Genomic DNA, 144,179 nt, shown 5'->3' on the forward strand with positions numbered 1-144,179 from the left:
CTACCTCTGTGTCTGTCCATCCACCAGATCCAGCTATCCGTCCACCCATCCACCCACGCATGTGTCCACCCAACGTCCATCTGTCCTTCCATCTGTCCATGAACTCTGCCATAAGTCAATCATCTATCCATCCATCCACCATTTCCCTATTTTATTTCTCTCCCGGATCCAACTATCCATCTGGCCATCATCTGTCCATCCCCCTGGGCTGCCCCTCCTAAGGTCCCACCACCTCCCAGTAGGGTCACCCCCGGACTGAGCCTTCAACACATGAGCTTTGTTTAGGGGATAGACACTCCAGATGTACATGGTGACCGAGGTCAAGGTCAGCTATCAGAGATCTTAGGCAGAGTGTCCTCCAGGGCAGGACGATGCTGTGGTGGCCCAGACCCCGGGCAGGGGGTTGAGCAGCTGGCATTATCTCTCTGGCTGCTCAAGCTGAAATGAGAAGCAAATTATCTCCAAGGATCAGGTAAAGGAGGAAATGTCACTGAGAGACAGCCATAAACAAATGCAGATGGAGGTCCCTTGAGAAACACTGGCGGCAGAGGAAGTCAACACATTACAACATGCATTGCAAGCCCCTAAGACGAGGGTGGACGTGGGCAGGCGCTGGGCCCACTCTGCAAGCGTCCGCCACCTCCGCGTCCCGCCCCCTGTTCTGGCCATAAGGGGGTAAATTTCCCAATTCCAGGAGTTTGTGGCAGAGAGGGCCAATAACCACAGCTCTCCCGGCGCCCTGATGCTCGCACCATGTAGAGACACATGCAGGTGAGACTCCAGCACATCAACTCCGAGGAGGACCAGGGCGAGAAGCCCCGGCAGCTGTGGACTCCAGAGTTCGAAGATGCGGCCCCAGCGGCGCTGGCAGCGGGGGAGCCGGGTGAGTGGGGCTGGAGCGCCCGCCGGGGCACTGGAGTTTCCCGGACCTTCTCGGGACCCTTGAAGGCGCGGGCTGCGTGCGGGGTGCTGCGGCTTCTAGTGTGGATTCTGGAACCGGGTTCTGGGGACTCCCTCTAAGGGAAGGGAGGCAGCCTCATTACCCCCACCTCCGTCTTTGCAGATTTTACACTTTTTTTCTCTTCTGTTGTATGTTTCACCCCCAGCTCTTTCCCCTCTTATTGTAAAATTGACCCCCACTCTCTGCTGTCTCCCTCACTCCTAAAAGGGTTTCCTCTCCTAGTCCTCAGCTTCTATCTTAATTGGTTCCACTTCTTTAACTAGTAACACACCCCCCCCCCCCACCGCGGTAACTTCGGTTCCCCCTCTCTCTTTGGCACAGGTTTTAAAAGAAAGAGACCTCAAGGCTCTTCTCCCTGTCCACCACCCCTTGGGGGATTTTATAGGAGGGTGGAGGAGGGGCGCACCCATGAAAGACCCCCTGGAGGAGGGCGATCTGTTGCACGCACCCCTCCCAGGCCAAGTGAGGGAGGGGGCGCGACCTCTGCCCACCCGCAGGGGTTGGTGTGCTGGCCACCTGCGCTGTGGAGGGGGCTGGAGCGCCCTGAGAGTTGGTGGAGAAGAAAACTCTATTTCTCCTTTCATTTTTTTTTTCTTTTTCTTCTGTTGGTTTTCCCCTTTTCCCTGAGGCTATGCTACCTACTGATCTTCGCCCTAACCTTTCTGGGTCTGACCTCCATCCATCTTTGATTTCCGACTTCCTCAAAATAACTGAGGTAACCAAAGGGGTGCTGGCCCCAGGGGTCCAGGGCAGCCAGCGCACAGCAACCCCGCTGGCTTTATTTTGCCATGCTCTTTGAGAATGCAGTTGGGGTGGGGAGGAAAATGAAATCAGGGTAATAATTAGCAGGTCAAAAAATCTGCAGGTGGTTGGGGAGGGAGCTTACACTACTTAGGGAAAATTAGCATTTTCTCAAAAGAGTTTCAAATGCCCTTTGTGCTAAACTGGATTACAACCATCTATGATTAAGATTCCCAAGTTTCAAGTAACTTCCTAAAATGACCTACACTGGCTTTAGTGAGGTTTCAGGCCAATTCATCTGAGTCCCTCCCCCCCCCCAAAAAAAAGAAGAGGGGACTGCAATTTGCCTACAATCCCTTTTTATTTATTAAAAATAAATTGCATTGTTAAATACGTTCCTCAACTGTAAGAACCAGACCCTACACTCTTGGATTCAAGTCAGTTACACTTGTGTGGCTCCTTCAGTTAGTGAGTTTCCTTGTAGGTAGGGGCTGGGAACCATTTTGGGAGGCTGGAGATGGTTAGCTTTTCCTCTTTTGAAATGTGAAGTGTTGGTGGGTGCTAGGGAACTCATTGGTGGTGTTTTTTTAAGGCATTAGAGCAGGGGATGTGTTCCTGTCTGGTTACATGAGCTTCAGTAGTGTGAACAGGAGGCTAAATTCATTTTTCCCCCTGAGTTTTTGGGCTCCTTATTACAACAGTGATAAGATGATAGTTAGATTATTTGCATTGTAGAAGTGTGTTAGGAATGTGAACAATAATTTTGTTAAAAAGAAAACGTTTTTAGGTTTACTATTGTGTCAGGATGGTGTTGTGCTGCTCACTGAAATAATTCTGCAGAGAAAATAGCCTGCTCTGTGGTCCACCCACTCTGGACCTCAAGTACATGATCTTTAGTTCTCACAACCAGTTGTGGCTTCAGGTTGGGATGACTTTGCCCCTGGTGCCTGGCCTGCTTGGTTTTTTTCAGCCTTGCCCTAAATCCAAGGGGTTGCGTTTGTGGTGGTCTTTGAGCAGTTGGTAGTGGGATGGGATTATCTTCCTTGTTTCCCAAATGAAAAAGACAAGTCTAGTGTTTGAAGCTGGTTGGGTTTGGTAATCACGCTTTCAATTTTTTGAATATGCCCTTCCAGGATTTAGATGAAGAGGTTCTAGGGAAGCAAGTTGAAAATGATGTTGGCACTTGGTTCCTTTGAGGCTTACTGCCCTGGACAAAGTGATAGGGGGAAGAATTCAAGAAATTCGATCCCTTTCTTAGCACTTTTAACCTATTATACTTTGGATTATTTAAAAATAAAAATTCTAGATATGTTTAAAGGCTTCTGAATCCAGATAAGAACTGCATCACTAGTCATGCCATTAAATTTTTTTTTTTTCACACTCTTGTCAGGCTTTGTTCAGGGAGGGATCCTCAGGAGGGAACAAAGCCCCTTGCCCTCTGGAGTTTTCAGATTTCAAAATGGGGCACATCTCTAACCCCATGGCCAGATTGATCACACATCTTTTTTGATCTTCTTACTCTTCCTTTTTCATAGAGCCTCCCTGGACATTGATCCAAGTCTCCTTGAAACATTTTAAAATTTTTAATTAAGTAGAAATTTAATGTGGGGTCTAATTTGCCATCTACACGTTTTAAAATTAAACTGGTTAACATGGCCCTTGCCATTGGCTCAACACTTGGGGATCTAATTTCCTTTTTTTTGGTAAACCCTTATCTGGGTGGTGGGGGTGGGTAGGAGATGTTGTGTGCCTTAGATAATCTGCGCATAGTCATTCTTCTAATATAGGAATGAGAAAGCAGATAAGCCCAAATCATAATGCTTCCCTAAAGATACACAGGTTTTAATTTTTAAGTGTTTTGGAGTCTCCAGAATTTGATTGGCCTCTAGCAGATTAACTTTCTCCCTGCACAATACCTGGAGTATTCTCTATCCATTTGACTGTGATTGAATCTAAGACCCCTGCTGGGTTTACTGCATTCTTCCAACTTACTGGATAACTAGATGCAGAGAGAAAACATTCTTACAATTGGGGTAGGGGTGGGGCAGAGGGATGGAAGAAGGAGTTGCTGTGTAATTCCTCTGAACTTTGCTTTTTTCTTTCCAGGTTAACTTAAGCATACCCAGCCATTGTTCCTAACAGAGTCCTCTTACTCCTTGGCATATACGCCTTCAAGATGTGCCAGTGGTGGTGGGGATGCACAAGTACTTTTTACTGCACAGGCAAACAGAGCTGCTGCTGTTTTAAGACTCAAGTGGGATGTTGCTGGTGTGGCTTCGAGGGTTATGTATACAGTGAAGGCAGCTGATTTTGGGGCTGTAAATCACTCTGGGAACCAGTAGATCCTTCCAGCAGAGGAGCTTAACCTTTTTTATGCTTTTTTATGTTGAAGATCCATGGGATGCCAAGAGAGCAGATGATAGGGAAGTGCTGTTCCTCAAAACTAGACCTTCATGATGTGTGCCTGGCCCTCCATGTCTGGGGCTCTGCATCTGCAGATTCAACCAAGCACATGTCAAAAATGTTTGGGGAAGGGCTGGGACTGTGGCTCAGCAGTAGTGCACTTGCCTTGCATGTGTGAGGCACTGGGTTCGATTCTCAGCACCACATATAAATAAACAAAATAAAGGTCTATCAACAACTAGGGGGGGAAATGTTTGGGGGAAACCTTGCATCTGTACCCACCATGCACAGGCTTTTGTCTCTTGTCCTGGCTCCCTAAGCCACACACTTTAGAACAATGATTTCCCCTACATTTACATTGTATTAGGGGTATTATGAGTCACCTGGGGAGGATTCAAAGTATACAGAGGGATGTCCACGTTATATGCAAATGCTGCACCATTTTGTATCAGTGACTTTAGCAGGCATGGATTTGGGTATCCTCCAGGTTTCTGGAACTGGGTCCTGGTCCTCCTGCTTGTACCCAGGGGCCTATATTATTTAATATAATACAATAAGTAACAAGATCAGCATCCTTTCAAGTAACCACCATATTGTCAAGTCATTGGACCAAATGTACGCCATGTGAAAATGTGTGTGTTTGTGACAGTGTCACAGGCTCTGCTGATACCACTATAACTTATTCCTCACATGCCAAATTAAAAGAAATGTCCATTTTCAGTTCTTACGAAAGTATTTTTTTTCCCTAATTTCATGAACCCCTGTTTAAGAATGTCTGCTTTAGAAGCTGGGGTTGTGGTTCAGTGGTAGAGAGCTCACCTGGCATGTGTGAGGCACTGGGTTCAGTTCTCAGCAGCAAGTAAAAATTAATAAATAAAATAAAGGTATGGTGTCCATATAAAACTAAAAAAAAAAAGACTGTTTTTAGAAGCTGGGGTTTGTGTAGTTAATTGATAGATCACATCTTTAGCATATACAGGGCTCTGGGTTCAATCCCCAACACTCTGCCCAACAACAAAAGTTCCTGCTTTAGAATGTACCTTCAGTGAGAGAATATTGCCCCTAAAATGTTTAAAATCTACCGGGGAGAGGGACAGAAACATTTATTGATATGCTACTGGTTTGTGATGCTCCAAAGAAACCACAGTATGATATAATTATGATACATTATAGCAGGACATGGTGGATCATCAATTTACAGAGACCTGTCTAAAAATAAGGGGCTGGGGATGTGGCTCTGTGGTGGAGCACCCTTGGGTTCAATCCCAGTACCATGCTGGGGTGGGGGGGGTGGACTAGGTCCCTTGTCTTATTGTCCTCCTTAACTAGTATCTAAGAACTCAGTACTTATTTATTTATTTATTTATTTTTAGTTTAGCTGTGTATCACCTTGAGCCACTTAATTATTTCTGAGCCTTGGTTTTCACATCTACAAAATGGCAGAAAGATGCTTATTTGGTTAAGTGGATTTGAAGATAAATGAGTTCAGGTGCAGGCCTTTGACGAGTATGGGTGGTCGGTAGAGGTTTGCCTGGGCCCTAAGGAGCAGCATGGAGAGCTTGACATTTTTGCAGGAACTTTGGGTCTTCAGAAGCACGAGAGAGACACAAGGGTGACGTGAGGAGTTAGCTTGACCCAGGAGTTTATTTTTTAATTTATTTTATTTTATTTTTTTAAGAGAGAGAGAGAATTTTTTAATATTTATTTTTTATATTTTGGCACACACAAAATCTTTGTATGTGGTGCTGAGGATCGAACCAGGGCCAAACTCATGCCAGGCAAGCACACTACCGCTTGAGCCACATCCCCAGCCTGACCCAGGAGTTTTAGATGTGTTTTAAATGTTTAATGTCAATCTAAAAGAAGCTGTAGGACAAAGGTGGGTACAGTTTATAGTTTTCTCTTCCAACTGAGTTCCCAGGTGCATTCTCCAGGAGGTGGATACCAGCAACTGTTTCTCTTGTATCATTTTTCGTTTCCATGTACACATTTATGTCTTTATCTGTGAGCCCAAATGGGAGCCCATTATATACACATCCTGTTCTCTTCCCCTTTTTCCCCTCTTATGAAATAACTCCTGCGTGGTTGTTCTGTGGAGGAGCACACTAACACAGTCTACTTGTCTTGGTAGGATACAATGTTCATCTTTTGTGCTCTCTAATTTATTTAACCAGAAACTTCCTGATGGACAGCGTGTGTCCATTGGTGTACTTGTTTGTTAATATGAGAAATGCTGCAAGAAATACCTTGCAATACAGGAAGTAAATTACTAACAAAGGAATTGCTGAGTCGAGGAGAATTAAACTAAAATTAAGATGTTGCCAGATGACTCCCTGAAGAAGTTATATCCATTTATGTTCCCTACCTATGGGTGTATTTCCTTCAGAGAAAGTTTTTGACACATAATTACAAAATTGCTTTTCCAGAAAGATTGTGCCAGTTAATACCACCCACATTACCTACCCATAAGCACTGCGTTTGAGCACATTAATTGCATATACAGATACCATTGATCTGGGAATTGATGATATTTTTTTCTTTCATCTTTGTTTTTTAACTTGAATCTTAACTTAGGACTGAGTCAGAGTGCTATGGAGGCCTTAGGTCTTTGTGCTCTGCCTCCCCTATGCAACTGTCTCTGGAAGTAGCCTTGTGGCATCATATCCGTTCTGGGGCTGAGGATATAACTTAGTGGTAGGGCACTTTCCTAGCATGCATGAGGCCTGCGTTTAATACCCAGGACTGAAAAAAAAAGGAAATGGAGGGAGGAATAGTGGTGGCACATGGCTAATCCCAGTGACTCAGGAGGCTGAGGCTGGAGGATTGCAAATTTGAGGTAAGCCTGGGAGAATTAGCAAGGCTCTATCTTCATATAAAAAATAAACATCCCTGGTTCATCCCAGTGCCATAAAGAAGGAATATGTGTGGTTTTTCTTGTGTGTGTTTTACATGTGTTTGTGTGTTAGAAGGAGGGACACTTTGGAATCTCAAAAATATCCCTGAGAAAAAATAGCTGCAATGTAAATACATGAAAGGAAACATACAAATGGTGGGTCCATCGTTGCCCCCACAGCCCTGCTTCCTCTGCACACAGTAGGTGGTGAGTGTGCTTGGTGAGGTAGGCACTGGGTGACTTTGGAAGTCTTTTTACTCAGTCTGAAATTGGTAAAAATGAAGTCAGCTTATTAAGGTTGTTCTTCAAGATCCATCCTTCCTCCAAACTATTGGAAGCTTTTCAGTCAAAACCCATGGTTTACTAACATAAAAAGCAATTGTTTATTTATTTGAAAGTGGTGTGCATCCTCGCCATCTACATGGAGAAGTCACACATAGGCTTCATTTTAAACAAAAGAAGTCCTGCTACTTCCTGCTTCTGGGGCTTACACCACCTGACTTGTGCAGCATGCAGAATTTATACTCTTTTTTTTGCACTGTGGGTGAACCAGGATTACCTTTGTCACCACTGTAAACAGTTTTGCCTTTAAAAACAAACAAACAATCGTGCACACTTGATAGCATATGGATCTTTGTGCTTGTGCAAATGTGTGCATGGCTCAGGTTCACAAGCCCAGAGGTGCTAGGTCTGAGACTCCAAGCTCCAGTGCCTTCTTAGGGAAGGACCTAGCCTACCTGATAGGGTGGCAGGGGGCTGGACAGAGACTGCCCACTAGGCTTTAGATTCCTAGGACCCAAGCCTCTAGGTACATCACAGTCCTCAAAAGGGAATCAGAATGTGTACGCTAATTTTAACCCTAATCTGGATAGGATCCACTTGCCAAAAAAATCCACGGTTCAGTCATTTTTAAGAAGATAAGACTCAAAATAGGACTTAGCTTTTGTACACAGATGTTCCTTGACTTAGAGTGGGATTACATCCCAATAAACCCAGAGTAAGTGGAAGTTATCGTGAGCAGAGAATGCAGTTAATATGCCTAACTGACTGAGCACCCCTGCCTAACCACGCTGTCGTGCTGAAGATCTCACTTGCTGCTGGTGATTCTGTGTATTTCCAGCATCACAAGAGAGAATTCCCAAGCAAAGGTCAAAATGTAGAATTCCAAGTACTAAGCCTGTGTTGCTGTCACACTGTCATAAGTTGAAAAAAAACATCTGAAGGATCCTGGATCAGGGATCGTGTATTTCATTTCAGAAAAATAGAATTATAGCAGAAGTTGTTAGTCTGTGTATGTGGTGGGGGGTCCACCATTCCTTTCCCCTACTTCCATACTTCTCACTTTCTATAATGGCTTCGTTTTCCTTTTAAAGTCCTAAATGTTAAGACACTGCAACGGGTTTGTCGTAATCTGAAAAAGTCAATGAAGTCTTTCTGTATTCGTGTCTTGCTTGGCCATTGCAGTGTTTTTCTGTGTGTTTCCCACATGTGAAGCTGTTCTGGGAACATTCTTCTTGTCCTTCCTATCTCAATTCACCCAAGTTGCTGTGCTTTGTATTTCAAATGAATTTAGTGTTACCATCTGAATTGTTGGCACCTTTAAGCTTTTGTTGCCCCTGGAAAGTGGGTGCTGGGTGCATTGGTTGAATGTGTCATTGACTGCCTTTCATTACTATGAGCTGAAGAAGGAGGTCAGCAGCCATGATCTGAGCAGGTTCAATGTCCTTCTCTTAGACAGCATAACCCATCTGTTTGCCTCTGCAAGCTGACTCTTGAGAGAGGTGCAGGGATTGGGATGTGGATTGTTTGGATAAGTTATATTCGCTTTCTAGGGTTGCCATTAACCAACTGTCTTGGACTGGATCACTTAAATGAACTAAAATATATTGTCTCACAGGTATGGAGGCCAGGAGGGTGCAAATGTAAGTGATAGCAGATTTGATTCCTTCTAGAGGATCTGAGGGAGACACATCTGGTACATCTCAAATCTCCCTTTCTTAAATAACAGTACCAACCTAGGATAAAGCCTAGGCCCAATCTAGTTACATTTGCAAAGACCTTATCTGATCAGGTCACATGCACAGGTTCTTGGGGGGGTGTGCCACATGGGGAAGTACGACCATCTTTTTTTTTTTTTTAATTTGTCCCCCCCCCCCCCCGGTGCTGAGTTTGGAACCCAAGGCCTCACATGGATGAGGAATACGCTCTACCACTGAGCTGGCGCTGGCCATGTCTTTTGGGGGAGCATAATTCAGCTCACAGCTTTGTTCATTCCCACCTTTTGGGTGCATCTGTTTCTGAGTCCGGCCTTCTCCTGTGGGAACACCTGAGGAGTGCCTGTCATTGAAGTCATGGTTCTTTCCGAGGTGTCACCATGTCCTTTCCTTGGGTTAAGTTCTTACCTTTTTCTCTTTTGTCACAGGTGCTTCAATGAACCACACAGGCAGTGGCGATGAAGCAGGTGGGGACAAAGCCACTGCGAAGCGGCTCCGCCAAGAGGACACTCATATCTGTGAGAAATGCTGTGCCACGTTCTTCAGCCTCTCAGAGTTCTTGGAACATAAGAAAGATTGCACTAAGATTTCACTTGTCCTCATCATGAATGACAGTGAGGGACCAGTGCCTTCAGAGGACTTCTCCAGAGTGATGCTGAACCACCCACCAGTCACCCCAAGCAGTAAGGATGGTCACCAGGGGAGCAGTGGCAGTGCCAAGGAGAAGCCGGGCATGGAGCTTGTCATGTACTTGAAGGCAGAGGCCGCCCTGCCGCCCTCACCCCAGGACAGAAGCTATTTACCCAAAGGCAAAGTGGCCAACACTAACGTGACTCTGCAGGCACTCCGGGGTTATGCCCAGCCCACCCCATTGCCCAGCGCCCATGGCATTCCGTGGGTCCTGGAGCAGATACTGTGCCTGCAGCAGCAGCAGCTCCAGCAGCTGCAACTCACTGAGCAGATCCGCGTGCAGGTGAACATGTGGGTGGCGCACACCCTGCACTCCAGTGGGACCGACGCCCTGAAGACCCTGGGCAGCCATGTGTCCTAGCAGGTGTCTGCCACTGTGGCTCTGCTCAGCCAGAAGGCCAGAAGCCAAGGCCTGTCTCTGGATGCCTTGAAACAAGCCAAGCTACCTCATGCCAACATCCCTTCCACGGCTGGCTCTCTGTCCCCAGGGCTGACCCCCTTTGCCCTGAAGCCAGACGGGTTGCAGGTGCTCCTGAATGTCGTGTCTCGGCTCCCAAGTGCTTTGCTACCTCAGTCCCCAGGTTCTGTGCTCTTCCAGAGCCCTTTCTCCGCCACGGTGCTAGACCCATCCAAGAAAGGGAAAGGGAAGCCACCGAACATCTCCACTGTGGATGTTAAACCCAAAGAGGAGGCCGCCCTCTTCAAGCACATGTGTAAGTACTGAAGCAAGGTTTTGGGGAATAATAGCTTCTTGCAGATCCACCTCCTCTCCCATACTGGAGAGAGACCCTTCATGTGCTCTGTCTGTGGTCACCGCTTCACCACCAAGGGCAACCTCAAAGTACACTTTAACCGACACTCCCAGGCGAACCCCCAGCTGTTTGCCGAGTTCCAGGACAAAATGGCAGCAGGCAATGGCATCCCCTATGCACTATCTGTCCCCATCCTTGTAGATAAATCGAGTCTCTCTTTAGACAGCAAACCTGTCCTTGTAACAGGGACCCCTTGTGTGGGGCTACCTCAAAATCTCTCTCCAGGGACTAACCCTAAGGACCTCCTGGGTGGCCCGGTGCCCAGCGATCTGCAGCCTGGGCCTTCTCCAGAAAGTGAGGGTGGACCCACACTATCTGGGGTGGGACCCAACCATAATTCCCTAAAGGTTGGTAGCTTTCAGGGGAGTGGGACCCTTGAGCCAGGGACAGAGACCCTGAAGTTACAGCAGCTAGTGGAAAACATGGACAAGGCCACCACCGACCCCAAAGAATGTCTCATTTGCCACCGAGTCTTAAGCTGCCAGAGCTCTCTCAGGATGCATTACCACACCCACACCTGGGAGAGGTCTTTCCAGTGCCAGGTCTGTGGTCGAGCTTTTTCTACCAAAGGCAACTTGAAGACACATCTTGGGGTTCACCGAGCCAACACATCTGTAAAGACCCAGCTTTCATACCCCATCTGCCAGAAGAAGTTTACCAACGTGGTCATGTTGCAGCAGCACATCGGATGCACATGGGTGGCCAGATTCCCAACATGCCTCTGCCAGACAGCCCCTGTGACTTTACGGGTTCTGAGCCCATGATGGTCCAGGAGAGTGGCAGCACAGTTGCCTCCTGCCCCGAGGAGGTCGGGAGCATTGATGTAGATGAAGTAACATCTCAGGATGCCCCCGCTGGCTCCTCAAAGTTCCCTGCACCTCTTCCCAGCACCCACGTGGCATCACCTACCCTGGGGTTTCCTGTGATGGCTTCCCTAGATGCCCCAGTGAAGGTGGGTCCTGCCTCTGGGGGCCTGCAGTGCCAAAGCAGCCGAGAAATGGCTCAGTGGAGAGCAACGGCCTGACCAATGACTCATCCTCGCTCATGGGTTACCAGGAGTATCAGACCCGAAGCCCAGATGCCATGGAAACCATGTCCTTCCAGGCCATGTCCCCTACCAATAGCCAAGCAGAAAGCATCAAGTCCATGTCTCCTGGTGCTGGGGCCAAAGCTGAGACCTCCGAGAACAGCTGCCACGAGATGGAAGGTAATAGAGCTTTGGATTTCACTTATGTCCCTTGTGGGCTCAAGGTCATCAAAAGGGAACCTGGGTTGAACTTTGCAAATGGAGTGTGATCTGAAGCAGCTCCTCTGTAGGGCAATTAGCTTTCCTGTACTTCTGGGTACAGGGACATAATAACCACCGCTATCCTAGCCGTGAACAGGTTTTTTACTTATAGTGGTTAATGCAAATTGGGTATGGACAAGCATCATTATTGTTGGTTTTTGTTTTTGTTTTTGACCCCATGGGGATCTAGGGGTAATCTTAACCAAATCCCAGTAGCAGTGGGCAAAACTGCTTTTTGGCCACTGAAATGAACTATAGTTCCTTGATTCTGAGGTCTTGCTCCCTAATGGAATGTTCACAAGTCATTTATGAAGGGGGGGGGTAGGTAATATCTTAAGTGTAAAAATCAATTTGGGGCACATATTTTGGAGCACATATTGATGTCATTAATGGTAAGATAGGGTAACAGGGGCATCATAGAATCAGACAGATACGTTCTGGGCAGGTTTTAAAGGTAACTCTTGATGCAGAAACTTGAACTTGAGTTACATGTATTCCCATGTTGCCTATTCTCTGATGCAAAACCGAAATGGTCCATTTTCCAGTCTCTATCTAGTTGTTTTCAAAACTGTCTTGTTTCTAAGGATGAGTGGGTGTTGAATGATAAAGATTTGGATTTTCTTCCCCTCACATACTAGGTCGTAGCAGTCTCGCATCAAAGTTTGTTCAAGCACAGCTCACCTATGTCAAAGTTGAAGTTCCAGGCACATTTGTAGGACCCTCCACCATGTCCCCAGGCATGTCCCCTTTGTTAGTGGCCCAGCCACAAGACAGGCCAAGCAACATGGCTGCACGCGGTGTGCGAAGAACTTCTCATCCTACAGTGCCCTTCAGATTCACGAATACATGCACACTGGCTTAGCATGTGTAAGGCCCTGGGTTCCATCTCCAGTACTGCAAAAAAAAAGGCAAGGGGATATATAATCATATCTCTTAAGTGATGGCTCTTGAAATATCTTTTTTTTTTTTGGTACCAGGGATTGAACTCAGGAGTACTTGACCCCTGCGCCAGCGCCACATCCCCATCCCTATTTTGTATTTTATTATTAGAGACAGGTCTCACTGAGTTGCTTAGCCCCTTACTTTTGCTAAGGCTGGCTTTGAACTCGTGATTCTCCTGTCTTAGTCTCCTGAGCCTCTGGGATTATAGGTATGCGCCACTGCACCTGGCTCTAATTTTCTTTTAATCATTAAGGGCTGGGCTGTAGCTCAATGGTACAGCACTTGATGGGGCATCGAGCATACATGAGGCTCTGGGTTTGATCCCCAGTACAGCCAAAGAAGAAAATGCTAAGTAGATCTATAGAATAAGTCTGGAAACAGAAAATCTTTGTTATTAGTAGTGAGCTAATATTGATCATTTATGCATTGGTATAACCTTCCAGGTTTGACAACAACTGAATTTCTGTTTCCTGGCCTGCTAAGTTGAGATAAATACCATGATTAAATATGAGTATTATATAGATGCATGTCCAGAAGCACTGGAGTTTAAAACAAACAGTAGCCTCCAGGTTAATAGCCATGCAGCTGGATCCTTCCAGAGAGTGGTCTGTGCTATTACTGCTGTTAGGAGGAGCTGCCCCTGTGAAGGGTGAAAGTGTCCTGCAGATGGAAGAGGGCTCTGGGGTTTTCCACCTGGCCCCACCTCTGGTTTTCTGTATAGCCCTGAGCAATGTGCATCCCTCTGGATCTTTCTTTCCCACCTCACAAGTAGATGGGTTCATTTCCTTATGGTTAAAATAAAGGTCAAAACTTCATCTTAAAGTTGACCTAAAACACATTCTCTATTTTAATTATGTAAATCCAGTTGGTAAAAGCTTTGTGGTAGGAATATGTAGTGGCAGCCTCTTGTGACACCTAGAACTATAAGGATTCATCAGTGCGTAAGCCCCTGGCTTGTTTGGGAGGTGGCTTGCTGTGACTTGGTCTCCCTAGCTGCCCTGGATGGTGGTAATGATGAACTCCAGGGTTGTCCTGGAGCAAGACCAAGTGCTCTTAAGTAGAGCCTTCCCAGTCACTGCTAGCAACAGCAGCGCTAGTGATTCACAAGCAGGCTCTTCTGTTCCAGCCCATGGGGTGGCCATTGGTCTCCAGGGTGTCAGTAAAGATGCATTGAGTGCCTGAGAAACCTGATACCTCATGCAAGGGTTTTTAAACTTTTAAAGAAGCTAAAAATTATTCAAAAACTTGAAGGGCAGGCAGGGGAAACAATTATGGAAAGCATCCATGTTGAAGAAAAGCCAGGGGACAGGTAGTAGGGTCTTTCCTTAGTAAGACCTACATTGAATAGCATCTCCTTCTCACCATGGCCTTCTGTAGCTTTCTCAACCAGATTTCTGTTTTGTTTTTTTCCCAGTGCTGGGGGATAGAACCCAAGGCCTTGGTTTTTGTTGTTGTCGTTTTCTAATGGTACCAGGAATTGAATCCAGGGCAACTTAACTGCTGAGCCACATCTTTAGCACTTTTTATTTATTATTTATTTTGAGACATGGTCTTGATATGTTGCTGAGGATCTTGCTAAATTGCTGAGGCTGGCCTTGAACTTGTAATCCGTTTGCCTCAGCCTCCCAATTCCCAAGCCACTGGGATTACAAGCTGAATAGGACAAATATTGACCTTGAAATTTGGAACAGTGCCTGGCATGTAGCAGGTGTTTGCATAAGTACACACACACACAGACAAGAGTCTAGGTACTGCCTTGGTCTCTCTAGGCAAGAGTGCTGGCCAGATACTGCCAGATCTTTGCTTCCCCTTTACCCAGTATTTGAATTTTTATTTATTTTTTTACATAATTGACTTCCTAAATAAAAAAAGCATATTGAGAGATACTCTTTGGGTAGAGCCAAAGCCACACTTGCTAGGGAGCAGTAGAATATTTGCTAAAAAAACTCTGTCCTGTCCGCAGGTCCACTATATGACACATAGGGCAAACAATAACTCAGCTTGCTGCAGGAGGAAGCTGGCCATGGAGAACACTACGGCCCCATTGGGTGTGGATGGAAACCCTGTTCCTGTCTGTGGAACCAGTACACCAGTGTGCTCAATGGTGGCCTGGCCGTGAAGAACAACGAGATCTCTATGATCCAGAGTGGTGGTATTCCCACCCTGCCCATTTCCCTGGGGGCCAACTCTGTGGCCAGCAGCGCCATGATCTCCAAGACGGACTCCCAGTCCCGGGCAGTGCCGAGGTGGAGAAGCCAGGTGTTGCCGACAGCGTTGCCAAACATCAGTTCCCTTACTTCCTGGAGGAAAACAAGATCGCAGTCAGCTAAGCCCAGGTGAACCTGCCTGCTATGAGAAATGCAGATCCTGTGGAATGGATGGGAGCTGGACTGGTTTTTTATTTTCTTCAAGAACCCATCTCCTCTTTTCTTTATTCTTACTGATATGCAAATGATGTTTATAGTTGTGACCTCAACCTTGGGCAGTCATACAATCATGATTGTTGCTATGCTGCTTTGCAAAAAAAGGAAAAATTGAAACAGAAAAATAGGCATACCAAAACAGACTGAAATCTTTTTATTTATTTTTTTCTTTTGGAAAGAAGTGGGTCATGCAAAATAGCTTTGTTACTTGTGACAAACTGTATGTATACATAGAAGCTTTGTACAACTTAGAGTGATTTTCTAAAGACTGTTGCCTCTTTCAGGGTGAAACAGTTGGAATTTACTGCACCTTGGTGGAAAAGACAACTACTTAGCCTAATTGGGTGGGTTGGGGGTACACTCTACCTCCAGGGCAACCAAATGTTCATAAGTAAGTGGATGGACACCTTCTGCTTAGGGGCCTGTTTTACCTGACCTTCAATCCTGTGTCCATCTTTTTTATTTTTAATTTTTGAATGTACTTTAAAAAACAACAAAAACAAAAAACAAAACAAAACAAAAAAAACCCCCCTAAGGTTGTAGAATAAACAAAATTCCTTCAACCTTAAAATCTTAAGTAGGATGCCCTTTCATGGACTTATTTTAGTCATTAGGGAGCCAATGTGTGTGTTGCCGCTTATTTAAAGACAGTTCAAAGAAGAAGTTCCTGGAAGGGTGTACTTCTATCACAGGTTCACATTTTCTTCTTCTTCTTCTTCTTTTTTTTTTCAATTATCCCAGTGCAACTTATGTCCAGTAATAATGAAGATTTTTACTTTTCCTTGAGTTGCATGAAGGCTACGAAGTTGAAACAGGCAAGTTCTGGGTGTGAAAGCTTTAATTTATCTACCTCATTTATTTTTTTATGTTAGTAGCCATAGTCTTTATTTTCCTATTTTATAACCGCTGAAGTATTCCCAGGCCCTGTCTTAACCTAAGAGTTGACTTATTGGTGCAGACATTCTGGATGTCTTTGTGATTCCTTTTTAAAATCTCCTTTTGTGCATGTGATAATGTAGAGCAGATGCCGAAACACTGCTCTAGTGGTTGAATGAGGAAGGAGAAAGAAGGACCCAACATTGGGGCCCAGGATTCTTTCCCTCTGTTTGGATGGCCCTTGTTGAAACGTGGATCAAGAATGTTACCCAAAGTTTTGTCTTAGTTATTGCACCTAGCTTTAGGATCCAAAAAAAAAAGAAAGAAAGAAAGAAAAGGAAAGATAATATATGTTTTTGCCAAGTTGTGCCTTTCCTTCTGGAATTGTAAGTGAACACAGTCATAGCGCCTGTTTACACTGTAAGATATTGTTACAGAAACCACCCCAGTGGTTCCCACTGCTGAGCTCACAGTGCCTAGTTAATGTGTGACCAATGGAGAAACCCCTGTAGGACCTGCTGATGTTGTTTGTCTGTTGCAAAATAAACTTTGAATGTTCTATTTTCCACTTACCAGGTGTGTATGTTTTCTGATAGTTTCAGTTCCAAACCTGAGAATTTGACCATCATTTTCAGTTGTCTTGTGACCTTCTGTTTCCTAAAGATACACATCTGGTTACATCCACACTGGACCTGCTTCCAGGGCATACATGAGACCTTTCTACCTGCGGTTTTTAACCTCACCGCCACTTCTTCTTCATCTTCTTCTTTTTCTTTTTTTTTTTTTTTTTGGTACTGGGGGTGTACTGTGCACTTAATTTAGGTCTTCCTTTAAGTGTTCTTGCCATAATTAAACTATATTAAAAGGGAATGGAACTGGGTGTGGTGGTGCACACCTATAATGCCAGCACTTCTGGAGGATGGCATGGGAGTTCAAGGCCAGCCTCAGCAAATTATTTATTTATTTTTTAGTTATAGTTGGACACAATACCTTTATTTTATTTATTTATTTTTATGTGGTGCTGAGGAATGAACCCAGGGCCTTTCACATGCTAGGCGAGTTCTCTACCACTGATCCACAACCCCAGTTCCAGCAGTTTAGCTCAGCAACTTAGTGAGACTCATATCTCAATAAATTAAAAGGGCAGGTGATGTGGCTCAGTGGTAAAGCACCCCTAGGTTCAATCCCAGTACAAAAAAAAAAGAGATTGTGCTGAGAGTCACACAGGAGGGAGTATTTGGTGCAAGGGAAGGTTCTCAGGGTGGGGGAGAACCTATTTTCCCAGTAAGGTTTTTAGATGTCTTCCCAAAATCTGACCCATTTCTGGCTAATTCTTTTAAAATATCTGAATTCCCTACGTGACTCCGTGGCTGGATTCTCTGGGCAGAATAGCTTGCTTCGTGGGATCTCAGGTTACCTTGCATGCAAAGCAGATCTAACACTGGGTGCATAGATGTAAGAGTAAGACTGTGTAAGAACTGTTTAGAATTTGCTCCAGCTCTGGATCAAATGGATATCTCTGGTACTGATGGGGGAGGTCACAGGTTAGACGGCTGCTTGCAATGGACACCACCTTTACCTTAAATGTGGTCCAAGGTTATGAACATCCATTTCCTGGCATATCTAATTGTCTCCTGATGGTTGGCTTTAAAAATACAAAATTGAATGGCCAAGCATGATGGTGCATGCTGTAATCCCAGTGGCATGGGAGGCTGCTACGGGAGGATCATGAGCCAGCTTCAGCAACAATAAGACACTAATCAACTCAGTGAGACCTTGTCTCTAAATAAAATGCAAAAATGGGGGCTGGTGATGTGGCTCAGTGGTTGAGTGTCCCAGAGTTCAATCCCCAGTACCAAAATAAATAAATAAATAAATAAATGTCTCAGGGGCCAGGCATGGTGAGAGGCTGAGGCAAGAGAATTGCAAGTATAGGGAGGTCCTAAGTCATTTAGCAAGACCTGCTAAAAAAAAATGGGACAGAGATGGAATGTGGTTGGGTGGTTAAACAACCCTGGGTTCAATCCCCAGTAACCACTACAGAAACAAAAGCAGTAGCATGGGGGTGGAGCTCAGTGGTAAAGCATTCAGGTTCAGGCAACTAGGAATATTGATTTGAATTTTAAAACAGGCAACACATGGACAGTAGCCACAGGGCAGATAATGAGCTATATTTGGGGGAAATTCCTTTGTTTTTCTATAAACAATTATTTGCATTACTATCAATTTTCTGCAACTTACATAGTTGCAAAATAGCTCAAAGTTGGTGAAGGGCACTGCTAACCATGAGGAGTCCTTGTCATCAGGTCCTTGTCACCTTTCAAGGTCATTTACAGCTCCTCTAAGAAGCAGGGTTTGTTTCTTCTTAACTGTCTCTTGCACCTGAAACATTCTAAGACCTGAGTGATGGCCTCTTCTGTTGGTTTTCTCCTGGTGCTGACTCAGCATGCAAAAGGCCCAGGATTCCATCCCCAGCACCCCCCACTCCCAACAAACACACACACAGTTTCCTAGCTCTATATGTTTGTTGCAGAAAGCTATTAACCTAAGGTGTCCTTAGTGAGGTGGTGGAACAGGATTACCAAGTGTTCAGAGACAAAGGTTTAAAAATTCTTTAACATCACCTATGGTTCTGTGATTCTCAAGCCAGGGACAATTTTGCCCCATCTGACATTTTACAATGTTTGAACACATTTGTGGTCATCACACTGGCACAGGGCTGCCACTCGCATCCAGTAACATCTTTCCATGCAGGATGGTTCTCTAACAGAGACACTCAGCTCGATGTCAATGCTGCCAAGGCAGAGAAGCCACTCTGGGGAATACCTAGAGTGTCCTTTCAGAGATAATTCATTCAGGCAGAAGATTCTAGGCTCCAAGAGAACTTCATGTCCTCTCTCCCCAGCCTTGACACCTTGCCAGCTTACCACCAAGCACCGCCTCCTTAAGGCAGATCCAAGCAGCCACTGGCCAGCATGGAGATCTCTGAACTGAGGCTTTATGAGGTCAGAACAGAGAGTCTCAGGGATATTCTGGCCCATACCTGACATCATGGAGTATGTTGTATGAAGTCTATGGACCAGTTTCTTTGGTTTCTGGAAAGCAAAATTCCCAGTCCTTTTCTTTCTTTCTTTTTTTTTTAAGTTTTGAAACAGTTTTAGCTGAATTGCCCAGTCTGGTCTCAAAACTTGCGAATGTCCTGCTTCAGTCTCCTGAGTCAACTGGGATTAGTGTGCACCACCTGCCTGCCTAGACTGGCTTATCTTTCAGAGACCTTTCCAGGAGTCTAGGAGTTAGACTTCTTGCACCCAGGGCCTGTTGGTTGGAGAGAGCTGTTATGCACCCCTCAAAGGGGAGCTGTCCCTAAGAAGACTGAACTATGAGGTAGTACCATGGGGCCAGGAAGAGACACTGTGTCCCTGGAGGCACAGCTCTGTATAACCTGCCTGTTCTGTCCCTGCACAGACCCTGCCCCTCTCCTAGGGTTGGAGGGATTCAGGACAAAAATGAGAACATCTAAGAAGCACTTAGTACAGGGCCTGCCACATGCTCAGTCCTTCCCCAAGGACTGCTCTTAAGCTCTTACTGTTATTACCATGAACCATATTAAACTGTGTCATTAGATCACATGATATACCACATTATATACCTCCAGGAACTGCCCTGGAGGAACTCCTGGCCTTTTTACTGCATCTGGATCTTTCCCATGATGAGATAAAATGAAATAAAAGCCTTTAAGAGTCTTACTTTTGCAGTGACATAAGTCTGTAATCCCAGCAGCTTTCGAAGCTGAGGCACGAGGATTTCGAGTTCAAAGACAGCTTCAGCAACATTGAGGCACTAAGCAATTCAGACCCCATCTCTAAATAAAATATAAAATAGGGCTGGGGATGTGGCTTAGTGCTTGAGTGCTCATGAATTCAATGCCCAATACCCCTCCCCCGCCCAAAAAAAGAGTCTTGCTTTCTGAGGCAGCCTTGCTGAAAGGCAGTTTTTTAAAAATGCCTCCTCTCCTATTAAAAAGAATATTTGGAGAAGCAAAAGCAATAAAAAGCCACCCATAATTCCCCCTATTTTTATATGCAGGTGTTACTACCTTTGGAGGGGCTTCATAGGGACTTTTTTTTGGTCTTTAAGATTTTCTGTTTAATGAAAAAAAGTAAAGAAAATTTCTATGTAGTAATTTTATTTCAGGCTGGGGTTGTGGCTCAATGGCACAGCGCTCGCCTGGCACATGAGAGGCCCTGGGTTCGATCCTCAGCACCACATAAAAATAAATAAATAAAACATAGGTTTTGTGTCCAACTACAAATAAAAAATAAACATTAAAAAAGAAAAAAATATTTCAAGAAAACATTATTGTGAAAGTAGTAATATATGTTGACTAGAGAAAAATTATATTGATAAAATGAAAAGAAAAAAAGTTTCATCTGGATGTGCATACATACTAATGCAAAATGTTAATGAGAGAAACTGTGAATCAAGCCTGGGGTTGATTTGGAACATGTGAAGGTCTCTTTACGGTCTGATCTAGTTTTCTCTAAACTGAAGACTACTATGACCAAAAAACAAAACAAAACAAAAGACTATTAATTATGTTTCAAAATCCATCTGTCCCATCCCAATGGCACATGCTGGTAATCCCAGTGACTATAAACTTTTTTTTTGGGGGGGTGGGATACTGGGGATTTAATGCCTGGATGCTTAACATGAGTTACATCTTCAGCCATTTTTTTTTTGTGTGTGTGTGTGTATGTGTGTTTGGTGCTGGGGATTGAACCCAGGGCCTTGTGCATGTGAGGCAAACACTCTACTAACTGAGCTATATCTTCCCCAGCCCTTTTATTTTTTATTTTATTTTATTTATTTTTTGTGGTGTTGGGGATTCAACCCAGGGCCTGTGCATGTGAGGCAAGCACTCTACTAACTGAAATATATCCCCAGCCCCTTCCCCAGCCCTTTTATATATTTTGTATTTTATTTTGAGACAGGTGCTCTATAAGTTGCGTAAGGCCTCACTAAGTTGCCCAGGCTGGCCTCAAACTTGTTCTCCTGCTTCAGTTGCTGAGTTGCTAGTATTACAGGCATGTGCCACCCTGTTCAGCTAATTTCAGAGATCGGGAGCCTTTGTCAGAGGGACCATAAGTTTGAGGTCCCCTAGGCAACTTAGTAAGGTCCAAACAAACAAACAAACAAATCCATTCCCATGCTCTCATAGCACTGAATCCTTTTGACACTCTGTTGTGAGGAGCCTCACAGAGGTTCCTTTGTGCCAGGCACCCTCTTAACATACATGGTCCACTCATGCGCTCCTTCTAAGGATCCTAGGAGGCTGTTACAATCACTATCCCCATTTTAAGATCAGGAAGCCGAGGTCCTGCGGATCTCCTAACTTGCCTCAAGCTCTGAAGCTGGGAGGAGGTGGAAGTGACATTAGGACCTTCGATGAGGGGGCCATGCCTGGTACCGAATATTTTAGAAAATAAGGCAGTTGGGAAAGTAGACATAGGTTCCTCCTTAAGGACCAGAGGGAGACTGAATGTATTTGGAATCAGGATTAGTTAGTGCCGGGAAGTGTCATGAAAAGTGTGGGTCCTGCTTTCTGCAGCATAAAGACCCGGCTTTTAGCCCAGCCTAGCTGCTGGCTAACCCCTGGCTTTGTGCAGCCGCTCTGAGCTTCTGTTTCCTCACTTGTGAAGTAGGTTTGATCATTCACACTTGGATTACAGTTGGGTGAACATGGAACTCTGTGCAGCTTTTAGGTGCTTGATAAAAATAATAGCTCATGTTTATTGAATATATCAACTGGTTGCAGCTGATCTGTGGATGGGGCTTGAAGGGGCTGGCCCAAGGAGGTTTAGCGGGTGGCTATTTGTCCTACATGTGGAGCATCCTTCTGGATGTAGGAGAGAGAGAACAGGAAGCAAAGGCCTATTAGCCAAAGGATGCTATTTCCTCCTCAAAGTTACATGCAGGAGCTTCTAACTACACAGTTTCTTTCCTTTCCTTTTTTTTTTTCTTTTTTTAATGGCAGCCTTGGAGGATCGATCCCAGGGTCATCCCCAGCCCTGAAATGCTTCCTTTCTTAAGCAACTTCTTTAGGACATAAGTCACACATCTTAGTTGGGATCCTTATACCTCCACATTTTTTTTTCACCCAGTGCCCCAGACAATGGGGTATTTGGTGGTTACACCCTATACGGAGGCAAACATACTAAAAGCTGTCCACATCCAACATGAAATATAATTACATGTAACTATTTGCTTTAAGCCAGGCTTGGTGGCATGTTCTGTAATCCCAGCGTCTGAGGAAGCTGAAGCAGGAAGATCCTAAGTTCAAACCCAGCCTCAGCAATGGGGAGGTGCTAAGCAACTCAGTGAGACCCTGTCTCTAAATAAAATACAAAATAGGGCTGGGGATGTGGCTCAGTGGTTAAATGCTAGAGATCAATCCCTGGTACTCAAAAATAAAAAAAAAAATAAATTAAAAAATAAAAGTTTGCTTTAGTTTTAGATTGATTTATTATTATTACATTTTGAGGCTTTTTACATATTGACTTTTAACCTCCTTCCTCTTTCCTAAATTTTTTTCTTGTGTTCACAAAAATTTATCAGCCCTTTGGAAATTTTGTGGGTGGTAGACATTGTGTGGGTGCAAATGTGGATGTGGAAGGGGTCGGGTGTGACTGTGAATCACAGGACACGTGGTAGAGCCTGACTCCATGTCTGAGTACTGAGTGTGGGGCACATGTGTAAATCCGAAGAGATGGTTGGTGGAGTGAATGTGGGAATAGAGTGTGCCAGGTAGTGTGAGGGTGTTCCGATGAATGAGGCAGTGTGTGCGGTTGTGAATTCCAGGAGTATAAGTGGAGAGTTAGGGTGTGGATTCAGACAGGGTGAATAAAGGGTGAGGGAGTCTGAAAAGCTGAGTGTGCCAAGGTGTATGTCCCCATGTGATTAAGATTCTTGGGGGCACATGTGTGTGAGATGTAAGGTGTACAGACTAGGGAGACCAAAAGGGGGTGAGATGTGGTTGGTTGTGCCTGCGTGTGCAGTGCGCGTAATTGAGGATATGGGGTGTTGCTGGGGGTTGAGTGTGGCAGGATGTGTGCATGTGTGAACATGACTGTGCCTGTGATGGGGTGAGTGTGGAAAGGTGCGCATATGACTGATCGCTGGAGATGGGTAGGCATTGAGCAGGGCTGGCCGGTGGGTGAGTGCTGGGGGTGCGGCGGCAAGGCGCCGCGCGTAGGGCCGGGCGTGGCCAGGATGCGTGTGGCCAAGTGGGCGCGCATGGGGGCAGCACTGCGCGGGCCGGGGGACACTGTGGCTTCTGCGGTGGCGCGGGCAGCAAGCGGGCACAGCTCGCAGCTCGGGCTCGTGATGCGCCGGTGTCCGTCAGTCGAGCTGCGCGGGTGGCTCCACGCGTGGCCTGGCGCTCGCGACCTAGCCCCTTCGCTGCAGGCCTGACCCGCCCGCTCCCGCCGCCTCCTCCCCCAGGGCGGCGCGGCGCTGGCGGGCGGCAGCATGGCGGTGAGATGGCCAAGGCAGGCGTCGCCACCAACATGAAGGACAACATCCCGCTGCTGCCAGTGAGCCAGAAGAAGCGGATGGACAGCAGGCCCCGCGCTGCGAGAGTGGGCCGGTGGGCTGCCCCTCCTTTTTCCGTGCGCGCCTGGGAGCCTGGGAGCCTGGGTGCAGGAGCTCTGGCCAGCTGGGCATGACAGATTGGCTGTGCGCCGCGTCAGGCGCCAAGAGCTGCTGCAGGGCCGGCCCAGGCGGTGGAAAGGGACTCTCTGAAGCCATCCCAGCCTGAGCCCGTCCCTTTGGGCCAGAGCGCCTGGCTGCCTCGTTCCCTCGCCCACCTTCCTCTGGAAACCCTGGGAAGCCCGCCCGCCCAAGGCTGTTTACCGGCGTGGGGAATTAGAATCCTCCTTGCCTTATCCTCATTTTATTGTTTTGAGATCACTCCTTGCAGTTGTAATCTCGACTTGGTCTGGAGGAAGGCTTGCTGTGCTGGCGGAACATTCCTCGAGAGCGCAGATGTGCTGCCTTATGGGGGGAGGGCGCGGCCTTCTCCCCGGGGTCCCCCATCAGCGCCTCCAGGTCTCAGTTAGTAGAGGCTGAGGGGAGACCACCTGCCTCCCGACCTTAGGTGGGCTGGAACTGGCAGCTGCAACACGGTGGGAGGGGCTCCTGTTGGTGGATTGACAACACTGTCCCCGCAACCCTCCCCAGTTTTGGGGAAAGAGTCCCCTGGTAGGGACAGGATTTGCCAATGCCGTGCCCTTCCCGCAGCGGCTGACTGCGAGGGCAGTTTAGGTGTGGAAGAGGCAGGCCGGGCTGTGGAAAGGGACTCTCTGAAGCCATCCCAGACTGATGGGTTTTCCCTTCCTTAGAGCAAGGGTTGCTACTTTGTGTCTTGCCGCTTTCCCATGCAGTGGATGCAGGTGACCTGTTGAGGTTTTGAGGGGCTGTGGCATCGCCTGGAATAGACGCACCTGGGAATGAGGACTGGGGGAGCTCATGAAAATACAGATTCCCTGGCTTCTCCCAGACGTGCCAATCAGAGTTCCTGGGGGGTGGGACCTGGAGACGGGCATTTTCACAGACCACGCAGGTGTGAGTGATGCCCATTGACGGGTGAGAACCCAGCGGGGCGGGGTCTGCGGCCTTAGGACCCGCCCTCTCTGGGACTTCTCTGTGGCAGCCGCTTCTTGCAGCGTCAGTAGCTTGGAACTGAGATGCAGAAGTGCGGTGGGACGGGTGACTTCCCTCGGTGTCAGTGGAATTTTTAAAAATGTAAAAATATATAATATACATATACACGAGTATGAGTTACATGTATGATCATATACACGTGTGTATGTTCTGTTACCCGTGGCCAGATGGGGACCCCTCGCCCCTGGCTTTCCTGAGTCTTGCGGTGAGAAAGCCTGGCTGAAGTTATACTGAAGAAACAAGCTTGAGGTTAAGGGCTGCACCCAGGGTGCAGGCGCGTGCCACCACAGTGGCTACTGTTCTGTGTTTTTCTCTCTTGGGTTTTTTGTGGTGCCGGGGATCAAACGGAAGACCTCCTGCCTGCTAGGCGAACTTTCTTCTGCTGAACTACATCCCTAGCCCCAGTCCTATATTTTAATTTCTACATTCACTTGCGCTCCAGGCCTGGAATTGCCACTTTTGGAATTGACTTTTTGTTTTTGTTTTGGAACTGATGTATTTTCTAAACAGTGATGTGGACTCAGATTCAAATCATGTATCTGGAGTGTTATGCATTGATCCTTTTTTTTTTTTTTTTTTTTTTGGTAGTGGTGGGGATTGAAGCCTGGGCCTAGATCATGCATAGCCCACCCGCAGTAAACCTTTCAATGAGTTAAAATGATAAACAGACTCTAAAGCTGTGTCATGAATAATTAAGAACTGCCTACCAAGTGCAGGATCTGTGCCAAGTGATTCCACCTGCCCAACAGGTGTGGGTGCTCTAACTGTGTAATTTCCTGGGAACTTAAGGTCCATCCCAGACCCCCTTCTAACAGCTGGCCCTCTGTGGTTATGGATTCAATAAACTGGTTGAAAAGATTTGGATGGAAAAAACTGCCTGTGTACCAAGGTGGACACAACATCTTTATTTTTATATGGTAGCTGAGGATCGAACCCAATGCCCCACGCATATTAGGTGAGCACTCTAACTCTGAGCCACAACCTCAGCCCCACAAGGAATTATTCTTAATTGATAATAGAAATATGCACTGCTCATGTGGAGGTCTGGAGGTTGTGCTGTATGTAATTTTGTATTTTAAAAAGTAAGATTTCTGGTTGGGATTGGAATGGAGGGTAATATTCATTTTAGAGTTTGCCAGTTTGGGAACCGATTTTTTTTTTTTTTTTGGAATTGATTTCTTTTCTTTTTTTTTTCTTTTTTTTAATTGTTGGTTGTTCAAAACATTGCATAGTTCTTGATATATCATATTTCACATTTTGATTCAAGCGGGTTATGAACTCCCATTTTACCCCGTATACAGCTTGCAGAATCACATCACTTACACTTCCATTGATTTATATATTGATATACTCATGTCTGTTGTATTCTGCTGACTTTTCTATCCTCTACTATCCCCCCTCCCCTCTCCTCCCCTCCCCTCTTCTCTCTCTACTCCCACTACTGTAATTCATTCCTCCTCCTTGTATTGTTTTTCCCTTTCCCCTCACTTCCTCTTGTATGTAATTTTGTATAACCCTGAGGGTCTCCTTCCATTTCCATGCAATTTCCCTTCTCTCTCCCTTTCCCTCCCACCTCTCATCCTTGTTTAATGTTGGTCTTCTTCTCGTGCTCTTCTTCCCTAGTCTGTTCTTAGTTACTCTCCTTATATCAAAGAAGACATTTGGCATTTGTTTTTTAGGGCTTGGCTAGCTTCGCTTAGCATAATCTACTCTAATGCCATCCATTTCGCACCAAATTCTATGATTTTGTCATTTTTTAATGCAGAGTAATACTCCATTGTGTATAAATGCCACATTTTTTTATCCATTCATCTATTGAAGGGCATCTAGGTTGGTTCCACAGTCTTGCTATTGTGAATTGTGCTGCTATGAACATCAATGTAGCAGTGTCCCTGTAGCATGCTCTTTTTAGGTCTTTAGGGAATAGACCAAGAAGGGGAATAGCTGGGTCAAATGGTGGTTCCATTCCCAGCTTTCCAAGAAATCTCCATACTGCTTTCCAAATTGGCTGCACCAATTTGCAGTCCCACCAACAATGTACAAGTGTACCCTTTTCCCCACATCCATGCCAGCACTTATTGTTGTTTGACTTCATAATGGCTGCCAATCTTACTGGAGTGAGATGGTATCTTAGGGTGGTTTTGATTTGCATTTCTCTGACTGCTAGAGATGGTGAGCATTTTTTCATGTACTTGTTGATTGATTGTATGTCCTCCTCTGAGAACTGTCTGTTCAAGTCCTTGGCCCATTTGTTGATTGGGTTATTTGTTATCTTATTGTCTAATTTTCTGAGTTCTTTATATACTCTGGATATTAGGGCTCTATCTGAAGTGTGAGGAGTAAAGATTTGTTCCCATGATATAGGCTCCCTATTTACCTCTCTTATTGTTTCTTTTGCTGAGAAAAAACTTTTTAGTTTGAGTAAGTCCCATTTGTTGATTCTAGATGTTAACTCTTGTGCTATGGGTGTCCTATTGAGGAATTTGGAGCCCGACCCCACAGCATGTAGGTCGTAGCCAACTTTCTCTTCTATCAGATGCCGTGTCTCTGATTTGATATTAAACTCCTTGATCCATTTGGAGTTAACTTTTGTGCATGGCGAGAGAAAGGGATTCAGTTTCATTTTGTTGCATATGGATTTCCAGTTTTCCCAGCACCATTTGTTGAAGATGCTATCCTTCCTCCATTGCATGCTTTTAGCCCCTTTATCAAATATAAGAAAGTTGTAGTTTTGTGGGTTGGTTTCTGTGTCCTCTATTCTGTACCATTGGTTCACCCACCTGTTTTGGTACCAGTACCATGCTGTTTTTGTTACTATTGCTCTGTAGTATAGTTTGAAATCTGGAATCGCTATACCACCTGATTCACACTTCCTGCTTAGTATTGTTTTTGCTATTCTGGGTCTTTTATTCTTCCATATGAATTTCATGATTGCTTTCTCTATTTCTACAAGAAATGCCGTTGGGATTTTGATTGGCATTGCATTAAACCTATAGAGAACTTTTGGTAATATTGCCATTTTGATGATGTTAGTTCTGCCTGTCCATGAACAGGGTATATTTTTCCATCTTCTAAGGTCTTCTTCTACTTCTCTCTTTAGGGTTCTGTAGTTTTCATTGTATAAGTCTTTCACCTCTTTTGTTAGGTTGATTCCCAAGTATTTTATTCTTTTTGAGGATATTGTGAACCGAGTGGTTGTCCTCGTTTCCATTTCAGAGGATTTGTCACTGATATATAGGAATGCCTTTGATTTATGCGTGTTGATTTTATAACCTGCCACTTTGCTGAATTCATTTATTAGCTCTAATAGTTTCTTTGTAGACCCTTTTGGGTCTGCTAGGTATAGAATCATGTCATCTGCAAATAGTGATAATTTAAGTTCTTCTTTTCCTATTTTTATGCCTTTAATTTCTTTCGTCTGTCTAATTGCTCTGGCCAGTGTTTCGAGAACTATGTTGAACAGAAGTGGTGAAAGACGGCATCCATGTCTTGTTCCAGATTTTAGAGGGAATGCCTTCAATTTTTCTCCATTCAGAATGATGCTAGCCTGAGGCTTAGCATAAATTGCTTTTACAATGTTGAGGTATGTTCCTGTTATCCCTAGTTTTTCGAGAGTTTTGAACATAAAGGGATGCTGTACTTTGTCGAATGCTTTTTCAGCATCTATCAATATTATCATATGGTTCTTATTTTTAAGTCTATTGATGAGGTGAATAACATTTATTGATTTCCGTATATTGAACCAGCCTTGCATACCAGGGATGAATCCTACTTGATCATGGTGCATAATTTTTTTGATATGTTTTTGTATCCGATTCTCCAGAATTTTATTGAGGATTTTTGCATCTAGGTTCATTAGAGATATTGGTCTGTAGTTTTCTTTCTTTGAAGTGTCTTTGTCTGGTTTCGGAATCAGGGTGATGTTAGCCTTGTAGAATGAATTTGGAAGTTCTCCCTCTTTTTCTATTTCCTGAAATAGCCGGAAAGTATTGGTATTAGTTCCTCTTTAAAGGTTTTGTAAAACTCTGCTGTATACACATCCGGTCCTGGGCTTTTCTTAGATGGTAATCTTTTGATGTTTTCTTCTATTTCCTCAATTGATATTGGTCTGCTTAGGTTGTCTATATCCTCCTGACTCAATCTGGGCAGATTATATGACTTAAGAAATTTATCGATGCCTTCACTATCTTCTATTTTATTGGAGTATAAGGATTCAAAATAATTTCAAATTATCTTCTGTATTTCTGAAGTGTCTGTTGTGATATTGCCTCTTTCATCCCGTATGCTAGTATTTGAGTTCTCTCTCTTCTTCTCGTCATTAGCATGGCTAAGGGTCTGCCAATTTTATTTATTTTTTCAAAGAACCAACTTTTAGTTTTGTCAATTTTTCTCAATTGTTTCTTTTGTTTCGATTTCATTAATTTCAGCTCTGATTTTAATTATTTCTTGCCTTCTACTTCTTTTGCTGTTGTTTTGCTCTTCTTTTTCTAGGATTTTGAGATCATTTATTTGTTGGTTTTTCCTTTTTTTAAGGAATGCACTCCAAGCAATGAATTTTCCTCTTAGAACTGCTTTCAATGTGTCCCATAGATTCCGATATGTTGTGTCTGTGTTTTCATTTAACTCTAAGAATTTTTTAATTTCCTCCTTGATGTCTTCTAAAACCCATTGATCATTCAGTAACCTATTGTTCATTCTCCAAGTGATGCATGATTTTTCCTTCCTTCTTTTATCGTTGATTTTCAGTTTCATTCCATTATGATCAGATAAGATGCATGGAATTATCTCTACTCCTTTATATTGTCTAAGAGTTGCCCTGTGACATAATATATGATCTATTTTTGAGAAGGATCCATGTGCTGCTGAGAAAAAAGTGTAGCTGCTTGATGTTGGGTGGTATATTCTATATATGTCAATTAAGTCTAGGTTGTTAATTGTATTATTGAGTTCTATAGTTTCCTTATTCAACTTTTGTTTGGAAGATCTGTCCAGTGGTGAGAGAGGTGTGTTGAAGTCTCCCATGATTATTGTATGGTGGTCTATTAGACTCTTGAACTCTAGAAGAGTTGGCTTGATGAACATAGCAGCCCCATTTTGGGGGGCATATATATTTATGATTGTTATGTCTTGTTGGTGTATGGTTCCCTTGAGCAGTATGTAGTGTCCCTCTTTATCCCTTTTGATTAACTTTGGCTTGAAATCTATTTTATTTGATATGAGTATGGACACTCCTGCTTGTTTCTGCAGTCCATATGAGTGATATGATTTTTCCCAACCTTTCACCTTCAGTCTATGTATATCTTTTCCTATCAAATGCGTCTCCGGTAAGCAGCATATTGTTGGGTCTTGTTTTGTGATCCATTCAACTAGCCTGTGTCTCTTAATTGGTGAGTTTAAGCCATTAACATTTAGGGTTATTATTGAGATATGGTTTGTTCTTCCAGCCATAATTTGTTTATTAATGCTATTAAACCTGATTTGTTTTCCTCTTTGATTATTTCCCCCCCTTTACTGTCCTACCTCCCACTGTTGGTTTTCATTGTTGTTTTCCATTTCCTCTTCCTGTAGTGTTTTGTCTAGGATTTTTTGAAGAGATGGTTATCTAGCTGCAAATTCTTTTAACTTTTGTTTGTCATGGAATGTTTTAATTTCATCTTCCATCCTGAAGCTTAATTTCACCGGATACACGATTCTTGGTTGGAACCCATTTTCTTTTAGCGTTTGAAATATATTATTCCAGGATCTTCTAGCTTTTAGAGTCTGTGTTGAGAGATCAGCTGTTATCCTGATTGGTTTACCCCTAAATGTAATCTGCTTCCTTTCTCTTGTAGCTTTTAAAATTCTCTCCTTATTCTGTATGTTGGACATCTTCATTATAATGTGTCTAGGTGTGGATCTCTTATGATTTTGCACATTCGGTGTCCTGTAGGCTTCTAGGATTTGGGATTCTGTCTCATTCTTCAAGTCTGGGAAGTTTTCTTGTATTATTTCACTGAATAGATTGTTTATTCCTTTGGTTTGGAGCTCTGTGCCTTCCTGTATCCCAATGACTCTTAAGTTTGGTCTTTTGATATTATCCCATAGTTCTTGGATGTTCTGCTCATGGTTTCTTAGCAGACTTGCTGAGCTGTCTATGTTCTTTTCAAGTTGAAATACTCTGTCTTCATTGTCTGATGTTCTATCTTCTAAGTGATCCACTCTGCTGGTAGTATTCTCAATTGAGTTTTTAGGTTGGTTTATTGTTTCCTGCATTTCTAGGATTTCTATTTGTTTGTTTTTTATTACCTCTATCTCCCTGTGAAATTGATCTTTTACTTCCTGGATTTGTTTATGTAGTTCCTTGTCAATGTGATCTTTCATTGTCTGATTTTGTTGTCTCATGTCTTCCTTGAGACTCCAGACCATCTGAAGCATGTATATCCTGACCTCTCTATCTGACATTCCATCTGTTGCAGCTATTACCTCTTCTAAAGTTGAGTTGACCTGCATTGCCTGTGGTCCTTTCTTTCCTTGTCTTTTCATATTGCTGGCGTTTCTTTCTGCTTGGTGAAACTGTTGTGTTTTTGAAATTTTCCCTCTATTTATTTATATTGCTCTTGTATAGTTGAAAAATCACCCTTGCAGGGCAGGTAGTGGCTGTGATCCTCCTCCAATTGGTGTGATCCGTCTACCACGCTGGCAGGCCCTAGGTCTGCTCTGCTGGTCGGTCAAAGGTCCGCCTACCCAGCAGGCATGAGGGGCACCTCTGTCATTCCGCAGGTTGCTGGGCCTAACCTCCCGATGGGTCACAGGTTTCCCTAGCTTGCTGGCACTGGGGGAGGGGCCGGCTCCTCCCCTCAGCAGGCCACTGGGCCTGATCTGCGGGTGGTCACAGTCCCGCCTACCTTGCAGACACTGGGAGAGGGTATGGGCCTGCCCCTCAGCAGGCCGCCGGACCTGTCCTACTGGTGGGTCCGGTCCGCGTTCCCTGCAGGTGCGTGTAGCTGCTCTGTCACTCGACAGGTTGCTGGGCCTGACCCGCCCGTGGGTTGCAGGTTCGCCTAACTTGCAGGCACTGGGGGAGGGGCCTGTTCCCTTATTTTCTTTTTTCTTAAAATATTTTTAGTAGTTATTGATGGATTTTATTGATCTATTTCTTTTATATTTGGTGCTGAGAATTGAACCCAGTGCCTCACACATACTAAGCAAGTGCTTTACCACTGATCTACAATCCTAGCCCAAGAACTGATTTATTTTCTAAACAGTGATCTAGATTCAGATTCAAGTCATGTATCTGGAGTGCTATGCATTTGCCTTTTTTTTTGTGTTGGGGGGGTAGATCTAGGGGATTAAAGCCAGGGCCTGGAGCATGCTAGGCCTGCACTCCACAGATATCTAACCCCAGTTCAGTTATAATCTGCATTTTTTGGAGAGTAGCAATGTCAATGTGGGAATTCTGTTGTTTGGAATACCTTGGGAACAAAGGCTTCCTGAATGTAACTGTGGGGATGGGAGGGTGTGCTAAAGGAAGGAGAGACTCCTGCCAGATAGTCAGCCTCTGCTGGGCACTTGAGATGAATGGCCTGTGTCCATCCCCACCAAAAAAACATGTTTTTGAGGTCAGTTTCTAGTTTCTTCATTTTGTAGACAAAGATGTAATGATATTAAATGTTCAAATGATCACAGAGATAATCAATGAAGGGGGCATAAATGTGGATCCAATCTACTCATTTTGCCTGATGTCCTTCATAATGAAGCTATGGGGAGGCTGGCAGCAGTGGCCCACGCCTGGGAGGCTGAGGCAAGAGCATCACAAGTCTAAGGCTTCACTAGCAATTAAGCAAGAGCCTGTCTCCAAAAAAAAGAAAAAAAAGAAAGGGCTGGGAATGTGGCTTAGTGGCAAGGCGCCCTGGGTTCAATCCTTAGTCCCCAAACCAAAAGATAGAAAATGCTGTAGGGTGGGATTTAGGTGAAAAGTCAGAAAAAATGTGCCATATGTCCCAGGGGACAGTGTTACTAACACTTCCCAAGATTTGCCTGTTTGCTGAGGCCTCTGGCCCCAAGTTTCTTTCCTCCCTTGAGAAAGGTTCCACATCTGGGGACCGAGGACTGTCAAAATGACTGAATTGGGAAACTAGGCGCTTGTGCCAGTCTGCTGGGAAGCATTTTTATGACACTGCGACCTTTGCTTCTGACGGTGTGGAGTCCCTCTGGATGGAACACCAGGGACTGGGTGTCAGGTGCCTGGACTCGGGATTCAAGGAGCTGGGTTCCAGTCCAGGCTCTGCTCCTTACTAGCAGGGTGATCTTGGGAAGCCTGCTTCATCTCTGTGGGTCTGGGTCTTTAATCTGTTCAGTGGGAGTAAATTGTACAATGACAGGGTCACTTTGACCCTTGGTGCATGTAGAGTTTGGAACAGTGATGTTTAATTTGCCTTAGGTATTTGCTGGGGCTGGTAGTAATAATTATATGTGTGTGTTTGTGTGTGTGTGTGTGTGTGTGTGTGTGTGTGTGGTTTGCCTTTGGGGATCTCCAGGATTCTTTGTTAAGAGGAGGGCCTGCCTTTGATGTGGTAGAAAATTTAGAAATGTCACAACTTTATTGTTCTTTTCTTACCAAATTCAGGAAAATAAATAACTATTTCAAGTATTTCCTCCAGGCATGTGGAAGCCCTGTGCTACCTGGGAGGTGCAGTGAGCTCTGGCCAACCCAACACTTCACCTGGCCATGATAATTCCAGGTTTTGTGGCCAGGTCGGGCAGGGATGCTTTGATGTTTGATGTACTTGCACTTGGGAGATGAGGAAGTCTGGTAGATGAAGTAGGTTGAGAAGGAAGAGCTGCTCATCTGGGTACATATTCTATCACTAGGATTTAAAAAAACAGCTTTATTGAGATGTACTCTAACATTACATAAAATATACCTGTTGTAAGGCTATGGTTCATTGATTTTCTTTTAAAAATAAATCTACAAAGTCATGCAATCTACTTTGTGAACATTTCCTTGACCCCTAAGTCCCCATTAATTCCTCTTGTAAGTTCCAGGCAACCGCTGACTGCTTTCTTTTCCACACGTTTGCCCTTTCTGGAAGTTGATATAAATGGAACCTTACTTCATCTGGCTTCTTTCACTTAGTAGAATGTTACTGAAGTCCCTTTTTACTGCTTACTAGAGTTCCATTGTGAGGATTTGCCACTTTGGTTTATCCACTGGCCTTGATGGACGTTGGGAAGGTCTTGAGCTCGGGGCTTTGTTAATAACACTGCAGAGAACATTCCAAGCCTTGTGGGCTGGTGGGCTTGTGCTTTCATTCCCCTGGTTTGCCCTGAGTCGTTGAGATCCTGTATCTGTTCTCTGTTTCTTCCCCACCAGCACTATGGGTGCTCCTGCCCCACCACCCTCGGTTGGTTCCTACATGAGGCAGTTGCCCATGGTTTGGTCCTGGACCTCCTCCCCTGCTGGCGAGGGCATCTGCACCCACGGCCTGAATGACCACCTAACTCAGGAGGCCCTTCTCTCCTCCCCTGACTGCTCTTTAGTGGCCAGAAATATGCTGGTTGGTGGAATCAAGTCTTCATCTCTCTCTTTTTAAATTTTTTATACTAGGGATTGAATTTAGGGGTGCATAACTACTGAGCCACATCCCCAGCCCTTTTTTATATTTTATTTAGAGGCAAGATCTCACTGAGTTGCTTACAGCCTGGCTAAGTTACTGAGGCTAGCCTCAACCTTGAGATACCCCTGCCTCAGCCTCCTGAGCTGCTGGGATTACAGATGTGCACCACCATGCCCAGCAGGCCTAAGTCTCCTAACACATGGATTTAAGAGTGTTAAGTGTTAGTGTTAACCTCCGGAGGTCACAGCTTGTGTGCAGTGAGGATTGGAGTCATTTCCTAGCTTTGGTTCACCTGATAAGGTATTAGAGTAGGGGCAGAGGGACCTTTCAGATGAGAGGAAGTTCATGACCTTGAGATGGAGAACCATCCTGGATTGTCCCTGTGGGCCCATTGCAATCTCAGGGCATCAGGAAGATGAGGTGGTACTGTGCTGCTTCCTGGAGAGGAAGGAGCAGCCAGGAGGCCTGGAGGCCAGGTCTCTGGGGAGGCCATGCCTGTGGGGAGGCCATGAAGCCAGTTCTCCCTGGAAGGAGCAGATCCTGTTGACACCTGGTGTTAGCCCAGTGAGACCCATTTTGGAGTATTACTCTCTGGAACTGTAATAGAAGCCACAATATATTTGCTTTGCTTTATTTATTTTTTTCCTTTAGTGGTGCTGGGGATGGAACCCAGGTCTTCAGGCATTCTGGGTGAGCCCTCTACCACTGAGCCGTGCCCAGCCCACATATGCATTATTTTTAGCCACTAAATTTGTGGTAGTTTGTTACAGCAACCAGAGGAAGCTGGGAGGGATGGAGAGATCTTGGGCACAGGCTCTCACCCTAGGCTTCCCATCCCCTGGGGTATCTGGGAGCCTGCCTGTATGGGTGCCTTCAAGGCATTTCCAGGTCATGCATACCTTGTACTTGAGAGCCCGGAACTTAAATCACCATGTTTGTGTGACTCACTACCTGTCCATGGAGGAAGAAACAAATGTGTATTTAGGACCTGCAGGTTCAGGCTCTGAGCCAACAGTTTATCATTTATAACACACTGGCCTTTGATATTGGCCTTTTTTTTAATCCTTGTTTTACTGATGAGGAAACTGTGGTTCCGAAAGGTTAGGCAGTTATTTAAAGCAGAAACGAATTAGAACCCAGATCAGTCTTGAAAACTGCTGCATAAAAAAAAGAAAAAGAAAAGAAAGATCAAAATGCTGTATGAAACAAAAGATTTAAAAATAGATTGATTTGTGTGTGTGCATGTGTTTGCGATAATAAGGATGGAACCAGAGGTGCTCTACCACTGAGCTGTACCCCCCTTTTTTCGTACTGGGGATTGAACCCAGGGGTGCATTATCACTGAGCCACATCCTCAGCCCTGTTTTGTATTTTATTTAGAGACAAGGTCTCACTGAGTTGGTTGGCACCTTTCTTGTGCTGAGGCTGGCTTTGATTCTCCTGCCTCAGTCTCCCAAGCCGCTGGGATTACAGGTGTGTGCCACTGTGCCTGGCCCCAGTCTTTTTTTATTTTTTATTTTGAGACAGGACCTTTCCAAGTTGCTGAGGCTGACCTTGAAATTGTGATCCTGTTATCTCAACCTCTGGAGTCCATGAGATTCAGGTGTGTAGTACTATGCCTGACTCATTGTATTTTTAGCTAAAAGCATAAGTTGGGCATATTAACAAGCTGTAATTCCCAGAACAGAATATGGCTTCATTGCCTGTGGTAAATAATTTGGCTCTAGGGTTGGAGTGACCTAGGTTAATGGGCCAGTTTTTCCCTTTTCCTGAGTGTGGAGAATCTGAAATGCTTGGAACTAGAAGTGTTTTAGAATTAGTATTTTTAAAATTTTGAATATCCTGGGGCTGAGACCCAAGTGTAAACACAAAATTCATTTGCATTTGATACATCCTTGTATGCATAACTCAAGGTTGTTTTGTATAGTAACTTATTTTGGTTTTGTTTGTTTGTTTGTTTGTTTGAGATGGGGCCTCTGTCTTGCCCAAGCTGGTTTTGAACTTGTGGGCTCAAGCAATACTCCTGCCCCTTCCTTCCACATAGTTGGAACTTCAGCTGTATGCCACCAGGCCTGGGTTTTTAGAATTTTATTCTGCAACTTTATTGTTATTATTATTGTACTGGGATTGAACTCAGGGCACTTCACCACTGAGCCACACCCAAGCCTGTTTATTTATTTATTTATTTATTTATTTTGAGACAGGGTCCTGCTGAATTGCTAGGCCCTTGATATGTTGCTGAGGCTCCCTTGAACTTGCAATCCTCCTAACTCAGCCTCCCAAGCCTCTGGGATTACAGGTGTGCACCACCCTGCCTGGCTGGGATTTTCCATTTGTTGCATGGAGTTAGAGACCTTCAGGGTTTGGAGTTTGGATGTTTAGAGTACAGGTGCTCAACCTGTTTTTGTCTTCCCCAGCCGCCACCACCCTCCACCCCCTCACCCTCCACCCCCCACTTGCAAATGAATTCTCTCTTTCCTGGGAATGCAATCCACTCTGTTGGCCTGTACTTTAGCAATATCCATGTGTCAAGAAAGATCTGAAAGTTACAGAGGATAGAGTGTCTTAAAAATAACTTGCTCTAAAATATGTTATTTTAAAATGGAAAACAAAATTTGGTCTAAATGTTACTCAAGAAAATAAAAAGTTGTGAAAGAAGTAATTCAGATGAGAACAAAATAAGTCAAAGTAAAAAACAAAATAGTTAATTTCTGAGTATTTTATTTTTATTGTCTTGAAGTTGAATTTGTACTAATTACTTTTTCCTTTGGCTTTTATACAAATAATATCTAGACATTTTTACAACACATAAATATGTTTAATTATTTTATTTTGAAATTAAGAGCTTTGCAAGCTTGCCACATGTCTTGCCTGAAAATTATTATAGGTTTATAAAAATTCACCAGTTAAAGATAAAACATATAGTCTGACCACCTGAAACATCATTTTTGAAATTCTATTTTTATCATTTTAATCTAATATTTTATAATCTAGCATAAAATATTTCTATAAAAATTCAGATTCTCATTGTCATCATTATTCCAATGGAAATGGAAGACTGTGTTAAAGGGTTTACTCTAGGGCTGGGGTTGTGGTACAGTGGTAGAGCGCTTGCCTAAGATGCATGAGGCATTGGGTTTTATCCCTAGCACAACATAAAAATACTGAACAAAACAAAATGCATAGTATAACCAAACATGTAAGTTTTATTATTTCAAGTAAAATGAAAGAGGATGAAGTTATATTACACAAATACACAATTAGTAAAAACAGTTCATCTTCAGCCATTGAATTAAAGTGAGTGTTTGAAAATACATAACAAACAACTGAATATATAATTTCATTTTTTTTCTTTTATATTAAATTTTATATAGCATTTTAAATGTCATATATGGTCTATGAATGAACTACCAAGTTGGGCTCATTGGGGAGACTACATGATTTATTATTTCTTACCAAAAATAAAAACATCCAGTTAACAAATTTTTTAAAAAAATCAGACAGTAAAATAATACAAAAATATAGAACTTTCACAGCCATTAGGGGAAGCCAAACTAAAAACAAAATTAGTTACCAACACACTCACTAGAAGTTCTAAAAAATGTCTGATAACATTGAATGCAAAAGAATCTCGAGCACTGTGGTGGTAGAAATGTCATATTAACATTCTGTTTCAGCAAACAAGTCATGAAAAAGTTCACCATCCATCTACCTAAATAATAGTAATTAAAAACAACAACAACAACTTTTGATCCCACAAATGAGCTTTAGTTTCCACAGATACAAACTGAACATAGTCCAGTCATCCTCCAAAACACATGGGGTAACACATTGTGTCATTTTAGACAATGGAAGACCTGTAGGAATTAAACAGGGTGAAGAACTGGTGAGAGCAGAGTTGCAGAGGAGTCTTTGAACTGAGAGAAAAAACACAGGATGTTGGACTATTCATCATGGGGTTCCAAGGACAAAAATAGAACAGGCCAAACTAAATGATCTGATAAACAGAAGATCCATGGTCATTCTTGAGGGTGCTTCACTGGTGGTGGAGGGACTTGGGCGGCTGGTGAATATAGCCTTTCTTGATAACAGTGTAGACTATTAGGCTTGTATTTATTGAAATTACTTGAAAGAAAAGGTTGGGTTGTGAGCACCATACTTCTTAAGAAGTATACCTCAGTTGAAATATAGATAATAATCCCAAAATTGCTGGAATAGTGAATTCACTTTTTGAGTAAAAGTTCATTAAAACATGCAGGTTTATTGATAAGTAAAATGTGGGGGGCAGATATACAGATCCAAGGGAATCCAGTAGTTCTCCCTTATCTCTGGTTTTGTGCACCAGAGACTCAGTTACCTGCAATCAACTACAAACTGAAAACCTAAAATTTAAAAATCCAGAAATGAATAATCCATAAATATAGAATCTGACACAGCAATGCTCCAGTCTGACCTGAAAAGATGAACCTCTCCACTTAATGAGAAAATAAAAGAATTATAGGCAGAGGTTGCAGAGATCTTTGCTAAGAGTAAATATACATGTGAAACTGCAAAGAAGGAAAAAGAAAAGTGTGCTACTTTTGCTCTTGAACCTCAAGTTTTAAAAGTTATGGCCACAGCACTCAGTGTTCAGCTAAGGTCAACAATGTTTTCAAAGAGAACATCAGTGGTTCCAGGTTTCTCCTGGGCAATGTGGATCCTCTCTCCCATTCATAAGTAGGGGTCCCTGTAATTACAACTCTAAAAATCCCACCAGTCACTCTGCCCAATCACAAAAAGCTGGGACAACTTAGTGTATTATTAATAAAATGTCAAGGGCACACACTGGCCACACACTTTTTCAGGACACCCTTGACCTCACTGTTCCTCAGGCTGTAGATGAGGGGTTTCAGCATAGGGGTGAGGATGCTATAGAAGGCTTACACCACCTTATCATGGTTAGCTGACCTGTAGGATTTGGGTCTCATGTTGATAAAAATGGCTGCTCCATAAAAGAGCCCCACCACAGCCACGTGTGAAGAGTAGGTGGCAAAGACCTTCTTGCGGGCTTCTGTGGAGCGCCTATGGAGGACAGCAGCCAGGATGAGACTGTAGGAGGTCAGGATGAGGCAGAAGGGCACCAGGAGCATCAACACACAGTAGAAGTACATGATATCCTCAAAGACAGACGTGTCAGCATAAGCCAAGCGCACAAGAGAAGGGGCCTCACAGAAGAAATGGTCTATCTCTTGCCTGCTGCAAAACGGGAAGCTCAGGGCAACAACTGCCTGCATCAGCCCCTCAGATGCTCCAAGGAACCAGGACCCCATGGTCATCCTCAGACACAGTGGCCAGCTCATGAGCATGGGATAGCGCAGTGGGTGGCATACGGCCACATAGTGGTCATAGGACATGGCTGCTAAGAGGAAGCACTCCCCACCACCCAGAGTGAGAAGGAAGAAGATCTGCAAGCCACAGCCAGCAGCGGAGATGGCCTTGATTCAAGTCAAGTAGTCAGCAGCCATTTTGGGCACAGTGGTGGAAACCAGTATGGCATTCATGAGGGAAAGTTGCCTCAGGAGGAAGTACATGGGTGTGTGGAGCCAGAGGTCCTGTTGAATCAGGAGAATCATGAGGGCATTGCCTACTAGAGCCATGAAAGCTATTGTCAGAACCATCCCAAAGAGAAACTGTTGGGCTCTGGAGTGACCCAAGAGACCTAGGAGAATGAAGTCAAAACCGGTGTTCCCATTTTCCATGATTTCAAACAACAGAAGAGACACTGTCAGTGGAAACATAGGAGAGAGATTAACTTTTTAAATGCCCCTTGTTATTTATATCCTTTTAAATAATCACATGTGTATTAATGAAACCTATTTCAAATATTTCATCTCTCATTTTTCTTCTTATTTTTATTTTTGGTGCTGGGGATTGAACTCAGGGGTGCTTGGCCACTGAGCCATATCCCCAGCCCTATTTTATATTTTATTTTGAAACAGGGTCTCAGTGAGTTCCTTAGTGCCTCACCATTGCTAAGGTTGGCTTCTAACCTGCAATTCTCAGTCTCCTGAGCTGCTGGGATTACCAGCATGTGCCACCGCGCCTGGCTTCATCTACTTTTTAAACATGTTTAAATCAAGATAAAATTAACTTAAAGGTTTTTTTTGTCATTTTGAACTTTCACATGATAAATGCCTCATATGTTGAGTGTTAATTGGCATACCAAATCCTAATTCCTGAGAAGTTGCAATTGACATGCAAGAGAGGCTTTTTAGTTACTTGGTGCCCAAATAAATAGGTGAGCAGGAAATGGTGTACATGTGTCATTCATATTGATGCTTTAGTGGTGTCCTGCATGATCAATACTCTTAGAGATTAATTGTCAATATCTTACTTTCGAAAAATTATGTACTTAATAATGAAGATTCCAAATCTAAAACACATGAAACTTGGTTAAACTACCCAAATCATGAGTTTTCCCTGACCCTGACTGAATCTGGAAAGCCCTTTCTAAAACTGGAGGGCTTACCTTCTCAGATCTAGAAGGCAGGAAAACAGTGTCTGCAGACAGAAGCATAATTTTATGTAAAGTTGGTAGTACCTTAGTCACTTCCACAGTTTCAAACTTAAGGTAACCAGTGTTATTTGAGTTTGTTAGTGGGGAGCTCTATTGCTCAATGCACTCTCTCATTCATCCTTCAACAGTGCTTTGTATTGATTTAAAGATGTACTATTTACTGGATAAGGAAAAATCTGGTTCTTTATTACAAAAGTGTGCAGAAACATTAATTTCTTCCTCATTCCCCATAGAATCAAAGTCTTTAAATCAATTTTTGTCTTTGATCTTCTCCTGCTAGAACTGGATGAAGAAGCCCAGAACTGGACAGATATGGCTACTAGTCTGTCCTCACGGATCTGCCTGCTTCATCATACTCACATGGCAGAAGGTGTGCAGCTCTTACAGAGTGCCAAGATCCACCCTAAGTCCAAATGCTAGTCGTGCCTGCAGAGCATCCTGCCTTGGATTGCTCCACCCTGTGGACTTTCTTCTTTGTCAAATATGTATTTACCTGCCAACATCTGTGCTCTTCACACCCCTGAATCTCTGAAGCATGATCTGTGTGCCTGGTGACCACATGAAAACCCTAGCATGGATCTCACTGGCTTCCCAAGCCTGGAGGAAACCCCAACCCATTCTTCCCTACTCCAAATTTTCAGTGTTAAAGATGGGCTAAGCTTTAGACCTGTTTAGAAATCATTATGTAATTCAGTAACTCTAGGATGTTGGGCAAGTTCCTTTAATTTTTTGCACTGTATTAAACATCTTTAAGTGAACAGTGACACAGTGACATTAAGTATAATCACATATCGATACAATTCTCACCAGTGTCTACCTTGAAAACTCTTTTCATCTCCCCAAAATGAAACCATGCACCATTAGAGAGAACTCCCCGTTCTTCTCCCAGGCCACTAGCAGCCTCCATTCTCTCTCCCTCCATAAATCAGTGACTCTAGGAAGTGCACCTGTAGGAAGTCACTCCTGTCCTTGTCTGTTTGCTCTACCTGCTGTCCATGACCTTGACTTGGGTGCATGGGTGCTGCTTGGTGTGTCAGAGTTCCCTCCTTCTCGAGGGTCACTAGTGCCCCACTGGCTGTGGGCAGCACACTTTGCTTATTCCTGTAGAGCTCCCCCGAGATGACCTGTTGCCCCTCATTCCAAAAACATGTTTTGCAACCCATGGCAGGCTAAATGATGAGGTCTCTGCTCTTCCCCAACTGAACTTACAACCAGGGGAGAGTCAGCCTGTATCCCTCTAGAGCTGCACTGCCCATAAAATTTTCTTTGATGGTGGAAATGTGTGCAGAATCCAGTACAGAACTCCCTGGGTACAGGTGGCCGCTGAGCACTTGAAGAGGACTAAGGAAAGACAGGAGGCCACAGTCCCGTGGGGGTGGAAACAGCATGCCTGGGACACAGTGTTCAGTCAGTGATGGTCACAGATTTTGGGACCCAGAGGGTGGCCCCAGAAGCTAACACTGGGAGAACATGGGGTTCTTGGAGACAGAGGCAGGAGAGCATCCAAGCAGAGGGGACAGTGAGGCAAAGGCCTCCACCTCATCATGACCAGGGCTGCCATTTTTCCTGGAGGATGGAAGCCTGGGGAGGCTAGGTTTGCACCTACAACCCCCAGTGTCACACACTTCACCTGAAGTCCCATCTTCCTTGCAAAACTGTCCCAATTTGGGAGGTAAATTTTCTGCTCGAACTCCCTCAGGGCCAACCAGCTGCCTAATAGGAATCCAGAGAGAGAGAGAGAGAGGAGACCCCACAAGAGCACCTCTGACCCCCAGTGGCAAAGCCCAACCTCGGACCCCAGCATGGGCTCCCGGCCCAGCTTACCCGCCCCTGTGGCTAGAGGAGCCGGTTCTGCAAGCCGACATCACATTCACCAGGCCTGTTTCTTCTTTCTCTTCTCCAAATCCCCCGTAGGATTGTGACCAGATCCACATTGATGACGTTTCATCAGATGACAATGGGCAAGATTTAAGGTGGGAATCTGGGGAGTCAGAAATGTCTATCATTTGATTCTCAGCAGGGGAGGGCTAGTCACGTGCACCAGAGGCACCCGTCACTAGCCAGATCTGGACCCCGAGCCCCTCTGAACTCAAAGCAAACCCCGCTCCCCTCTGCAGCCTCTTCTGTCACCTCTGACCTCAGGCTCTGCTGTGTCACTCACTCTCTGTCCCAGTTTACTGGAGTTGTGGGTGCATATCATAAAAACTCACCCCCCCAAAATCATTGACATCAAGAGTTTGATCCATGTCCCTTGGAGACTTCATGACATTCATTAGCTGGCATGTATTTTTAATACAAAAAAAAAATTGATTCAGTCAATACTCAAGAAACACTTCCTGAACAAATAAGTGGTGATTCTGGTTTTCAGGGGAAATCTCTCTTAAGATGGTTTCTGGAAATCAGGTAACTGGCTGCCTGATTAAAACAAGGCAGCTTTCAGAGGAGTGAGATAGAAATGTCCCAAGCCTGCCCCTGGGGAGACGTGACCAAAACAGAACCACAGCTCCTCGGTGCCTACCCCAAATCATCACAGCTCAGCACCTCCAATCCATCCTGGATACTGGTTACGGGTGTGGGTATTTCCCCACCCATGCCTGAACCAGAACAGATTCCCTGCCAGGCGATCTGCCAGTCTCTCCAAAGCCCAGCACAATCAGAAGTGATCTGATCAGCCATCCAGAACATCCGTCTGTCCCCAGGCTGGTGAGGAGCAATGCCATCCCGTGATTTGATTCCTGTTGTAAATAAGGCCAGATCAGAGTTAATGGGTCGTTTCCATGAAGTCATCTCTGGGAGCCAGGCTCCCTCTCAAGGCAGTGAGACACCAGGGTCCAGGGTTAGTGCTTCCCCTGCAGCTGCTGGGAGCCTGCCTCGGGCTGTGCTGTCTGGTATCTCATGCCAGGAATCCACAGTCCAAGGGTGTTTCCCCAAGTCAAATTCCCCATTTAGTCATTCAGGAAATATTCACTATATTGAGCCTACTATAGGCTCAGCACCAAGCATCAAATGTCTTTTTTTTTTTTTTTTGGTGGGTACAAGGGTTCGGTTGGCAGTGAGACTCAACTTCAGGTTCCTTGTTGAGTGCCTGCCCTGCTTTCAATGCTTCCTGTGGGTTAACCCCTGGCATCTTTGAGGCAGCCCTAAGAGTCTCTCCTGACAACCCCTGTCATAGTTGAGGAACTTGAGGCACAGAGAGATCAAGTCACCTGCCCAGGCTCACATAGCTGGTGAAAGGCAGGATCCAAACCCCAACAGCCCAGCTCCAGAGCCGCACTCTTACTGACCCCTCAGTTTCCCTGGGCATCCCACCCCACCCTCCTTAAGGGGCCTCTATCTCTGGGCATCTCCTCAGGGCATCCTCCAAATTGATAGTCAGTGTTAGTTCTTTCAGAATAAGTCCTGGCAGAATGGGAGCCTCACTGGACAAGGAGGGTAGCAGGGTGGTCAGGAGTTGGGGTCTGGACTCAGGGGGCTCTGATGGCTAGAAGTCCTGCCCCTTCCTCAGTGGATAGAGAATGAGGTGGAAAAGTGCCCGGCATGGTCCCAGAGGATGGGTTCCGCCCCCTTTTTTAGTAGGATGTGTTTCCTTGACCTTTGGAAATGCCATTTTTGTGTCACTTCTAAAGTTTCCTGGCCAGAGAATTCCTTAGCCTAACATGCTTCTCTGGGGGTCGAGGTTCATATCTGCAAAGCACCAACCTGGCAGTGGAGTGTGCCTCCTTTGACAAAAGACGGGATAATGTCTGTGGGAAGACATGGGAAGGAGGAGTGGTGGGGCCAGGCCTTCTCCGGGGGACTTGGGGATCCCCGTAGTGGGGATTAACTGGACCTTCCGTCAGGATGATCTGAACCCAGCCACTTATTGTGGAATTCCCTTGGAGCTTAGAATTCCAAAGGGAGAGGAAAGAGGCTTTCCTGGGGTGGCCACTGCCTGCAGGGGCAGCCATCTTGTCCCGAAGAAGCTAGAGGCTCTGTTGACACAGAAGAAAGGGGTGTGGGCTACTTAGAGAGGAACAGGAGACATGGCCTTCTTGGGGTGCCAGTGCTGCTCCTCCCAGGTGCGCACATGATACCCTGAGCTCATCCAGGGGCACAAAGGTACTCTAGAGCCACCCGTGGGTCCTCAGGCCCTGTGTCTCCCAGAGCAAGGACATTAATCCTGCTGTGCCCTCACCTGTCTCCCCAGCACCTACAACTTCTCCATCGATGGCTTCCACAGTGCAGCCCTGGGGGCTGGCCTGTGCCTGAGCAATGGGGTGCACGGCGGAGTGGACTGGATGAGGAAGCTGGCCTTCCACTACAAGCGGGTGAAGGAGATGTATAACACCTATCGGGACAACGTGGGCGGTGAGTGCGGGGACTTCCACAGGAGGGACTGGGCAGTGGGAGAGCAGCAACAGTCCCCAGGACCAGCCGGTAGCATTTGATTCCCTGACTTTGAGGGGGAGGAAGCCTGGGAGAGAGGTCACCTCTTGTCCCTGAGCACTGGGCCCCCAGAGCATAAGCTGGGCTTGGTTGAGTGCCCCTAGCTGGACCTGAGGCTCGCCAAAGTGCTCCCCATGACAGCGTCATGGAGCCTGGAGTCGGCTGGTTTTTTGTCTCATGAATTCAAAGAATGAGACTCATGGAGTCCGAGATGAAAGGCAGCTGTAGGGACTTACCAAGGCTAAGTGAAGTAAGCTCCGGGGGCGGAAGGGGACCCCAGAGGACTGGGCAGGCATTTTCCCTTCCTTGGAAAGGCTGCGGACTCCAGGTCACGTTTGTCCCGATTTTAAAATAAACTTTCCCCAAGTTTCTCAGCAAATCCCTGCTGCTCAGGAGACCTCCAGGAGCCCACTCCCCCACACGGCTGGTCTCCTCCTCCTGACCTCACTAGCAGCCTCCACCTGAGGACTCCTGACAAATGCAGGGTCTGTGCCTCCTCACACCTGCTGATCCAAAACTCAAGAGTTGGGCCAGGGTCTGTGCTCCAGCAGGCATCCAGGAAATGCTGGGGCCCTGCAGCCTGAGGGCCAGGGCTGGGTCCACAGCAGTGCAGAGCTGGACAGAGATGCACAACCCCAGGCTCTGTCCCAAGCCACTAACTCAGAATCTGTGTCTTTAATACAATTCCCTCAGTAACAATGGGGCACCAGGAACCACTGGTTCCCAAACAAGTTTCCCCGACTCCCCTCCCTCAAGAATGTCTGCAGCCAATTCTCTGGGTTGGCTGATTCTCTGGGTCTGGCTGCAGCTGCCTGAGGCTCAGGGTCCCCGGGTTGTCACATACAGCCTTTCCTCACTACCTCAAGGAGGCGTCTGAAGTGGGCTGGAGTTGGGTTGGTGGGCAATGGCCAGGTCCTGGATCAGTAATTCCAGGATTCTCCAGGCCAGTGGTTCTCAATGGGAGAACCTCAGGAGGCCTTGGGGTCTCCAGATGGCCTGGCACCTGGAGGAAAATGAGGGTCTAAGAAAGCAGGGGTGGGCCTTCCATTTCCTGGGCCCTCCATTCCCAGAACCAGGAAAGTCGGTTTTAATCCCAGACAGGACCTGTCTCTGCCCCATGCTGACACATCCTAGCTGCAGGGCCTTCGACAGGAGGGAGCCGTGTGCTTGGGTAGGGAGACAGTGGAGGCCCGCTGCTCCCCCACCACAGGAAATGCCCTGGGCTTTGTCAGTCTGCTCTGTTCTCCCCAAGCTGGGGCTAGGTACCCTGGTGTCAATAGGGCACCACCACTGACAGGAGCCAGCCCCACCCTGCCAGCTACTTCAGCACCAGAGAACGAGCCAGGTGCAGGACTGCAGCCTCTAGCCAGAGGCCAGCACAGACTTTCGGGTGCTGAGGGGGGAGGGTGCTCAGAGGGGGTGACTGCAGGACACAGGCTGGACAGGAGGCACGCGGGGAGTCGCGTCCCAGAGGCCAAGAGCAGACTTGGAGCCTGTGCCTGACATTGTCCTCTCTTTAAGGACAATTCCAAGAAGCCACACAGCACTTCCACTGCTCACCTACCAAAACTTCCATCACATGAGCACACATAGCTGAGCGGAAGCTGGCAATGGAGACGTTGAGCCCGGAGAGCACCAGCCCCTTAAAACCAAAGGTTTTATTACAAATGAAGATTTTTAAAATTTTTAATATTTACTAAAAAAAAGGATGGATGGTGGGAGGCCAATCATTGTGTTTCTTCCACAAACAGCAAATGAAAAATCCCTGCGAACAACTATTTTTCTGCTTTTCAGGAAGATAAAGAGGCAGGGGAAGCTGGAGGGGCTCGAGGTGGGGGAATGGGAGGAGAGTGTCTAGATCCTGCTGGGCCTTGTGGGGTGGTGGGTCACCCAGTGGAGAAGGTGATGGCAGACAGCACAGACTCAGGGCAGGATTGTGTCACAGCGAGGTCATCGTCCCTGCACACACAGCCCTGCCGTGTGTGGATGGATAAGTGGATGGATGGATGGGTAAGTGAATGGATGGATGATGGATGGATGGATGAATGATGGATAGTTGGATGAGTGGATGAGTGGATGGATGGATAGATGTATAGATGGATGTATGATGGACAGATGATGGATGGTGGATGGATGGATGAATGGATGATGGATGGATGAGTGGATGGATAAGTAGATGGATGGATGGATGGATGGATGGTGAATGGATGGCTGAGTAGATAAACTGGTGGATGGATGGCCTGATGAAGGGTGGCAGTATCAGTCAGTGGATGGGTTCATCAACCCATCAGGTGACCCCAGGAGAGGTTAGGAGGGGCTGCTGGGTTGAATTTGGTGCTAGGTGCCATCTGATTGAGTCCTCCGGGTACAGTAGCTCAATCCCCTTCCCCAACTCTGTCCCTCGACCATTTTTAATATAATCACAGCACCTCTATTTCCTTTCTCTGCAGGATTGATAGGAGCTCCCAAAAGAGAGACTTGGCTATAGCTCTGAGCGGAGCTGGAGGCGCTAACAGACCTCTGCCTCACGCACTCCCTGAAGGCGCTAAACCTCATCAACTCCAGGCAAGTAGGAGCCCCGTTTCACTCTGCACCACTGAGCTTTCCAGGAGACTGGTGGCTCCACCTCCCACACATAGGAAAGCTGGATGCCTCCAGTAGCCCTTCCTAAGGTTCCTGTGGGAGGCACAGTGGCTGCATAGCATACCCTAGCAACTAGTGGGAGAGACTTCTTGGGGTCCAGTAGACCTCAGGGTTCTGGATTCTCTCCAAAGATCAGAAGGGGCTGGGCACAGTGGTCTACACCTGCAGTCCCAGTGACTCAGGAGGCTGAGGCAGGAATAATGCAAGTTCAAGGCTGGCCTCAGCACCTAGAAAGGCTCTGTCTCAAAAAAATAAAATAAAAAGGGCTAGAATGGAGCTCAGAACTGGCACTTGGTCTCCAGTTTGCCCCTGCCCCCACCCTCCCTATTTTCCTACATTCAGTCCCTGTGACCAATTACGTCACCTAGACATTTGCAGCTAATTAAACAAACACATGGATCTTACAATAAACATTTGTGGCTCAGTGGTAGAGCACTCGCCTAGCATGTGTGAGGCCTTGGGTTCCATTTTCAGCACCACATAAAAGTAAATACATAAAGGTATTGTGTCCATCTGCAACTAAAAATATTTTTTAAAATAAGCAAAGTATTACACCCATGTTGCATGTTAACATCAATCAGCTAGAGGTCTGAAGACAGGAAGAGCTGGGGGATCCCTGGGCTCCACCCACACCTGACCATGGCTCCAGAGTCATCACTGACTCCAGACTCCTGCTGCAGGGTGGGGAGGCCTGGCCTGGGTACATTTGAGTTCTAATCCCCAGTTTCCTTCCTCAGGCCCAACTGTGTCATAGTGGTGGTCTCCACCACCCTACTGAACCCTGCCCTGGCCAAAGTCCTGCTGTACAGACTGGGCTCCATGTTTCCTATGTTCTCCATGTTCTACAGTACCACCAAGACAGGTAGGGTGCAGCCAGCCTTCGGGGAAGCAGGAGCAGGGGGCTGGGGGGGGCTGGCAGGGGTGGCAGGGGCTGGCTTCCTGTCCTGGGAACAGGGCAGCCAGGGAAAGTTCACCAGGGAGGTTTACTGACCTGCCCATGACCCTCACAGCCCTTTCACCAGGGTGGACAACTAGAATTGGATAACAGGAAATTAATAGCACTGAATGGAACTGAGGGCTCTCCTCCTGCATGACTAGAATGAGCACCCGATTTGCACCACTTATCTTCTTTTTATGACAGGGAATGTTGATTTTCTTTTTTGTGTGTGGGGAGCTGATTTTTTGGGGTTGGGGTAACCTGGAATTGAGCTCAGGAACACTCAACCACTGAGCCACATCCCCCAGTCCTATTTTGTATTTTATTTAGAGACAGGGTCTCACTGAGTTGCTTAGCTCATTACTTTTTGATGAACTGGCTTGGCCACTCCCGGATCCTCATGGAACCATGGTCTCTTCCCGAGGTCCAGGTGCACTTCCCCCCCCCCCCCCCCCCCCCGGCAGTGCCCCCTGCAGCACCCCCTGCAGCACCTGGATCCAGTGCCCAGATCCTCTTGCCTCAGCCTCCCAAGCCGTTGGGGTTACAGGTGTACCTGGCATTTTTTTCAATTTTCATATCACCTGGAAATGTATATGAATTCAAAATAAACCTAGTTAGTGGACGTGTTTTTGATCAGAAATTCTTACTTTTTTTTTCTGGAGAAGAAAAAAAAATCGATTTCTAGTTCTTCAGATGCAAAGTGTCTTAGAACAGCTCTTTGCTTTTTGCTTGTAGTGATTTTCTAAGTCTGACCATGACTTAGAAATGGAGCCTTTAGAGTTTAAAATAACTGCAATTCAGGCGATAAAGGTTATTAGACTAACATTTGCAAACGAAACCTTGGGGGCCTTCTCATTTTCTTCCCTGGCTCCTCTAGGCAGGTGTCCTTGGTACCTCTTATTTAATGATATTTTTAAAAATTTAATTGTGATAATTTAACAATATAAAATGTTTGTTTATCCGTGGGTTTGGGGATTTGGTTTTGCTTTGGTTTTTGGCACGGCTGGGGTCACCCAGGGCCTAGCTGGCTGGGCAGGTGCTCTGGGCACCGGATCCAGGTGGCCTCGGGCTGCCCGGCGAGACTTCTTCCTGATGTCTCCGGGCTTGGGCAAGTGCTAGACCTCCATGAGGCTGCATTGCCATCCGTTGGGTGGCGATGGTCCCAGCGCGAGTTGTCTGGGTGAAAGACGGCCTCAGGAGTGGGCTGCTGGCCACTCCCGGATCCTCACGGAACCCTCGGTCTCTTCCTCCCTCCCTCTACAGGGAAGGAGAGCTGCTTCTAGCGGATAATGCAGAGGTTCTGCAGGAAAGCCATCTACATCGTGATAGGAGACCGTGTGGAAGAGGAGCAAGGAGCCAAAAAGGTACCTGCCATCCTCCACGCCCTGCCCCACTCTCCTCCTCCTGCTCCAGGCGCTCTCCCTCTGCCTCCCGCGGGCAGCCGGCTCCTCCCGGCCACCGCTGGCCAGTCTATTCCCATTTGCAAATGGCAGAAGCATCCTGGGTAATTTCCTTCTGCAAATCCCCCTTGTGCCTCTGGCTGCGCCCCTGGTAGCCCTGGACTGTTTCTGCGCGCCGCGCGGGGATCCCAGAGGCACTCGGCGGGGGCTGGTCAGCAGGGTGCACGCACGTGTGTGCGTTTCATTGAATGCTCCCCAATCCGTGTTCCAGTTAATAAAGATAGCATTAAGCTAATGAAAAAGAAAATCCCGCATCTGTGATCTCGGGTGTGAGGAGAGGGCAGGGGGTTCTGTGGCCGCCACTCATAGAGGGTTAAGACCTGGTCCGGGAAAACCATGGACCTAGTGTGTGCACATGGGGATGGATCTAGTGATTCTTCAATCATCTAACAAACAACTTAGTCAACCTCTCTGAGCCTCAAATACACCCTCCAGATGAATTTATTTTAAAATAAATATGCCTTTAAAAAGAAGTATATAAGCCAGACATGGTGGGTGAACACCACACATGGTGCCTGTGGAAGGGGGGCCGTGCTGAGATGGGGCACCCAGGACTTTCCCTTCCTGGATCTGGGTAGGTCTGCTCCGTCTCCTTCTCCACTCCAGCCAGGAACCAGTCCATCCAGTAAAATCCTCTTTTCATCCCGGAAGAAGCCTGAGCTTGCAGCCCATAGGAGCCCGAGCCAGGTGCTCTAGGCAGCATTAAAGAGCCGTCACCTCCTGGGCCCTCCATTCACAGCCACCCACCCCGCCACCCTGCCACATGTCCACTCACTGACTTTGGTGGCCATCTGTCACTCCTTCCAGTCATGCCCTCATGCACCATGCAACTGTCTGATTGTCCCTGCAGATTATCCATCCCACAGTCCACCCAACTACCTGAACTACCTGCGAGACATTGTTATCCACCATCCTCTACCCGCCCAGATGTTCTGCCATTTCCTAGTTGGCCAGCTGTCCAGTCACCTCGCTCTTGTCACCCCCATGGCGAGGACCGGGAGTGCAGCTCGGTGTGGGCACCCCTGGGTTCATCCCCAATGGTGGCTCAGGGGCAGGAAGGAGGGAAGGAAGGAAGGAAGGAGGGAAGGAAGGAAGGAAGGAAGGAAGGAAGGAAGGAAGGAAGGAAGGAGGAGTTCAGAGCAGCTGTTCACAGAGCAGCTGTGCTCCTTCCAGTGGAGCCATCCCTGCCCCAGCAAGCCCAACTCCCTGGGGGAGCAGGACTGGGGACCCCCTATACCACAGCGGGTGAGTTCTGCAGTGTATGTCCATTGGCCGGTGGTCCTGGGGCTACAGGCCTGCATCTGGTGTCCTGTGTGTCTTGTAGAAGTCGGGACTCCAAGCAGCCTCTGCCACGACGCCACTGGCCCTCTGCTCTCAGGGTCCCCCTGGACGGCTTCTGCGATGGCCACTGGACAGTCCTAGGGGTGCAACGCTATGCCTAGGTTCTGGCGTCTGGGCCTTTGGGGCTCTTGGAGGGGAGGCGGGGCATCCAGGGGGCCCAGTGGGTGTGGCGGTGGCAGGTGTCCAGTGTTGCTATAGGTACTGGAGCTCCAGCACTTGCCTGAGCGCCTCCAGGTTGGCGTGGCAGGAAATCCGACAGAAGGTCATGTTGTGCTGCGGACAGAGTGCAGGTTTGCACGGCTGCCAGCTGGGCACCTACCGACTCTCCCGTCTACCTCTGGGGTGCAGGCCACAGGGCTACAGGGCCATGTCACACATTGAGGGAGCGGTTCCAGTCCAGACTCTGCTCTCACTATGTCGTGAGGCCCCTCCAGGCTCTCGCTGGTGTTTGATCCCCACCATGAGGGCTTGGGGGGTTGGAGACCTTGAGGTTGTGACAGCAGTGGCTTATCAGGCCTTATGCTGCCATCTTGTTTCCTGGGGAGAGGAGTACACTTGGGAGGGAGCGGTGCTTTGTGATGGATAAAAGGCATTAAATAAAACCATGTTTACATTTTGCAGTGGGGCAGTCAGGGCCTGTGCTGGCCTCCAGGGTCCCCAGGGTCCCCAGGGTCCCCGACGCCCTGGGCCGGGCCTTGCTGGTGCCTAGATCCAGGGCCGCACCCTCGAAAGCACAGCCCAGGGCTGCTCCCACTCAGCCTGTTCTGAGGGGTGCCTGTGCTGTCCACAGCCATCTTTAAAAACAAAGGTGAGCCACAGTCTTCCCAACAGCCTGATACCTCCCTCACAGATGCTAGAGGATGACTGTCCCCCCAGAGCATGACTTGAGCAGAGAGCTCTGAAAGCAGAGCTGCCCCTGGGCCCCCACCCCAGGTTCAGCCACTAGATCAACCACCAAGGAACCAGCAGGGTTCCAGAGCATGGCCAGAGTGCAGGCCAGGCCATAAATTAACAACGGGACAAAACAAAGCCACCTGCCCTCCCCCAACCGCCAGTTCGCCCTGCCTGGAGCACCTGGCTCGGGCTCCTATGGGCTGCAAGCTCAGGCTTCTTCTGGGATGAACAGACGATTTTACTGGATGGACTGGTTCCTGGCTCAAGTGGAGAAGGAGATGGAGCAGAGCTGCCCAGATCCAAGGAGGGAAAGTCCTGGGTGCCCCATCTCCGCACAGCCCCCCTTCAACAGGCACCATGTGTGGTGACAATCTTTCCACTCCCCCTTCTGCTAACACCAAAGTTCACTATCTGGGAAAATAAAATCAATTACTTATTTAAAAGACTTTTTCACTTAACAGGTGCGCATTAGAAACACTAATGGAATTTCAGTCGAGCACAAAGGAAAATTTTGGGCAAAACAGATGGACCTTCCCCTTAACATTGAAGTTAATGGGTGTGGACTGCTTTTCTGTTGTGATGACCAAGGGTTGAAGAGGTGGTAATCTAGTCTTGAGGTGTCTCAGCTGGGATTCTGGATGATCCAGAGCTGCTGGAAGAGGACGGCATCTTTCTCTTCTCTGTAGTCTCAGTCCCCACCATAAAGCAGAACTTTGTGCATGTTGGGTGGACAGGTGTGGGTGGAACATGGATGGACACATCCCTGGTGAAAGACCGATGGTTGGATGAATGGACCAACAGACAAATCACAGAGTCTATGGTCCCAACCTGCCTGTCTTTCCTGTGTCCCTTGAGGCTCTCCAGAACATTCTAGAAGTAGAGGAGGTCGACTCTTCTGGACTTGCCTCTCAGAGGTTCCGAATGTCTCCAGATCTTCCAGAGAAGCCCAGCAGGATGGAGACCCCTCAGATGTCCCCAGATTGGCCTCTGGAGAGGAAGCAGGGATTTGCCTGGCCAAGGGATTTAGAATTCAGAGAGCTGTCTTTGGGCTTTTTTTTCCCTCATTTCAAATGACAGAAACAAAGTGGCTTAAAACAAAACAGACTTCCTTGGCTCATTGGACTGAAAGTTTCAGGAATGGGTGACCTCAGATAACCCGCCCCATACAGAATTCAAGACATATCCCTCAACTGCACCGTCATGCCCTCCATCCTAAATTCTGTTCCTCTCCTTTGGTTTCCGTCTGTGGGCCACATGGACACAATTAGAGATGAAGCTGTGAGGCTGTTACCCAACCAAGATTTTCAGTGGTGAAGCACTGTCTGTCCTTGCTTGGGCTGGCCTTGAACTTGCAGTCCTCCAGCCTCAGCCTCCTGAATCACTGGGATCACAGGTGTGTGCCACTACACCAGGCCCTCTCACGCTATCTTCGAGGTGCATCCGTGTTGGTGTTGCTGGGGCCAAAGTTGGTTCTGGGTAAGGGTTTAAGGAACTGGACAGTGTTCCTGGTGCTTTGAGCCTAGGTTGAGGCAATGGTTGCTAAAGCTGTGCTTGCCAGTGACCAGCAGGAGGCAGTGCAAGCCCATAGCTGGCTGGCGCTGCCCTCAGATGCCCTGAGGTGGGACCAAGACACACACACACCCACCATGTGTGTGCACGTGTGCTGGGGGACTGCAGGTAACGCACCTCCATTTTGTGTGTGCATATGCTGGGGGACTTCAGGTCCTCTCTTGAACAGATTCCCAAAGCATCTCCTTCAGGCTGTGCTCGCTGCTGGGATCACTCTGATGAGATGGGAGCTTCACCTTTGGCCTGTTCAGGCCTAGGATTTCCCATGAGGTCCCTTCTGCACTGACTGGGCCTCAGCAGACACAATGTGAGGGGGCTGGTGGCTTCAAGCACTAACAGGCAGCCCGCAGGGATAGAGAAGGCAGGTCCTGCCCTCTGCCCAGCTCTGAACCTGGGCACCCCACGTGTGTGTGCTGTGCTGGGGACTGAGCCCAGGGTGCTCTAGCCCAGATCTGCGGCCCTGTCCTTTCATGTTTTTTTATCTTGAAACAAAGGCTCACTCGATGTCAACCCTCCCACCGGCCTCCAGGGTGTAGCAGTAGATCAAGTGACAAAATGTGGGGGCTTACTTTGACATGCAGAAATTTCTCAATGATGGCACTACTCTGATGCTGGACAGACACTGAGTATAAAAGTCATCCTGAACTATGTGGTGAGCTGTTAATGGGGAGGGCACCTCTTTGCCCTGCCTGCTCCCACCTGCTGGTATCTGGGCCCACAGAAGCCCAGGTCAGGGATCCTCCTGGCCACCTGTGTGGCCAATGAGGGCACAATCTCAAGCCCACTTCTAACTCTGCCACATACCAGGCCTTGGGAAAACCCCTTGCCCACCTTATCCCCAGCCTGGAGAGGAAGAGCTGAGATTTGGGGCCCAGGTGGAGCCCCAGCCTTCCCTTTCCAACCACAGGAGCTTCCCCTCTCCAAACCTGTTTTCTCAGCTGTGAAATGAGATAGCGGAATGGCCTTCCAGCATCACTGCCTGCCCTGAGTGCCCTCAGACACGGCACTTAGAACAGTGGCTTTCAAACCTTTAGGCTGCATATGACAGCCAGGCACAGTGGCCAACCTGCAGTGCCAGCTGCTCAGGAGGCTAAGGCAGAATGAGCACTTGAGCCCAGGGTTCAAGGCCACCTGGACAACATAATGAGACCCGAACTCTTTAAGGAAAAAAAAGAATATATTCTGAATATAGCAATAAACCAGAAGAAAAGATTAAATTAAGACCCAGTGTAACGTTTGTGTATAGATAAGAGCCAGTGTATACACATTTAAATATTTCACAAAGCCACACCCACTATACCACTATACACATCCTGCCGTTCCACCCTTGAGTTTTTAATAATGTAGGTCACAATCTTTTACATCAGTTTCACAGACCAGGATTTGAAAAACACCAGTTTCAAACAGGCGTTGCAAACGAGCTCATTCAAGGACTCATTGATCTTATAAGCCCTGTTTTACAGAGGGGGAAACTGAGGCTCAGAGGAGCTGGGGCATCGCAGCTGGAAGGGGACGGGCCGGTCTGGTCACAGCTTGCACCTAGTCACAGAAGGCATGGAGCCGAGACTCTTTCGGGATGTGGCTCTTGGCACTGGAGCCGGGGCCAAGCTCGGAGCAGGCTGACCCTCGCTTCTCTTTGCGGCCACCACAGCAACTGGGCTTGCTACTCCGGGAATGGTCTGCGGAGGGAAGGCACCGGTCAGCACCCCTGCCTGCTCCGCCCGCCACACGCTCTCCTAGCTGGGAAGCCATCTTCTCCTCCCCACCCCATATACCATGGACAGTCCAAATCCCGCCACATCCATCTCCCCAAATCTGTGGCTCTCTAGAATACAGAGGTGGAACTTAGGACCTCTAGCTTAGGATTTTTAGGACTTAACACAGCTGGCTGCAAAATCAGTAGGGTGTCAATTGACCAGGAAGGATTTCCTAAGCTAGACCTGTACCCTCACTATGTCCCGCACTCCTGCGTCCAGGCTCAGCCAGGGAGGCAGGTTTTGGAGACTGGTGGGCAGTGTGTTTCCACCCACTGCGGTCCTCAAACCAATCTAGAGGCAACTTGAAAAATAAAACCTAAGACCAAATCACAAGTGTCCACCCAAGGGGGAGGATCATAAAAAAAAGGACAACTGTGGACCAGAGGGCTAAGCCCACCTGGATGCACAGGCCAAGTGGCTCCCAGGAAGGACACAAGTAGGAGTCAAAAAAGGATGCAGAACCAGCGCAAGACCTAGGATGGCTTCAAGGACACATAGACACAGCACTAGGAGGAAGCTGAGTGACAAGTGAGGTGACAGAAGAGTGAGAGAGGAGCCAGTGACAGCCCTCCTCCAGCAGTCCAGCTCTGCAGGCTTCACGGCCAGCAGCCGGATCCCGCAGCCTTGGGTCACTTACCAAGTTACTACTTCAGACAATTTTTTTTAAGCATTCTTGAGGTGAGGGGAGGACACTGGGCTGGAAAGGGTCATGGATCAAACTTAGAGGCAGAATCAGGGTGGCTGAGGAAGGGACCCTACTATTACCGAACAGGGTTGCGATTCTTATTGCCTACCAAGAGGCACGTGATGTAAGTAGGGAGCTCTGTTTCTGGAAGACAAGGGGTAGGAGGGTCGGATGGCAGCCAGGTGTCACTAGGAGAGAACTTATTGGCAACTTGTGTGGCTGGCCAGAAGGGCGCAGTGTTATGGCGGGCAGAAACGGGGCTGGGGGTGGAGCCTTGATCTTCTGGCCCCTCCCCACTAGGCATCCCTGCACTTGGAGCTCTTCTGGAGAGTCCCTAGGGGGTGACTCTGCTGGTCATCACTACACATGAAAAAAATCCCACAAGGCAGTCACCCTTGCGGCTCTGGTGACAACTGGGATCACCTGGGGTCCTGGAAGACCTGGGGCAGCGGGCCTGGTGCAGCATGGCCACACAGCCTGGCGGAGGGGGCAGAGGGAGTTGGGGGGCCAGTGGATTTGTCCCACTGGCCGCGGAGAGCTGGTGTCTTGGGATCAGATGGAGGCTGACCCTCCAGAAGCCCAGCCCAGCTGGCTCTCACCCTGAAGCAGCGGGCAGTGGCCTCGAGAGGCACCACTAAGAAGAAACTTGTAGAGCAAGGGGAGCCCACTCCACAGGACAGGAGGACACGGCCACAGGAAAACATGGACACACACAGGACAAGGCTTGGAGAGCTGAGCTGGCCGCAGCCGGACAGGGTCATACTTACACTTCTGGGCAGGGTAGTTGGGGTATGGCTGGTAGTCTGTGGTGGTTGGGGTAGAGGCAGGCTGCTTGTCACACCTTTTGCTAATTGAAGAGATACCATGGCAGTTCAGAGCTGGTCACCAGCCAGTTCCACACAACCCCTAGGGAGCTGGCTCCGGAACCCACTGGCTCCTGTGCTGGCACCCTGAGCTCCCACCCTGGGCACCGCAGGCCACTGCGGCCTTCAAACACGTCATCAAACTCCAACAGGACCACTGCACACAGCACACACCACAGGCAGGGGACAAGGCGCTAGATAACGGGAAAGCCACTGGCACTTGATAAGCCCCAGGGAGTCAGGATTTTGAAAGCAGAATCCTCAAAACCACTTTATCTGCTAACAGCCTAATCCAAAAAGAAGACAGGCAGGTGCTGGACGCCATGGGAGGAAGGCAGCACCCTGATCAATGAAGACAGTGATGACCCGGCCAGGCACAGGGAGGGATGGAGGTCGCTGGAGAAGCTGGTAGGGGGGACATGGCTGCAGAGGGGTGAGGGCCACTCCTTGCCCGCAAATCAAACCTGCAGCTAAAAGAGGCTAAAAGTGGAAGAAAGGGGTCTCAAGGAAATAACTGGAGTGGTCAGGAGTTTGGTGTAAAAACTGAAAATAAGATTCAGGGGTCGGGGACTCCAGGGGCAAGGAAGCCTGAGGAGGAAATGGACCACAGCCAACCAGGGACTCCGGGATGACCCCACCACCCCAGTCCTGCAGGTGGCCACTGTCCCTTCACCTTTGCAGACTCCGATGGACAGAAAGAGACTTGACCATGCTTACAGAGCAGATGCTCCTATCCCCAAAAGGGTACAGGAAGGAGGGAGAAGGAGATGGCGGTCAAGTGGGGTCAGTGGATGGTGCCTCCAGCAGCAGAGCAAGGAGAGGGGGTGTTGAGGACTCGGCCTGCAAGGTAGCCCCCAAGTAGTAGCCTAAGTGACATTGAAGGAGGAAGTCACAAGAGGACCTCACACTTGCCTTTTGTCTAAAAATCAAATCAAGAAATGGAGTTACTGGAGAGGATGCTAATAAGAATCAGAACCAGCAAGAGACTGTTGGGGAGAGATCCCTGTTCTAGTTCCTATTCTCCTCTGTAGGCCTGAGCAGATGCTTTAGGCAAAAGCTTTTTTTTTTTTTTTTGGTGCTGGGGGATCCTAGGGACTGAACCAGGGTGCTTTACTACTGAGCTGCATCCTCAACCCTTTTTGTATTGAGAGACATGGTATCACTAAGTTGCTGAGGCTGTCCTTGAACTTGTGATCCTCCTGCCTCATCCTTCCAAGTCACTGGGATTACAAGCATATGCCACAGCACAGGCTCGGATAGTCTTAAAAGATGAACAGGAGAGGGGCTGGGTTTGTGGCTTAGTGGTAGAGCACTCGCCTAGCATGCGTGAGGCACTGGGTTCAATCCTCAGCACCACATGAGATAATATATATATATATATATACATATATATATATATAAAGATGAACAGGGGAGGCCTATGCCACCTACCAAGGGAACTTACGCCCCTATTTAAACCTCTCCTTCCACACAGACTCCTCATCTCCCCCTGGCACAGGTACTGGAAACAGCTCAGGTGCCCCCTGTACGGTCCACCTCCTGCACATCTCCCATGCACTGACCAGCTAGCCAGATGGGTAAGGGGACTGGAGATGAGAGTCATGCTGCTCTGATACAACCCCTCACATGGCTTTGGGAAGAAATGAGAGCACTCAGGTCTGCAATCCCATAGGTCCACAGCCCACGGCCCTGTCCACACAGCCTGCTGCTCAACACACAGATGTCACCAGTGCCCTGGTTCCAAGTTCTCCTGTCCTTCCATTTTGACAATGACCCTCTGGTTGGTACTCCTCCTGTGCCAAAATACTTTTTTTAAAAATTTAATTATTTGGGGGTGTGGGTGTTGGTGGGGCTGGGGATGGAACCCAGGACCTCTTGCATGTCGGGCAAGTGCTCCACAGTGGAGCCACACCCCAGCCCTGCTGCCCTTGCCCAGCCTCTTTCCAAGCCCTAAAACGGGGGACCACGTCTCCTTCAGCGTAGTCCCAATCTTCACAAAAAACACCTGGGGGAAGGCCCCTTTAGACATGGAAGTCCTGTGAGTCACACCACGCTCAAGTGTCTGAGCCACATCCCCAGCCCTTTTCTATTTTGGGACAGGGTTTCACTAAGTTGCTTAGGGCCTTGCTAAGTCTTAAGGCTGGCCTTGAATTTGTGACCCTCCTGCCTCAGCCTCCCGAGTTGCTGGAATTACAGGTATGGATCATTGCACCTGGCAGAGCTACTGTTAACTAAAATAAAATGTGAAACTCCACTCCTAGTCACAGCTTGAGGGTTCCACAGCCACAGGTGGTTAGTGGCCACCAGTGTGCACAGTGTAGATATGACACGGCCTTCAGGGTACAATATTACATTGGCAACGTGGGGGGTGGAGGAGGGAGCACGGAGAGAGAGAAGCATATTAAACACCTAGGGAAGGAGGCAGCTGAGCTGAGAATCTGGCTATGACAAAGGACAGGAAGCAAGAAGCGGCCAGATGCTGAACGTGGCCAGGAGGGAAAGGCAGAGCATGTCCCATGTCACAGGGAGGGCAGCGAGAAGGACAGGTGGATTCTGAGACGGAGCAGGGAATGACATCACCTCTGCAGGGCAGAATGGGGGCTGGTGAAAGGGGTTTGGAGGAAGGATGAGGCAGATGAGGAACTGTGCTTCTGATATCAGCTATCAAGATTAAACCAGCCATGGGACAGATCTGTGGTCCTGGGGAAATTCCTCCAGCTGTGCCGAGGCTCGGGTGCAAGTGAGGACTCACACTGCCGTGCTGAGAAATTAGGAAGCCTGGAGTGACCAGGGCCTGTGAGCCAGACTGCAGTCCAGGTCTGGGCTTGGACACCAGGCCACGTAGGCCACGCAGGCCACACAGGAGGAAGGAGCGGGGGAGTGGGTGGAGGTGTACCCTAATAACAGGGCCATGTCTGCGGCCCCTGTGACTGAGCCCCACATGCCACAACACAACCACTTCTGACTTCCAACAGCAGTGCTTTGGTTTGAGTCCCGTGGGTGAAGCTCGGGTCTGGGGTCACCTACGTCCTGGCTTGGCAAACACTCTCCAAGTGACTCAGGCCTCTGAGTCAGCTTCTCTGGGCCTTGCATGACATAGTGACTTCTCCCCCAGGCACTGGGCATTACCAGGAGTGCAAGTGCCTCTTGTCCTTCAGGAAGAACCAGTGAGCACTCCTCTGCCACCCTCCTCACACCAGAGAAGGTGCTTTACCTGCCTGGCTCAGGTCCCCTACCGGCAGCAGCCATAGGCTCCCAAGTGACCTTCCTTTCACTTCCCCAGATACCATGATGCTTCAGGCCCCACACATCCCAACACCTGTTTCTGTACTTCCAAACTCATTAGCACACACCCACCCATACAACCACACTCACACCCACACACACACTCCCACATTTGGTTCTGTGTCATCTTAGGCCTGCTTTCCTGCTTTCCTGCTACCATGGCTGAGCAAAGCAAATGGACAGAGACCAAGGAGCCTGCAATGCTTCATTTTCTCTCTGTCCACTTACAAAAAGGTCCTCCAGCCCTGATCACTCTCTCCTGGCCACCGTGCCACATGCAATCCTTATTCTCGCAGATCCCACACACACAGCGTCTTCCTGGGCCACCTCAGTCCAGCACCTCGCAGCTGCAGAACCTCTGAACGGCACCGGCTGTGGGCAGCAGCACTCTCCAGCCTGGCCCTCCTTATGTCGCCCCCTCACTCTGACACACCCACAGTCCCCTCACAGGCTGCTCAGTTCCTGTTTTAAGCTCATTTTTTTCAACTTCGATTCCAAAAGAAGCTTTTATCATTGCAACTCGTTCAAATTACCATCATGAAAGCCAAACTGCAGGGCGATATTCTGGGGATACCACACCACTAGACCTGAAGTCGCTTTGGCTCTGTTCTGAAATGAACTGAGATGCCGTGGCATCTTAGTGCCATGCTGTACCATGACTGGAGGTTCTATCTGGGGACTACAAGGGAAGCATGAATGGCAGTGCTTTTTAAAAAAATATTTTTTAGTTGTTGATGGGCCTTTATTTTATTTATATGCAGTGCTGAGACTCGAACCCAGAGCCTCACACATGCCAGGCAAGCACTCTTCCACTGAGCCATGATCCCAGCCCCAGGGTGGTGCTTTTTTGACAGGCAGTTCAATCAAATCCAAGGCCAAGTTCACATCCTCCAAATTGCTTAGGGCCTCGCTTTGTTTCTAAGGCTGGCCTTGAACTTGTGATCCACCTGTCTCAGCCTCCTGAGTCAATAGGATTACAAGCATGCACTACCATTCCCAGTTATATTTTCTTTTTTAAATTAAATACTACAGTGGAATCTGTAAAAGTGAGGATAAATAACTATAATTTTGGAAAGATTAAATTCTTCAAAATTGGAAATACTAAACTTATAGTGAATTTGATGTTTCATAGAGATACAGCACAGGTATGGTTAAATCCCATATTAATGCAATTTATTAATCTCAGTTTAATGTTCAACAAAATGGGGATAATATTATGTAATTTGAGTCATTGCTCCAAGAATTAAATAAAATGTTGTGTGAGAAGAGCCTTAGCATGAGATCAGCATGGCGTAAAAATTCAGTGCATATTAATTACTTTTGCTCTTTCTGTGTATAGATGGGCCTCATCTTACAAATTCTGAGAAAGAAACTTTAAGCATGCAGCTTAAAACCCTCAGAAACCTAGGGTGAAATTAAAATAAATTAAAAGCCATTGCAAAAACCATAAACATAAACTTACTAAGTTATCTATTAAAATATTTTGAATGTATGAACGGAAAAGAAGGAGGCAAGGAGCTCTCATAAGTCTGACACCAATTCTGTGGCTTTAGAGAATTATGCACACAATTGTACCTTGGTTTATCCATCTTCTTCACAGGAATACATGAGTGGAAACAAATATACTAAAAAGCTCAGAGCACTTCACCACAAAATTCATTCTGACACAAAAACATCCATATGTAAGGCAATGCTTGGAATTCCTGTTGCTAGTTAAATGAATAACATGCAGTTGTTCTCCTTTTATTGATAATCTAGAGGAATTTTGACTGGTAGCCATTTGGATAGAAGTGCTTGGTCACCATAAGACTTACAGTTTTTATATTCAGCTGGCAGCTGAATTCAATCTATATAAAAATGGAAAAGTATATATATGACATACATAATAATGAAATGAACTACACATCAAGAAAGGATTCTTATATTGATTTATTTCTTATAATTTTCTTTGGGTTTTGAATAGTTCTTCACTAACAGGAGCAGCAAAGTGTCCACATTTGAAACACAGCAAGGCAGAATACACCATGTAGATAGGTAGGGAAGAGCACTAAGTGAATGATAACAATTGCCTACATTAGCAGAATTAAAGTACTTTCATGTCCATTGTCTCACTTGATCCTCAGTAACTCTGTGGCATTGGAAAGGCAGGTGTTCCTTATTATCTCCATTTACCCATGAGTCAATACAACCCAGGCTCAGGAAGGTGATATAACAAGGAGCAGAGCTAGAGAATGGAGGTAAGATTGGAAAGAGAAAATGTCGACTTCCTTTCAAAGGCAGAGAGATGATGAGCAAGAATATTAGAATGACAATAGACTTCCATGGGAGATGAGGCAGTATATAATAAACAAAATTTTTTTATCAGAACAGGGATCAGATAATATATGGAAACATGACATCTTCCTTGGATTCTTGGGCCCAAGTCTGGAATGTTTTGCAGTTAGTTATAAGAATGCAAGCAATGTGATTCATTCTGGCACCATTTAAAGTTTAAGTTCATGTCAGATATAAGAACAAAGGAGAATATGCCACCAACTTGGCATCTTTTGGTGAATATAAAAGCAGATTACCCAAAGCGTAGAATAAGACAACTTAAATGGTCTGTCTCTCTTACCCCACCCTTAGGGAGTGTTGGCTAGAAGGACTTATGGATTGTGCTAGGAACATGAAAGGAGGGGAAAAACAGAGTAGGGCAACCCAAAGTCAAAATCAATAACCTTTATGAATCTGAGCCATGGACTCATTGCCTAGAGGGGTTGAGGGAAGAACCAGGTTTCCACCCTCCTATGTAGAAATGAGAGCAATTGTTGATAGAAAAAGGAAAGTCTTTTCCTCTTCTCCCCTCCCAGAAAAAAAGCACAATTAAAAAACTTAATAGATACCACTCCAAACCCCATATCCTAATTCAAAACCAAAATAGCATGCTCTTTTTAAAGAATACATATAATACAAATATAAAACGTCAAAACAGCAAAGTGTCGGGAACCTTGGGTTAATGTGATTACACACAGTAATTAATGACAAATTTGTAACCAGACCTGTCAGCTCTGTTTGGATGCCAAGTGTGACAGTCTAATGGATCATCAGTTACAGGTTTAGATCCCTAATATAAAGGTACTGAAACTGCGGGTGCTGAGTGATGGATTTCAAATGGCTGCAGAAACTTTAAGGAAAAGAAGAAGATTTTGGGGACTGAAAACCCACCAGACACCCGGGTTGTTTTCTTGGTGCCAAATGTCAACTCTCTAGTCCACAGACTTTTTTTGGACAGAATCAATCCCAAGTCCAATGTATGCCGAAAGCAGAGACAAAGCCCAGGACTTAATTTTCTGCCAGTCTGAGATAAAGCCTGAAGACATCTGTCCTAGCCAGAAGAGAAGGAGTGCCAGAAAGCTTGACTTCAATCTGCCATCCTGGGTGGGCTTGGACTTGCAGCATCAGTATCGCCAGAGAGAACTGTGATGCTGGATAGCAAATTCCTGAAGGCATGGCTTTGTACAAGGCTGAACAGAAATATCTCCTTAATGAAGCTTTGGATGATGGATTATGGTTCCTTGATGATCAAACCATTTCAGCTATTCCCACACATAGGTATCACATCACCATCAATAGAACCAGGCCAGCCTGAGGCCAAAATAAAAAGTAGGCCAAACCTGTCCTTGACTTGCTCAAAGCTGGTGTCTCTAACTGCCTCCCTTCTTTCAACATTCTCCACCTTCCCTGCCTTCTACTTGTTCCCCACCCCAGCAAGGCCCAAAATCCTCCTTTCTGCCTCTGGCTGCCTCTCAGTAAACCGGTTATTTGAAGCAGGGCCTTGCCCCACTTTGAGACTTAATTATGGGGCAGACAATATATTGTGTACAAGAAACACACACACACACACACACACACACACACACACACCTGAGCCTTGAAGAGAAGTGTCTTATAGTTCATTCAAAAACATGAACTGATTTTCCTACCATGAGAGGTAGAAAAATGCAAAGCATGATGGATGGAGGTACTGAGATTGGGAAGACACATTTTATACCTCCCAAAACACCTTGAAATCAAAAGACTTAGATCCAAGAGAGGGAGAGCTTCATAATGGAAAGAACTCTAGCATCTTTCCCAGTTACTATAAAAGATTCTAACCACCTTCCCTGCTTTGACTTTTATCCTCTGCTGTGATGACAAAAATAATAATGAGGGCTGGGGCTATAGCTCAGTGTTAGAGCACCCGCCTTGCACATGTGAGGCACTGGGTTTGATTCTAAGCACCACGTAAAAATAAATATATTGTGTCCATCTATAACATATATGTAATATACAACATATATATAATATATAACATATATATATAATATATAATATATATATAATATATAAAATATATATAATATATAACATATATAACATATATAGCATATATATTATATATATATATATTAAAACCATTTGCCATCCAGGAGCCAGAGTTTTATTTGGAAGATAAAAGTAAGATCATACTCCTTCTAGCTTGCTATCTGCCAAAGGCTCCCCTTTGTGCATAAGATAAAATCCAAATTTCTTCACCACAGCTGATGAGGCAATGTATGACTTGCTCTGCCTGCCTTCCCATCCTACCCCTTTTCTGTTCCTTGAACATACCTGCCTCAACTCAAGGCTTTTATCTTTCATGTACTCTCTATTTTTTTTCCAGATTTTTGCCTTGTTTCTTTATTCAGGACCCAGTTCTAATGCTCCTTTAGAGACATTTTCACTGACAAGCCTATCTAAAGTGCACCTCACCTGTTCCTCGAAAAACTAGTCATAGAACCACCATGAGACCTAGTTATAACACTCCTACATATTTATACTAAAGAATTAAAGTCATCATGCTACAGTGATACATGCATACCCATGTTGATAGTAGCACAATTCACAATTGCCAAAATATGGTACCTGTCTAGGTGTCTGTCAACAGAAGTATGAATAAAAATAATGTGATATTGTGCTATACACATCACATTACACACACACACACACACACACACACACACACACACACAATGGAGTTTTATTCATCCATAAAGAAAAATGAAATTATGTCATTTGCAGGAAAATGGATGGAAACAGAGACCCTTAGGTTAAGTGAAATAAGCCAAAGTCAAAGGTCAAAGATTGTGTTTTCTCTCATATGTGGAAGATAGGAAAAAGGAAATGAAAAGTAGGGGTAGATACCATGAAAATCAAAGGGAAATCATTAAAGGAAATGGACCAGGGGTTGTTCAGAGATGGGAAGGGGAGGGAAGTGCTGGGGAGTGATATTGGCCAAATTATTCTGTTATATTGCATGCACATATGAATATATAGCACAACTATAATGCAACAATAAAAAATTGAAAAAAATAGGGAGAAAAAATAGTACACCTTCACAGTGTATTACTATAGATATTTTTTAGACACATTTCACTGTATGAAATGAACTTCATTTGTTGTTAATGTTGTTTTGTTTGTTGCTTGCTTGCTTGTTTGTTTCATAGAAAATTCAAACTTAACATCCAAACTTGATCTGCCTTCTACCTTCTCCAAAGCTGCTCAATCTTCTGTCTTCCCTATCTGTCTTAAAGGCAACCCCATTCTTCCATGGCTCAGATTTAAAGAAAAGCAGTCATCTTGAACTCTTTTTTTTCTATACATTCATCTGGAAATTCTATTCATTCTACCTTCAAAATATAATCATTTTTCCCTGCCTTCCTCAGTACCTCCTTCATCTATTACCTGCATCAGCCTCCTAAATGAATCTTCCTTGCTCTCTTGTAGCCTATGTTTAACAACACATCCAAATTAACATTTTAAAAGTAAATTTATTCATGTCATTTCCTTCCTCAAAACTTACCATGGGCTTCCATGTCACTCAGAAAAAGCCAACGACCAAGTTACAGATCTGTGCTGTCCTATGCAGTAGCAGCATGCAGCTACCAAGCACTTAGTGTAGCTAGTTCTAATTGAGATATGCTCTATGTGTAAAACAATAGATATCAAAAACTTACTATGGAAAAATATCTTATTAATCATTTTATGATGATTACATGTTGAAATGTTAAAACTTTCATTGTATTGGGTTAAGTAAAATATATTATTAAAATTAGTTTAAACTGTTCCTTTTCACTTTTTAAATAAGGCTATTAGAACTCTCAAAATTATGTCTCTGGCTCACATTTGTCTTTCATTATATCTCTACTGGACAGCACTGATATAGACAGCTTGTAGTTATGAGACTGAAGGAGATCATTTAGTGAGTGTGTATAGACAGAACACAGAAGAGGTCTGATAGAATCCTGAGGTGTATGAAAAATTAAGAGTCCAGGGAGATAAAACAGAACCATTAGAAAAAATTGGATAAGTGTGCAGTGAGTTTAGAAAAGATTCAAGCAGATGATATCCCAGGAAGCCAAATGAAGAAAAGTTCCAAGGAAGAGTAATCAATTACTAAAGTGAGATGGGGACTGAGAACCAATAATAGCATTGATAGATGGAAGTCACTGGCTTTTTTGGTGGGAAGGTTTGGAAAGTTTTAATTAAAGTGATTCAAAAGAGAGCATTGGCAGCAGAAACAGATACTGAAGGTGAACAGCACTTTGAAGGGGTTTTGTTACAAGGGGGGTACAAAAATAGGAAGGTAGCTGGAGGAAAGCATGGGATCAGGGGAGAGCATTTTATCATGAGTAATATAGCTTATGTGGGCTGATGGAAATAAATTGATAAGGAAGAAGAAAATTTCTCTTCAAAATTGATAAAATTTCTGGTCTTTGAGTAGAGGTGAAGTTCAAAAGGAGTGTGCCTTAGAAAGAAACACAGACAATCCCTCACTAGAGAATAGAAGATGAAACACTGTCACAGGTACAAGCCTGGTGGTAGAAGCCATGGAAGCTGCCTTTGTGGAATGTCCCTTCTGATTGTTTTGACTTTCTCCATTAAAAAGGAATCAAGGCCGTCATTTAAAAATGAAGGAGAAAGTGCTGAAAGTTTGAGGAGAATGTTTGAAATTATTTTTGTGAGGTAAGAATAAATTGGGTAGGGAAATGAGTTAGAATTGCCAGGACCATTTGAGTTCATGGGTCATGAGTTTAAAATGGATCCATGCAGTGATACTGGGTATTTTCCCCTAGCAAGTTCAACAACCAGAAAACAGGTACAAAATAAATGGGACTGGAGCTTTGCCAAAGGAAAAATGTGTGAAAGAGGAGTTAAGGTATGTAGTCCCTCATATGGGTTATTATTATGAGAGACTACAAGACCTAGGATGGATAAGTAAGTAATGAGAACATGTGGGGTATGAAAGACAGTGAAAAGATGGTGAGACAAATGCATTATGGAGTCATATAATTTTTTTTGAGAGAGAGAGAGAGAATTTTAATATTTATTTTTTTTTAGTTTTCGGCAGACACATCTTTGTTTGTATGTGGTGCTGAGGATCGAACCCGGGCCGCATGCATGTCACGCGAGCACGCTACCACTTGAGCCACATTCCCAGCCCAAAAGTCATATAAATTTTAAGTTAGGGTCCTAGGTACAGTAAGCTGGAAAGATATGAGGTGGTGGTCCTAGAGAGGAATGCTGAAGATTGGGATTATGGAAGGGTAAGCTTCTCCTTGATAAAGACAAGGTTGAAAGTAGAGTATAAGTGGACCATTCCATGAGAATGTATGGTTGAGGCTGGGAGAGAATGAGATCATTAGAAAAGATATCAAGGGAGTCAGAGGTCAGAATATTAAAATGATCATCCACATGTACATTTAAATCACTATGGATAGTGGTGGTCATATAGGAATAAGGGCAGTTGGTAGCTCAAGTGTTCAAAGAACATGAAGGAGTGACCCAACCTTAGCAGGTGACTTTAACAATGAAGGGTAACTGGTAAGGATGTCATCAGTTTCACACTGACACTCCTCAAGGGAGATGAGAACTCGTCTAGCAGGAGTAATGAAAACCAAAGTGACATCTTCTTTCCCTCTAAATCCATAATTCTATTCCAAGTTCATATTCCATATATGTGGATATGGTGCTGATCCCACAAGAATCATACTATATCCCCCAAAAGGCTGAAATGGTTACAATTTTCTCACTTTCAATCAAAGGAGAGTGGACTTTTAAACAAGCACCACTTCACCAGGGGGCAAGAAAGCAAGATTCTGTGAGGTCCAAGTTTCAGTCAGAACAATAACGTAGGGGACATTCAGAGAAGAGGTTTTTGCTGGTGATGGATTACAGAGCACAAAACAGGAATAGAAGTGACAAACAGGAATGGAGTAAGAAAAGGGAATAAACAAAGGAATATAGGGCAGGTTATTAAGAATGGCCTGGTAGCATGGGACAATGGATAAGGGAAGTAATGAGATTATTCTTAATCATCTCTTATGAACATTGTGATGGGGAGGCTGTGAGAGTGTTGAGGAAAGAAGAAAAATGAGTCATATGAGAAATTTTCCAGGGCTCTGGGAGCTCTTGAAACTGTGGTATTACCTCTACTACTTCCCCAAACACAGGTGAGTGACTCCTCCATTAAATCTTAGCCTAAAATATTTGAACCCCCCCCAACCTGAGCCATCATATACTTTCATAAAAGGGGTTGACTAAATTCTGAAGTAAGATGAAATGACAGAGGGCTGGGATATAGCTCAGTTGGTAGAGTGCTTGCCTCACATGTGTAAGGACCTGGGTTCAATACTTAGCACCACAAAAAAAATGATGAATAGGACAAATGATCCACATTCCAAATACAGGTGTCTGAAGCCAGAAGAGTTTTTCCCTAGCTTAAGAGAAGCTAAAATTGATATATGCATTCTGGGTTAACTTAAAGGAAATACTTTGGAAGTGCTAGACAAAGACAGTGCATAACATGGGGAATAGGTTTTGGAAAGGTGATTTTAAATCAGACCTGCACATCATCCCACATGTGCACCTGTTCCTGTATAGAACTCACATTAACAACAACAGTAAAAACACAAACATCAGCCCAAAGATAAGTGTTTACTAATGATTAGGAAAATACAATTTTACCTTATACTCCAAATGAGGAAAGTTTAGGTCAAGTTAATTGAAAAACTAGCAAGATGAGTCAGAGGCTAAGATCTATAAAAATGTTCTTAATGATTTTTATAATAGTTTCCTTAATAATGGAATCTTAATAAGATGGTCAATGTTAATTTAATAACATGGAAGTACTCTAAAAAGCATATTAAAATATGATTTTGGCCCATTCATTCAGAGCTTAAAGCCATATTCTGGTTTTTCCCTTCCTGATAGCATATCATCTATCGGAAGGAAATATTTAAACAAGGGGATGAAATTTAAAACATGAAATTAATAAGGAGGAAAAGTGCAGTTTTAATAGTCAGACAATAGTCCTGGAGCTGCTCTTTCTGCCACTTGCTGATATTGCCCATGCTTTGCTCAGTGATCACTGAGCAGGGGTATTATGCTAGACACTATGTTGGGGAGTCAGGAATTAGAAAATGCATTATTTTAGTTGTAGATGAACAGAATATCTTTATTTTTGTTTATTTATTTATTTTTATGTAATGCCAAGGTTCAAACCCAGGGCCTCACACGTGCAAGGCAAGCACTCTACCACTGAGTTACAACCCCAACCCATAAAATGCATTCTTACCCCTGAGGGCTTTATTCTCTGGTTAAGGAAAATAAACACTTTAGTAAACACAATAGAATACTGAGAATTGATATAAAATATAGCATAGAGAATGGAACATTTGAAGTGGGCCTTGAAGGGTGAACACAAGTTTGCAGGAAAGAGGAAAAAATATACCAAACTCAGAGAAAGGCACGAGAGAAGGCAGAAGGTGTGCATAAGCACAGCATATCAGAAGAGCATCAGCAGCTTTCTGGAGCAGGACAACAACATATAGATGGAAGTAGAGGGAGGTGAAACTGCCCATTACAGAAACCTCCCAATTCAGTGTCCTATCTCCAACTGCCATTGCCCAATTATCACCACCCTCCCTGCCAATCCTTAGTCAAGCCAAATGCAATCATTTCCCAAAAGAATTCCAAACAGGGCTGGGGATGTGGCTCAAGTAGTAGCATGCTAGCCTGCCATGAATGAGGCCAGGGTTCAATCCTCAACACCACATACAAACAAAGATGTTGTGTCTGCTGAAAACTAAAAAAAGACATATATTAAAATTCTCTAAAAAATTTTTAAAAAAGAATTCCAAACAGTGAACATGTGATTTTTGTAAACTTTACTGAAGATCTGAAGGTGGTGGTGAAAATTCCAGGGTTGTACCTCTTTTACTCACTGTCCTTCCTTATCTCCTCACTTCCCATCTCACCCCAGTCCAATGACACAGAATCCCTCCTTCTTTCTCCTTGGGACTTTGCAACAACCAGTGCTTAACAACAGACAACTCCTAAATGAAGGTGATTGTCTTCCTCAAGAATAATTTTCTTACTATATGCTAAGAATCAAAGCTTCTTCTCCCTATGATTATATCTCTAAAACACAGTTTTAATTTAATTGCTTCAAATTTTTTAACCCTTAGTGGCTTACTCCAGTCCAGAAAATGAAACCCAAGAACGCAGGAGGCTCCACAATCTGCCTCAATCTCATGGAACCCTTAAGCAATTCCCAAACAGTACATGATTTTTCTCCTTTTTCCCACATGGCTTTGCTTGCACAGCCTTCTCTCTGGAATTCCTGTTCTCTGCTTGAGAAAATTCTAATCATCCCTGTACAGTGGTTTTTTTCTTACTAAAGTGGATTTCTCGATCTTGCTAACTATAAGCATCTTGTAATTTCTTTGTTGTGAGTAGTTGTCTTGTGCATTGTAAAATGTTTAACAACATCCCTGGCCTCTTCTCCCTAGAGCTCATAGCAATCCTTACCCCTGCCCACTGTCCACAGTCCTGACAATTAAAAATATGTCCCAATATTGCCAGATGTGCTCTGGGCTCCATAATTGCCTCTGGTTGGGAACCACTGCTCTGTGGTGTTTTCTGGTTGCTTCCAATGAGGAATCATTTCTTCCCACTCTTTATTTTACCACACATTACACCTCTCTTAAAATCCCTATGACTAAAGCAACAAGATGAACAGCAATAATCTGAAAAACCTTTAGCACCATCTCTCCTTGTATACCTGACTCCTCCCCTGGTTTGTGAGCTGCTTGACAGAAGTGTCTTTTGGTATCTCTAGGGCCCAGTATAGTGCCTTTCTCTAGTGGGTAATAAGAACATATTTGCTAAATTGATTTGATAAGGTTATAGTCTAGGTCTGTTTTTTCTCCAACCAGTCATTTGATGATTACATCAGTGGAAAGATTAAGAAGCTAAAAAGTATTCTAATATCATTTTGCAAGGTTTCATCTATACCTGAAAAGTTACAAGAAGCATTAAGAACAACAGATCTGAAGAGCATTTTTTATTGGTTTGTTTTAACCTTCACACTTTGAAATGCTTTATTGTTGACAAATATTAAGTTTCCTCTTCAGTATAGGTCAACATAGTAATGTGGTTCATTTAAAGTTAGTTTGAGATCGTTTTTAGATCAAGTAAGTTTTTAAGCTTAAGGTAGTGGTTCAAACCACAAAACATTTCTCCAGAACATACTGGTACATAGCATTCTGGATTGTTCCTTTTATATGGGTTTCTTTTGCCCAAACTGTTTAAAAGTTCCCTGGAGCAGGAACATGCTATTTCTCCTCTCTCAAACAGCACCTACTTAGTAAGTACTCTTGAGATAATTTTTTGAAAAACTCCAGTGAGGGAAAATCAATCCATCAACTTAGATTGCTCTAGAAACTAAGTTTATAGGTGAGTTGTAGAAGTTGGATATGATATGGCAAAGCTGGGAAGAACTTATCCTAGTGTCCATTTCCCCCTTGTTCCTTAGGGACAGAGTTGAGATTTCATAGCTGCATCTATTATCATTTGAAACAAAAGACTTCCAGGGGCCTGAGGTATAACACTGTGGCAGAGTGGTTTCCTTGCATGTGTGAGGCCCTGAGTTTAATCCTTAGTGCCCAAAATCAAATAAACAAATGACTTCAGGGCTGGAAGTGGTAGAGTATAGCTTATTATGCATGCAAGCCCTGAATTCTATCCCCAGAACCAAAAATAAAATAAGGTAAGACAAAAATAAATACTTTATTTTCTGGTTATTTTGCAGCAGATGGAGTCATGTAACTAAGTTCTGGCTATTGATATAAAGGTAAAAATATTACATGGAACCTCTGGAAAAGAGCTTCATAAAGGCTGACTCAACTGGGAAGGGCAATTTTTACCCTTCGGCAAATCCTTATTCTTTTTTTCTCATGTATAATTTACATGTAATGACTGCAACTCATGAAAACTTCCCAGCTCATTAGTAAATTTGACTATGGAAGCCATGTCCTGGAATAATGGTACAAAATAACAAAAACCACGATCTCTGATGTCACTGTGGAGCTATCATACTTGTTCCAAATTACTTTTCTCTGGATTTCCTTTTCCTACACAAACTGCACTATTATTTTGGACTTTTGTGTTTATATGCAATTTTACCTGATCCTGAATGATACATAAGTATTTGTTAGTCAACATTTTTTTAATGCTTACTATGTGCTAGGCCAGTAGTTCTCAACAAAGAATGCATGTCACACACAAAAAAAAAATTGAAATTTTTAGAAATACAAAGGTTTATACCCATGGAGAGTTTCAGAATCACAATTTACATAATGAATATGTGTGTATGTATATACACATATGTACATAAATACATGTACAAATACACATATATACACATACATACACACCATTATGTGTGTCAGCAAACTAGATGACTTAAATGGCATATATATGTGTGTGTGTGTGTGTATATATATATATATATATATATATATAGTTTTCACATATTAATGTGTATATGTGTGCATGCATGTGGGGGAGGGTTTCATAATATTCACTATACTTCTTTTAATTCCCTTAAGTTTGGTATTACCTTCCTGATGTTAGTAATATCTTTTTTTTTCCTTTCTCAGTCTAGCTAAATTGTTGTCATTTTGTTGTCCTTTTCCAAGAAACCAAATTTTGGTTTCACCGATTCCCTCAATTATTTTACTTTTTTCTATTCTATATTACTTATATTTTATTTCTGCTGTAGCCTTTGTGTTTCCTTCCTTCTATTTAGTTTTTTGTTTAGTCTTTTCCTCTTTGGAGGTTGGAGATCTTGTTTCTTTTTAAATATAGGCATATATAGCTATAAATTTCCCTCCAAGCACTGCTTTAGCTGCCTCATAAATACATTCGCAAAGTCCTGTGGAGATTTGGTGAAAATTATGCCGTACTTCTTTGCCATTGTGTGTGTGTGTGTGTGTGTTTGTGTGTGTGTGTGTATCTACTTCCCAATGGTTGCTGACCATTTGAATAGACAAAGCTTTTCATATAAAGTAAAATACCTTGGGTATTGCTACATATTGCAGAAAGATTCTTTTGCAGCTCAAAGGTTTCTTTCATCACCTAATAGAAAAATCAAGGATATGTTTGTTTTACTTCATATTCTCAGCCTAGGTTAACAAGAACCATTCTTAAAGGGCCCTGTCAATTGGAAGTTTTCTTTTCTGCCTGTATATCTATCTACTATGCCTGTTTTGACAGGTCTGAAATAATGTTTACATCCTTTAAACAAAAGTCAGCTAATAGTGAAAGCTTTCTGTGCTATCTAAGCCATTTTACTTGGCCTTTGTACTTTCCTCTTTGTGGTACATTTTCCATAACTTGGCAGCATTATCACCAACTCCACATGACAAGTGACACCATTGCTATAATGAGAATTCCAAGCAGCATCACTGGATCAAAGCCCATCTGCGTGCCTGCTCCCACACTTGACAAAACAAATACCAAATTCATTCAGCATGCCGGTGCCGTTTAGTCACTGTGACATATCCCAAATTTTGGACTCTATGCAAAAACCAATCTGTGCCCACAAAATTAATCATGGAACGTATTTTATGACATTTGACAACAACTTAAAAGGTTCTCATCTCTGGCAGGTGGCTCTGCCAATCGGCAAGTATGTGCACGACAAATTTTGAACAATATATTGTGTGGCTGAAAATATATTGTGAAGGATGCACATCCTGGAGATAACCAGAGTGAGTCCAACCAATCCTGAAGTCTTTCTCAGGGACACCTAGGCCAGACTGCTGTATTGTGAAGGAAGTATAATGGCCCCAGGTACTTGTAGAAAGCCAAAGAAAAAGGCAATAACTCATGTGCCAGTAGATGCTGAGAACATTGGCACGACTGCCTGTGTTGGCAGGACCAAGATTTTGAGATGGCTAATTTAAGTGACAAGATCCTGGCAAACAGATTTATTTAGCGCAAGGGTGCATCAGGAAGATGCCAGAAAAATACATCAATCTGTGCCTTTCCATGTACTATGGAGTGATGATGAAACAATTGACATTAAAAAAGTCAACTCTTACACTTTAATATAATCTGAAACTCATCCTAACAGGAATTAGGATTTACTTCAGATCTTTGAAACTCTAACACAGGGTTTTATGATCTGAATTGAGCTCTATTATAAAATTTCCCTTCAAAGGATGTTCATGAAGAGATTTCCTCATACTGCTATGTTTAATTGATTAGACCAAGTACTTTTTCGTAATGTTTAATTTGCTTAAAATGCAGTCTATTTTACCATTTGAAGGTATCATTCACATCAAATAAAGAAAGCCATTTATCTAAAATTTTACTTTTCTGAGTATATATTATAGAAACTCTGTGAAAACACAAAAGATCATACTGTCAAAAGCCTGAATATATCCCTTTTCTTAAAAGCAGCTTTCTACTGTTGTAAATACCTATTTCATCTAGCAGTGCCTATTTGTGTATGATCAACAAGCAAGAAAAACACGGAAACATTCCATTTGGTTTCCATTTGCCTAATTCCCGAGAAACAGCCTCCTTCCCTGAACAAGCCACACCCACTCCCTTTTTCTCTTTATTAATGCTATCCTAGTATACTGTATTTGCAGTGTCTTAGGTTAAGCTTTCAGTATGTTGGCAACCTACTTGGGACTCTCATTTGTTATAAAAAAAACCTAAATTTGCATAATTTAGCTTTCCCTGGGATTTGTCTAGACTCAAACTTCCTTTTCTGATTTTAAAGGTTCTTTTCATTTCTGAGGTAGGAAGTTACAGGGCACAGCAATAGAGGAAAGGGGTTTTTACACAGAAAGGACAATTCTAGAATAGGAAGCCAGGTGCATTAATAACCTGGCAGAGGTAGAAAAGAAAATGTGACTCTCCCTTATTCATGCTCAGAATATCCTACTTTGAGATACAGGACTCTGATCTATCTTCTCTTCTGTAAAGTGAAGGAGCTGGACTCTCTAGTTCTCTTCCTAATAGGATTGATTGATTATACAGGAGCATTTTGGAACCCTTTCCTTACACAATAGTTCATTCTTGTGTTTATTTTGTTATGTTGAGGACAAATGGGTTGTTAGTTAATTTGAAAATTATTTATCCCCCTCCAAAGCAATTTCTAAAGCACTTTATTCTGTGCTTTGGGCGTGAAGTAAGGCAGAACATTATGATGGAAGGGCATGGCAGTAAAAAGCTGCTCACGTTATGGCAGCAGTAGCATAGGAAGAGAAAGAGGTTGGAGCCAGGGAAAGATATAGTCCTCAAGGGCATGCCCCTGAGAACCCTTTCCTTTCAACAAGGTTTCACCTTCTAGTTTCTATCACCTCCAATAATGACCACAGCTAGGAAAGCATGAATGAATCAATTCATTGATGAGGTCACAGCCCTGTGATTCAGTCACTTCTGGATCACAAGAGTCCCATTTTTCAGCACACTCTTTACTCGACATAGATATGTTATATGCAGCTGATCCATCTTGTATCCTACCATTATATTTCCATTTTTTTGATTTTATAATTATTTCACTCCCCTACCCATGTTTGTTTCATTTTACATGTGCCTGTCACCAATTCATCCTCAAATTCTCCACAGAAAGGTTTATTTTAATGCCCAGCATGGTAGCACACTCCTATAATCCTAGCAGCTCAGGAGGCTGAGGCAGGAGGATTGCAAGTTCAAAGCTGACCTCAGCAACTTAGTGAGTTCTTGAACAACTCAGGGAGACACTGTTTCAAAAAAATAGAATTAAAAATGCTGGGGATATGGCTCAGTTGTTAAGTGTCCTTGGGTTCAATCCATGGTACAAAAATAGTTTGTTGTATTGTCATTCCATTAGAATGACAAATTTCTTTTTTTCCTTGATTATAGCTCCACTAATCCTCTTCCCTGCTCTAGTGTGGATGAGTTGCTCTGCAGGCAAGCTGCATGGCTGTTATTTTGGGCTTTCCTTCATGATTATGAGGATTAATTTAATGTGGCTGGGCTAAGGGATGCTCAGAGAGCTGGTAAAATATTATTTCTCTGTGTGCTGGCTTCTAGTTTAGCATTTGAATTGGTAAACTGAGTAAAGATCAACTTCCTTAATGTGAGTAGGCTCATCAAATCCATGAAGAGCCTGAATGGAAGAAAAAGTGGAAATTTGTTCTTTCTGCTTAAACTAGTATATCCATCTTATGCCTTGGACTTTGATGCTCCAGGTTCTTACTTGGACTATGACAGACAATTGGCTTCTCTGGATCTCAAGGTCTTTGGGTTTGAATTGGAAATATACTACCATCTTTCCTGCATTTCCAGCTGGCAAACAGCAGATCGTGAGAATTCTCAGCCTCCATAGTCACCTAAACCAATCCCTCATAATAAATCCCTGTGTGTGTGGCTGTACATGCTAATGACTCTGTTTCTCTGTACAGCTCTAATAAACTAAAAACTGTGAAATTATATTAATCTTGTCTGTGCTGGATTCTGTTTCCTTGATAGAACCTCTTTCTCAGCTAACTTCCTAATTTTGATGGAACACATTTTCTAGTAGCTCTTGAGAAAGTATATATATATATGGAAAGCACAATTTTCTTTGGAACTTATGTAACAGATATATAGGTAGATAGATTAGATAGATAGATGATGGATGGATAAATTTGGTGGTGCTGGGGATCAAACCCAGGTCATTGTATATACTAGACAAGTGCTTTACCACTATGCTATACCTACAGCCCTAAAACATTTTTATTATACCTTAACTTTTCATGTACAATTTGGTTTTATGGGTTTATTTGTGTCTCTCCCCCTTAAAAAAAGATACATTGAAATCAATCCCTGTACCTCAGAGGGTGAACACATCTGGAAATGGGGCCATTGATGTGACTAATGATGTAATTAATTAAGATTAAGTCATACTGGAGTAGGTCATATCCTTATAAGATGTCCAAGGGAATGTCAAGGGACAGTTAAAGCAAATATTGGAATAATGTAGCTTCAAGTCAGGGATCATCAAAGATTGCCAGGAATTTACTAGAAAGTTAGGAAAAGACAAAAAAAGGATTCTTTTACAGCTTTAGAGTATACTGCCTTGATTTCTGACTTCTTGCTACCAGAAATTTGAGACAATAAATAGCTCTTGTTTTAAGCCAAACAATTTGTCATACTTTATTATGGCTGTCCTAGAAAAGCTAATACAGTTGAATATAGAATTAAAGGTTGGGAATTATTTTTCCTAAAAATGTAATAGCTGTGTCCTAGCTTCCAGTGCTGTTAATGAGAAATACATGCTATTTGGGTTCCCAATCTTTAGAATGTGACTTTTTATTATTTCTACTTATCCCTGGTATTATGAAATGTAATGATGATTATGTGTTAATTACCAGAGACATGGAAAAGACTATACAAAAAGTGCAAAGTAAACAATCCATAATCCCAATTCATGAAAAGAGATCCCGTTCCTGACAGAATAGAAAATCCACATAATTTACATGGATCATGGGGTAAAAACTTAGAAGGTTATTGCCTTAGTAGTGAGGTTCAATTAGCCCTCCACTAAAGGCCAAATTTGTTCCACCTAGCAAAGATTAAAATTAAGTGTCAAAAGGAGAAAACTATTTTCAAATAAGCAAAAAATTGTAAGCCATAATACATAGAAAACTCAATTAACATAAGACAATGTCAGAAACAGCATAGATGATAGAATTAGTAGAAAAAAAAGAATTAGTAGAAAAAGACACCAAGGTTATCATTATAACTTTATAGAAGAAGCTATAGGAAAGATTTGGCATGTTAAATAAAGACATGGAAGACACATACACATACACATAAAATGACTAGAGGGAAAACAACAATGTCTGAGATGAAAAGTGAAACACGTGGGATTAAAGGAATGTATGATATTGAAAAAGCAAATTAGTGAACATGAAGACATGGGAATTAACCACAAGGAAACAGGGAAAACTTGAAAAAAAAAAAACAAAATTAACAGTGAAAATTAACTTTAGAGGCAAAAGGAGTGCAGAATGACTAGGAAGGAAAAATACTTGAAGAAATAAAGGTAATGTTTGCATATTTCTTGTTCCACACAGTATTTCTAACAAAGCACCTGGTGGGCATTGGGCATTTAATAAATACTTCTTGAACACATTTGTGGCAGAAAAAAATGATAAGAAATAAGTACATGGGTGTTATTGTAGGGTATTAGGTGTTGGAATCCTCAGAGTACTAAGGTGTTGAAACAATAAAGAAAAAGAGAAGACTTAGCAGAAGTGACACATCTTGAGCAGGAACCTGGAAAATGAGTTCAGTTGAATGTGTATGATGTTTGGAGAGTAGGAGATAAAAATGGGCATTCCCTACAAGAACACAGAGAAAGATATGTAAACTAGGATAAACATGGTTTTGAAAATACCATCTTGACTGGAGTCATGGTTAGCCCTAGGGATAATTAGAAATGAGGGTAGCTGTATGAGTTAGGGTCAGAGAACATAAGACTTGAGAAATAGGGAATAGAGAAACCAAAGTTTCTGGTGGTGACATTAAATGGATTAGAACAAAGTGTTGAAGTTGAATGGCAAGAGCAGGCCAGAAGCAACCAGATTATTAAAACGACATGGTTATGAAGTTTTAAAAACTTAAATGTGAAAGAATCTAACAACATCAACACAAACTAAGGGCTTGGATAGGTCAGTAGAATCCAAATATGGGTTAAAAAAGCAATTTTTCTTGGCTCATGAAAATTTCAAAAGTTGCCCTAAATAGTATTATTATATGATATTTCTTTTATATTTACATAAGATTCTGAATCAGTTTCTTAAGACTATTACTGTACAGTACAGTAAAGCCTTTCTTCCTCCCTTACCCAGTTATGGCCCATTTTCTTTGTACTTGCAGATATGAGTAAGATTCAAGCTTCGGCTTTTTAAAATTAAAGTAAGGCTGCCAGAAACAAGAATTCATAATGTTATGTACACACTTAACTGTCACCTAATCTTGGCATTCAGGAATATTAAAAACCTTTGAGATAGGAACTCTTGTCTCACAGATGGAGAAACTGAGGCCAAAGGACATAAAGGGTTTTAACCAAAAAACACACTGAGGAAGCCCCGGGGTGTGATTATTTGAGCCATTTGCTTTTGCTGGGGACAAGGCACATGGCCTGGCCCTGCTCCTGCAGCCTGACAGGTCTTCCCAGCTAGGATTCCAGCCATGTGCTCCACCAGATTTTTTGGGCGGCTTCCTGAGGAGAGCACCCGCTTCCTACTGAATTTCCTGTCCACTGAATTTCCTGTCTACTGAATTTCCTGTCCACTTTATCTTAATTTTGCTGGTTTTATAAGTCATTTGCTCACATGTGTGTGTCCTTTTTTCTGGAACTCTGGAACTCAACAGACTGAGCAGGGGGATTCGGCAGGAAGGCACTATTAATAAGATCTCGGGTTAGCCTTTCAATCTTGGATTTTGGCTGGCTGCGGGCCCTGTATTCAGGGAGCAGCCTTGTGAAACATGCTCTGGAGCTAAACCATTTTCAAGGATGCTGAGGGTTCTTCAGGAAAGCCTGGGAAGGGGCTGGGTGGTGGCTCACCCTATTCTGGACAGTTGACATCATCTCTAAATCTCATAAAAGAAAAATGTGATTCTGACATTTTTTTGGAGGGAAGGGATACTGGGGATTGAACCAGGGCACTCTACCACTGAGCCACATCCCCAGACTCTTTTATATTTTGAAACATGGCCTAGATAATTTGCTTAGGGCCTCACTAAGTTGCCCAGGCTTGCCTCAAACTTGCTTTCCTCTTGCATCAGCCTCCTGAGTCACTGGGATTACAAATGAACAGGGCCAGGCCTAGAGGGAAGCAGAACATACATGTAGCACTTGCTATCATGAGGGTCACTTAGCAAATATGTGATACTTGGTGGCTCTTAATGGTGGCTGGTTCTCACATAACTCCTTGGGTCTTGATGAGACCTCACTGTAGGCCCACAGGCATTGTAGGACGTTCTTTGTTCCCTGTGAAGGAATGAATATTGAAAGCAGGAAAACCATGGCCCTTGAAGTATGAGCAGAGGGTTCACTTTCTTTTTTGTGCCCACTTGTTCTGTGCACAGCACCTGCAAGGTGCCTAATCATGGGCTACATTAAATGAGTCAGCCTTTGGAGAGGTGAGCTGGGGATGTGGAAACCCCCAGAGTGTTCCTCAAGCCAAGTGCACGGAGATGCTCATGAATCCTGAGAGCCCAGGTTGTGCACCAGCAGTATCATATCCACACCAGGCCCATTAGAAATGCAGGGCCATAGCCAGGCGGGCACAGTGTTGCCTGCCTGTCATTCCAGAGGCTCGGGAGGCTACAACAGGAGGATGGTGAGTTCAAAGCCATCCTCAGCAAATCAAGGCACTAAGCAACTCAGGGAGACCCTGTATCTAAATAAAACACAAAATAGGGCTGGTGATGGTGCTCAGTGGTCAAGTGTCCCTGGGTTCAATCCCTGGCACACCCCACCCCAACACCACCCCAAAAGAAAAATACAGGGCCATATCCCCCAAAACCACATTTTAAAAAAGCTCCCAGGCCATTCGGCCACTCATTCCTCCTTTTCTTGTTCAGTGAGGGAGCCAGGATAGCAGAGCATATCTTGGAGTTGCTAGAGAAGAAGGTGCGACTCCCCGAATGTATACTAAGTTGCAAAATGGAGAGGTGGAATTGAGATGGGACTCGTGTGTTCTTCAAAGGATTCTTTGTCCACACCCTAACCTTGGAATAAGGAGCATGGTAGGTGACTGTGAGGTATCCCATGCCAGAGGCAGGAAGGCCCCCAGCTTGCACCCGGGCCTGTGGCACTTGAATCACTCCTTGCTCTGCTGACTAAAAATACATTTCTGTTCCCTGGCCCCAGTGCCAGTAGCAGTGGGGCTGTCTCTCCTTGTTCCTGCTATTCCATTAGACTGCGTTGAAATATGTACAGGAGAGAGAGAGAGAGAGAGAGAGAGAGAGAGAGAGAGAGAGAGAGAGAGAGAGAGAGACTGACTCCCTTCTCACTCCGATTCAGTGATTCAGTTTTGGAAAATGCAGGTTAGCATTGGCAACCTCTCTGTCCTGAAATTAGTCTCCATCTGACTTGGGCAGTGATTTCTCTGAGACAACAGAAATGGAAGGGTCTTTATTTTCATTTTCTCGGAGATTTTCAGACTGGATGCCTGGACCGATTGTCTGCAGACAGTTAGGTTAGCAGCGTGACCTCTGGGGAACAGGAGTCTAGATGATTTTGCGGTCACCCTGCATGTATTTCTGGGTTTTCTTTGTGGTCTACGTGAAGGATGGAGGAGAGAACAACAGAGGATGAGCAAAGAGTGGATGAGGGTCACTTTGTAGCCAAAGGACATTTTTCCCATTCTGACCCAACAAGGCTTTTAGCATCTCCATTCATGAAGCGGTGCCCATTGATCAGCTTAGAAGAACATGTGTTCCTGATAGGTACTGTTGCCTTGCAGAAATTTAGAATTAAAATGTGTCCCGTGTTCTGTAATTATTAGGTGTCTCCTGTGCCCCGTGAAGTTGTGTCCCAGAGGCTGTTCCAAGGTGACGTGGAAGCACTAACACATTTTCTGAAAATGTGCTAATAGTTACAAACTTCATTTTTGCTTGCTTGTGGCAGTGGGAATGGAACGCAGGGCCTTTCACATATTAGGCAAGTGCCATACAACTGAGCTGTACTCTGACATCTGAGAGTCCTTAGTCCCTCAGTATTTTATCCCGCCCCCACTTTTGGTACCAGGGATGGAACCCAGGAGAGCTCACCACTGAGCCACATCCCCAGCCCTATTTTGTATTTTATTTAGATACAGGGTCTCCCTGAGTTGTTTAAAGCCTCGCTAAGTTGCCTAGGCTGGCTTTGAACTCACGATCTTCCTGCCTCAGCCTCCTGAGCTGCTGGAATTATAGGCATGTGCCACCCTGTTCAGTGGTTCATTTCCCTTTTTTTGAGCAGGTGGAGGATCAGAAAAGTAAGCAAAATATGATTACTGTGAGGCCATGTGAGTTCCAGGAGACAATTTTGTTGCGATAAGTTTATAGACTAATGCAGAAAGGAAAAGTGGATATCTGGTGTGTATCCTTCTCTGCCTCCGATGCAGGTGTGACCTGGGACAAGTTTCTTTTTTTCTTTTTTGTTGAATCAGGCATCAATTTCTTGGGTGACCCAGAAGTAGAGAGCAGGGGCAATGTCACTGAAGACATGGTTGGTCCATCTGTCCAGTAGCTGCTCTTTGTACTTTGTGTCTTTCAGCAGAAATAGCAGATTTGTGGTTTTCAGCTCAGACACCTGTCATCCTAGACTTGGCCTCTGGAGCTGAGTTATTCTTCTCTGTCACACAGGCGTGCCCTGAGTTTTCAGACTCCAGTTCTCTTTTTTGCTGGGTGTCACCCTTGGAAAGGTCTCCTGGGAAGAGGTTTTGTTTTGTGCCTGACTTTAATATCAGGGCTTTGAGAGAGAGAGAGAGAGTTCTAGAGTTTTGGGAACTTGGGTCCTAAAGCATAATTTCAATTGGTTAATACTTTCTGATTAAAGTGATCTAACTCAAATAAAGTATTTGTCAGAGAGCAGATTTATTTGCATCTTGTCCTGAGGATAATACCAGAGCCATTTGTCCTTAATAACAGAAAGCATAAAACTACAGGAAAGTTTTTAATAGGATTGGGTTGGATCGAGGGAGCTAATTTCATAAAAATAGTTCTCAGAAAAAGAAACAGCCTTTTGTGGTGGGTGGGGATGGAAGGTATGTCCTGTAGCCTACCCAGGGGCCCCCTTACCATTTGATGATGTCATCTCCAGCTCCCAGGAGGGACGCCCCCTTACCATTCTCTTGTGCCTGCCTCTTAATTGCCACCCCTCCCACCTGTCCCGTGGGGAGCCGGATTCTAAGCTCCTTAGCCTGGCCCAGGGGAGCCATTCCCCAGGGTGCCCTGCCAGCTCTGTCCCCTGTGCCTAGCTCCTGGCCTCCCAGCCCCAGCGTCCTGGCTTGGGCACTAGCCCTGGCAACTTCTCCCAGGCCACCATGGCCCAATCTCCATGGCTGCCTCTTCTGCTCAGTGGGGAACTTTTCCCCGGGTTCCAGAGACTTATCTTCCTCACAGTGTCCTTTTTTGGTGGGGGGACAGGTTTGGGGGGGAGAATGTGAAGAGACATACTGACAAGAAAGAAGGAAGAAGCCCAAGACAAAGACCAAGTAAGACAGAGGAGGGGATGTTGGGGAGCAGAGAGAGGGGTCAGCTGTCCTCCGGGCTCCCCCCCCCCAGTGGACCGACCCCTTTGTCCAGCTTTGGGCCCCGGGACGTCCCTTTGGTTTCTAGACCCCCTGTTTCCTGGCTCCCTGGCATGGTATCCAGAGTTCCTGGATGAGGCATAGTACTATCTCCTTTATTTCCTGATCTTTTTTCTTCACATACTTTGCATAATAAAGGTTTTCTGTTCTTTTGCTTTGGGTTTCTGAAAACTGTAAGAGACTGTTTATTTAGGAACTGAATACAGATCTCAAAGGTTGGGGGGGGTGAGGAGGGGATGTGGAGGGAAGGTTCCTTTCATTGGAAGGTGGCACCCCCTGTCAGCACATTTGGGCCCTTGTAAATTGAGTTTTGAATTTAGGGCCTGGGAGACTTGTGAAAAGAAAAACCAACATCACCAACAACAAAAGGAATTGAGGGAGGCCCCCAAACTTCTGGGAAAGAGGTCCTCGTTCCTGCCTTGTTGGAACCAATGTTCAAGGGTTGGTTTAAAGGAGATGCCACTTGGTAAGCGACGGCTGGCTTCCTGGCTCCGATCGGCTGGACAGCTGCCCCTCTTTTCTCAACCTGGCAGAAGTGTGTGCCTAGAACCCTCAGGACAGCACTGCTACCCTACAGATTCTTTTTTTAAGGTGGGGAGAGGAGGGTGGGTACCAGAGATTGAACTCAGGGGCACTCAACCACTAAGCCCCATCCCCAGCCCTATGTTGTATTTTATTTAGAGACAGAGTCTCACTGAGTTGCTCAGGGCCTCACAAAGTTGCTGAGGCTGGCTTTGACCCTGCAATCCTCCTGCCTCAGCCTTCAGAGCCACTGGGATGACAGGCAGCACTGTGCCTGGCAACCAAGCAGATTCTCATGCATCTCCTGTCTCAGTTTGAATCTGCGAGGCAGAGCCATGTTCACAACAGGCCCGTAGCCCCGCCTCACTTAGCATTAGTTACCTTTGTCCTGATTAATGACTGCTGGTCCCTTGGTTAGATTTGGGGTTTGCCAGAGGCCTCCAGGGTTAAAGATGCAAATAAGTCATAGTGGACAGTGCCTTCCTAGGTGGGCAGGGCACCCTCGGAGCACTTTCCTTAATGTCTGCTATCCCTTTAGCATGGTTTCAAGTTGGGTTGCCCGTATTCCAGAAATGACAGGTTTCGGCTGCATCATTTATATAAGAAAACTGAGGAACAACGCCATTAGAGCTGCAGGGGATTTGATTCCAGTGATACCCAGCAGTGAGCTCCTCTCTCCCTTTGCAGAGTGCCAGGATTTTATTTTTTAAAATTTGTTCTAATTAGTTATACATGACAGTACAATGCATTTTGAAACATCCAACATAAGTGGAGTATAACTCTTCTGGTTGTACATGATGTGGAATCACACCAGTCATGTAATTATGTATGCACACAGGGTAATAATGTCCCATTCTTGTACTATCCTTCCTACCCCCCAAACACCCTCCCTTCCCTTTGCTCCCCTCTGCCTAATCCAAAGAACCTCTATTCTTCCCTACTCACCCACCATTTTGAATTGGCACCTGCATATCCGAAAGAACATTCAGCCTTTTTTTTTTTTTTGAATTGGTGTGTTTCATTCACTTAGGATGATAGTCTCCATTTCCCCTCCCATTTACTAGCAAATGCCATCATTCCATTCTTCTTTAAGGCTGAGTAATATTCCATTGTGTATATATAACACATTATCTTTGTTCATTCATCTCTTGAAGGGCATCTAGGTTAGTTCCATAGCTGGGCTTTTGTGAATTGAGCTGCTATAAACATAGATGTGACTGTGTCATTGTAGTATGCTGATTTTAAGTCCTTTGGGTATTATGCTGAGGAGTGGGGTAACTGGGTCAAATGCAGTCCCACCAGCAAAGTATGAGGATTACCATGATTTTATCTGTGTGTGTGTGTGTGTGTGTGTGTGTGTGTGTTGTGTGTGTGTGTATTTAATCTCCTGTATGTCTCCATGCCTGGCACATGGAGTGAATTGTGAAAGTGCGTAGTGATTTGTGAAGTTGGATTAAACTGACCCAGGGAGGGCTGAGGATGTGGCTCAGTGGTGGAGCACTTTCCTAGCATCCATGAGGCCCTGGGTTTAATCCCCTATACTGCACACAGCCATATGACTAACCTGGGCTCATGCCTACAAGCCTTTTATCTCATGGCAGTGGACTGGGTCCTGAAGATTGCAGAAGGTTATTGGTTTGGAGCTGCCCAATTGAACTGGTACATCCTTTATGGTGGGTATATAGGTAGATGCAGGTCATGCCATGATTGTGTACTTAGAGATCACCCCTGTGTTCTTGCCCCATACTTTTGCAAACAGCTTGTCCCATATGAGAAAATCCAGCATACTCTCTGAAGCCAGCATCTGATCATGGATGGGAAGAACAACAGGAAAGCTCATTTCGAGTGTCACTAGAGGGTCATGTTATGAAAGAGCAAACAACTAGTAAAATAGGAAAGAGAATTCTTATACTTTTTTATATTTGATTTAGACACAGGGTCTCACTGAGTTGTTTAGGGCCTCACTAAGTTGCTGAGGCTGTCTTTGCAGTCAAGGTCCTCGTGCCTAAGCCTCCTGAGCCACTGGGATTACAGGTGTCCACCACTATGCCTGGCTCTTATAGTTACTCTGCAAAAAGTAATTCCAGAGTCACCCCTCCACTTGTGTGTTTCAGGCAACACAACAGGATCTGCAGCGTGAATGGGAGCCAGCTGAATGCCTAACTTTCCTTGGAAGTGTTGGATCTGAGTTGAAATAATATCACGGAGATCGGGAGTGCCTGCTTTCCCCCTGGACTGTACATAAGAGAGCTGTAAGTACTTCTGTGGCTGGGGCTGTCCCTCTGCTTCTAGGTCAGCTGGAGACCTCTGTTGCCCAGGTCTGTACACAGTCTGCATATTTCACTTCTGCTTTGGTCAGCTTTTTCACTACTGTGTGACTAAAAAAACCTGACCAGAAAATTGTAGAGGAGTAAAAGTTTATTTGGGGGCTGTCAGTTTCAGACGTCTCCATCCATAGATAGCAGGCTCCATTCCTCAGGGCTCGAGGGGAGGCAGACATCATGGAGGAAGAATGTGGTGGAGGGAAGCAGCTCACATGGTGATCAGGAAGCAGAGAGAGACTCCACTCTCCAGAGACAAATAGAGACCCCAAAGCCACGCCCCCATGCCCCCTCCTCCAGCTACACCCACCAGCCTCTAGCCACCACCCAGTTAATCCCATCAGGAATTCATTCACTGGTTGGATTAAGGCTCTCACAATCCAGTCATTTCTCCTGGACCTTCTTGCACCATCTCACACGTGAGCTTTTGGGGGATACCTCACATCCAAACCATAACAATTTTTCAGCCCTGGGGATGGTGCAAGGCAGGAGGGATTGGCCTCTGATGCCCACTGATGGAACATTTCCAATCCCATAGTATTCATCTGTGTTACACTCAAGGTGGACACCTTTGGCAGAGGTGGACTCGCCTGTCCAGGAAGCTCACCCCTCAGACAGAAGAGTTCAAGACTCTGAGGTCTGCCCTGACCACAAAGCTTGCTTTTACTCATATTTACTTGGCTGCTTCCCAGCAGATCTTGGAGAGAAGGCTCAGGGAAGCTTAGAGGCCCACACTTCAGAGAGAGCACTTTGCAGACTCTCCAGGCTCTTTCTTCCTAGAGTCGCACAGTGATCAGACAGCTCACGGGATCTGACTGGGAAGGCGGCTCCTGGTTCTGTGGGTTCTCAGAACTGTGCTGATGTGTCTCTTACCCGTGTTCGGGCCCCATCTTACCTGCGGTGTGGATGGTAAACAGGAGTAAAAATGATAAAACCTGCAGCACCCATGCCTTCTGGGGAAGAATCTGAAGAGACATTTCCAAATCTGAGTGAGTTTCCATTTCCTTTGTCATCACTGTTTCGGTGTCATTTTGGAGCACATTTGCGAGTCCTGTTTAGAGGTGGTCATGACCCATCTCTTCAGGGAAGATGAACCTTGGCCCCTAAATTTTCCAAGTCATTCTCAGGCTGCATCAAGGTGCTAAAATAGGGAACAGGAGGACTTGGCCTTTGTTAAGCCTCAGGTGGAGCCTGTCCCGAGGTGTCCAGCTGCCACCCGATACTCCCTTGCTCAGAACCAAGAAACCACCAACTGCTAAATGGAATTGCACTGACCTTCTGTCCCTGCAGGAAAGCAGGAGGGACGTTCTCTTTTGGCAGCTTGTGGCTGCTCTATCTTCATCCCAGAGGCTGTTCTCTAATCTGGAATGTCAAGAACAAACAGTCCAGCCCCGTTTGTAGAGAATCCTCATGTGCCCTGTGCTGGGGCTCTGCCTGGTAAAGAATCCAGAGGAGCCTTGTTCCTTCAATCCATGGTAGAAGATCTCTGGGCTTTCTCCTTTTCACTTAGGTGCTGTTTTTTGTTTATTTGTTTGTTTAAAAAAAAACCCAAAATTTTGTCTAGGAAAAGCAGTAAGAAGGGTGTTGAGGGGTAACTTCCTATAGGAATACTGATTTATTTTATTCCCTTTTTTTTCCCCTTTTTTTCCACTGCTTGCTATGCTTTGCAAACAGTGTGACACACATATCTGTGTTGTACACTGCAGTCCATCCACTCGGTACGGTCAAAGGAGATGGCCCTGAAAAAGTATTGCTTGTCTTTTTTTGGCAGGGTCTGGGGTACCAGGGATTGAACCAGGGGCACTTAACCACTGAGCCCCATCCCCAGCCCTATTTTGTATTTTATTTATAGACAGGGTCTCACTGAGTTGCTTAGGACCTCGCTTTTGCTGAGGCTGGCTTTGAACTCTCGTTCCTCCTGCCTCAGCCTCCTGAGCTACTGTTATTACAGGCGTGGTATGGCTTGCTTTTTAAAGAATTTGGCTCAGGTCTCTTTAACTAAAGGGTTTCTTTCAGGTATTTAAAATAATTTAAAGGAATTGGCTTGTACACACTTATTATGTACTTCCAAAAATGAGACCCACTTCAGGATTAAAGACTGATTCCGCAAATCGTGGAATGGAATCTGACCGGGCCTCTGAGCTGACTCTGTGCTTTGTGTAGGGCTTTTCTCGGTTGCCCTAGGGTGGCGGGCCAGTTGTGGCCTGAGGATGGCAGGTTTGCAGCAGGGCTGGGGGTGAAGGTGTCTGATAGTCATTCCTGCCTTCTTGGGCCCACTAGCCACAGGTGCTGGGTGCTCTGGGCTGAGTGGAGGTTGATCTTGGACAGTCTTGCCACCTGCAGTGGCAGGGCAGGCTCTGAAGCCTCGTGATGACAGATGTCTCCTTGGGAAACCTGTCCCTCTGGGTATGTCTTAGCATGTTTTCCCAGCTCGGATCCAGCTGGGTCTGGTGACTGTAACAGAATGAGGAAGGCCTCCTGTGGCTGTGACATTTTCTCTCCTGACTCTCCTGGCCAGCAATCACATTGGCACCCTGGAGTTGGGAGCATTCGATGGCCTGTCACAGTCGCTGCTTTTTCTTTGCCTGAGCAAAAACAGGATCACCCAGCTTCCTATAAAAGCATTCAAGTTACCCAGGCTGACACAACTGTGAGTACGGAAACCAGCACTTTAATTAAGGTTATAGCCCAATTTTATGTGGGCCAAACTTCCCCAAGGACCTAGCACCAAATGCAACCCCTACTCTCCCTCCCGCCCCCAGTAAAGTTCTGCATGAACCGTATTTAATGCCCCTATGGCAACACCTAGTAAAAGCAGATTGGAGCTGGGTCTGGTGCCGGTGGGGCACCTCATCTTGCAGGGATGAGGTCCACTTAGTATGGGTCCCTGCTGGTGTCCTCCTCAATGACATGAGGAATCCTGCTTGTTAGCTAGCATGGCTAGTGCTTAGGCTGCATGCATTCTGTTTATTTATCTCAGAGGTTTTAGTGTTGTTTTTAAAGGTACCCGTAAAATATGTACCTCAGGCTTGATGGTATCCTTGACATTTCTTGAATTTAGCGGGAAGTTAGCATGGCTAGAGGCAGTAAGCAGGAGATGGCAATCTTTATCTCCTAAATCTTACAAGGTGGTTGATTTATGATTGTCTCTTGCTTTTTTTTTTTTTTTCTTTTTGGTACCGGGGATTGAACTCAGGGGCATTCGACCACTGAGCCAACTCCCCAGCCCTATTTTGTAATTTATTTAGAGACAGAGTCTCATTGAGTTGCTTAGGGCCTCTCTGAGTTGCTGAGGCTGGCTCTAAACTCACAATCCTCCCACGCTACTGGGATTATAGCCCTGTGCCACCACGCCTGGCTCTTGATTGATTGATTGATTTTTGACTTCTTTTTATTATTGGAAGAGTAAATATCAGGAAAACAAGCCAGTAGTAGAAATTTGGTTTAAATTGATGAGAACAGTTGTTGAGGCTCAGCAGGGTGTGGATCCTGGGCTGTCTGTGGAGAAGGTCTCCATGATGCTGAGGAGGTTGGGTCACGAGATGCTGTAGAAATACTTGGGGGAAACCAGGGCTTTCCTATTAGCTCCGTGTGTCCTTCCCTGCCCCTCCAGGCCACCCAGAGTCCTTTCAGTCCCCCAAGGCTCTCTAGTACTAGAGCAAGCAGATGAATGTGTATGCTTCATGGGGTGTCCCCCACTGCTCTTGCTCACTCTGCCCCGTACATGGAGATCCCGTCAGATGCCCTGACTGTAAATGTTCTTGCATTCGATACCCGCTGGCTCACTGGCTGGGAAACTTGGCATGGGTGTGTGTGTGTGTGTGTGTGTGTGTGTGTGTATGTATGTGTGTGTGTATGGAATGTGCACAGGGAGTCTCTGAGTCTGTGGGCTTCTTGTCTTCAGGGACCTCAATCAGAATCAGATTCAGTTGATCCAGGGCCTCATGTTCCAGGGCCTGGACAGCTTGAAGATGCTGAAGCTCCAGAGAAACAACATCAGCAAGCTGACTGATGGCGCTTTCTGGGGGCTGTCCAATATGCATGTGCTGTAAGTGCGGGCGGGCCCTGGCAGGGCTCCAGCCCAAGGGTGAGGCCATGGCCTCTGCACCCTGCCTCTGTGGGGAGTGGGGAAGCCTGTGTGTTTCTATTCAGCTGAGCACTAGGTGGAGAACAGGCCACCTTTCCTTTTTCTTTCTTTTTTGTTTTTTTTTTCTTTTGGTACCAGGGATTGTACTCGACCCCTGAGCCCCATTCCCAGCCCTGTTTTGTATTTTATTTAGAGACAGGGTCTCACTGAGTAGCTGAGCGCCTCACTTTTGCTGAGGCTGGCTTTGAACTCATGATCCTCCTGCCTCAGCCTCCTGAGCTGCCTCAATGACAGTCCTGCGCCACCGCGCCCAGAAGGCCACCTGTCCTTTGAGCCTTGCTGTGGTCCCAACTCAGTGTTTCTGCAGACTCAACCAAATCTGTGTTTCCATAGCAGAGTAGGAACATCTCTTGGAGGAGGTTTTTGTGAATCAGGTCAGGTGTTGCAGGAAGCAGCCCCATTCCTGGGCCTCCTCCCACCCCCACTTCCTCACTGTGGAATAGATGCTTCCCTACATCCTCTTCACTCCCAAACTCCACAGGAAGCTCCTTCCCTCCCCATTTTGGGTCTGACAGTCTTCCTTGATGTGCAGGTGGACCCAGAATGTATAGTTCATCACAGGAGATTTATTTCTGTTTTGTGAGCTCATCAAGGCACTTGGTGCAGATCTGCAGCTTTTATCAAGAGAATGTTTTCTTCAGCCAGATGTGTCCAATATCAGAGCTGAGGCCTGCCAGAAATAAAGGCAACATCAAAAAAAAAAAAAAAAAAAGCAGAGGAATGCAATCTGCTGTGGTTCAACATTTAAATTTGTTTATTTTTCATCAGAGGTAATGCCTCTGCATGAATGAATCAGATAGTAAAGGAAAGCAGCTGCTGCCCACCCATCGTCCATCCATCCCCTCCCTCCCCCTCTTTCCCCATCCCCGTTCTTCTCACAGGAGACAGTTGGGTCTCAGCAGTTCCTCTTGGTTTTCCTGTTTTCAGGTTTGCAGTTGGTTACTTCCAAGTTGACACACCTGCACCAGTATCTTTACCCACTTCTTTCCTTCACTACTTGTCTTTATAACTGAAACCAAGCCCAGAAGCTTAGGTCCAGGCCCCACATTGTATGGTGCAGAAGCATCTCTGCTTTGCATGACTGGGATGCCAGTGGCTTCTTCTCCTTTGCCACTTCAGCTGGGCTGGAGCTCTGTGGTGCATATTCCAGAACACTCTTCCTTCCTCAAGCCTGTCATTTAGAATCTGAAGTTCTAAGTTGATGATGGTCTGAGGATGAAGAGAATTTTCAGAAGAAAACAGTGTGAGGCTCTACCATTTCATTTTTATGTGGAAGGAATTTATACAAATTAGGGCCGGTCATGGTGGTATGTGCCTGTAATCCCAGTGGCTCAGGAGGCTGAGGCAGGAGGATTGCAAGTTTGAGGCCAGCCTCAGCAACTTATCAAGGTCCTGTCCAGCGAGACCCTGTCTCTAAATCAAATATAAAAAAGGGTGGGGGTGTGGCTCAGTGGTTAAACACCCCTGATTTTAATCCCTGGTACCCAAAAAAAAAGAGCAATATGTGCATCAGTAACTTCCATGAGAGAAACCAGGTGTCTGGGCAGAGTTGTCATTGGTGAGGATTCTGAGAAGTGAGGGAATGGCACATGGATGCTCTTCATTCAATGGGTCATATCCCCGAGAAGCCCACTGTGAGCTGAGGATGTCATAAGTTGAAAATACACTTAATTCCTAGTCCCCAGGGCATCCTAGCTTGCAGCGCAACACATGGTAGAGTGTTAGCTGTTGTCTCTGGTGAGCACAGGGCTGACGGAGAGCCATCTCTCTGCCACTCCCAGCATTGAGAAAGGATTGTACCAGGTAGGAAAGATCTAGATTCGGAATTCCAAGCAGAGTTTCTGCAGAATGTGTGCTAGTCTCACACCTTAATAGAGTGCGGACATCACAAGTTGGAATATTGTAAGTCAGGGACCTACTGTGCATACTTAATGAGTTTGTTCGGAGCCAGATCCTCACACTGCCCACAACCCCAAGGTACATTCTCTATTTCCTCTCCATACAGCGCCGTGAGGTGGATTCTTCTGGATATTTCCATTTTGCAGGTGTTCAGACTCATTAAGCCATCAAAATGGCAAAATCAAGATTTAAATCTTGTAGTCATGGAGCCAGGAGTAGTGGCACACACTGCCTCAGCTGCTCAGGAGGCTGAGGCAGGAGGATCATGAGTTCAAAGCCAGCCTCAGCAACTTAGCAAGGCCCTAAGCAACTCAGTGAGACCCTGTCTCTAAATAAAAAATATAAATAGGGCTGGGGCTGGGGCTCAGTGTTTAAGCACTCCTGGGTTCAATCCCCAGTACCAGAAAAACAAAAATCATACAGTCATTGGACCCCAGAGCTAATGCCATGTCTCCTGGCACAGTGAATTTTATCAGTTGGATGAGGATAAGGGCTGCCTCCCTTTTCCCCTTCTCTCTCTGTTCCTCTCCTGGCTTTGCCCTTGCTGAGAGCTTCTCTGCCCTCTCATCTGTCTGGTTCACTTTGACTCAGCTAAAACTGACTTATAGCTAACGTCCCCTGCCCTTCTGAACTTTCTGAGTATGTCTTGGCCTTCAGACCCTCCACTGAGGTCTGCCCATCTTCTCTCCATCATGTGAGTTCACACCAGGGGGTCTCCATGCTTCCCATGTGCTCTTACATCCTCAGTGTGACCGCCCTGTCTGATCGGAGCGCTGACCAGGCACACTGGGTATTGGGTAAAGGTCAGACCCCTTGACCCTGGGCACTGTCATTGCAGACACCTCGAGCACAACAGCCTGGTGGAAGTGAATAGCGGCTCCCTCTTCACCCTCATGGCCCTGCACCAGCTGTACCTCAGCCACAATTCCATCTTGCACATCCACCGCAGCAGGTGGAACTTCTGTCAGAAGCTGTGTGAGTTGTAAGTGCCCTTGGCTTTGGTCTGTGGAGGCAGATCCTCCAGAGCCCAGAGAGCAGTGGACTAGAAAGGGGGGCAGGCCTTGGGGGCAAAAGCAGCTCAGAGGCAGGCCCACCAGTGGCCCTGTTCTGGCAGAAAGAAGGATAGATGTCCAGGCCAGCCAGGCCCAAAGCAGGACTGTCAGGGCTTTGAGCTCCAGGCCCTTCCTACCTCCTAATTTTGGATTAATAGAGGTGTAGCCTGTCGGTCCCCATGAGGAGCCTCTGTCCCCAGGGATTTCTTGGGTATGGAAAAGCTCCTGAAGTCAAGGGCTCTGTCTGGGAAGGGCAACCTAAAGAACCCTTCTCACTGTAGCTTCTTGGAGAGTGATGGTACCTTAGGCCTCTGAGACATGGTGTGGCACACCTGTAATGCCAGTGACCTGGGTGGCCAAGGCAGGAGTATCACAAGTTTAAGATCAGCCTCGGCAAATTAGTGGGACCTATCTCAAAAAAAAAAAAAAGAAGCTGGAAATGTGGCTCAGTGGTAGAGTACCCCTGGGTTCAAGCCCCAACACCAGAGACAGACAGAAACAGTGTGTTTGAACCAAACTGGGAGCATGAACAGAGCAATGGTGACCCATTGACTGTGGAAAAATTTTTGTGTCTTCAGTGCTTGTATCTTGGTCAGCTTCCCCAGGGACCTGGCTCTTCTCTTTACCTGTCGTGCCTGGTGGACGAGGTGGATGTGAATGGAGGCTCACAGCGCCACACCCCCCATCCCGCATCCCTTTGGAAGATCCCCAGGTGAGACACCCAGGCTGGGCCTGAGGGCACCTGAGCTCACTGTTGCCCAAGCTGAGAGCCACAGTGGTGACCCCTGGAGAGGGAACCTGGGTCCCCTCTCTGTCCTGCATGCACTGCCGGAGCTGCGTAGCCAAGGGTTGGAGAATGTGGCCATGTTCGCGTGTCTGCACCTGTTTCTAGATCTCTGCTTGTGTTGGGGGAACAGGTCCTTGCTAGGTGGAAATTTTCAGTTTTATAATGCTCTAATTTAGTCCAGTTGGGTTTCTTTATTTTTCAGGAGAGTTTGGGGGGGAGTTCTCCTTTCCCACTTTTAGTAGGCTTGGCCTATAAAAATTGTTACTTAATGTGAGCAAGCGTTACGGGTGGCAGGCACACTCCCGGGGGGCCTTGGAACTTCATGCTGCACTCACTGCCGGAGTCCTTACCCGGTCCCTCCCATTGTGTGTCCCTCGCATCACGGGCCCACACGCATCCCTCTGGTGACCTGGCATATTAGTCTCTGTGGGTCTGTGGTCAGAGTGTGTGCCATGTAGCAGCCTGCCTCTTCCTCCTGCTCACTGCCCTTGGACTTGGGATATTAGATTCACCCTCCTGGTGCTTTAGGGTGCTGCTTCATCTATCTTGTGGTATTGCATGACAAGCTCTTTGCTCAGGCAGGGACCGCATGAGGGAACTCCAGGGACGCATGGTTCTCCTAGGCTGGGAGTTGTGTTGTCCTAGGCTGGGAGCCCTGGGGAAGCAGGGCAGGTGTTGAGTCCCACCGTCCTGAACCTGTCTATTTCCTAGCGTGAGGAGCCACCATCCTGCGACTCGGCAGATGGTGTGTGACCTCCTGGGAGAAGCTGTGCTCTGGAGCCTTGATGGGGCTTTGAGTTCCCTGCTTCCCTTTCTGGTTGTGGACCACTGTCTGCTGTGCCATTTAGAGGGGCTGGGGGTCACTGATGCATGCCTTGACCAGTTCTAGAAGCTTGCTGTTCTCAGGTCACCTCAGAGCCAGGCTGAGGGTTTCAGGATCTCCGCATGGCTCCTCTGTGCTGGAATGCTCCACACTGCCCAGGGGAGTCCCGCAGACTGGGGCAAGCCCATCCAGATGGGGCAATGCAGTGTGATGGCCACATCTTCCAGCACAGCCATGTCATAAAAATGTGTCTCTTTAAAACATGAACTTTGGATTTAGAGTCTTCGAAATTTGTGTCATCACTGATTTATAACATTTTCATCACTTCTGAAAGAAACCACAACCCCACGCCTTAGCAGGCATTCCCTCTTCTCCTGGCCACCAGTCATGGCGGTCACTAGTCCATGGGTGTGTGTGACCTGCCTGCTCTGGACAGTTAACATGAGTGCTGGTGGACGGCATGTGGCCTGAGGAACTCTCCTTTTCTCACTTTGCTGGGTCTTCTCCCCCAGTGGGGGGATTGGATCTGGGGCCTGAGCTGCCCGCACCCCTGAGAATAGTTTTGTTTTATTTTTAATATTTTTTCAGGTATAATTGGGCACAACACCTTTATTTTATTTGTTTATTTTTAATGTGGTGCTGAGGATCAAACCCAGTGCCTCACACATGCTAGGTGAGCACTCTACCACTGAGCCCCAGCCCCAGCCCCAGCCCCTGAGCATAGTTTTAAAGCATCAGTCCCTTTTCTGTGACTCAGTGACATCCTGCTGTATGGATATAGGTTTTGTTTCATCCATGCATCAGATGGCGGATATTTGATGGTGCTTACTTTGGGGGTTTTATGATTAATGTTGGTGTGAACATTCATGCACTAGTTATGTGAATTCTCTTGGGATTGCACCTGGGAAGGGAATCTTTGGGTCCTGTGGTAGCTCTAGGTGTGACCGAAGAACTGTCAAACTGTTTTTTCAAAGTGGCTTCAGGATTTTACACACCTGCTGGCAATGTACGGGATTCTGGTTTTTCCTCGTGCTTTCAGACACTTGCTATCTTTTTTATTTTAGATTTTGCTAGTGGGAACAGAGTAGAATTTCATGGTAGTCTTAACATTTCCACAATGACTTATGATGTTGAATAATTTTTCTAGATGCTCATTGGATCGTGCATAGCTTTTTTGGAAAAATAGTTACTCAAGTCATTTATTCATTTCTCTATTTTGTTATGAGTTATCAATTCTGAATATTAGCACATTCAGAATTCTATATTTGTTATGAGTTGTCAGTTCTGAATATTAGAATATTCAAAATATTAGACCTCATACGGTCTATAATTTGTAAATACAATTTCCTAGTCTGTGAATTGTGGTGGTGATTTTTCAGTTTCTAGACAGTTGTGCAAAAATTTTTTTAGAAATATTTTTAGGGCCAGTTGCAGTGGTGCATGCCTATAATTCCAGAAGCTTGGGAGGCTTAGTCAGGAGGATTGCAAGTTCAAAGCCACCCTCAGCAATTGCAAGGCACTAAATAAACAAACAAGAAAAGAATTCCATTTACAATGATTTTTTGTGGGGGGCAGGTACCAGGGATTGAACCCAGGTGTGCTTAACCACTGAGCCACATCCCCAGGCCTATTTTGTATTTTATTTAGAGACAGAATCTCATTGACTTGCTTAGTGCCTTGCCATTGCTGAGACTGGCTTTAATCCTGCCTCAGCCTCCCAAGCTGCTGGGATTACAGGTGCACACCACTGAGCCCAGCTAAGTGTGATATTAACTGTGGATTTTTCAAAGATGACCTTTATGAGGTTGAATAAGTTCCTTTCTTAACCCTAATTTTTTGAATATTTTATTATGAAAATCTATTGGATTCTGTCTTGTGTGTAATCTATGTGTGTGTGTTTCTGAGATGATTGTATAGGGTTCCCCCCTTTGTTTTATTGATAATGGTCTAGTACATTGATTTTTTTTAAAGAGAGAGTGAGAGAGGAGAGAGAGTGAGAGAGAGAGAGAGAGAGAGAGAGAGAGAGAGAGAGAATTTTTAATATTTATTTTTTAGTTCTCGGCGGACACAACATGCTTGTTGGTATGTGGTGCTGAGGATCGAACCCGGGCCACACGCATGCCAGGCGAGCGCGCTACCGCTGAGCCACATCTCCAGCCCAGTACATTGATTTTTGAATGGTAAACCTTGCTTTCCTGGGATCAACCTAACTTGATTATAGTATGTGGTTCTTTTTAGGTGCTGTACATTTCAGTTTGCTGGGATTTTTGCTGAAGTTTTTGCATCTATACTTATAAAAGACATTGTGTTCTCTACGTTGTTGTTGGTGTGTGTGTGTGTGTGTGTGTGTGTGTGTGTGTGTGATGTTTTTCTTAGGTGTTTGTTGTTAGAGTAATACTTGTATAAAATTAGTTGGAAGATATTCTCTTTACATCTACTTGTCCAAAAAAAGAAAGAGGAGAAAAAATGCTTTGGAAGTTTTGGATTGGTTCTCTCTCTAAATGTTTGGTAGAATTCACTTGAGTCTGAGCTTTTCTTTATAGGAATTTCTTAATTCTACATTTAAAAATTCTTAAATTCTAAAGTGTCTCCTTAGTGTTGAGCCAGAATTTGCTTTTTCTTGAGTCAGTTTTAGGAGTTTGTCATTTCAGCCAGGTTGTCTGGTTAGCTGGGTACAGTTTTTTAGAGTGTTCCCTATTTTCCTTTGGCTGGAAGAAGGACAGTAGTAGGGTGCCCTTTTTTGTGCCTTTTGTTTTTCCCTCCTGCCTACTAGTCGAGCTAAAGGTTTTTTCAATTTTGTTGATGTTTTCAAAGAACCAATTTTTGCTTTGTAGTGATTTTCTCATTTTCCTGTCCTCCTTCTTTCATTTCTGTTCAAATCGTGATTAATTTCTTTTTCCTGCTTGGGGTGTTGTAGTTATTCTTCTTTTTCTGGGTTAAACAACTGGATTATTAGTCCTAAACTTCTTCAATACAGGCATTTCCAGCAATAAGTCCACGAGCACCATTTTAGTCGCAGCTTCCGAGACTTGAAAACTAAACACATTGTTTTCATTCAACTCATAGCATCTTCCAGCATCCCTGTGACTTCTTCTCTGCTGTGCGGAAGTGCACTGCTTAATTTCAACAAGTTGCTTTCCAAATATTCTCTTCACTGTGGATTTAAAAGTCGTTCCATTGTCATCAAAAAAGATACTTTGTGTGATTTCCATCTTTTTAAACTTATTGGACCTATGTTTTGACCTAAAATATTGACTTATCTTAGAGATTGTTCCGTGTACATTTCAAAAGAGTATTCTGCTATGGTTCGGTGGAGAGTTCCATGGGTGTATATTAGAATTAGTTGGTTTATACTGTTGTTCAAGTCTTCTTTCTCCTTGTCCATCTGCCTAGTTTTTCTGCCTAGCTTTTCATTGGAAATAAGAGTATTATTGTTACATTGTCTGTTCTTCTCTTCGGTTCTGACAGGTTGTGCTCTACATTTTGTAAAGCTCTGTTAGGTGCATATATTTATAATTTTTATGTCTTCCTGATGGATTGACCCATTTACATGATAAAATATTTTGTCTCATATTGGGTGACTGTTTAATTGTCTTGGGATCTAAACTGCCTTTTGTAGGTAGTGTATACTGGGTCATAGTTTTTTTATCCATTATGGTTCTCCTTGCCTTTTGATCAGAGTGTTTAATTCATTTACTGTTTTGTTTTGTTGGAGGAGGGGGTACCAGGGATTGAACTCAGGGGCACTCAACCACTGAGCCACATCCCCAGCCCTAATTTGTATTTTATTTAGAGACAGGGTCTCACTGAGTTGCTTAGGGCCTCACTTTTGCTGAGGCTGGCTTTGAACTCACAATCCTCCTGCCTCAGCCTCCTGAGCCACTGGGATTACAGGCATGCACCACAGGTAATTCTTGTAGGTTGGGTCTGTTAGCAGTAAATTCTCTCAGTTTGGATATTTTTTAAAAATCTGGGAATGTTTTTATTTCATCTTTATTTTTGAAAGATAATTTTGCTGCACCTGAGATTTCCAGACTTTTTAAATACTTTGAATATTTCTCCCTCTTGACCTTCCTGGTTTTGGATAAGAAATCAGCTACAAATATTTTCAAGGATCCCCTGTACGTGATAAGTTGTTTTTCTTGTGCTGTTTTGAAAATGCTTTGTCTTTGGCCTTTAACACTTGAATATGATGAACCTAGGCCTTTTGAATGAATTTTGCTTAGAGTTAATTAAACTTTTCAGATATGTGGGTGCATGTTTTTCATCCAGTTTATAAGTTTGGGTGCATCAGGGCTTCAGACATACTCTCCCTCCTCCTTGTGTCCTGTGCTTGGACTTGCATGATCTGTGTGTTGTCATGCTGGATGCTCTTGCACAGATCTCTGAAGTTCTTTGTATTTTCTTCATTCTCTTTGATTCTCAGACTGGATATCTCCGCTGACCTGTCTCAAGTTCACTGACTTATCTGCAAGCTCAGTTCTGCTACTGAGCCCTCTAGGATGGATTTTTAAAATATTTTTAGTTGTAGATGGACACAATACCTTTATTTTACTTAGTTTTCTTTTTATGTGGTCCTGGAGATTGAATCCAGGGCCTCACCCATCCTAGGCAAGGGCTATACCAGTGAGTTACAGCCCTAGCCCTAGGGTGGATTTTGTTTTATTTTGATTTGGTTCTGAGGATTGAACCCAAGGCCTTGTGCATGCAAGCCAAGCACTCTACCAATGAGCTATATCCGCCCTAACGGTGGATTTTTAATTTCAGTTACTATACTTGTAAATGCCATGGTTTGTATGTGGTTCATTTTTATAGTTTCTGTTCATTGATCATTTCTCTCAGGTAAGAAAGTGTTCTCATGCTTTAATTCTCTTAGACATAGTTTTAGTTTTTCAAGTATTGTTATAATAGCTGATGTTGTTTAATGAGTCCAAGATCTCAGTTTCCTCAGGGACAGTTTGTATTGACATTTTTTTTTCCTGTTTCATAATTTGTTGTTGAAAATTAGACATTTAAGATAAAATAATATGCTGGGTGTGGTAGCACAGGCCCCATCCCAGCTGCTCAGGAAGCCCATGCAGGAGGATCTCGAGTTCAAAGTCAGCCTCAGCAACTTAGCAGAGGTCCTCAGCAACTCAGTGAGACCTTGTCTTTAATAAAGTACAAAATAGGGCTGGGGATGGGGCTCCATGGTCAAGTGACCCTGGGTTCGATCCCCAGTACCAAAAAACAAAAAAAGTAAAATGACATGGCAAGTCCAGACTCATATCTTCCCGTCCTCCCCCAGGGCTTGCTGGCCCGTCACCATTCCTTTAGGGCCTCTCCTAGATGAGTGTCCTGGAGCCTGCTCTGTACAACCCCTTGAGTTCCTGCTTGGCATGCTAGTGAGTAGCCAGTGTTGGACACAGAAGTCCTTAAGTCACACCCATCAGCAAATTCTGTGTCCTTCACCCAGGCCGGGTATGTATGTGCTGGCATGTGCTCTCACTTCCTGCTTGTGCGTGTCTGCCATCTCAGCCCAGGCAAGAAACGAGGGCTCCCCTGAGGTCTTTCCAGGGTGTGTGTCCACCCTGCACGTGGGCGTGTACTTCCTGATTCCCAGGACTCTGGTGGACCTCACAGGGCCTGCTGCTGGCATCTCCTCCACCTGACTTTCCTTCAGTTTCTTGACCACTGTCCTGTTCACCCTGAAGGGCACAGTCACCTTGGACAGTGGTATGGTTACACAGTGGCCACTATTTTCATCAGTTACCTGGGGACAGGGCTTCCTATGGTGAGCCTTCCTCATGAGTGGGGATTTCCAGGTCTTGGCCTGACAGGTCACACAGTGACACTGCTCGCATGGGGCTTTTGGGGGAGCTCCACCTTCTCCCTCAATTGTTGCTAGCTGCTGAGTCTCAAGGCTGTCACAGAGTGGGGTGGAGGCAAGTGGGACTCGGGTAACTCATAACACCAGAGAGCTCCTCTCTCTTTCCAAGAGGCCTCCATTTTCTTGAGTCCACACCCTGTGGATCATTGTGTTTGATTTTCCAGAAATTGGAACCATTGATTTTGACCATTTTTTGTAGTACTTTCATCATTTTAAGGGAGTTCAGATTTCTGGGAGTCCCAACGTTCTGGAAGCCAGTGTGCCAGAGTCCTTTGTGTGGCCACAATAAGTGGCACCTCTTGTGTGGCCGTGTCAACAGGTGCAGTGGGTGTGGGCTTCTAGGAAGCTTCCAGAGGGCTGGGTGACTGAGCACTGGTGGCCCATTTCTAGTCCAGGATTGTGCTCAAGGCCTCAACTGGGTGGGGCCTGGTGTCCCTGGCCTGGTTTTGTGCGAGTGTGACAGCAGCTGGTCCCCGTCTCCTCATGGTGGCCCTTCTCTCCCCAGACTACTTCCCAAAGCCACAGATCATCACCCAGCCAGAGACAACAACAGCTGTGGTGGGTAAGGGCATCTGGTTCAAGTGCTCAGCAGCCAGCAGCAGCAGCAGCTCCCCCATGACCTTTGCCTGGAAGAAGAACAATGAGGTTCTGGCCAACGCCGACAGAGAACTTCTCCCAAGTGCGCATGCAGGACGGGGAAGTGATGGAGTACACCACCACCCTGCACCTCAGTAGGGTCACCTTTGGCCATGAGAATCGCTATCAGTTTGTCATCACCAACCACTTTGGCTCCACCTACTCTAACAAGGCCCGGCTCAAGGTGAATGGTAGGTGTCCCCTGTTGGTCTCTCGTAGGCACCCTGCCCTGGTAGCTGCCCACCTCGGAGAGGACGAAGGCAGACCTGCGATTAGACCGCACTGTACCCTGGGCTCGCCTAGGGCAGGTTCTGCAGGTTAAAGCACCCTCTCCCTGGGCTTTGGGTGACTGTTGGGAGGCAGGGTGAGAGGCAGAGCTGAGCCTTAAACTTCTCTGGAACCACGCAGTCCAGTTTCTAGGTCCCACATCCCAGACCCTGGGGAAGCTGTGCTCTTGAGTGGGTGGCACTGCTATGGAAGCACAGGCCAGCCTGGGCAGGGGCAGGTCCCCACCTCTCAAGACAGCAGAGAGCAGGACAGGTGTGGGGAAGGGTGGGACGAGGTCCTGTACTCAGAAACCAGCTTGTCAGAGCTGCTCTCTTCAGGGCTGCTATTTTGGGAGGGGGACGGGAGGAGTGTGAGTGGGCATCTCCCCACAACCTGAGAACCCAGGGAGATTTTTCTAATCATTAAAGTGCCAGTGACAGAGTTGGCTCGAAGGTCATCAGAAGTGCTGGTGGGCTGCGCTCAGTCAGTCCCGCCGACCACAGAACAAACTTGACCACACTCATGTTGTCTTGGCGTATTCTTAGAGAGAGGCCTCACTGCCACCTCAAGACTCAGGCAACTAAGTGACTCTCTGCCAGGGCATTTGTTATTTACACCAGGTAAATGAGGTCCTGGGATGCTTACCCACATCCCAGTCCTTTCCTATATTTTATTTAGAGACAGGGTCTCACTGAGTTGCTAAGTTGCTGAGGCTGGCTATGAACACTATTCTTCTGCCTCAGGCTCCTGAGCCACTGGGATGACAGGGGAGTGCCATGGTGCCTGGCTGACCAGAGAAGCTTGGACCGGAAGCGTGGTGATGCCTGCCTTGCAGCTGGACACTGACTCTGGTGTCCCACTGCTTGCTGAGCCTGAGCCAGTGAGCCCAGTGCTTCTGCCTATGTGTGCTCAGCAGCATGGCCCTCAGGCTGCCCTGGGGATGCATGGACCTTCCCTCTGTGATTGCAGCTTGGTGAGCAGGTATTTCTGTTTCCTAGGCTCTGTCCTGGTGGCTTTTAAAGGCAGGCGAGCCTCAGGCCCCGACTCCCAGGGTCCCACCTGTGTGACCCATTTCCTATGAGGTGCAGTAGTCAGAATTTCAGCCACAGCTTGAGACTCCATCCCTAGCTGGAGTGGACAGGTGGAGGAAGTGCCAGGCCGTGGTGGGGAGAGGCTGCCACTTTCTCTGGGAAGCTTACTGCTCCTGATTGAAGTGGCTGCAGCAGTCCTGGGCTGGCGGTGGCACAGTGCGGGGAGGTATCGAGCAGTGGCCCTCGCACACTGGGGGTCTCTGCCCCAGAGGTGTTCCCAGAATTTGCAGCCAGCTGTCCTCTGACCTCCCCCTTTGTGTGTGTTTTCCAGTGCTGCCATCATTTACCAAAATGCCAAGAGACATCACCACCAGCACAGGCACCATGGCTCCCCTTGAGTGTGCGGCCACCGGCCACCCAAACCCCCAGATTGCCTGGAAGAAGGACGGAGGTACATACTTCCCTGTGGCTTGGGAGCACCGCATGCATGTCATGCCAGATGACAACGATGTGTTTTTCATCCTAATGCAAAAATAGATGACATGGGCCTTTACAGCTGCATCGCCCAGAACTCAGCAGGCTCTGTGTCAGCGAATGCCACCCTGACTGTCTTAGGTTCGACCCTTGGTGTACTCTGGGGGGTATGTGTGCACGTGCATGTGTATGAGTCTGAAATGGCACTGAGGGGAAGGCCTGCGGAGTTGCTCTGTGGACCCTGGGGGTTATGGGAAGGTGTTGCTACTGTTTGAAATTTGGGGCTGCTTTTAGGAGTATTTTCCTCTTTAAAAAAAATGTTTGGGGTCCTGGGGATTGAACCCAGGGTACTCAACCACTGAGCCTCATCCCCAGCCCTATTTTGTATTTAGAGACAGGGTCTCGCTGAGTTGCTTAGGGCCTTGCTAAATTGCTGAGGCTGGTTTTGAACTTGAAATCCTCCTGCCTCAGCCTCCTGAGCTGCTGGGATTACAGGCATGCCCCACCATCCTGGCTCCTATCTCTTTAAAAAGACTAAAGGCCAGTGCAGTGTCAGAGCCTTGAGCAACTGGTGACCAATGAGCATGCAGGAGGGGTGTGGTCTTAGTCAAGAACAGGGACACAGGACAGTTTGGGAACAGGAACCTTTATGACCAGAGATCAGCCATCTTCTGAAAAGCTTGCCACACTGACGAAAGCCCTCAGGTGGGATTATGCCATGTCTAGAGAATCAAGCAGACCCACAGCACTGAGGCCCCAGAGTGAGCGTGCCGTCTCTTGATCTCTTGCAGAGACCCCATCCTTGGTGGTACCCTTGGAAGACTTCGTGGTGTCTGTGGGGGAGACAGTGGCCCTCCAGTGCACAGCAACTGGCAGCCCCTCCCCCCGCATCACCTGGCTCAAGGGGAACCGCCCCCTGAGCCTCACCGACAGGCACCACTTCACCCCTGGCAACCAGCTGCTGGTGGTCCAGAACGTGGTGCTGGAGGACGCGGGCCAGTACACCTGCGAGATGTCCAACACGCTAGGCACGGAGCACACTCACAGCCAGCTGAGCATCTTGCCCATGCCTGGCTGTAGGAAGGACCACCATGGCATCTTCACCATCACCATGGTGTGCAGCATCGTTCTGATGTCGCTGGTGTGGGTGTGCATCATCTACCAAACCAGGAAGAAGAGCGAGGATTACAGCATCACCAACACAGGTGGGCACAGTGGCCGTTCATTTCCAGGGCAGGAGAAGCCAGGTCCACACTCTTCGTCAAAAGCTCTCATGCTCTGGGAACTTCAGGACCTCTGGGAATGTGGTTCTGGATACCTGAAGCCTTGGTCCTGCCTGCGGACACTGGGTTCATACTCAGGGCAGAGCCAGAAATGGAACTGCCTTGGGGCTGGGGCTGGGGCTCAGTGGTAGTACACTTGCCTGGCATAAGTGAGGCACTGGGGTTCAATCCTCAGCACAGCATATAAATAGATAAACTAAAGGTCTATTGACAAGTAAAAATAAAAAAAAAGAACTTCCTGCTGATGTCCTCCACATAAGAGGAAGTGGATTGTCCCTGAAACATCACAGTGCTGTGGATTTATTAGTTCTGTCTCCCTTCCTGTCACTCTTTACCATCTTTTGTGATCTCACATGCTTTTGACCTGGGCTCAGGTTCAGCTCAGTTCTGGGAGGGCCTCCTACCTGCACCGACTCTTGGTCTCTGCACAGCCTCGATGGCTGTTGCCAGGGGATCCTGTTCGGGGCCTGACAGTGAATGCACATCTGCATCTGTTGTCACAGAAATCCTGAATACTTCATTGTCTTATCTCCTTGCAGATGAAACCATTGTGCCACAAGATGTTCCAAGCTACCTCTCTTCTCAGGGGACCCTTTCTGACCGGCAAGAAACCTCAATCAGGACTGAGGGTGGCCATTGGGCCAACGAGCACATCGAGAGCAACGGTAAGGCCTCTGACACAGTGAGATGGAGCTCTATCTAGGTGACTGTCCTCCATCAGTGGAGATGGCCTCTAGCTCCCTATTCAGGTGTCTGGCATTAGGTGGGAGGGAGCGTTAGGTGAACAAGGCAGCTGCTGGCCCAGGACTCTGCTGTTCAGCTCAGTCCTGGTCTGTGCAAACTCTGCAGAGGTTTCAACATCCTGTCTCCCAGGAAGGTCACCATCTGGGCTTAGCAGTAAGCCTCCCAGTGGGGATAAGGTAGGACCACTGTCAGAAACAGCTGAAGGGAAACCCCAGGCCCTGAATCCAAGCCCTGTTTCCACAGTTGGCCCTTGGTATCTGTGGGTTCGAGTCTCTACACACTAGAAATATCCGGGGCAGAGAAGGTACATGAACATGCAGCCTTCTTCTCCTGGCCATTATTCCCCCAAAACACAGTCCAAGAGCTGTGCACACAAAGTTACATTTTATTAGTCACAATGCTTAATGTACAGGTTACTTACATGGGACAGTGTATTTAGGTTATGTGCAAATGGTGTGTTATTATATATAAGGGACTTGAGCATCCCTGGATTTTGGGATTTCTGTGGGGGCTCCGGCACCATGATGGTACCAAGGGATGCGAGTGCAGGGGCAGTGCCTAGACCTGCTCTGTATTCCAGACTTGCAGGGAAAGATCTCTGCAGGGGGTGCTGTTTCAGTTGGTGGGAGATTGTGAGCGCTTGCTGAGCTGTAGGCTGGGCCTGAGAGAGCTGCTCCTCTAACATGGCTGCAGATGCTCAAGGACTGCTTGCTGGGAAAGTGGTACTAGAAAACAAGCCCATTGCCAGCTTCGTGGTGGCACAGTAGTAACTCACCACTGATAGAGAGACTACAGCAGCAGCCCCACCCATCCTGCTCCTCAAGCTCACTGAGACGTCCTCTGTAGTTTCTAACCTGGGGAGTCTGTTGCAGGTGTGTGTCTGAGAGATGCAGGCCTCTCCAGAGGTTGACGTCCACAGCATCATGTGGAGGTAGCCCAAGCTCTGTGTTAGATACAGTAAAGAGCCCTGGAAAGTAACAGAAAAAGCCACTGGGACACCTGGTCCACCTAAGATGGGTAGGTGATGCTTCCACCAGGAAAAACAATGCCTTTTTGAAATCAAAATCTGGGTTGACCCACTCACTAAATGAAGAGGGGAGGCTCCTACATTTCCGTCTAGCACTCTCTAAATTTGGGATTTAGTATATAAACAGGAAGCTCTTGCCTGGTGTCCTTTTAATTCTATAGGAGTGTGTCTGTTAGTTACTATTCATGGTACAGTAAACCTGAGCAAGAATTTTCCAGAATAATAAGCAACATATGGGGTTTTAGTATCAGTTCACCAAGGCTGTTTTGAGGTTAAATTTCTAATTGTTCAGAAAACTCTTAACCCTGCATGGTACCTAATTCAGTTGTTGGGGTTTTTCTTTTATCTATTTTTTTTTGCCTCTGATCACAGTAGCATGACTACATTCTCTAAGTATAAGATTTGCTTAATCTGGGGCATGTGAGCAAGAAGGACCCCATCTCCACTAACAGTGTGGCATGTGCCCAGCCTTTTCTGTGAAGGTCTTTGGGGAGAAGGCATTTGCAGGGCCGAGGGGCAGGACCCCACTTGGGTGTGGGTGGGTGGCCTGTTCTGTGGGGGTGGCTCTGACCTGGCCCATCTCTCCTTCAGAACCCAGTGGCCCACTCGTGTGCAGTGACTGCAATGCTGACGTGGACAGTTACTCCAAGGAGCAGGCCCCCTACCCTCAGCCCACATTTAGGGACAGCACACAGCCAAGTGCACTGCGTGGCCAGGATCCCAGCCAGGGCGACCAAGGAGACTCTCCACATCATCCTCACAGCGGGGCCAGGGACGGGTCCCTCTACCCCAGAAACCACGACAGAATGCTGACATCCTTGAGGAAGCCGGCAGTGTCCCTAGATGGAAAAGGTGATCCCTTACTGTCCTCCTGGCCTCCCTGGCAGCTGCACTAGCCACCACAGATGGTCATGCTGGAACTTGGCTCTGAAGGCCTTCTCTTTCCCCAGGGTTCTCCGCCTGTACTCTATAGTGAGGCTGTGCGACACGGACCCCGCAGACCTGCAGCCCTGCCCTGCATTCCATTCAGGCAGCACGGAGCTCCCAGAGGCCTCCTTGGCCTTTCCTGCTGTCCCCAGCGAAGCCCAGCACTCAGCGAAGCCCAGCTCCTTTCCAATGGCCACCTCCCCCATGCATGTGACTCCAGTCCTGAGTCCACACCACTGACAGGATAGCTCCCTGGGAAACGGAGGGGACCACTGCTGTCAGCGCCCTCAAAGCTAGGCTCTGTCTACCTCAGCTCCTGTCACACCAGTGTCCACGGGAAGGAGAGCCAGGGAGGCAGCTTAGGGTCAGCGTCGCTGAGCAGTACATAGTTGTCACTTCCGTGTGGAGTACAAGCCAGGCAGAGGACTCGCATCTGAAGCACAGAAATGCAAGAGGCTATTTGTGTACAAAAGGCAGAAAAAGTATTTGATACGGTTGTACATAAGAGTTTTCAGAGATTTCCTATATATTATATATCTTTGACAGAGGCTATTTTAATCTTTAGTGCATGTTTAACAACAGAATTATACAATTTTGACAATATTATTTTCCTATAAGGTTGCTGTTTCCTTGGAGGGGGGGTTAGGAATAGTTCCGGTGCCTTAGTGCATGGCAGGAATTTAGAGACAAAAACCACATTTGTTTCCTGGGTTTCCTGGTGGGTTTGGAAGGAAAGGGAGTCCTTGGTGTTGTGTGCTCTTTGTAGTCATGTTTGGCCTGCGTTGGTGGCTCCTGCAATGTGTCTTTGCTGTGAGGGGCTTTTCCCTGGAGGCTTGCTTCTTTGAGGGGTGGAGTGAAGGTTGCTAATCCACCACAAACCATGGGTTAGGATGGTAGGACTTTCTCCCTTCTCTGAAGCTCACTTTTTGTTAAAAGCAAATGTGGTCTTGTCCACGTTGCCGGATTGTTAGCTGAGGCTTTTTATTAAGGCAAAGGCTGCTGGTGTTGGTACCTGTGGATTTTTCAATAGTGACGTTTTAATTCTGCCAATATAATATTACATTGGGGGTAAAAAAGATCAAGTTCTCACCTTCCAGGGCTAGCTCATGTCTACTGAGGAGCCTGAGCAGGCCCACCCATGCCCTCCCTTCACACAGATGGGACTGGGTGTGGACTACATAAGATTTAGCCCTAGACCTGGGTGTGTTTGCACTTTTGAGACCTGTAGCTAACAGTCTTGTGAATGCCAATATATAATTCACTGAAAATTACATTGAAACAAATAAGGTCCTTAAGAAAATCTCAAAGTACATTTCTTTAGCCAAAAAGCTGAAGGGAGATATTAGCCAAATGGCTACCTATATCAGATTTTCCTGTCAGAGTTCATCATTGTTCCAGAGGTCATCATTGATCCATTGTTTTGTCCTCAACTATTAACTGATAAATGTTACTTCCACAAAATATGTGAATTTGCTGCTTTTGAGAGGCAATGTGAAAGAGGAAGTATTATTTTTATATACAAAGTTATTTATTTATAGAAATTTTGGTACAATGTACATTGAAAACATGTAAAATATTAAAGTGTCTAACAAATGGCATTGAAGTATCTTTAATAAAGGTTCATTTATAAGTGTTGAGCATATGGCAGGAATGAAAATTGGGATATATGCTGTCCTTAGGGAGACAACAAATGGCTTTTTTTGGCTAGAAAAAGTATGTGCAAAGCAGGTTTGCAGGTTAGAACCATGCAGCTTATTCAGCAAATATTTATTAAGCATTTGCTAAACACTTAAGCATAGGATACCATAGTAATCATAATAGAAAAGTCTATTAGGGCAGGGATATTAGTTAAGAGCTATGATAAGGATCTAGATCAAGTTTCAAGATAAATTGTCTTTGAGGAAATACTGTTTAAGCTGAAACCTGATGGTTGAATACATATCATCTAAGCACTGCTTGGAAAAGAGTCTACCTTCTCTAATCCTCTAATGTCCAAATCCTGTTAACCAAATTATTCATTATATGTTCAGTAGTCAATACAAATGAGTTACTGGTACTCTAAGCAATTGAAATTGACATGACAAAGAAGTATATTTTCCATTCCTGGTCTAGAAGATACCATGCCAAATATAGCATGACATTTCTTCATTTTTAAATGCAAAAAAGATAATGATTTTAAACATCTTACAAACAGTAATTTGTGAAAGTCAACAACAAATTCTTCACTCAAGTTTAACCAAATTTTGATAGAGTAAGTTCAGTTTTTAACATAATATATGTCACTTGGATGGTAAAATAGCATCCAATTATATGTTCAGTATCTGATGAGAGTCCAGAGGTAGGATGCTATATATTTTAAGTTTTGGGTTTCTTTAGCAAGATTTGACAACTGGAGTGTATAATGAAATATATAATGAGATAAGCCTAATGGAGTTACAGGAAAAGTAGAATTTATGAAGAGGTCTAGGCTCAATAGAAAAAGATGAAAGGTCAGAGAATTGCTGATAGAGTGTGCAAAAGGGAGTGTCCAAAAACTGAAGGGAAGAGAATGAGTGACAAACATCACCAAAGAAAGTGGGTAAGGAATGAGGTATTGAAATATAAAGCATCAGAAAAGGGATAGTTTTGGGGATGGCAAGTTTTAGGGTGTGGCCATGGGAGTAGATGGATGAAAGAAATAGAGAAAAGCAAGTAACTGTGAGGCTATGATGTTGATTGTGTCTTGACATGGGTGGAAGATGGTGAGGTTTAGTGGTGCTGTCAAAGCTTTAAGCCATGTGTGAATATTTTTAAATATCTGAAAATTACCCCAGTTGGGGATCAAATGGGAAGTAAATCTCAGTACAGGGTATATGCAAGAATCTGATTTAATAATCAGCCTACAATCCCCTATAGAAGGAAGAACAAGGAATTGCTTAGAAGTGATGGAATGCAGACAGTATGCAGCTCTGGCTTCATCCAAAAGACGTGGCCATACTTCAGGCAAGGACTTGTGAGCCTGGGGTGGACAGATTGAGTATGAGGTGGAGTTCGGTGGAATAAAATGGGAAGAAATAGCTAGGGGCTCAAAAGAACAAAGATTTGGAAACCCAAGGCCTTGGTTGAGAATAATAGAAATGGAAAAGGAACTGCACAGGCTCGGGCTAATGAAAAAGGTGATGAAAGCCAGGGATAAAGGTCTTGATGGTAGTTGATTTTCAAACTCTTTCTAGAGCTTGAATGTTAAAATGTTTCCCTATTGATGCAGACAGGAGTACTCAGCTCTATATGCCAGACAATAATCTCTGCCCGGTGGCTGACTTTCTGCCTTAAAATTTGAGGCCTCTTAGGAGGGAAGTAGGCATAGCTAGGTAAGAGTCATGGTGACACGTTTAGAGTTCTTCTGTTTTCATACAAACATATTTGCACACAAAGGAGTGCCATCTCATGTAGGGACTCCCAGGTGGAAGCATCTTGGGCATTAACTGGATCAGTTGACGTTAATAGGTGTTAGTCAGCTTTCCAATGCTATGACCAAATAACTGAGATAATCATCATTAATAAGGAAAGGTTCATTTGGCTCACAGTTTCAGATGGTTGCATGGCCCCATGGCCTTTGGGCCTGAGGTGAGGCAGTCCATCATGGTGGGAATATGCAGCACTCCTGCATGTTTGCCAGAGAGCCAAGAGAGACAAGAAAGGTCTGGGATCTCAATATCCCCTCCAAGGGCATTGCTCCAATGACCTAACTTCCCTCCAATAGGCCCCACCTCCTAAAAGGTCCACCATCTCCCTGAAACACTAAAGGCTGATAACCAATTCTTTAAGACATAGGCTTTTGGTGGACATTTATCCAAGTGATAGCCATGGGTTTACTTGTGTTAGGATTCAGGGTTAATCCCATTCTTAGCATGGATCTGAGGTGAATTCCAAATTGACCAGAAGTGGTGAATGGAGAGTTGGAAGAATGTAGAAAGAAAAGATAAATTGTCTTGCAGTTTGTCCTGTACACAGGCAACTCAAATTCTATATAACCTTGAGAAGCCACAATACTGAAATCAGATCCCTATCATTTTTGACAAGAATTTATAAAATTTTTCAAAAATTTAGCTCCCTTGAACTGCATGACCAGATAAAATTGAGGCAGCAGGTCAAAGAGTAGCACAGATCAATATAATTGTGACTATGAACACATTGACAATCTAAGTCATTTAGGTGCAAGTCCTTAAAAAATAGTTGCAAAACAGTGTATGAATTTTAGAGACAGTCTACTTTACCTACTGAAGAAGAGCAAGTTTATTCTCTCCAATAGAGAGAGAAGTTTGAGCCAGACACAATTTACCTCTTTCAACTATCTACTTTGGACAAAAATCTACAGACTGATGATGAATGCTGAGGATGGGAGCCTTGTTCTAACCAGATGAGGACACATAGATCTTAAATGTTTCCCACAGGTACAGAGGTAGGCTCTAAAGACAGGTATCCTGGATATATCCTCAGTGTCCAGAGTATCTTTCAGAGCATGGAATCTTTCAGAGTACAACAAACCAAATAAACACCGTCACCAACTTCAAGAAAAGAAAAGAAGGGTAACCTGGAAAATGCTTAGATCACAAGTGACCTTTTAAACCCAATTAAAGATGAATGTGCTATATAAACACTCAATAATAACAATGCAAACAGCAACCAAATGTTACCTTCCAGAGGCCAATGGCATCATGACACTAATAATATACTAACAGGCTGGGAACATAGGTCAGCTTTTCTTTGTGTGGAGTGATTTTTCTCTTTGCTTTTAATGATGTAAGATAAGCTCATAATTTTTTTTCTCAATGGTAGATTTTGCACCCAAATTAGTTACGTAACCTGATGCTCTATTCAGGTACAAGTGTTTTTCAACTAATACTTTAAGCAAAAGGGAAGTGAAATGAACTGTACACTTCCAAGACTGTTATATTTTCCCATTTGGGGATATACTTCTATATCTCAGAACGTATATCTATTGTTAAACAGCACATGCCTAATTGCATTAATGAAGGTATATATTTTATTATTTATTTATAATTGTGGATTTTATTTCATTTACAGTGGCTATATATTAGTACTGAATTTATTTCCAAGTGGTTTCTTATCAGTCAAATGACTCCTTTAAAAATTCCAACTCATAAAACAAATATTGTAACATTCTAAATTTCCTAGACTCAGAGTATTGAGATAAAGAATCATCTTTGACCAAGTCTGTTGGAGGCTATATATATATAATATATAATTATATATAAATATTTATTTGTTCTAGTCATTAAGGCAGAGAGGACACTCTTTCAGAAACTCCTGTGTGGAATACCCCCCCCACCTCCACCACAAGAATGCCTGGATCATGCTGTCCTAACTAACAGCCTTAGGATCAAAGAGCCTCCTGGAGATGGGCGTCGCCTGCCAAAGGACAAATAACCTGTTTATTGTGGCATCCCTGCCACCTGGAGAAGCAAGCACCAAGAAAAGACTCCTCCCACATGGAAAACTTATGCATACTGATCCCCTTTGATCTGTACCACTATAAATAAAGCAGGCACAGGCTTCTTCTTTGTTAGAAGCTAGACCCTTCTAGTAGGCTCAACTGACCATGCAACTGCTTTACATATATTCTTGCCTGTTTGTCTTTAATTTCTTGATATATTAGTTTCATACCTTTTATTGCACAGCCAGCCCATCACTGCTAGGGGTACCCACCCTCCTCGCCCACGCAGGACATGAGCAAGTCAAGTCTACACAAATTGCAAATAGAAGGAAGCCTAATAGAGGCTTCCTTCAACCATCTGGGTTTAAGATATCAAAAGAAAATTGTAGAGGGCTGGGGTTGTGGCTCAGGGGTAGAGCATTCACCTAGCATGATTAAGCCCTGGGTTTGATCCTCAGCACAACATAAAATAAATAAATAAAATAAAGGTATTGTGTCCAACTACAACTAAAACATGTTTAAAAAAAAAGAAGTAAGACAGAGAAAACTTTAGAAGTTGTAAAGGAAGAACACCATTGATGGCTCGTACAAAATTTTCCTACAGTCCCATATTAATCTTTGTGGAGTTCCATTAGGGAATATTAAGGGCAAATTGAAAAAAAAAAACAGAATCTGCAACAAAACCCAAAGGGTGGGATATAAGCTAAAGGAGATGTAAAGTCTAGAAAGGATTAGCTACTGAGCACCAGGAATGTGATAATGAGCAAAGTCCATCTGAATCCAGCAAGTTCATGTGCTACAAGCAGAGTGGAAGGCACGTTGGGTTTTCATTTTCCTTCAATGTAGACTCTTACTGTACTGCATGATATGTTGGCATTTTGATCTATTTTAAAAATTAGACACCAAAGAATTTGAGTATTATTCTGTTAAAATTGAAGTGCACACAGAAAAGAGTGTTTGAGCAGGAGAAATAAGATGAAAATTTCAGAACTCTTTATCTGGCATTAAGGCAGAGGCTCAACTTCAGGCCAACTTTGAACAGTTAAAGGCAATATTCAAAAGAGAAGGAGTGAAAGCCTGACTTCAATAAATTGAATAAATAAGTATAGAAACGGAAAAATAAATTGATCTTGGAAGAATTGGAATTAGCAACTTGTTAGAAATAAGGGGTTTCTGATTAGTTAATTAACTCTTTGGTAATTCTTAGAGACACATTCAATAATTATGACATATACTATAGAACACTTTTTAACCTAACTGCTCAATTTCCTACCTGGGGCCCAAAGTCAATTTAATGACATTGAACTCACCAGGAGGTGAGTATGCCTCATGCACAAGCATCAATCAAACACTAAAAATGTAGAGATGTTCAGAGAATAATAATCAACAAATTGTGCAATATTAGCTCAGCCAAGAATGTATATAGTGTTTCCTTTGTCCAGTGGGTTTTCTCTGATGCCTAGTAATATATGATATATAATTTAAAATGTTTCTACATTCTCTACATTCAGATGTATTCTTTCCAGAATAAGTAGCCTAGTATTGAAAAGAATTGATTTCTTATTTAAAGTTTTGCTGCATTGTTTCAATTTGTAGGGGTTTTTTTCTGTATAAATTCTGTGGTTAATAAGGTTTAGTCTTTCTTTTTTTTAATGTTTATTTTTTATTTTTAGTTGGACACAATACCTTTATTTCACTTATTTATTTTTATGTGGTGCTGAGGATTGAACCCAGGATCTCAAAAATGCAAGGCTAGCACTCTACCATGGAACCACAACCCCAGCCCCAAGGTTTAGTGTTTCTTTAAAAGTATTATTACTTTATTCACATTTCAAATTCACCAGGATGTCTTCTGCTGTGATGAATAAAGTTTTATTTTTTATTAAAAGCTTTTCCACATTATTCACTTTTGTAGGGCTATTCTCCAGTGTGAGTTCTGTTGTGGTGAATAAGGCCTGTTTTATTGCTAAAAGCTTTGCCACATTCCTTATATTTGTAAGGTTTCTCTCCAGTGTAAATTCTTCTGTGGCAAATAAGGTGTAATATTTGGGTAAAAACTTTGTCACATACTTTGCATTTGTGAGGCTTCTCTCCAGTGTGAGTTCTGTTGTGGCAAATAAGGTGTGATTTTTGACTGAACGCTTTGCCACATTCTTTACATTTGTAAGGCTTCTCTCTAGTGTGAGTTCTCTGTGGCAAATAAAGCCTGATTTTTGAGTAAAAGCTTTGACACATTCTTTACATTTGTTGGGCTTCTCTCCAGTGAGTTCTGCTGTGGTGAAGAAGGTCTATTTTTACCAAAAGCTTTGCCATATTCTTTACATTTGTAGGACTTCTCTCCAGTGTGAGTTCTTCTGTGGTAAATAAGGTCTGATTTTTTACCAAAAGCTTTGCCACAATCTTTACATTTGTAGGGCATCTCTCCAGTGTGAGTTCTTCTGTGGCAAATAAGGTGTGATTTTTGACCAAAAGCTTTGCCACAATCTTTACATTTGTAGGGCTTCTCTCCAGTGTGAGTTCTGCTGTGGCAAGTAAGGTTTGATTTTTTACCAAAAGCTTTGCCACATTCTTTACATTTGTAGGGCTTCTCTCCAGTGTGAGTTCTGCTGTGGTGAATAAGGTCTGATTTTTGACCAAAAGCTTTGCCACAATCTTTACATTTGTAGGGCTTCTCTCCAGTGTGAGTTCTTCTGTGGCAAATAAGGTGTGATTTTTGACCAAAAGCTTTGCCACAATCTTTACATTTGTAGGGCTTCTCTCCAGTGTGAGTTCTTCTGTGGCAAGTAAGGTTTGATTTTTTACCAAAAGCTTTGCCACATTCTTTACATTTGTAGGGCTTCTCTCCAGCGTGAGATCTCCTGTGGCAAATAAGGTCTGATTTTTGACCAAAAGCTTTCCCACAATCTTTACATTTGTAGGGCTTCTCTCCAGTGTGAGTTCTGTTGTGGCAAATAAGGTGTGATTTTTGACCAAAAGTTTTTCCACAATCTTTACATTTGTAGGGCTTTTCTCCAGTGTGAGTTCTTCTGTGGCAAATAAGGTTTGATTTTTGACCAAAAGCTCTGCCACAATCTTTACATTTATAGGGCTTCTCTCCAGTGTGAGTTCTACTGTGGCAAATAAGTTCTGATTTTTGACCAAAAGCTTTGCCACAATCTTTACATTTGTAGGGCTTCTCTCCAGTGTGTGTTCTGCTGTGGCAAATAAGGTGTGATTTTTGACCAAAAGCTTTTCCACAATCTTTACATTTGTAGGGCTTCTCTCCAGTGTGTGTTCTGCTGTGGTAAATAAGGTATGATTTTTGACCAAAAGCTTTGCCACAATCTTTACATTTGTAGGGCTTCTCTCCAGTGTGAGATACTCTGTGGTAATTAAGGTCGGATTTTTGACTAAATGCTTTTCCACAATCTTTACATTTGTAGGGCTTCTCTCCAGTGTGAGTTCTGCTGTGCCAAATAAGGCTTGATTTTTGACCAAAGGCTTTGCCACATTCTTTACATTTGTAGGGCTTTTCTCCAGTGTGAATTCTCCTGTGGCAAATTAGGTGTGATTTTTGACCAAAAGCTTTTCCACAATCTTTACATTTGTAGGGCTTCTCTCCAGTGTGGGTTCTTCTGTGGCAGATTACTATTGATTTTAGACTGAAAGCTTTGCCACATTCTTTACATTTGTAAGGCTTCTCTCCTGTGTGAGTTCTGATGTGGCAAGTAAGGTGTGATATTTGACTGAAAGCTTTGCCACATTCTTTACATTTGTAGGGCTTCTGTTCAGTGTGAGATCTCCTGTGGCAAATAACGTCTGATTTTCGACCAAAAGCTTTTCCACAATCTTTACATTTGTAGGGCTTTTCTCCAGTGTGAGTTACTCTATGGTAAATAAGGTGCGATTTTTGACCAAAAGCTTTTCCACAATCTTTACATTTGTAGGGCTTCTCTCCAGTGTGAGTTCCTCTGTGGCGAATAAAGTTTGATTTTTGACCAAAAGCTTTTCCACATTCTTTACGTTTGTAGGGCTTCTCTCCATTATGGGTTCCTCTGTGGAAAATAAGACCTTTTTTTTACTAAAAGCTTGGCAACATTCTTGATATTCATAGGGCTTCTCTCCGGTATAAATTTTCTGGTGATGAACAAGGCCTGATTTTTTATATGATTTCTGGTGTTCACTCTCACTTATAGTTTTCCATATTTTCTTTTGTGGTAAATAGTCAAGATCACCACTGCCATATTTTGCACTTATCACTTCATGTAATATATGTTTTAGGCCCTTTTCTGTTGAATATTCTTGGATATGATTAGAAGTCATGGCTAAAATAAACAAAAATAAAAAAATACCTATTAGACTGGGATAAATATATTTTGCATACATAACATGAAATTAAGGTAAAATAAGTACATCAGGACTGTAGCAGATTAGTAAGTCTAAAGTCACCATAAATCCAAAAAATATATTAGTTCAATAAAAATGTACAGAAAAAATTACCTTGAGAATATTATCCAAATTCTTGTAGAGACCACAGTATTCAAGGAGTACATCATTAAAAAGAGTAATATAATAAAGTGTAGAAAAGAATCATTAACATCCTTTTGTCCTTCATAAGGTAGTATTGGGTATTTAGGAAATATCTACCAGCTACCTTCACTGTCAGTAGAATAAGAGAAATGTAAATCATATACAAACATTTCTGGCTTTTTTTTTCATTTCTGGCTTTTTTAAAGGGTGTCCAAAAAATCGTTTTTGTCTATCATGACATGGAGACATGAAAATAACTAATAGATTTTGAATGATAATACCATAAATATTCAACAAGGGTAAAGAGGTAATAGACTCTTAAAAAGAAATATGAACAAAAAGTTTACTAAGAAATATACACATATGTCTATAAAGATTTTTGTAAAAACATTTAAAAATGTTTGGAACTCACCTATGCTATCATAAACCGTATTAGTCATGCCTCCATGGATGTAAATATGCTTAATGAAGATCAAAAACAACATTGTCAAGCCATACTTGACAATTATGCTGCAATTGATTGTTATTGTTACATCATAAAGGATATCAGAAGTTTAATACCACATGTTCCTTCAATTTAAGTTATAATAGTAATTTTATTTCAAAACACTTAGATTACCTTAAAGATATCATTATTAAGGTTCAACAAGATGATGGATTTTGGACTTGTTGGATTGGTTAATTTCATGTTTACTCAATTTCATCTGGGTCAAAAATATTCATAGGTGGATGTTTACTGATGTTGGAACTTGCTGTTGTCTATGCCTGCCCTATTTTTTGCCCCCACCAGCATGAAGGAGATAAGTAATATTATTTATTCAAAAGGCCTTAAAATAGGGGAGGTATTAGGTATTCTGATCTTGGAATTGACAAGAAAGTGTGGGGGTGATTGTAACTGGCACCCTGAGTCCTACAATTGTAATGCCCAGCAGTTTCTCACTGAAGATATTAAGACAACTCTACAGGTGCACTACCTAGTTTCTGTGGTAATGTCCTTAGGGAGAAGGGGTTCTATATTTGTATTAACTGGACCTAATCTTGGTTAGCTAGCACATGGGGTTAAAGCAACACTGGGTTAGAATGTAGTCATGGTACCAGAACCTATGTAATTGTGGGATATTATATGTGCAGCTGCTAAGAGGGGTGGCCAGTTTTTTTTTCTTTTTTCCTTTTCACTGTGTGTGTCTCTCTCTTCTGTTTGCTCCTTTAAAGGTTTCCACACAAGAAGATTTGAAACAGATCATGCTGGCCCTCACAACAAAAGCTAAGTTTTGATGGTTAATCTGAATAAACTGGGACATCACTAAAGAAGAAAACAGAGAACAACAAGGAATTTGAAAATGTGATAAATATAGGGCAGTATGTGTTCAATGATTACAATCAAAATAAATAAACCTAAGCTTCTGAAAATATCTTCTACTGGGTAACTACTCTTTCAACATTTTTTAGTTTGTTTTTCTCCTTGATATTTGAATGACTCAACTGTGTCGGCTGCTATGTGTAGTCTACAATAGTTTTCATTATATATATGAGAGAGAGAGAGAGAGAAATATCTGTATTAAAAATGTCATTTTTTCTTTGAAACACAAATCTGAAACTCATTTTTATAGAGAAGTTCCCAGAAGATACTCTGCAACAGAAGTAAATTAAATAATAATTAGTAATTAATAATTTTAAAGGGAAGTTTAACTTACCCAGGAAGGCCAAGTTTCTATAGTTCTCTAGCATCACATCTCTATATAAATTTTTCTGAGCAGGCTGAAGGCATTCCCACTCCTCTTCAGTAAAATCAATGGCTATATCCATAAACGTTAACAGTTCCTAAAATAAGAATATGTAAATAAATAACACATTGACCACAGGAATATTTGCACAGTCTGTAATGTAAATACAGTTGAAATTAGGGTTAGTAGACTATCATGTAGGTAGTGTTTTGGAACACATTGATACTATTATCTACAGAAAAAGTGATTTAAGTTCAAAAAAAGTATACATACTCCACATTTATGAAACACAATATAAAACTCAGGCATTATCACAAAAATATATATTTTGTAATTTTTTATATCTTGATCTAAATTATACATATTTTTCAGATGAGAAAATCATGTTAATTAAGAAAGGGAATCCACAAATTTTAATTGTACAACCACTAATCAGAAATTTACTAATGTGTAGAATCTTATTTGTTATTTCTGATAGAGCTGGCTATTCTGAATGTGTAGTGAGGTCTCTGGCAATTCCAATATCAATGGTATAAGAGAAATTTTGAAATGCAACAAGGTAGGCAGACCACTTAATGTAAATATTTAATAGTTTATGTTCAAACATTTTATGGTTTTATGTATGTTATTAATATAAAAAATAGCAACAACAATCCTGTTTGAATTTTCCTTTTTCCATTTTTTAACATACAAAATTATATATATATATATATATATATATATATATATATATATATACATACAAACTTTGATCGATGTTTATATTGTATGATATGTAAAGTAGAATATACATATAGATCTTCAAACAAATATACTTTGTTTTTATTTTATTTTATTGGTTCTTTCTAGTTCTACCTGACAGTAAATTGATTTTTATAGTATTATGCAAGCATGGGATATATCTTATTCTAATTAAAATCCTGTTCTTGTTGGTGGCTTCAATGGTAGGATTCACTTATGGATATATATCTTTTACATTTCTATCCTTGTCCCTTTTATTTATTTATTTACTTAATTATTTTTGTTTACCATTGTGCAATCTACTGATCTTCTTTTCTTATCCTTCCCCACTTTATAAGATTTAGATTTCACATATCAGCAATAACTTTCAATATTTGATTTTAAAGAAATGGTTTGTTTTACTTAGCATAAAATCTCCAGATTCATCCATTTCCTGGCAAATGTCATAAAGCCATTCTTCTTTATGGCCCATTCATAATTTATTGTGTACATAAGCAACATTTTTTATGCTGTCATCATTGAATGGACCCATTCATCATTGAATGGTTGGTTTTATATCTTGGTTATTGTGAATTGTGCTGCTATAAACATTAATGTGGCTGTGTCAATGTAGTACGCTGATTTTATGTCCTTTGGCCATATACAGTGCATTAAAAAAAACTGGGTAAAATTGTGGTTCCATTTATTTAACAATATCCATACAGGTTATTATGTTTCACTTAGACCTCCATACAGCTGGAAAAATTGGAATTCATCTATACCTGAGGTGAAAATAGAACATACAAAAAAATTAGTAAGCCATAAAATGACTAGAATTTATTATCAAATCATACATCCCAATAAAAAGTAAAATTTAAAAACTAAAAGTAAAGAAAGTCTTAAGTAAAAGACCAAAATTAGAAGCTATTAAAGATAAACATAACACAGAGTTACCAGTATCAATGTTGGTGCTTTTAAAAAGAAAATGAGCCCAGTCTAGTGATGGACAACTGTAGTTCCAGTGACTGAGGAGGATAAGAAAAAAGGATCATAAATTCTAAGACAATATTATATATAATATTGTCATATATATATATATATATATATATATATTAGTATTGAGCAACTTAGTGAGGCATTTAGCAACTCAGTAATACTCTGTCTCTAAATAAAATATAAAAAAAGGACAGAGGATGTGGCTTTATTGTTAAGGGTTCAATCTTCAGTACAAATTTTTAAAAAAGCAGATACAATTAAAAAAGCACTAGCAAATTTGAAAATTCAATTTATAAAAATTATATCAATTATACAGTATATAATTGCAAATATAGGCATACATAATGACTTCTCACTTTATGGAAATACACTCTGGAAAATTTGTCCTAAGAATCTTCTGCAATTTTCCAATACTCTGAGTGCAATGATAGAATCTAGATGGTATAGACTAGTACATGGCTAAGATATTTGCTAGATCCATGGTTGTACATAAAGTCTACTGCTGACCAAAATACCATGATGCCACATGATTGATGTTATGAAGTAAAATCAATCAGGGTAAACCTCATAATAAATTAAATGGTGGAACTACAGAAAACACCAACAACAAAACTCTTAAAACATGCCAGGATATTGGGAAATAAGTATGATAATGAAATTCTATTTTATCCCTTCACTCATAAAACTTAACAACATATTTTGACACATTAAATGCTGAATATAAGTTATTAATAAATAATATTGAAATAAATAAGAAAGTACAAAGATCAAAAGTTTACATACAAAAGATAGTGTTTATATGGTTGTGCACACCTGAAATATCTACTATTCTGGAGTTTAAGGCATGAAGGTCAAAATTTAAGGCCAACTGAAGAAATTGAGAAAACCCCATCTGGAAATAAAATTTAAAACAGAGCTGAGAATATGCTCAGCATTAAGACACTTTGGTTGAATCCCTAATATCACAAAAGAAAAAAAAAGTTGTTTTTTTTTTGGTTTTCAAAATTATACAATATAATAGAATTAAACTTATGAATTACAAAATATTAATACAAAAAATCTATTCATCAAATGATTACATTAAAAGCTGCAAAAATAAAAAATAAACCCTAATTTCCTCACATATAATCAAACACTTGTAAGAAGAATAAATACAACAGAATGCATAAGAAAAACAAAAAATTCTTGAAGAGTCGCTTTAAAAAGTATATATATATATATATATATATATATATATATATATGTGTGTGTGTGTGTGTGTGTGTGTGTTAAATAATCATAAAAACTCAAAATCTTTAGAAATTAGGTAACATTGAATAAAATCACATCATATAGATGAATTAAATAGTATTGATGAATATGTGGAATAAATGCATTCACAAAAAAAGGAAAATAATAATTTAAGCTTTTATTATCCATTTGTAGAAACTGTTTTGTAATCATATGTATATTATACACCAACACAGGAAACAGAGACTAAAATTACAGCAACTATTCATGAGAATACATCCACATTCTTCCAGAGTTGAAACCAAGGGGCATGGCTAAAGAGGAAGAAATAAATATTAAATTTTGTAAAATATAAATTCTAGGAGCTAGAATTTTTGTTGATGTGTTATATCCAGTTTGACAAATACTATAAAATACCATGTATGTTTTATGCTGATGTCACATGAATATTGTATTTCATATGCAAGCATGTTTACAAAAGGAATATGCAGTATTTGAGAAAATAAAAATACAGAAAAGAACATAAAAGACTCTAATATTCAACATATTTACAAAGAATAGAACTATTATAAAAATGATCATTTTTCCCAAGGTACCCTTTAATAATAACTGGTCATAATTTTACCATTCTTTACTTTTTATTAAAGAAGAAATCAAAGCAAAAACTTCTAAAATTTTCCTGGAAAGATGAATGTATATAAAATTAGACAAGTACTCTCTCACATATAAGAACAAATGTACTAGTGATCATTACCTGAGACTAATGCATGCTATAATATTACAACAGTGTAGTGATTTTAAGATAAGGAAATCACAATACAGAAAACTACATAGGGCAGTTCATATGTATGCAAATATCTTTTTATTGTTATTTATTATAAGTATATAAATAAAAACATATCAATAAAATATTTAATGTTAATGAATGCTACAATACAACTTCAAGGTAGATGTTAGAATAAAAGGCATAGATTACAAAAGTGACTTGTGTGCAGAATGTGTGTGACACTGAAATTATACACAAGCATCCACCAAAGAGCAGATATAAAGAGAGATAATTTTAAAAAATTAAATAAAAATAAATAAAAGCAGAATACAAGCCTACCTCCATTGATGGATACACCAAATAAATATATACTCCTGTTTTGAGTCCTTCTAAAAACTGTAAAGGAATTAGAGGCACACAAATTGGAAAACTGAAAAAAAAAAAATATCGACCAGGAGGAGATAAGTAGAATGCACTTGAAGATTTTTCTGATTTGAGCAATATGCAAAGTTACTGGAACAAAATGCCCAAATCCAGTGTTAATATAAATAAAGAAAGATTGATTTGCATTTGAAATATACTATTTAACTCTAAATTGCCTGTAGTTTAAATGCTAATTTATCTGTACACACAGAGGAAGGAATAAGATATACATGAGTATTTATTGGAGGGGGGAATAAATGGTTTTCTATGGCCATGCAAGACCCATGGGCTTTATTCTATTAGGCCAGAGTGGAAGAGGTGTTAAATCTTAAGGCAATCCCTTAATCCTTTAGAGGGATTTGTCAACATTCTCTAAAAATGCAAATAACTGTTGCTGACAGTTGAACTTTTATCTAGACAGTACCAAAAAATTAACAGGGAAATGCGGACTACCACTGAATGCCAAAGTGGCAGTTTAGCACTTCCTGATCTCTCTCACCCAGCTCACTTTACTAATAACACCAGACCTAACCAATTCTTTCTGTAAGTAATTTGTCCCGAAATTAAATTTTTCCATTCAATGGACTACATCTGAAACCTCAAAGCATTGAAAGCACTGGTAACTGTGCAGGTGCAAATCTCCCTAGATCAAAAAGGAGTGTTTTTCACATTGGTGTGCAAATATTGTAATGGGCTAAAATCTTGAATATTAGTGAAGAAAACTGGTTACAATCACAGATCCCTCTTTATTTCTAAAATAGGTGCACATCAATTTTTTTCCAGTGAACATATGGCACCCTGGAATCTAAAAAGCTTGCATCAGAATTTTAGTGCACCATGCAACTATAAGATCTTCTGCATGAGCACAGCTGTTAGAATGGCAATTCTCAAAAGGTGGAATAGTAAGTAGTACTCCAATTATATAAATATGGAAGAAAGAAACAGTGTGCTAGACTATAAAATTAGTGAAGACATTTAAAAAAAATGGAAGTTGAGAGTTCTCTCAGTTATTTCTTTTAGAAACTAAGCTCTCTACATTTGTATTGCTCTTGAACTAGAAAAGCCCCAAGTACTGGTCTGGACTTATGAGAGGCATTAGATGTGCCAGCTGTGGGATCCTCATATTACATAGTTCTGAAACACAGTTCCAGGAGAATACCAGAGTAGGGAATGAGAATGCTCTCATATACATTCCACAAAAGGAAATCTGAGCATAAAGACACTCTGACAGGTTGTCTGCCTTTGGAGACACAAAGGAAGAATAGAAACACATGATTTTTCCAAGATCAAGTGATTCTTTTTTACTTTTCAATCATGTAAAATGCTCATAAACAACAACAAAAAATTTTGCTTTTGATATTTTTCTATGGTACTGGGGATTTTAAACAGCAGCATGTTAATTCTGGGCTACATACCCAGCCATGTTTTAAAATTTTGAGACAGGTTTTTCTAATTGTCTAATTAGTCTACCTAAGTTCCTGGTGTTTACCTTGAAATTGCAATCTTACTGACTTAGCCCCTTGAGTCTCTGTAATTAATATGCATGTATCATTGTACCCAGAGAGAAAAAAATACTTTAAAGTCCCATCCAGTTTTTGGTATAACAATTGAAAATACCATGTTCATTTGAAATATAATATGGGTAAAGTAACTGATAATACTGCAAAAATGTAACTGATAATACTGGGAAGGGGGAAAGTTGTCATTGAACAGGAAGCTAAAATTTATGTATAAATACAACTCAAAATACTGGAGCATAAATTTAAAATCACACTCAGCAACTGTTTGAAGATTAAAAAATATTAAAATGTACCAGGTATGTAGCTAAGTGGTACAGTACCTCTGGCTCTATCCACAATACCACAATCTCCAAAAAGAAGAAGAATGAATTCAGGAAGAAAGAAAAACTGAGATACCTATAGAGTATCTCACCCCACTCCTGGAGGAAAAAATACATGGAGTTGTGATTGGGATGATCTCCTCACTCGAGAATCCACAAAACAATCCGAGAAGATTCGGAAATATTGCCACAAATGTTCTCACACAGAATTTAAGGTAAGGGCTGAAGATATTCTATAGGATACTATAGGACTTCCAGTGTCTACTGTTAATATATGGTCCACTTGACTGGCCAGTGGAAATTCATGGCTGACTTTTCTCAGGAGAAGACACAGGACTGCAGAAACCAAAGATTACACCAGACATTCTAGCCAACCATAGCCAGTTACCACCATAGTCAGTGCAGCCAGTTTCAACCAGACTCACCATCCAGTCTCAGGATTTCACTGCACACTCATCATTTACTGTATTTTTAGGAACCAGGTGTCCTCTCTATGAATCACAAAGTACTGATACAGGAGAAAAAATCAGGTTCACTGAACATAATGAGGAAGCCTAGAAATGGATACCCACTCTGGCAGACTTCACATCAGATGGTCACAACTTGCTTTTCTTTACTGAATATGTGTAGATTGGACAATGGTTATATAAGGGATCCTGATTAGACACAACTTATGTCTTCATATGCTCAATCTGAGCCTAGTGAGTTTTTTGAGAGTCAGAAGATAACCTCAAATCCAGAAATAAATGATGTCCAATTGTAGGGTCTTGTCTGTACATTTATTAATTTATTTATTTTTCTTTTGAGGCTCGGGGAATTGAAACCCAGATCCTCAGGCTGCAGCGAATTTAAGGCAAGTTATCCTTGGAGAAGTAAAATCCAGCCAACCCAGAAAAGCATTTGCATTTAAACTTGCATATGAGGATTTTGAATTTGAAGATTATATATGTAAATATATTATTTATTGATGGAAATAATACAGTGAAAATCTTGTAAAATTTCAGTTAACTTCTCTTGAATGGAAACAGATTGATCATTAAAATTATATGAGGTGGAAAGATAATTATATTTTAGAATTCATATAAAAATAGTAAAAATTGAATTTTATACTACCCATAATTTCCACTAAGTGAAAATTACCATTATGTTTTTATATTATTACTAATAAAGTATATATATTTTTGGAACAGCACCCTCAAAACTATGTCAAGACTCCAGAAAATCTTAGTTCGCAGAACCATATTTGAGAGTTATGCTTATCCTGAGTTCAAGAAGATGAAGGACATGATCACTTCTTTTATGCTACAGGTGAAAGATACATTTATTTTTTTAAGAATATTTCTCCTGAGATATAAAAAAACTAGAGAGAAACTGCCCTGAGTGAGGGCAAGGAGATTTAACCAGAAAGTGTATTATGGTGTGTGTGTGTGTGTATAATATATATATGTTTGTGTGTGTGTGTGTGTGTGTGTGTTTCCCCAGACTCAAAGATTTGAGTATATTACTTAAATTGATTAATGCTATATTCCTTATTTTATGCCATGGCCTTAGACCCAGTGGCCTGTCTATAACATTCTTTTTCTTCCTAGGATGAAAGTCCCTTAAGAAAGTGGGCTTGAAATGAAGATGAATTGTGTTGCTATCATAATGTCATACACCTGTAATCCCAAGTAGGGGATTTGAAATTTTGCTTTTTTAAGAATAGTACTAAAGCACAAGAAATAGAAGCAAGAGTCACTAGATGGGATGAATTCAAACTGAAAAGATTCTTCTCAGCAAAGGAAACACTCAGTGAGGCAAAAAGTGATACCAGAGAATAGAAGCAAATTTTTACCAAACGCACATCAAATAGAAACCTAATTTCCAGGATATATAAGGAAGTTAAAAAAGTTAATAACAAAAAACAAATTTCCCAATCCTTAAATGAAATGGGCTAAGGAACTGAAAAGACACACTTCTTAGAAGACAAACAATCAATCAATAAATTTAAAAATGTTCAACATCTCTAGCAAAGAATTGCAAATCAAAACTACTCCAAAATGTAATCTTACTCCAATCAGAATTACAAGTATTAAAAATACAAGCAAAAATATATGTTGGTGAGGATATGAGGAAAAAGGCCCACTGTTAACACTGTTGGTAGGACTCTAAATTGGTGACACCAATTTGGAAAAGAATAAGAAGATTCCTTAGAAAACTTGGAAAGAAACCAAAATTTACCCAGCTATCCCACTCCTCAATTTAGACCAACAAGAGCTAAAAACAGCATAATACAGAGGATTATCAACATCAATGTTCATAGCAAAACAATTCACAATTGGTAAACTATAGAACCAATCTATATGCTCTTCCCTAGATGAATGAATAAAAAAATATGGTCTATTTACACAGTGGAATATTACTGAGCATTAAAAGAGAATAAAATTATGGAATTGGGAAGTAAATGGATGGAGTTGGAGAATATCATGTTAAGGAAAGTAAGCCAATCCTCCTAAACGAAAGACAATGTATTCTCTGCTAAGTGGATGGTGATCCACAATGAGGGAAGTGGGAGGTAGCATAGAAGAAATGAAGAAACTTTCAATAAAACAAAGGGGAGGGAGGTGAGGGGAGATGGTATAGAGGTAGGTAAGATGGTGGAATGAGATGAAAATCTTGTTGTACACAAAGTAGAGTTACATGGGTTTTGTAACTATACTCTCTGAACAACAGGAGAAATAAAATCTTGTGCTCCATTTGTGTGCTACAAAGTGAAATGCATTCTGCTCTATTAGCAAGTTAGAACAAATTAATAAATTAACTGATTTTTAAAAATCCAGGAAAGAGACTTGCCATTCCCTAGATCTATACATAGACATATATGAGTATATATAACATATTTAATATATATAATTTATGAACAATTTTTTTCATATTTCTATCAATTTTTTAAAGAAATGACAACAGAAGCATTACAATTCTTATTTCATGTATAGAACACAATTTTTCATATCTCTCGTTGTATATAAAGTATGGTGATACAAATTTGTGTCTTCGTGCATGTACTTTTGATGATGGTCTCTATCAAATTCCACCATTCTTGCTAATCCCCTGCCCCATTTGTTTTCCTCCCACCCCTCTTCTTTATTGAGAATCCATCTATTTCTCTCATGCTCCCCCTCCCTACCCCATAATGAGTCAGCCTCCCTTTTTTTTTTTTTGAATTGGATAACATCACAGCATTATCTTCTCTAATGCTATCCATTTACCTTCAAATGGCAGATATGATTATATACCTAGAAGACTCAAAAAAACTGCACCACAAAACTTCTAGAACTAGTAAATAAATTTAGCAAAGTAGCAGGATATAAAATCAACACCCATAAATCAAAGGCATTTCTGTATATCAGTGAAAAATCTTCTGAAAAGAAATGAAGATAACTACCCCATTTATAATAACTTCAAAAAAAAAATAAAATACTTGGGAAGCAACTTAATGAAAAAGGTGAAAGTTCTAAACAAGAGAAACTACAGAACACTAAAGAAAAACATCAAAAACGACCTTAGAAGATGGAAATATCTACCTTGCTCATGAATAGGCAGAATTAATATTATCAAAATGACAATGCTACAAAAGCACTTTACAGATTTACTGCAATTCTGATCAAAATCCTAATGGCATTCCTCATAGAAATAGAAAAAGCAATCATGAAATGTATGTGGAAAAATAAGAGACCAAGAATATCTAAAGTAATCCTTAGGAGAAAGAGTGAAGCAGGTAGCATCACTATACCCGACCTTAAACCATACTACAGAACACTGGTAACAAAAACTCAGCATTGCATTTGCAAAAAAAAAAAAAAAGAATAGAGGTCACAGAGACTAACCCACAAAATTATAATTATTATATATTAGACAAAGGTGTCAAAACATGCACTGGAGAAAATATAACCTCTTCAACAAACCACTATCTCTCACCATGCACAAAACTCAACTCCAAGTGTATCAGGATCCTAGGAATTAAACCATATACTCTGTGTCCAATGGAATAAAATAATACAGGCTCTAATCTTCATCATGTGGGTTTAGGCCCCAATTTCTTTAATAAGACACTGAAAGCACAAGAATTAAAACAAATAATCAATAAATGGGATAGAATCAAACTAAAAAGTTTGCTCTCAGCAAAAGAAACAATCTGTGAGGTGAAGACAGAGCCTACATTTTAGGAAGGATATTTTACCCCTCACATATCAGATAGAACACCAATCTTTAGCGTACATAAAGAACTCAAAAAAACTAAACACATAATAATAATAGTCATGTGTTATGATGATGATGATGATGATGATGATGATGATGATAACCCAATCAAGAAATGAGCCAAGGATCTGAACAGAGAGTTTTTAGGAGAGAATATAAAATCAATCAACTTTTTTTTATATATCTGATTGGTTATGGTCCTCAAATTTCAGGTCCAAGAACAGTTCTGGCTCAGTTTCTAAGGAAGGGAAACATGAGCAAGAATTATTCTCAACTCTCCTTTATAAATTATCAAATAAATTATCTGTGTCATGTTCTAAACATAGCTGGACATGGGAAATATAGGTTTGGGGCAGAGAACATTTTTATTAGAAACACAGTGTAGAAGAAAGAAAAAAAACATAGTTATTTGTACCACATTGAACTACAAGAGAAACGGAACCTGGAATTCAGAAAAGAAAGATTCAAACTTTTATACTTGGGAATGTGGATGACATGGATGCCTAAAGTGAAAAAGTTATTACAAGCTTTTGAAAGAAAATTCATGTGAGTGGCAGATAATGGTTAACCAAACAGAATCTGCACAGTGTATTCCAGGGCCTTTGTCACCTGTGCACTACAGATCATACAGGTATTCATAGGCTCATGAAGAGCATTATTCATCTTTGCCCTCTAAAATTATTCCCATTGTACACATAAAAAACATGGGTATCTGGATATTAATTGGCAATTCAGCAGCCCACAGAAAACTACCCAGAGACAGAACTGTATGAAATTTCTTCAAAGACCATCAATGTATTGTTAGCTCCTTACGCAGGGATGTCAGTCTGGGAAAATATTATTTTCTCTCCATTTTGAAGAGAGTGCATTGAGAATACATTTAAGGGGCAACATAAAGACATTTTTCTTTCATTTTAAGAAACTCTTTAGAAATAGAGCTCAAAAGACAGATTTCTTAGAAGGGTAAATGCCTGAAGATTACAAAAAAATCAGTGGCCCTTGACTCAGGAAGGAAATAAATCTAAAAAGCTTATTAGAAACTGAAAAGCAAAAAAAGTAACTATTTCTAAAAATAAATATGTTCATTATTTGCTATCTCCACAATATGTCATTAAGTCAAAAACAAATTATATATGAATATTTCTAGGATTGGCCAAATTTTATTCCATATTATTTTATATTAAATCCCAAAATCCAGATAATACAATTCATGATTCACTGCCAAAAATATTACAGAAAAAAAATTTTTAAGGAGTGGATGTTTAGTAAGTATGTCATCTAACAATTTTATTACCATATGATTCTAAAGAAATTTATTCATTTTCCTGCAGCCATTGTGAAGAGAAATTTCTTATTTATTTTTCCTCTGGTAATTAAAAAAGATAAGCTCTAGAATCTACTTTAAATAACCTACATTTACAATCATACAAGAAACCTAAAATAAATGATGAGTAAAGAAAAAAGTCAATTTTTAAAAATAATTTAAACCTTTTTCTTTCTTTTTGAAATAAATCTCCAGATGCATTTTTGGATCCTTTTATCATCTTTTAAGCCAAAAATATATAAAAGAGGACTGAACTTCAAATTTATACATGAGATATGTTTATTAACTATAAAAATTCAAAATATTTAGAAATTTAATAAATACAAAATAAAAACCCATCATGGTAAAAATTAAGTAATATTGGTGAACATTTAAAACAAATTAATAACCATTAACTCAAAAGGAGTTCAAATTAGTATCTATTTGTTGAAACTAGTTTGCTATTGAATATACATGATACTCCCCATCACAGAGACTTACTGAAATTAGAGCATAAGTTACCATGATAACATGTAAGTATGCAATGGTACTCATCCAAACACTTGAAGCCCAAGGGCATGGCTCAATGCAATGTACATCTTGGAAGAGATAAAAAATAATCTGTAGGAAAAATGGTCACTGGGGCCAGTCACATTTCATAACATATCCAGTTTAAAAAAGAGCATAAAACACTATGTATAAATTTTACATATGTGCCTTATGCAAGTGGTATTTCACATGTGTACATTTTTAGAAACAAAATATGTAAAACTTATGAGAAAATAAAAGTCACAAAAAGCACATAAAAGACTGAATTATACATCCCATGTAAATAATAAAACTCATCATTACAAAAGTGATCATTTTCCCCCAAATTAACCGACAATATATCTAACCAAAACTGCTATGTACAAATATGAATATATCACAGTGAAGTCTACTTTTATGTGTATTCTATAAAGCAATAATTAAAAAAACTATAAATAAATATGATAGAAGAAACTTGGAGAATAGGAAAAGGGGAACTACTGGATACTTAATGGGAGCAAATTATATTTCATGTTTTATGGTTATGTCAAAATAAACCTGACTATTAAATACAACAATAATGTAATAATAAAAAAATCATCAAGCTTTACTTTAAATGACATAGAAAACCAAAGCATAAATTTTTAAAATTCATCTACAAAGTTATATGTAACTTTAGCCAAAAACCTTTTCAATTATAAGAGCAATAAAAGAACTTATCATGGCCTACTATTCATATATATTGTGAAAATATAATATTACAATAATAAAGAATCACAATATAAATAAGATTCCCATATGAATGCATATGTATGTAAAATCACTATGCTTTATTGCAATAGCAAATTCTAGATAAATCAAACCATAACAAAAATAATCTCAGCAACTTAGCTAGGACCGTTCTCAAAATAAATTTAAACCTGTTAGGGCTGTTTTACTGGTGAAGAGTCCTTGCTTCCCCAGTGCTGAAGGGTATCACCAGAGAAGTGCGCCAAGGCAAGTTTAGACCAGAAAGTAGAAGCTTTATTAAAGGACAGTAGAAAAGACTTCTCCCCAGAAGAAAAAGGGGACCAAAGAGGTAGAATCCATGAAACAGATTTTTTTTTAAACTAAGGTCTTTTTAGCTTTTTTATAGCTAAGGTCTTCCTTTAGCTATCCTGCATTCCTGTCACATTGGTGTCCTTTGTTCTGTTTTCTTGCAGTGTTGGAATATATATGGGAAGGCCCAAAATGTGGAGGACAGGTGGGCTGAAGGAGTAATCTGGGCAGGAAGGGCTTTTGGATTAGCATCTCCATATTTGCTGTGAGCTGCTTCATTAAAATTTCCTTGGGGGCTGGGGATGTGGCTCAAGTGGTAGCGCGCCCGTCTAGCATGCGTGCAGCCCGGGTTCGATCCTCAGCACCATATACCAACAAAGATGTTGTGTAAGCCGAGAACTAAAAAATAAATATTAAAAAATTCTCTAAAAAAAAAAATTTCCTTGGGATGGGCTCAGGGCCTTGGGGACATTTTCAATTCCCCTTATCCTGGGCTCCATCCTCAATATGGTGTTTTTTCTTGATTTTACTGGATATTAGAACCAATTTACCTAACTACACTAACTACCTATCTGTAAATCTGGCTCCACTACCAAGGAAGGATATGGCTAAGTAGAACAGTATCCCTGAGTTCACCTAACTTTTACAAAATAATAATGATGAAGAAAGTAAAAATAAAAGAATGTCAAAATGAAAATTAGCTAGCTCAAAAGGAATTTAGGTACCCAAAAATGGCAGCTCCTTTCTTGCAGGAAAATGGACCTTGAAGATTTGATTTTGAAAATTATTCCACCTGTCAATCTCCAGCACCTGGTAAGACACTGGGCTGCAGGAACACACCTGCCACATAGTATTTTATGCAGATTCTGAGGATGCCCTTTGAGCATAAGGAAGGCAACAAAGAGTCTCTGCCACAGACATGTTCCCCACCTGGTTGGCCAGTAGGACTGAGGTCATAGTGGCCAAGTGGAGGAGTTAAGCCTGCAGACTCCAGAGACTGCCCAGAGTCTGAATGTGCTAGCTCCTGTTTTCAACACAGCCAGTCTTGTGGTTCCAATAGTCTTCCTCCCTCAGCCTGCTAGGCCAATGCACACTCACCATTTCCTGGTTCTCAGGAGTAGGGCTACTTGGGATCCTCAGTTCCTGCACAGTAGAACAACCTGTGACTCTGAAGTGTGAGACTACAGATGGCAAAAATGGAGGACTCATGAGCTGGGGATGTGGCTCAAGCGGTAGCGCGCTCGCCTGGCATGTGTGCCACCGGGGTTCGATCCTCAGCACCACATACAAACAAAGATGTTGTGTCCACTGAGAACTAAAAAATAAATATTAAAAATTAAAAAAAAAATAGAGGACTCAGGAGATAAGAAGTGAAAGCCCACCCTCCTCCTCCCTGATGACACACAATTGGACAGTTCCCACAAAATGCTTTTGATTGGAAGGGGCTTCAGATCATGAACATTGAATCTGAGAGAAGTGAGCTCTTTTTTGAGTGACAGGGAATATTATCCAATCCAGGCATGAATAAGGGCTAGAATCTCAGGTGGTTGAGTGCTGTTTTTTTTTTTTTTGTTGTTGTTGTTGTTTTTAAACTGAGAAATGTACCCCAGAGTCTCAGGATGCTATTATTTTAAGGCAGGGTTGTTTTCCCATTTTTGGGAACTAACTCAACCAACAGAACATTTTCATTTAAACTTACATATAAAGTCATTTCAGTTTATGAATTATATATTGTATATTATTCAGGAATTAATATAAAATAATGACAATAATTATCAATTTTTCTTTCTTTATTTTTTGATCTCTGTTCTTTTTAGGTTACAGATTGAACTTTGACCTGGGAAGAAAACCCCTAAAGTAAAACTGCCCAACAAAAACAACACATAAGGGGCTGGGATTGTGGCTCAGCAGTAGAGTGCTCACCTCCCATGTGCAAGATCCTGGTATCAATCCTCAGTACCACATAAAAATAAGTAAGTGAAATAAAGGTATTGTGTCCAGCTACATCTAAAAAAAATACATACAAAATATAAGGTACAAGGTGAGAAACCAGCCTCTACCTCAGAGCAAAGACTGTCCAAGGAAGGGGGCATGACTCTTGTCCTTGGAAAGACACACAGAGCACTCCTAGGCTCATACCCAACTTGCTGAGTTGCTTATCTACAAATAACAGAAGAGATCTGCTCTGCCTGGTGTCTCTGACTCAGTCAGGCTAGGTGGGGATCCATAGCAACCCCCTAGTAGCCACCAATCAGCATGATACAGGGAAAATTCCTGGAATTCCAAATGAAAATTCCAGTAGTTTATGGTGGTTGATAAAATTTTGGGAAACCATATAGTTCATCATATAATCCCCTCATGGCCTAAGCCAATCTGTTCAAATGAATCCCCATTTGTACTAATCAATCATGCTTACCCAACTTGTTCCCACCAGTGAATGTGCTAATCATGTTATAGAGTTGTTTATGATTTTCCCAAGGTGTGTGATGATTTGCTAAGAGATGCTATGCTGTATGTGTGGTTCCTGCCTTCCCCAAAGAGTTATAAAACTGCTGCAAACCCCGGGCTCAGGGCCTCTATGCCACCAGTTTCTGTGTGCATGAAGGACTGAGCTAGCTTTCAATAAACACCTCTTTGGTGCTTACATGGATATTGGTCTCTAGTGGTCTTTTGGGGGTCCTGCATTTAAGCATAACAGTCTCTCTTGAAACCCATGGAAAAAGAATTCAGCACTCCAGTTCTCTAGGACTGTAGTTTTACAGCACAAAAATTTACAAAAGGGGGGTGACTTGAGAACTTACATGAATAACAGGATTTTCACAAGCATAATACAAAGACAGCGTAGTAGGTTAATGGTCTAAATGGTTTAGCACTTAGGGAGTAAATTTAGATCACACCATCAGAATTCATGATGCACCACTAAAGTTTCAGAGTTGTGTTTTTATTTGGTCAGGGAAAGCCAGAATTTATGAGTCATCACTAAAGTTTCAGGGAGGGTTGTTATCTCATCAGGGAAAGCCAGACATGGGTGAGTTCAAGGTACTGGTAGGCATGTCAAGCAAATCACAGTAATTTATAATGAAGCAGAAGTTAACTTTTCATGCCTTTGTGATGAGATAGCTCCCAATCTTAAAAGAAAATTAGGCTGGATTTTTCACTTGCTATAGCCATAGCTTTTAAAGTATATGTTTCATACTTTAACAAGTATGAGAATTAAATTATTAATATTAATTACTACTAATTTTTTAAAAGACTGAATAGAATAGGAACTAAGATATTTGTTATTAAATGCATAAAAATTTTGATTAATATATTTATAATATAAATATGGAAAATTTTGACAATGATAAAAAGACATTTAATATAAGGGATTCAATATTATAAGTCCCTCATGTTCAGTGGGTCAGTCCTTCAATGATATTTTTCATTTTTTTAGGTCATTTTGAATTACACTTCTGCAAATGTTTGTTAAGTATTCAAATTTAAGATTTTGTATTTTGTAAAGTAGAAAAATGGCAGATTTGAGCTCCTTTCAGGATTCTAAAACTTATAAGCCATTTAGGGCATCTTAGCACACTTTTTTTTCATATTTGCAAGCAGTCCAATTCTAGAGATGAATGAGTTGCAGATATAGTCTACTCTTCTGGGCAAAAGAGAAATTGCCTTAGGATATTTCTAAAGCTTTTAACTTTTCTAACTTTTCAGAATTTTTGTTGATTTAAAAAAGTATTTATTTTAAAAAATGAATTGTTTGAAATTAATTATTTATCTTTCCTGCATTATTTTTCAGTTTCATTGATTTTTTTTAGAAGAACTAACAGAACAGAATTCCAAAAGTGTTCCATGTAAATTTAAAGGTATGTTTCTAATATTCAAAATAGAAAGCAGAAGCAAAACATCATCTAGTTTGGTGGTTCTGCCTCAAACTAAAGAGTTATTTATTTATTTCTGCTATTATTCACTAGGTTCCTGAGGTTGCAGAAATCACCACCCAACACAGATAAAAGTCTTGTTAGTTTGATTCTCACAACCAATTCAAGCTAAAATACATTAGTATCACTGTAGTTTCAGACCAAAGGTGTTTCTAAATAATAAAAATATATATACATAAATATACAAATAAATATAAAAGAAAATACAATATTAGATTTTTTTTCTGGATAATCATTTTGTATGTATTTCCTTTTGGACACAGTTCTGGGAACAAAGTGTCACAAATAAGACATAAATCCTACAATGCTACACAGAGTAATTAAGCACATACTAAGAGCTTGGTATAAAACTTGGCATAGAGACATAAATAACTAGAGAACATCATAGAGAATTATACCTAAGTGCTAAATAGGAAATTCATAGTCTTTAAGTACATGAAGAAACAAGTGATCATATTTTATAACTCAGTTGCTGCTAATATACACAGATAGAGATATATATTAAGAGATGGGCTTATGCATATTTTTGGTTTAAAAAGGGAAAGATCAAATAATGGAGGTGATTTAAACATGAGCAATAATATTTTTCTGCATTCAGTAACTTTTTTGCAGATATATGAATTATAATTAATTCCAACCAGTAAAATGCAGAAATAGTGTAAAGATTATTCACCAGAAGTAAAACTACTTAAAAAGAGAAACAAAACTTCCATTCCTGTCCAAATGTTTATTCCTGACAAAAAGACTGCTTCTTTTGAACCATTTCTGTAGATATGATTTTTTGTAATAAATATTTTGGTTATTTTTTGCATATTACTTATTATATTTATGCTTCACATTTTCTCTTTTGTCATATTTTACTACCTATATTCTGAAAGAAAAATTTCTAACTCCTAAACTCACTTGATATTTGAGATATCTCTTAATTTTTAAGCTTATATCATTTCTATAATGAATACTGTGTTTTCAGTAAAGAAAGACTATTTTTATGCACCTGGCTCATTTACAGGAGTTTTGTTGTGTTCTTTAGCTTTTTTACAGTGATGTTAAAAAAAAAAGGTTAATGTTAAAACAAAACACAAAAGACCACCAACTCAAATTTTAAATCAAATTAAATCAAGATTGTATTGTGGGGGCTGGGGATGTGGCTCAAGCGGTAGCGCGCTCGCCTGGCATGCGTACGGCCCGGGTTCAATCCTCAGCACCACATAACAACAAAGATGTTGTGTCTGCCGAGAACTAAAAAATAAATATTAAAAATTCTCTCTCTCTCTCTCTCCTCTCTCACTCTCTCTCTCTCTAAAAAAAAAAAAAAAAAAAAAAAAAAAGATTGTATTGTGTACACAAAAGCTGGCCAGGACTGCCTCTTACAAGATTCTATGCTAGAAATCATCCCCCTGATCTTCAGTAAAATGTTTTTACAGCATAAAAAGTTACAAAGGAGGTGGGTATCTAAGGTACTTACAGCTAACAAGATTTTGACAATCAATACAAAGACAAATAGCAGGTTAAGGATCTATGTGGCTAACATTTCAAGGTGGAAAATAAATTCAGCTCCAGACATTAGAATTTATAAGTTGCCACTGAGATTTAGAGAGAATGGTTATTTGGTCAGCAGGAGCCAGAATTTATGAGGCACCAGTAAGGTTTTAGAAAGGGTTGTTATCTGGTAAGGGATAGCCAGGCATAGGTGAATTCAAAACACAGGAAGAAATTACAAGCAAGTTTAAAAATCACAATATTGTCAGGCCAAAGAGAAATTTTAGTTTTCTTACACAAAACAGAAATAAACTTTTTACCTCTAAAAGCTCTAAGAGAAGATTTTATTTATTTTTGTATTTTCTCATATCTAATGGCTTCTGGCATTCCTTTGTTGTGACCATAGATGCTTTTCTTCTGTGTTTATGGGGCTTCCAAAACAAAAAAATATAGATAAGCCCTTCTCATAGGGACGATTTTTCAAACATAGCAAGCAACTACCCTTTAACCTACAGGGCCTGACAACCATATTATAGGATATGAAAGACCCTGCAATATGCTTGTTCTTCCAACCATTGTTGACAAAAGATTGACAAAAGTCAATTCATTGCACAGAATGAGTGAGATGAGTCTCTGCTCTACAGTCCAGAACAGGATGTAAAAGAGCCCCCAAAGTGAGTTTAAGACAAGGCTTTACATGACATAGCTGACAAAATCCTAAAAACAAAAGAAAACATAAAAGAAATTATAAATTCAGAGAGAACCATACCCATATGATCTCATTTGACAGAATCAAATTCATAAGAGGAACAGAGGTAAATCAAAAGGGATTTAAATATATTTTCTTTTTCTAAATTGCTATTAATATCTTCCAGGATTATAGAATTCTGGATCTCCTCAATTACTACTTCATCATTACCTTTAACCTACAATGCATGAGGCACACGGAATTTACCTTCATACTCATGTACTTATCACTTATTTTTTTCTATAGAAATGCATATGTATATGAATATATTTTTCCCACATTTCCAAGATTCTACCATGAAAATTTCTGTGATATCACTTCCCTGAAATGCATTTTCATTATTTCATGTCAGTTCATCTAAATATTCTACATCATGTGTTGGAAAAGTTGAGGCAACTCAAAGGCCCTTCTTATTTGACTATTTATAAACTATAATTAAACGTCAACCTTGGTACCTCCAAAGAACTTAAGTCTCATTCACCTTTCTCATTCATAGTGCTTTATTTTTTAAGTAGGTAGCAGAAATTTTATTTTGAAGAAGAGTAAGTGATTTAAAGTCATTCAGTGTACTTTAGAGGATCCCAAAAACCTATGGTTGTGGTTCTTAAACAACCTTACCACTGAAAGATCTAGATTACACTCCAGGTTGGACACTGATACTATGCTTCCATGGGAAATGGTTTCTTGGTTGTGAATATTGTCTTTCCCTTTCCCCTATAGTCTTGCAAATGTGTGGATTGTGTGAAGTTTTAGAATCACTATTTTCAACACAGTTAGCATGGACCCATTTGATAATAGAAGAAATCTATATTCTGAAAAAAAAAGACCCTTCACCAAGGCCTAAAGAAGTGATAAAATAATCCCTGGAAAATATAACAGTCATCCATTAGATTACTTTTTAAAAAATACTAAGAATATGTTTAGTTAGTAATACATTACCGTACTAGGAAAAGTGATATAAATGCAATTTTAATTTTTAAAGTTGTTTCTGATTGCTACAAAGAGTGTATAAAAAGCTGGGTGCATGGGCTGGAGTTGTGTCTCAGTTGTAGATTACTTTGCTAAAATGTGCAAAGCACTGAGTTTGATTCTCAGCAATACATATAAAGATTTTTTGTTGTTGTTTTATTTTTTAAATACATGGCAGTGGAATGCATCACAATTCTTATTACACATATAGAACAATTTTTCATACCTCTGTTTGTATATAAAGTATGTTCACATCAATTCCTGTCTTCATATATGTACTTTATTTTTTTTTGAGAGAGAGAGAGAATTTTAATATTTTTATTTTTAGTGTTCTGTGGACACAACATTTTTGTTTGTATGTGGTGCTAAAGATAGAACCCCGGCTGCATGCATGCCAGGCAAGTGCACTTCTACTTAAGCCACATCCCCAGCCCCATATATGTACTTTAGATAATAATGTCTACCACATTCCACAATCCTTGCTAATGTTTACATAACACTCCTAAACTGGATACTTCACATAAACTTGCCTCAGGGATTCAATGCATTAATCAAATAGATTTTATTCAGCCTATGCAGTGCTGTAGGAATGGCTATTATAAAAATCTAAAATTGTCATTTGTAGGTGGTTTATGCCTGAAATTCTAGAAGCTATAGAAAATGACACAGGAGAATTGTTAGTACAAAGACAGCCTCAGTAATATAACAAGGCTACAATCAACTTAATGAGAGCCTGTCACAAAATATAACATAAAAAAGAATGTGGATGTATCTCAGTGGTATTCAACTCTGGGTTCAATACCCAGCACCAAACCATACAAAACCAAGCAAATATCTCATAATGAATAGGGATTCAAGGGTACACAAATTTGTAAAAATGTTGGTGACAATAAAAATTTAATAAATACATTTTTATAAAAGTGTTAAGGTTCTTTAAAAGCCCAAAATAAAAATGCCACATAATCCACTACTAATAATTTGGGATAGCAGTGCAAAATCGTACATGTCTGTACTCCCAGTGGCTTAGGAGAATAAGAGGTAGGAATCTAGGGATTTATTCCTCAAGTTAAAGACCAGCCTCAAGAACTTGGCAAGGTCCTAAGAAACTCAGTAAAACCCTCTCTCAAAAATAAATAAATAAATAAATAAAAGTGTTGGAGACTGGGTATGTAGCACACTGGTAAAGTGCCCTGGGATTAATCTCCAGTATTTAAATAAATAAAAATAAATAAATATTAATTGTTGGTAAAAAAAAATGCCATACAATCCAGTAATAATAACTTTGGGTATATATGTAAAAACATTGGAATCCTTTTGCTAAATATATTGCCACACATCTATTTTTTATTGTACCTTTATTCACAGTATCTAATAAAAGGAAACAAATAAAGTACCTTTTATATAGAAAGTATATCAAAAAATGCCTTCCAGCTGCAAAGCATCCAATTAGTCCCTTCAGAAGCTACACACTTAAAATTCAAACTGGTCTCTAGAAGACAAGACTCAGAGAGTGGTATTTTCTAAATACTCCAAAAAATTTGGAATCTCTGGGCACCTTGTTTCAGATATTCTAAAACTCAGAACTAGGTCAGATGGGAGGTCAGAATGAGAACACAAGACATAGTAAATTCTTTAATGGGGAATATTAACTCAGACACTGACATAACCAAAAGCAGAGTTGCAGATAAAAAATAGATTCTGTTTCACTGATTTCTGGGTTATGGATTAAAATCAAATGTATATTAGAAAAAAAGTTAAGGCTACTGGTTAAAATCTACATAAAACAGGTATTAAAAATGTACCACGGGCTGGGTGTGTTAGTGCAAGCCTGTAATCCCAGTTGCTGAAGAGGCTGAGGAATAATTATCAAAATTTCAAAGCCAGCCTTAGCAGAAGCGAGGTGCTAAGAAACACAGTGAGATCCTGTCTCTAAATAAAGTAAAAAAAAATCCTGGGGATTTATCTTAGTAGTCAAGTGTTCATAAGTTCAATCTCCAATATTTCCCATAAAACATGTACCAGGTGGCTGGGGCTGGGGCTCAGTGGAGCTCACTTGTCTGGCACATGTGAGGCACTGGAATATAAGGTCTATCAACAACTTTATATATATAGTACCAAGAAATTAACATGGACTTTGATCTAAATTTCGTGTACTTTAGCCCTTAAGATTGAAGTTGGCTGGGGCTGGGGATGTGGCTCAAGTGGTGGTGGGCTCGCCTGGCATGCGCGCAGCCTGGGGTTGATCCTCAGCACCACATACAAACAAAGATGTTGTGTCCGCCCAAAACTGAAAAATAAATATTAAATTTAAAAATCTCTCTCTCTCTCTCTCTCTCTCTCTCTCTCTCTCTCTATCTCTCCCTCTCTCTCTCTCTCTCTCTCTCTCTCTCTCACACACACACACACACACTCTCTCTTTAAAAAAAAAGAGATTGGAGTTGGCCAGGCATGGTGGTGCATGCCTGTAATATCAGCTATTTACAAGACTGAGACATAAGGATCATGAATTCAAAACCAGTCTCATCAATGGTGGGGCACTAAGCAACTCAGTGAAACCCTGTCTCTAAGTAAAATACAAAATAGGGGTAGGGATGTGGCTCAGTGATAGAGTGTCCCTGACTTTAATCTCTGGTCTCCCACCCAAAAAAATGTGGCTGAGTAAATAGCTCAGCTTGTAGAGTGCTTGCTTTCCTAGCATGAGGCCCTGGGGTCAATCTCCAGTTCAGAGAGAGAGAGAGAGAGATTCAAATTGCATGTAATTTAAATTCAAGTTAGTCCCACTTTTATTTTTTCCTGCCACACCAGAATAAAAGTTTCCTGAAATATTTGGAGTGTTTGTGTGGGTTATTTTTTTTTATTTACATATTTTTATGTGTTGCTGAGGATCAAACCCAGGGCCTTGCACGTGCTAGGTGAATGCTCTATCACTGAGCCACAACCCCAGATTGTCTGACCATAAATAAATAAACAAACAAATTAATAAATAAATAAACCCTCAATTGATGGCCCATTACAGTTTTTAAAAATTTTTAATTGGGACACATAAACCTTATTTAGGAGAGATTCATTCTTTTTAATGTCACCTAATTTTATTCTGCTTGGGGGCTTGTCTGGGTGCTTGTCTCATAAATTATGAAGGAAAAAAAATCTATTTAAGCAAGAAGAAATAGAACACGCACCATGTGGTATGAGGAATGATACCAGAAAAAAAACAAACTCATCTTTGTGTGCCATCTTAGAAGTTTACTGATGGTTTTGGGCAGAACAGGAAGCATAATGCATTTATAATAGGCTTTGAAAAAGGCATCATGACTACCATTTGAGTTCACTTTCATTCTTTCTATGACCCATCCTTTTTTCTTCAAATTCAATCAGGAATCACCCCTGGGACAAAGGACTTTGTTGAAGATGTTCCCACAAGTGGGCTTCAAGGTCTTTTACATTTGAAATAGGCCTTAATGGTGCTCATTAACATCTTTTGGTTAGCCACCAGGTGTGTTTGAGTGAGGCCCATTATCCATATTACATGGTCATTATACTATCTATTCTATTTTATACTTATTTTCTGTGAACAGAGAACCCTAGTTTTGGATATGTGAACAGAGAGCTAGAAAACCAGGGGTTTATTCTAAGACCTATGGAAAGCTAAACTGAAGTTCTGGATTTCAGATTTTTGTTTTGGATTTGAGATACTGCTTCTGCTACATTTAAAAATCTCAGGACTCATGAAGAAAATGAGTTAAAAGCCAGTATCATCAAAATTGTGAGGCCCTAAGAAATTCAAAGGAACCCTGTCTCTAAATAAAAATATTAAAAAAGGGGTGGGAAAGTGAATCTGTGGATGAACACCTCTGGGTTGAATTTCTGGTACCAAAAAGAAAGCAACATACACACAAAAATAATAATAATAATAATAATAATAATAATAATAATAATTAGACAAACAAACAAACAAACCATCATGAATAACAACCCCTAAAATTAACAGCCTCTCTCATGCATAAATACAATGAATGGATTTGTAGTTCTCTCCTGGTAATT

The 144,179-nt window shown here is 42.9% G+C and overlaps 1 protein-coding gene and 3 pseudogenes across 1 annotated transcript; 2 read left to right on the forward strand and 2 right to left on the reverse strand.

Annotated features, from left to right (window-relative positions):
• Nucleotides 1–753: 753 nt before the first annotated feature.
• On the forward strand, nucleotides 754–15,054 carry LOC144252572 (sal-like protein 4; annotated as a pseudogene).
• Nucleotides 15,055–39,151: 24,097 nt separating this feature from the next.
• Nucleotides 39,152–40,093, reverse strand: LOC144252573 (olfactory receptor 2T33-like; annotated as a pseudogene).
• Nucleotides 40,094–58,237: 18,144 nt separating this feature from the next.
• LOC144252574 (leucine-rich repeats and immunoglobulin-like domains protein 1) lies at nucleotides 58,238–108,497 on the forward strand (annotated as a pseudogene).
• A 7,114-nt stretch (nucleotides 108,498–115,611) lies between these two features.
• On the reverse strand, nucleotides 115,612–118,836 carry LOC144252575 (uncharacterized). The gene is made up of 3 exons (XM_077794813.1): nucleotides 118,823–118,836; nucleotides 115,983–117,728; nucleotides 115,612–115,903 (listed from the first exon to the last, which is right to left on the reverse strand). Exons 1-3 carry the CDS (start codon nucleotides 118,834–118,836, stop codon nucleotides 115,612–115,614), a joined length of 2,052 nt encoding a protein of 683 aa, XP_077650939.1.
• Nucleotides 118,837–144,179: the final 25,343 nt, after the last annotated feature.

Source organism: Urocitellus parryii, unplaced genomic scaffold (genome assembly GCF_045843805.1).
Source record: "Urocitellus parryii isolate mUroPar1 unplaced genomic scaffold, mUroPar1.hap1 Scaffold_48, whole genome shotgun sequence".
Taxonomy (NCBI): domain Eukaryota; kingdom Metazoa; phylum Chordata; class Mammalia; order Rodentia; family Sciuridae; genus Urocitellus; species Urocitellus parryii.

Coding starts and splice junctions, on each gene's coding strand:
- LOC144252575 (XM_077794813.1), bottom strand. Junction 115,904..115,982: donor AAAGCTTTTGGTAAAAATAG/ACCTTCTTCACC, acceptor TTACTCAAAAAT/CAGGCTTTATTTGCCACAGA.